At 33.9% G+C, this 144179-nt stretch overlaps 11 protein-coding genes and 1 non-coding gene across 13 annotated transcripts; 4 read left to right on the top strand and 8 right to left on the bottom strand.

Moving 5' to 3' along the window:
- The first annotated feature begins 6312 nt into the window (after window positions 1-6312).
- LOC108320183 (uncharacterized) lies at window positions 6313-7154 on the top strand. Its single transcript, XM_017551533.2, has one exon. The coding sequence runs from the start codon at window positions 6454-6456 to the stop codon at window positions 6943-6945; it is 492 nt and encodes a 163-aa protein (XP_017407022.1). The 5' UTR covers window positions 6313-6453; the 3' UTR covers window positions 6946-7154.
- Window positions 7155-27650: 20496 nt separating this feature from the next.
- Window positions 27651-32006, top strand: LOC108320179 (uncharacterized). The gene is made up of 4 exons (XM_052874587.1): window positions 27651-28629; window positions 28744-30290; window positions 30414-30810; window positions 31192-32006. Exons 1-4 carry the CDS (start codon window positions 27651-27653, stop codon window positions 32004-32006), a joined length of 3738 nt encoding a protein of 1245 aa, XP_052730547.1.
- Window positions 32007-41865: 9859 nt separating this feature from the next.
- LOC108325282 (NDR1/HIN1-like protein 3) lies at window positions 41866-42794 on the bottom strand. Its single transcript, XM_017558325.2, has one exon. It carries the CDS (start codon window positions 42715-42717, stop codon window positions 42004-42006), a length of 714 nt encoding a protein of 237 aa, XP_017413814.1. The 5' UTR covers window positions 42718-42794; the 3' UTR covers window positions 41866-42003.
- Window positions 42795-70158: 27364 nt separating this feature from the next.
- Window positions 70159-71129, bottom strand: LOC108325598 (NDR1/HIN1-like protein 10). The gene has a single exon (XM_017558692.2). It carries the CDS (start codon window positions 71032-71034, stop codon window positions 70351-70353), a length of 684 nt encoding a protein of 227 aa, XP_017414181.1. The 5' UTR covers window positions 71035-71129; the 3' UTR covers window positions 70159-70350.
- Window positions 71130-74233: 3104 nt separating this feature from the next.
- LOC108325729 (NDR1/HIN1-like protein 3) lies at window positions 74234-74905 on the bottom strand. Its single transcript, XM_017558824.2, has one exon. The coding sequence runs from the start codon at window positions 74903-74905 to the stop codon at window positions 74234-74236; it is 672 nt and encodes a 223-aa protein (XP_017414313.1).
- Window positions 74906-82680: 7775 nt separating this feature from the next.
- On the bottom strand, window positions 82681-83817 carry LOC108325231 (NDR1/HIN1-like protein 10). The gene has a single exon (XM_017558266.2). The coding sequence runs from the start codon at window positions 83476-83478 to the stop codon at window positions 82795-82797; it is 684 nt and encodes a 227-aa protein (XP_017413755.1). The 5' UTR covers window positions 83479-83817; the 3' UTR covers window positions 82681-82794.
- A 6476-nt stretch (window positions 83818-90293) lies between these two features.
- Window positions 90294-90378, top strand: TRNAM-CAU (transfer RNA methionine (anticodon CAU)). Its single transcript is given in 2 exon segments — window positions 90294-90331; window positions 90343-90378. It is a non-coding gene; the product is annotated as a tRNA-Met (tRNA).
- A 1501-nt stretch (window positions 90379-91879) lies between these two features.
- LOC108326635 (NDR1/HIN1-like protein 1) lies at window positions 91880-93518 on the bottom strand. The gene has a single exon (XM_017560238.2). The coding sequence runs from the start codon at window positions 93159-93161 to the stop codon at window positions 92532-92534; it is 630 nt and encodes a 209-aa protein (XP_017415727.1). The 5' UTR covers window positions 93162-93518; the 3' UTR covers window positions 91880-92531.
- Window positions 93519-117702: 24184 nt separating this feature from the next.
- On the bottom strand, window positions 117703-118290 carry LOC108324397 (uncharacterized). The gene has a single exon (XM_017557344.1). It carries the CDS (start codon window positions 118288-118290, stop codon window positions 117703-117705), a length of 588 nt encoding a protein of 195 aa, XP_017412833.1.
- A 2762-nt stretch (window positions 118291-121052) lies between these two features.
- On the bottom strand, window positions 121053-121907 carry LOC108324396 (NDR1/HIN1-like protein 13). The gene has a single exon (XM_017557343.1). It carries the CDS (start codon window positions 121905-121907, stop codon window positions 121053-121055), a length of 855 nt encoding a protein of 284 aa, XP_017412832.1.
- Window positions 121908-130156: 8249 nt separating this feature from the next.
- Window positions 130157-131920, top strand: LOC108325327 (signal peptidase complex subunit 3B). The gene is made up of 6 exons (XM_017558385.2): window positions 130157-130380; window positions 130457-130504; window positions 130609-130671; window positions 131165-131218; window positions 131448-131534; window positions 131624-131920. The coding sequence occupies exons 1-6, from the start codon at window positions 130255-130257 to the stop codon at window positions 131747-131749; spliced, it is 504 nt and encodes a 167-aa protein (XP_017413874.1). The 5' UTR covers window positions 130157-130254; the 3' UTR covers window positions 131750-131920.
- Window positions 131921-140530: 8610 nt separating this feature from the next.
- On the bottom strand, window positions 140531-142499 carry LOC108325250 (uncharacterized). 2 transcript variants are annotated; one of them, XM_052874046.1, is made up of 2 exons: window positions 141434-142499; window positions 140531-140715 (listed from the first exon to the last, which is right to left on the bottom strand). In XM_052874046.1, the coding sequence occupies exon 1, from the start codon at window positions 142214-142216 to the stop codon at window positions 141548-141550; it is 669 nt and encodes a 222-aa protein (XP_052730006.1). In that variant the 5' UTR covers window positions 142217-142499; the 3' UTR covers window positions 140531-140715; window positions 141434-141547. The 2 variants fall into 2 exon arrangements, with proteins under 2 accessions (XP_052730006.1, XP_052730004.1); XM_052874044.1 differs by lacking the exon at window positions 140531-140715 and adding an exon at window positions 141064-141214.
- Window positions 142500-144179: the final 1680 nt, after the last annotated feature.

The following is a 144179-nucleotide window of genomic DNA, read 5'->3' as shown; positions in this document are numbered from 1 at the left end:
CATATAAACACAGACAACATTATTCTCAATTTAATTTAAAAACCACTTTAACTCTAATAATAAATATAGGGAGTCAAATAAATCAGAAACAACTATAAAAACTAAAATGTGTCAAAGGTCCAAATATAAAGATCAAATTAATAATTAAATTTATTTATTATAAACATTGTTTAATTTAGCTACCATTATTATCATTTTATCTTTTAACTAATTTTTTTTTTCAAAATATATTAGAGAGAACAAAATTATTATTACTTGCAATAGTATTTTATTTTATTTTATCAAAGAGGATTGCCATCCATGTGATTAGATGATCCTTTCGAGAGACATTTATATTAGAAATATTTTTTTCACAGTAATAAATAAAATTTGGACTCATTAAATTGTTTTTTATGATGTCTGAAAACGAAAAAGTTAACCTTTTCAAAATATATATCTTTTATATAGTTTACATTGTCTATTTATTATAAAAGGAGAGCTAATTATAAACTTTTAATTTTTTAAATATCTATGTCATTTCACGTTAAAATCAAATAAATTGTTATTTTATAGATTGCAACTTCCACTTTTTAGCATTTTTCTACTCCCTTGTATAAACCTTCAAGTGTCACACACACATTTTTTCTTTTATTTATTTTTCATTAGTTTCATATCATAAACTCAAATCCACAAAACTCCAACTACAGTGACATTTAAATCTGACATAAATTTCCGTTCTTAGCACTCATATTAAAATATGACCTAACATAAAAAAATCATAAATATAGAACACAAAAAAGGTCTTGTATATATACTATGAACTATTAAATAGATAGTTATCAACCCTTCCCAACGTCTTACTCTTAAATATATAGCTATCTATAGCTATAATAATTATCTTGTACCTTATTATATTAATTTCTTTCCGTTTTGATATTCTTATACATTCTTTCTTAGGCTGACAATACCATTGATATCAATTTAATATTTGGTGTGAAATCCCAAAATATCATATATACATATAGATTATGTAAAAGTAATTGAGAGATAAAGATAATAGTATTTAAATATGTATACAGTCATCCAAAAGATAGAGGGAATTAAAACGAAAATCAAACTTCAGTACAAGTTTCTAAAGTTCTCCAAAATACAAGGCTATTGAAATTTTAAAGAGACCTAAAAAGTTTTCTAAAAGTGTCGAACTATATAAAATAAAAGCTAAGAGTTTTTCAAAATAACACGCTAATCAACTAAGATCTAGTAGAAGGCTTAAGTACTAGGGGTTGGGTCTTCTTCAACCTCCAAAGCTTGCTCCAATGGTACATCATCACCTACTGCTCACATCCATAGGATTGGATGATCATCGCAAGGGAGAAGACAAACACATGCAACACATACAATGCAAGGGTGAGCTAGGTCTCAAACAAACATACAGATAATTTCAATTCAATCTAGCATTTCCAAGAACGTCCATACACACATAAACATGTAAGTCATCATAAACATAAATATTTATTTCACAAAACTCATTAAAGCAAGCATCCTATCATGTTAAGACTCCTAGGCACGTCCGGACATAGAATGTATGTAGAGTTGGGGCGTTGTGCACTGATGGCCCCTACTGCTTTGCAAAGCCATTACCGAGGGGTTCCACCCGACCATACACAAGGCTAGTCCGTTACTGCGGAATAGACCTTCAGTGATAGCGCCTACCCTAAGACCTCCCACTACTCCCACCACAAGCGTCAATCCTCTCTAAGTGAGAATGAAAGACCGTTGGAGTGTTAGGAATAACCCCCCATATGGAAGCCTCTCACATTCATTCAATACACTAACTGATCCCACCGAGAGATCTTAATTTCATATTCAATCCGACCACTTTAAATCACATGATATTCCTCTTGAATCAATAATGTACCTCATAAACCACTTTGATTCATCAAACATAAACTTTCATAGTCATTCAAGTGCATTCTTACTATATTGTCTCATACCAAACCCATACACCATCATACAACATCAACCATGTCATAAAAACAACTCATACATTACATACTTTCACAAAACCATCACTTATTAACACAAATTTCTTTAGGACTTTTAATTATCAATACTTAAGTAATTCAAACAGCTTGGAGACCCTCACCAATGGCTCATGAAGGGTCAAAACCCCCCAGAACAACCCAAAGAACGTCCAAAACGGACATCCGGAACCCCACAAACTATCAAAAACAAACACAACAGCAGAAAAGGGCGCCCAGGCGTGGCATCTGCAGATTTTTCTGCATAATTGAGCAACTCTAACTCCCTTTTACCAATTCTAATCATTTTGGTGAACTTCTACCACTCATAAATCAACTTTCATGCTAAATTAAACTTACCTAAACAATTCTAATCCTTTCTAACATTATTATAAAGTGTTTATGCATTGATTTAGGTTCTACAACTTCAATTTTATCAACCTAGAGGTCTAAATTCAATTCTACAACTTGGAGTTGGTTTTTAACCATTTAAACATGCCTACTAAGTCACACATGACCTACCTAAGTTACCTAAACTGACTAGGATCACCAAGAATGCCTAACTCTAAATTTGACCACCACACTTCCTTTCTAACTCTAAAACACCAATTTTTCCCAACTTAGAGACCCAAAACCCGATCTTACCTCTTTGCACTAATTTTGAACAATTTAGTGACTCAAACAAGTCACAATACAGTGGATAAAACTGTCCCAACAGTCCAATAACGCTGCAGACCTCATTTGCTCAAAATCACTACCTCACTTCCTCTAAAATGGCCTAAAATTGACCCTAAAGACAACTGATTTCCTTGCTAACAGCACTACCACAAAATTTTCATGCCAAAACAGTTCCAACATACACAATTCCATCATTCTAAGTCATTCCAAACAGTTTATAGCCATCAATCACCAAATTCACATAACACACACTTCCATACATGCATTTCAAGTTTAACTAGAACCAAGTTCATGCTTCCACAACATACCACTACAAATTTTATCATGCATTCACTCCACACAGTAAAATCAAGAGTAGAACTAGCTCCCCTTACCTCTAGTGTAGACAACCAAGCGCAAGTAGGAACCCTAGACCACTTGCTTGCACTCCCAAAATGTTAGAATCACCTATAAATCATCAATTGATGATGGAAAACGAATCTTAGAACCAAATAGAAGCTAGATTATGGAAGAAAACGAAATGGGTTGCATGCAACAAGTTCAATCACATGCTTACAACCCTAGGGCACACGAGAAAGGGGGTTTTCTTACCGGTTGGAGAAAACGGAAAATCAATCGGTAGAAACGTAGCTCTTGGAGTCCTGAAGGTCTAGGTAGCTTCAATTCGGGAAACAAATGGTTAGATTTTGGAGTTGGAATAGAGAGAGTGGCAAGGCAAGAAAGAAAAGAGAGAGTGCTTGAAAGAAAAGGAAGAACATTCTTCTGAAGCACAATTTAAATGTGGGTTCTCTTTTCCTTTTTTTTAGGAGATTAAGTCTTTTTACTTTACTAATTTTGTCCAACTTATCCTATGTTGTCACATGTACACACTTTTTGGTTATATTTTATAAGGACTTACATTTGGTAGCCATAATAACTCATAATTTTCTTACACTCACCAATCGGAGATAAAACTAAATGTTTTATGTATTCTTGAACGTTTAATAACTAAATAAATAAAATAGAGTTATATAAACTTCCTAATAATTCGTAAGAAAAAGGAGAAAAAAATAGGGAATATGGGGTCACTAACTTTCCTACCAAATCGTCCTTCTTTCCTTTGTTATAGTAAATATGACAAATAGAGCATTTTATACTCATTTAATGTCTAATCAATTTGGTGGAGAATAATCCACAATATCTTCCCATCTTCTTTTCCTTGTAAAAATATTTATTCAGACAAATTTAAAATTGTAGAAGTATGCATTTTTTACTGAGATTTGCTATTCTTGATCATTAAAGAGAAAACATAGTTATGAAAATTAGTGAAGCTCTTTTTCCTTTGATAACCAAGTTGTTTTTCTTTCTCATAAATGTCTACGAAACATAGAATATCACAGAGCATGCTCCAAAAGCAGAACTTTGAGATTATGTTATGTGTCATTATCATCAATCACCAACTTCAGGTTTTTTTTGGCTAAACCAGGACCATTCACAGTAACACTATGCTTCTTCTCAACATAACACTCAACTTACTAAAATAAAACCTTGATTTTTTATTAAAGAATGTGTTACAAACACTTGGAAGCATTAATTAAAGAAATATTAGGAATTTCTTTTACAGAATCTTTTTCATGCAAATATTTATTTTTAACAAATTAAAAATTCTCAATGATGATCTGCCTTAATCTTTCATGCAGTTGTTTATTACTCAAATAGAAAACAACATAATAAAGAAGAAAGGAAACATTTAATGTATATACGCCCTTGAATATGAATATAGTTTTGATATATTATTACTTCCACGGGTCTTCCACCTAAGAAACGTAGACTTATTTATAAAGCATTACTAACGGTCACTTTTCTTTTACATCTTTTATGTATTGAGAAATATATTAATGAGAAGTGCTAGTAATGTTACAATTTCATATTTTACTTATTGAAAGTTTTCAAGACGAGTAGAATCATAAAAAGTTCATTATATGCTAATCTATTTTTTTAATGATGTTTAACTAATGAGAGAGCATCATGATAAAAACATAAAACATACCAAATTCCGTTTTTCCTTTATAAATTTAACTAATGAGAAGGTTTAGCTAAGTGTCTTGTTTGTAAAATAGATTTAATTTGATGTGTTAATGTAAATAAATCGTAAAGTGTGATGAATTAAAATGATAGTGACCTAAATTAAAATTGTAATTTTGGTTCGATTTCCATAATTCGTAATTCAAATAAATTTAACTGCAACGCGATATGTGAATTTATGAGTTTATTTATTTTTAGAAATAACATATTTTAGATTTTCTTTTTTTTTATATGCAATTGAGATTCATTTTTATCTAAAATTTAAATATATTTTAGTCTCAAATTTTAAATATAATTTTTTAATTAAATTAAGTAAAAGAAATTACATGTTAAATATGTTTTATATTAATATTTAAATTATTTATACGGTTTAATATGTATCGTTTAGTTGAAAAATGTGTTTAATAAGTTAAAAAAATTAATTCAATTTAATTGAAAAGACTATATCTATTTATTTTTAAAATATAAGAAAAAAATGTATCAAAATTTTAAATATTTATAAATTTCAATTTTATATAAATGTTTAAAGATTAAAAATATATTTATTTATTTTTTAAATTATAAATAATATTATTTTATCCATATATATATATATATATATATATATATATATATATATATATATTAAGAAATGTGTATGTTAAATTACGATATTTAAAATTAATTCTATTTATATAATCTAAAATATAAAAAAAACATATTATGTATTAAATTTAGAAATATTTTTTAATCTGTTTTCAAACCATATCAAAATAACCTGTTACCTCTGTATAATCGAATCCTCACAATTTTTTTACTTTATCCTTCAGTTTTATCAGTTTTATTCATCACTTGTATAAGGATAATAGTTAAGAAAAAGGAATTTTTTTTTAATTAAAAATGATATCAGATCGCATTAGAAGATGTAGAAGAACATCACAAAACCAAATAAAAAAGCAACTTAAAATTTAAGTTTGAATTAAAATTGAGTTTGAAGTTCTAAAAGCAACTTAAATCTCATCTCTACCAAATTAAATTTGCAAATAAATTTTTTAGATGCAAACGTACTTTTATTTATTATGAAGTTGAAATTCTAAACTAGGTTTTAAACCTCTAACCGAAAAGCAAAAGTAACATAATATTTAAACATATTTCAATGCATGAAGAATTAGTTTTTATCTGAAATATTCCAGATTAAAAGAGCATGTACATATTTAAATCGTATTATTAATACAAATATTTGATGAAGGTCACTAATTTTTAACGAGTATCTTTAGTGAAATCTTTTTTTTATATTTTTATTAACAAATTTTAAATGTAAGACTTTACTCGAGAAAACTAAATCCACTGTCACCTTGATATTTACTTCTTTAGATGTTTAAAAAACTTCTATTTCTGTAGTACATTAAATTCAAAGTTCTGTAAAAAAAAATTAAAGGTCACAGTGCAATAATAACACCCACATTTCCTAGGAAAACACATCGTTTTCTGTCCAACTATCCATCTGCCACCTTTAAACCTAACCTGCAAACCCAACACACAGAGACCATCTATCTATCAAACTTCGCTTTTCTCTTTTTTTTTTTTTTTGAGGTTTTCGCCAAAACCTTCATTTCCCATTACACCCTTTCGGCTTTTGCAACGAAACGACAAAGACCCAAGAGCAACAACCGACCGCACAAAAGCAGGAAGCAGCAGAACAGCGTAATCGTGCTTTTCTTTTTCTCTCACGATGATGGGTCTGAGCAAGCTCGGAACCACGATAATGGCGGTGACGGCGTTTACTCTGGTGGCCCTGGCCGCGGAGATCGTGTACGTGCTGTGGCAACGGCGTCAGACGCTCCGTCCGCGCGTGCGCGTGGAACCCCAGGAGGCTTCGCGCCAGTGTTCTACCTCGTCTTCTCCGAGCGATGATGACTTGGACCTGGAGCTGGAACAGCACGTGATGAAGTGGCACTGTCTTAACGGTCCCTCTAGGGTGCTCTTCACCATTAAGGAGGAAGAGAGAGAAGAGGTTGAGTCCGATAACGGTAACGGTAACAGTTCGTCCGTGGAGTGTAACAAAAAGAAGTGGGTAAGTGAACGTGTGGCGGTGGACGAGGTCGCCATCACCGTCGCGGTCGAGGAATTGTTGGACGAAACGACGCCGTTCTCGACGCCGTGTGCTTCACCTCCGTACTACACGCCGCACGCTTCGCCGAGTCGCGAGTGTCGTAAAGATTAAAACGACGGTTGTTATGGTTAAACACCAGCACCTCGTACGTTATGAAGAGGTATTAACATTGTAATTTAGAATGCTTAGATTGTGTAGATTTAGATTAAGATTTAGATTGAATGAATATGAATCCAACATTGGAAACGAAAGGGAAAGTTTGTGTAAAATAGTAAAAGTGCTTACTATTACTAGTGAAGTGTGCTTGAATCCGGGGGTCACTCGTTGAATAGTTTTAATAGCATTCATTGTTTCTATACAAAATTCAAAGGGTCTATTACCAAATGAAGGAAAAAAAAAACCTAGATTTTCAAAGTTACGACCGAATTAATTTCTTTGTAAATTAAATGCTAACTTAGCGGTTTATGTAGTTCATTTTTTTACGTTCTTGTAGCTATAAGTTAGTGTGACGATTAATGCTCTATAAAATTGTATTAAATGAAAAATAATGTATTTAATGTCTTGAAATTTTTTAAAAAAATGTATAATGTTTATTATGTATAAAAGAAGTAGGAGAATATCATGAAAGGGTTCTTTTTTTGGATGTGATTGGGTGTGCTTTTCCGAAATTTGATTTAGGTAGTTTATTTTAGCTAAAAATTTTTGTCTAGTTAATAATCTTGTGTAGATGTTCTTATTTTAAAATATAAAGTTAATAATAAAATTATCGTAGTGTTTTTATCCAACCTTATATAGTTGCTTAATATAATATATTAAAATTAAAATAAAGAAAGAGATATATATTTAAAATCACATATTATCAATACTAGTAAATATTCTTCCTATTTCATATCAATGATTTTAATTCATGGTTTCTTCACACAAATGAATGAAAAAAACATTACTATTTGTATGGTTGTGTTTGAACTTTCTTTTAATTTTGCTGTACAAAAGTTCTTTAGTATCTTAATGTAATATCATTTATTAAAAATAAAATTAGAATAAGTTTTCTAATGTTTTGTTAGAAATTAATAATGTCAATAATTCTTTAATATTAAAATATCCATGAATTTTGAGTTAAAGAGCGTCCTTGCTGTCTCCTTCTCTGTCATCTCTTCACTGCACTTTCTTAAAAGCATCATAGTACGCTTTTCCTTTTCCCTTTTTGGTTTTTGTTTTTGTTTTTACATACAAACTACTCTTAGACCCTTAGACCCCTGTGCACGGGTCGGTCTTTTTTTTTTTGTTTTTTAAAATTTGTATTAGCAATATTAATATAATTATTATTATATTTAAATAAATTATTCATTTATATTAAATTTAAATATTTTAATTATATATAATTTTATATATATATATATATATGTATGATATTTGAATAATGAATTTAATAATAAGCTAAAAGTTAAATAATTAATTATCACTACTATTTTACAATGAATTAATTACAAATAAGTATAATTATTATTGATATATTTTTGTTAAAGTAATATATTATGGAAAATACAACTAAAAATACAAATATTAACAATAATAATTAATTTAAAAAGTCATATTTGAATATGAATTTGTTTAATTTAAATTATATAATTGGATATTTATTGGATAAAATATCTTAGATATTTTAAGCGGTTAAGATATTTATGAGTAACTAACCAGATTTTTAGGAAAGATTATTTTTATTGTCCTATAAATACAATGACAGGGCAAAAAGTCCAGGTACGTTCCCTCTATGTTCCACTTATGCCAGAGGAACTCTAGATAATATTCTACAGTGATAATATAATCACTTTCTTGAGAGTTGAGGCTCCACCTCTCCCTCCGTTGGCGAAAGTAGACGAGCGGTACGAGCTGAAGGAGCGCGAACGACAACAATGGAGGAGAAGAGAGCGCCCCAGACATTTAGAAGCAACCAAGACACACCGGACAACATTTACCCCGAAACAATTATTATTGATATATTTTTGTTAAAGTAATATATTATGGAAAATACAACTAAAAATAAAAATATTAACAATAATAATTAATTTAAAAAGTCATATTTGAATATGAATTTGTTTAATTTAAATGATATAATTGTAAAAACCTAGAAAATAGAACAATATAGTTAGTAGGTGTTTTAAAATAATGAGACACAGTATTATAAAATTAAAATAAATTGATAATATAAATAGAATTTCGTAAACTAGTTTTATTATCTAAAACACTTAACTTCTCTCTAACGCTATTTTTCTTGAGTTTTTTTATCTTATCTTTAAGAGTTTTAACTCCTTTGTCATCTCCTTGATGATCAGGACCACAAAAATGAGGTATATGTTTATAACCGATCAGTTCTTCATTTAGAGCAAGTTAGTGTCTACCTCTTTTTCCTTTTGTTATTTGTTTATGATTATACTTAGGAAACTCCAACACATGTATCATTGATATTCATTTCTTGGTTCTTTGTCAATCTGTGGTCTTAAGGACTCTTTCCTATCACAATTTGGTAATTCGTAAGTGTTTCTAGAGTTCCTTGTGAGGGAAACTAATATTGTTTGTTCTTAGAGCTTCGTATCTTCGGTGTAAGGTAAGAAAAACTAGTGTTTCTATTTTTATTATGTTTGTTGTGTAAATTTGGTACTTGCATGTATGATAATTTGATCACAATCTTACTTTCATGTTGGTATTAGTTCCTTAAAATGAATATATTTGATTATTTAATTCTGATATGATGTGATTTAGATGTTTTGGTGACCATGAAAAGTATTGTATAATGTTTTCTTGATGTCTGGAATTGGTAGCAAGGTTTTAAGGAATGATGAGTTATCAAATTCACAGGTTTTGTGGCTGAAAAAAATGAGATTTTAATAGGAAAGTTTGTAAGATAGGATGTTGATTGGGAAATATGATGTTTCATGTTTGGTTACATGTTAATTATGACTTGTTAGCACTTTGAGTTGGTAACAAATCTGATAGGAAAATTGGTATGGGTCAATGTGATGGTTTTAGAAGGTTTTAAGTTCAAATTAAGGGATTTTGACATGTGAATTTTTTGTATAAGGGTTAGGAGAGAAAATCAAAAGTTTAAGATTGATTATTTGGTCATTTAGAGTTATTTTTAATGTCGAAATGAGTGAAATTTGATACAAGAGTGTTTGGTGGTTGATAAGTGGAGTTTAGCTTGGTTTAGAACTAGTTTTAGGGGTTTTGACTAATGATATTTCAAATTAGAAGGTTTGGGATAAAAAAAGATGATTTGGGGTTTGTCATAGAGTCATTTATGACTTGCTTGTACCTTTGGTTGATTGAAATTGGTGTTAGAATGAGTATAAATGAATTTGGGTAGTTTAGGGAAGTTGATTTGGTTTTAAGTGGTCATTTTGAGTTAGAGTAGTATTTTTTGAGATTTTTCAGTGTTAATAGGGTCCTAGGGATTAATTGAAGTGATGTAGGAAGTGCTCAAAGTCATAGAAGTAGAGTTTCAAGTTATGATATGGCGTTGAACGCCTTTGTCATGGCACTTCAACACCACTTTCCAGTGTCGCTGAGGCTGAGCGTCAGGTTTCCAGTGGCTGTAATGATGAGCACTAATTTTTGGGACTGAGCGCTACTTCTGTAAGTATGAGTTAAAAAGGATTTTTGTGTTGTTTAGTTGTTCTTCTTGGATTGTTTCTTATGTATTGATGTATATAGAATGATTTCATGTGATTTTTTTTTACTTGTAAGGTTGCTTCTGGTTCTTTAATGTATGATCACTGGTTTCATGTATTGGTATACTATGTGAATGTGAAGTGATATCAATTGTTTCAAAGTTGTGAAAATGAGTTTCAAGGTTGGACTTATTGGTATTAGTTTCAAGTATTATTAGTATGAATGCAGGAAGCTCAGTCTTGGGGGTTATCCTGATACTCTAATGGTCATTGATTCTTAAGTAGAAAAGATTGATACATGTGGTGAAAATGACAAGAAGTTTTAGTCTAGGTGCTTCTAGTATAACCTTAGATGCGGTATAGACAAGCCTTATGAGTGTGGTAGGGTGAAACCCGTTGGTAATGACTTTGCAAAGCAGTAGAGGTCACCACAAGCGCATAACCCGCCATAGCTCGGTATTCATTCTAAATTTGGATAGTCTAGTTGATGGACGAACGCCCGAGAAGCTGACGACCGAAACTGTGCGAGCTCCTCGAAGCTTCCTCCAGAGAGTAAAGACGCAGCGGAATGGACAAAAACTCGAAGAAGAACAAGAACAGAAGGTTAAACTCGAATAGAAAACCCTAAAATCATGAACGAACCCTAGAAATAAGGGAAAACTCAAAAATGAACCGATTAATCGGTTCGAACTCAAGATTGAACGGTGGAAAAGGTTTAGATCGAAATAAAGGAGGGTTCAATCGGTGGAAAATGGAAAACGATGTGAAGAGAGGTGTTTAAATGATCAAAATATGAACAAAATGGTGGAAGAGGCTGTGACGAGGGAGAAACGAGAATGACAAAGTGAATCTGCAAGGATAGAAGACTCACCGTGAAGAACCATGGCTGGAGACGAGGGACTCGAGAGAGAAATGCTCTCGTGAAAGAAGAAACACAAAAAAATGAAGACACGCAAGGGCAGCGAGATGTGGTTGAAGCGCTGAAGATGTGGCAGCGAAGGAATGGCTGACGCGTATGGAAACAGTGTCGTGGAAGTGAGAGAAATAAGGTGGAGCACAATGAAATTCAAGGAAAATGAAAATGAAGGTAGTGTGCTGGAAAGTGGCTAGAGGGAGTCTTTGGACTCTCTAGCCTATGACTTTCAAGAGAGAATAATTTCTAATTCAGAAAATTCAATTCTCATTATTCTCAAAAGTCCTAATACAAGAGAGGAGTTGGGTATTTATAGTAACCCATGCTCCTTAAGAGCTAAGCTAGGAAAAGTAAAAATATACAAGGAGGACTACGTCAAGGAGGATTCCATCATGCCCTCCCTCTTAAGAAAAGATTTGTCCTCAAATCTGGCAATCGCCTTATGAAGAAGCTCCACACAATCTTTGGGAGCATGGCCATCTTGGAGTGGCCTTATTCTTTTAGATCTAGTTTTCTTCCTCCTGGATTTAAACACGAATCTGCAATACACATCAAATATATCTTCGGTTAATATCAATCCAAGAAAGAATTTTTCTTTAAAAACAAGAGAATAAGAACTTCTAATACTTTGATTAGTAATCTTTGAAAATTTTAGAAGTCCAAATTCAATTTTATCTTGAGTTAATTGTTTTCTTAAAGATAACAATAACTCAAGATTTGAATTGTCATATTTTGAAAATGTTTTCATGACAATTGGTTTGAAAGAGAAGTCAAAAATTGAAAAGTAATCAATTATTGGAAAAGAAGTTAAGATTTGGAAACCTTCCCTTTTAGGTTCCACAGTCTTTGAAAGAATAGGATTTGTCATCAGTAACAATTTCTCCTTTTCTTTCTTCTCTCTTTCTTGCCTTTCTCTCTTTTCTTCTTTTCTCTCTTCTTCTCTTCTTAATTCCTCTCTTCTTCTCTTCTTAATTCCTCTCTTCTTCTCTCTTCTCTTTTCTCTATTTGTTTTCTCTCTCTCTTCTCTTCTTCTTTCCTTTCTTCCTTTTCTTTTCTCTCAATCTCTCTTTCTCTTTTCTTATCCTTGATCTCCTTAAGTCTTGCCCCAAATTCTAATTCTCTACGAAGAAACCCATGATCATTTAAACTCTCAAGAAATAATTTTCCATCATCAATGCAATCCCTAATTAGTTCTAGGTTTCTTTTAATGCTTGAAGGCAAAAACTTTCTTCTCATGCAAGCTTTTAAATCATGCCAATCACGAATGGAGGACTTTCTACCTTTCCTAACATGATATTGTCTTTCATCCCACCACTCACTTGCATGCTCTTCTAACTTAGAGAGATATATGCTAAGGACATAATATTCACTCTCTTCATAAAACCAAGGATTTATTTTATCAATTTCTTTTTCCCAAGCTAGGTATGTTAATGCTCCTATGTCTTTACCAAAGAATGGAAGATTCCTAGCTTGTTTAAACATTTCATCAACATTATCTAACCTAGAAGACCTATATGAACCATAAGAAGACATCTTTGTTTTTAAAAGTTTTCTTAATCTAAAGGGTTCAAAACTTTCACTTAGACAAGTCCCAGGTAAGAGAGGTGAGCTAAAGAGCTGCTTAAGTACCAAGTCTTGCCTTGCCAGAAATGTCTTAGGCTACTAACTAATTACCCCTTAAACTAAAATCACCTTTAGAAACAAAGTACACAACTCAAACAATCACAAACAATTAAAAGACTAGACTCTCGGACTCTAATGTGATAAGGCTTAGAGTTTAATCCCTTTTAGCCTAAATCACCCCTAAACGTGAAACACAAAATCAAACAAGCAAAAACACTTAAGAAACCAACAGACTCTAATGACCCCTACGACAAACACAAATCAAATCACACATTCATCTATCTACCTATGCTAAATTTAAAGCAAGTAAAGTTGCCAAGAGTTTGAAAGAGCACCAAGGACTCTTCCAAAGCACTTGGACTTTATAAAAGGCCCTTTTACAAAACAAAAGCTAAAGCTAACAGTGGCTAACACCAGCCTATTACAAACAATTTGAACAAATCAAATACAAAGAAAGCAAACTATGCTACGGTCCTGGTCCTGGTAAGCTACAATCCACTTTTGATGCCAAGTCCTTGTGCCAAAAAGATGTACACTCCTGTTGCTGGTTCAGCCAACTTTGGCCCCTTTTCTAGCTTCTGGTTTATCCTATAATCACAAATGCACAAAACTGCTGAGTGATGAATCATTATTTTCTTCACTTCACTTAGCTTATTGTACCGATTTTAATCAGGGAATTGTGCTATAATGTCCAGTATTATCCCGTTTTATTGAATTGAGTTTAATCCGATCGGAAATTCTTATTTTAATTAATTTGAATTATCTGAGACTAATTATTTACATTATTTAGTGCAGGGAAAATTCTGAAAGTATTCTAAGACATTTTAAAGAAATTTCATTTGCACACTGTGTTGATTTAATTTGTGTGTTTGAAATGGAAAATTTGATTTGGAACTCCTATACACTTCACGGCCAAGAGAAGTCCAAGAAAGTGCTGAATTTGTAATGTTATTGCTAAAATAAATTGATAGCACACGGCCCTTTCATTTTGCAATTCCAAAGAGCAATTAATGGAAGAAAGTGGAGTCATGGCCATGCGTAGAATTGGAGGACAGATTTATGGGCACACGTGAATCTTTGTTAATGTTGGAAATGTGAAAGAGGTCCCTGCCATCCACATGTGAAATATACTTATTACTAAAAAAATGATAATGCTCCATGTACTATGTGATCTACACGAGAAAGTGAGATTTATTCAAGTCTTCCACCACAATTATTGCTTCCAATCAATATAATCACACGGCCCACAAGAAAGTAACAACACCAGTGAGGTGCTTGTCACCTTTCTCCTGGCTGGCTGCACGTAATAGATGAGGGCAGCAGCACATGAAGATGTTGTTTTAATCTTGGTCCAACAAAATGAAGAATGGGCAGCAGCAATAACACTACACGGTGCACCAGCAGCGGCTTCAACGTTCAACCAGCAGTAGAAGCCACCTTCCACGTCCAACACGTTCCAGCCAGTAGCAATCCAATCCAAGAGTTTGAGGCGGAAGTGGAAGCAAGAAGATGCAACAGCCGTGAGCATGGAGCTGGAACGGTGTATTCACTGTCATGGGAGTAAGCTTAAATCACGGCTTGCAAGGGAAGGAAGCACACTGCTGGCTGGAAAAGAGAAAGGAAGCTTTCATTTCAAAGTGGTCCAACGTCCATTGCAGCAACACACGCCAGGGAGAAGAATGAAGGGCAGATTCACGGTGGCAGCAGTGTGGCATCCAGCAGTGGAAGGAATGCTTTGTCCAAGAAGCCACCACAGTCCAAGAGTAAGGGGCCTTCACTTTGGTGTAATACATCCAGGAAGCCAACAGCTGCACGCGCACACATCATGCCAGCAGCAATGAAGAGGAAAAGAGACAAGCTTGGATGCATGTGAGCTGACTCACGTCCAAAGGAGAAAGGATTTACGGCGTTGTTCCAGTAAGCAAGTCCAGTTGGAATTAGAGAGGCATCTTTGTTTTTCTTTGTGCACAAAAAGGAAGAGGTCCAATACGTGAATGAAGTTGTAGCAAGAGAAGAGAAGCCCACATTGAGTCATGGCAGCAGAAAACAAAAGAAAAAGACAGCAACTTTGGTGTACACCTAGGGGAGTTTGAGAAGATGAACCGAGAATGGAGGGGCCTACCTAAATATGAAAGAAGTTATTAGTGGGAGAATAATTTAAAAAGTGTGTTAATGGGAGACACTCATGGCTGGAAGGCCACATAGAGACAAACATCTCTAATTACTTGGATGGAAAAGGTGGGTGTCGTGTGTGTATAAAGAGAGGGCCGAGAGTTGCAGCAGGGGGTATTACGACCTGGGAGAGGTCTTCTCTTCCAGGAGCTTCATTTTTCGTTCCACCATTCCATTAGATAGCTCTCGGTTCTCCGCACAACATTTTAGTTTTTTTTCCAGTAGCAAACTGTATTGTGAACATTTAATTTTGTTCAATTTAGCGAAGTTTGGTTAGTCTGGTTCTTGTTCACGTGTTGTTTACCATTTTTGTGATGAATATGCATTTCATTATTTTACTTTTCAGCTTACTTGGTGCATTTCAATTTGGGGAATAATTACTTTTTCAGCATATTTATTCTTGTTGCATTTCAAATTCAAGCACGGTTAGAAGTTTCCATTTTCCGTTTTTATCGTCTTTTACCGCTTGTTTTTACCGTTGTTAAAATTTATTTCACTGTTTTTAAATTCAGTTGTCTTATTTTTTTCCAGTTTTAAATTTTAATTTTACCACATTCAATCCAAAAATCACAAACAATCCCCCCCCTTTCGTGTTAAATCTGAGACTGAACCACCAAAATTGGTCCTTGAGAGACGACCTAGGAGTCACTTCCTAGATATACTGCATTTAATTTCGTGCAATCAAATTTGACGGGCCGCGACAACCTGCATCACTGAGTATTCACTTAGTTAAAACAGATTGCAAAAGAGGATATAGGGCAGTAAGAACTTCCCTTTCTCTTGGCTGCACAAGCTTTCCACTAAGAATCTGCTGCTGCTCAAATAAACTCCTAGACAATTTGAATTCCAATGAAAACAACTCTGCACAGATAATTCACACCAATTCAGCAGATGATGTAATTCAACAATGAGCAATTTAAATCCAAAAGAGTTTAAACAGTCAGAAGCAATTAAACTAGATAACTCCCTTTAGTTCAAAGCTTCCAAATTAAATGCTTAGGTTGTTGTTTTCTCAGTAATTTCCTGCTCAAGCTAAACTCTCAACAAATCAGGTCTGCACACAACAAAATCAAACCAGATTCTATTAGACACATGCAAATGGTCATTATACCAGATTCAAAAGGATATAAGTCTACGCTGAAACCAAACTGATTAACAACCACCCTAGTCTAATCAAAATCAGATTAATCCAATGCAATGCAGAACAATTCCAATTCAGAATCAGATTCAGATTGGCTAATCCTAGTGTACAAAAATTATCATACCAGATCAACTTCCAAATAATGCTAAGCAATACAAGCTATAACAGGAATAGTTCAACCAAAACAGGAGCAATTTAAGGTGAAAGACTCCCTTTAGTTCAACATTCCCACAAGAATTGCTTCTGCTTCTGGTTGCTCATTCTAAACTAATATCAACTCCTATTGGACACCCTGCACTGGTTCATTTCTGCATACAAAATCAAACCCAAATCCAGCAAATACAAATAGGAATGGACATTAACCAGATGCAATGGATGTAATTCAATCAATCTGAACAAAACTGAAATCTGCATGTGATTAATACCAGAAAATTATTTTCTATATGCATTTGGAAAAATGATCTCAACAAAGAAAGAATGATGGTGCTAATAAGGACTCAACAGATTTCAACAATTGTAAGCAAACCATGAAATCAGTAATCACATTCAGACATATAATATCTCAATGATTTCAGCAAACAGTTTATAACTCACTAATGAAATCAGGAATTGGCAATTAAAACAGTGTTGATGCAGAAATGAAGAAGTTCAAAATGTAATCAGAACAGGTAAAGTAGCAGTGATTCAGCAAACAATTTAAGGTTCAAAATGAATGCAAAGGCAGATTAAAATGAGTACAATCACAGCTGCTTTAGTTTGATCACTCAAACTCTTTTTCCTGCACAATTAACAGTCAGCATCACAGTTAGATGAACAATAAAATTCTCTATTTCAAATTTCCAAAGAATTAGGCCAAGTCAGCCTCACTAAACTCACTACACTCAGGCTTCTCTTTTGAAATTTAAAGCACATAAATGAAAAGGTTTGGAAGGAAGATTATCCCTTGGCAGTACAAAGCTGGAAAGTCTTTCAGACCACCACCACCTAAGATGCTACCAAGCACACAAACCTTCTTTCAATTTCCAGAAACCAGAGTGTAACAACTTCTCAAACAGGCAAAGGCTAGACAAGGCAAAGTGATATGCAGAACAGAGTAGGACAGCCACAAAACAATGACAGTACAGCAGATCTATTGCTTAAGACAACTCTAGATCAGATGAATAAATCAATCAAAGCTCAAATTAAGGACAGCAGATCAGATTTTACATGTGATAGACAAAACCAGAGTTATCAACCAAGACAAGCAAGAAACAAAGCTTTTTGATCAAAGTGAGCACAACAAACAGGATCCTATGATTGGCACTAGAACAGATTCATAAAACGAAAAAACAGAAACAAGTTGCAATATCATCAAGATTTTAAGCTCAAAGCAATTGAGTGAAACTGTTTGATAAAATGCTAATAGAGAGCAACAGTTTTCTGGTGCATCAGATTTCAGAAAAGTTAATTGCACTGGTCTTTCAGCTTTTTATAACTATGTAAATGTTTCTTTTGTCAATTTTTTTTTTATATGAAAACAGAACGACCAAGCTTTTGCTGCAATGACAACTCAATTTCACATGCACCAATCACAGATTTCAGAAAAGGCAACCAACTAGCAACTTGTCAATGAAAAATGCCAAAAATTTGGTGGTTTAAAGAGTGCAAATGCTTAGGGCAGCTATAACTCGTGGTTTCTTTGCATCATCAGTTTCAAACAACTAAAACAAACTTGTTTGTAAAGCAAATAGGTGCAGAAACACACTATCTCAAAATTTGACTTAGTCAGCCCCCAAATTACTCAATGTAAGCAACTTAACCACTCAAATTTTGACTCAATGAAATCAAATAGCTTTTGATCAGCTAACTAAACTCAAAAACAAAATTTAAAGTTTGAAAAACACACTATGAAATTGATGTAAGATGTCTAGCAAGGATCTATATGCTAAACCAGATTCAAAACACAAAGAAAATAGACTCAAGCAAAGTAATGCAGATCGGCCAACTGCTACAACAAGGTTTAACTGTGTTCACAAGTACTACTAATCTAGGTTATGCCTTTCATTGATCTTTGCAGTATGCACTTGCTTTTTAACAGCAGCTCAAAATCCAGAAATGAATTTAGCAAAAGAATCTGGACTAAAACATTTTTCAACTTTAAAGAATCAATTGGATTGGCCAATGGATATCTATCAACCAGCTCATTCATTTAAATGTTTCATTGCTTTTGTGGTGTGATAGAGTTTATACCAAGGCTCAAACACAATTTGACGATCAAATGCACAACTGAAATCAGTTTTAGGACATTCAAAAACTACATCAGTTTCAACCAATGCACATGACTTTTAGACAAACTGAACTTGGATTTCAAAAGAAAATTGACTCAAAATAGAATGCACCGATTTAAAATGATGAAACACTGACTCAAACACAGAAAAATGCACAGATGCACCTAATCAGAATATAGAACTCAAAACAAGACAGTAAAAGAAATGATGAACAATGCATAAGCTAAACAGATCAACACGATTTGAATCAAAGACGCGAGACAAAACAAAAAAACAACACTGAATCAAATGAAACAAAACTCAAAACAGAAACAATGAACGAAACAGAAATTGAACGAAACAAAACGCAAAGAATCAAAACCAAACCGAGAAAAACAAGATGAAACACCAAGACATTATCGAAACAACGCAAGAACAGTAGAATCGAAACAGAGATGCGAAACACTTAACTCAGAATAGAGACGAACCGAGATACTTACCTTCGAAGCGTGTTCGACCTTGCTCTGATACCACTTGATGGACGAACGCCCGAGAAGCTGACGACCGAAACTGTGCGAGCTCCTCGAAGCTTCCTCCAGAGAGTAAAGACGCAGCGGAATGGACAAAAACTCGAAGAAGAACAAGAACAGAAGGTTAAACTCGAATAGAAAACCCTAAAATCATGAACGAACCCTAGAAATAAGGGAAAACTCAAAAATGAACCGATTAATCGGTTCGAACTCAAGATTGAACGGTGGAAAAGGTTTAGATCGAAATAAAGGAGGGTTCAATCGGTGGAAAATGGAAAACGATGTGAAGAGAGGTGTTTAAATGATCAAAATATGAACAAAATGGTGGAAGAGGCTGTGACGAGGGAGAAACGAGAATGACAAAGTGAATCTGCAAGGATAGAAGACTCACCGTGAAGAACCATGGCTGGAGACGAGGGACTCGAGAGAGAAATGCTCTCGTGAAAGAAGAAACACAAAAAAATGAAGACGCGCAAGGGCAGCGAGATGTGGTTGAAGCGCTGAAGATGTGGCAGCGAAGGAATGGCTGACGCGTATGGAAACAGTGTCGTGGAAGTGAGAGAAATAAGGTGGAGCACAATGAAATTCAAGGAAAATGAAAATGAAGGTAGTGTGCTGGAAAGTGGCTAGAGGGAGTCTTTGGACTCTCTAGCCTATGACTTTCAAGAGAGAATAATTTCTAATTCAAAAAATTCAATTCTCATTATTCTCAAAAGTCCTAATACAAGAGAGGAGTTGGGTATTTATAGTAATCCATGCTCCTTAAGAGCTAAGCTAGGAAAAGTAAAAATATACAAGGAGGACTACGTCAAGGAGGATTCCATCACTAGTCTAACTCTTGGCATGTTTATGATGTTTTGATTTAATTGTTATATGTGAACTATGTGTGATGCTTGAGATGTTAATGTATTATATGAATTGTTTTTGTATCTAGCTTACTCTTTCTTTTTGTGTTGTCTGTCTATGTGTTGTTTTCACTTTTGCAATGATCACCTTAATCAGTGTGAGCTTAGAAAGGAGACATCTTTTCATGTTGATTCAACGTTTGATTGAAAGATAGAAGCAACATAATAGATAGTTTTTGTTTGTTAAGAGTAGGATCTTCTACTATAGTATCTTCAAATTCCTTATAAGTTATCATATATGTAACATTTTAGTTTAGTAGTTTGATACTATTAAAACGAGATGTTATAATAATTGACAATAATTAATTCATAATGTGTAGTAAAATAATATTGTTATGTGATTAAGATTTATAATTAAATTTGAGTTATATAATATATTAAAATGAAATATGTATACATGGATCTTTACTAAATAAAATATATACATATTTTACAAATAATACCAAAAATAATACTAATACCAATAATAATAATTTTAATTTTAATAATATTGTAACATCATATTTAATAATATAAAATTATTAAACAAAATCGATAAAACTAAAACACGCATACCTAGTATATAATGTGTTACTACAAATATAAAAAAGAAACTATAATAATAAAAATATATAATAGTTCAAATCAGTTTTTAAAAAAAGAAAGAATTTATATACAAAATAATTATTAGAAGACTATAAAACTACTTAGCATCATCTCCATCTTATACCAAAGAAGTATTATTATATGAAGAAGTATTATTATCTAATTATTTATTCACTAACATCGTGAAATAATTACCGCAAAATACACAAGCAAAACACACAAAAAAAATATAAAAGAACTATTAGATATGTGAAAAAGAATTATTCTAAAATATTTAAATTATATTAATTATGAATTAACTATATATAAAATATAATAAATTATATATATTCATTTATGAATAAATAGTTATACTAATTTTAATTTCTAAACACATATCATTTACCTATTACAAATTATAATTATAATAAAAATAATAATAGTAATAATGATAATATAATAGAAAAAATATTATAATAATAATAAAAAGTGACATTTTATAGTTCTAAAAGGTATAAGAATATTTTATAAGTGGCATTGTTGTAAATCAGATAAGGTATTAGGGATAGTTTGAAGATTCCAGTAAACGATAGGAATTAAAAATCACAAAAAAAACCAAAAATAGGGGGGCATGTGTCAGAATTTCAGATGGAGATGGATTGTTAGTAGATGTTTTTTTTTTTTCATTTCGTTTTAAAGAATCACTTTCTTTTTCAGTGGGTCCCTTACTCATCTTTTTGTAAGTAATACTTCAGAAGTTTTGTGCCAAAATATATTTTAGCTATACATAAATATTTTGAAAACATATTTCCAAAATATATTCTTAATAATAAATATTATAAATGTTGAATTTTAACAAATTCCAAAACTAACTCCTTATAGCTTAAATTATTGTACAATTAGTTTTCGAAATTCAATTTTGTGATATATGAAAACACACCTAACATTCTGTCAGTCATTTGTTGGTACTGCAACAATAAAACAAATAAAGTAAAGAGAAAATAAATAAGAAATAAATAGATGAATGACTACTATAAAAAATAAGATAAAATTATCCCACGTTTCACATTAATTAAATATAATATTAATTTATAGTATTAAAATTTATTTTATAATTAAATTAGATTTAAAGTTATTTTTTAATATAATACGAGAAAAATGGATTAAAACACATTTTTATTGAACCTTGATATTTAATCTCTTATTATATGTTTCTTTAAAAATATAATAGAAGTCTCATATTCATTAAAAAAATTCACATCAATTAAAAAACAAAGTTAATTTACTGTATATAAAAAATTACAAATTTTATTTTATAAATAATTTTATGAAATTAAATTAAACTAAAATTTATTTTCTAAGCGATATTACCATGTGTGCCTTACGAGTATTTTCCATTTCAAGTTTAATTTTGTTAGATTCGTCATTAGTGATTTTTATTTTGTGCTTTCCGTATTTTCATTCATATTTTTTTTTCTAATTTATCTTAAATTAAATATTCTTATCCTGTTTTTTATTCTATTCGTTTTGTTTCACACCTATTTTTAAGATCATGGACAAATCTATGTCATTTTCCAGTTTTTTTTTTTAAACTTAATTTACGGAAGAGGTTAAACCACATCAATGCTACTTAAAAATAAATATTACAGCATTTTAAAAAAATTCAAACTTAAAAAAATTATTTTCAAAAGTATACAGTTAGATTGAATTTTTTATAATTCGATAAATATAAATATGGGAATATTATTTTTAAAAATAATTATTTAAAACTTGTATCATTTCTAGAAAAATATGGGAGCATTATTTTTTCTATTAATTTTTCTTTTATAATATTATTATCATTGTTAAAGAAGTTGTGAATAATTGTGAGTCCAGATTTTCTAATTGAGTTTTTTAGTGTGTATATCTATTGATCATTAAAAATACATTGATGTTAATATATTAATAAAATTTATAATATATTTTAAAATATCAAAATTAATGTGTATATATGTATTTTGAATACACAGACAAAATTAACAGAAATTTATCATAAGGTATAACTAGATAACAACATTTTTTTAATTTTGATATAAGAATTACTGGTTATTTATTAAGCTTTCTTAATGTGAGAAACATATTTAGAATTTTTACCAACGTAATACGCAATGCATTTTTTTTTAAATTATGCAAATTATCAAACTAAAACTTTTGATAGACAATAATGTAATATATATATATATATATATATATATATATATATATATATATATATATATATGGAATAAACTTAAATTTGAGGGTTTTATTAATAATTTTGTTTAAATTTTAATTTATTAGTTTTTGGTATATTAATATTTAGTTTGATTTTGATAGGGATAAAATAGGGATAGGTAGTTATGATTTTTTGTTTATTTAGATAAATATTATTTTATTATAAATTAAGTAGATTTTATTTTTAAAATAGTTGATATTTTATTTCAGTTTTTGTCTTTATTTCTGTAATATTGTAAGTATCACTATTATTTATAACCCTTCAATTATCAATGAATACTAGATTCAATTTAAAAAAAATATTTGAGAGTGTGTAATGTGATATTTTCTTATCAATGGTATCAAAGCCTGGTTCTGAGTACCGAGAGAGAAAAAAAGAGACAGGAGAAAGTCAAACACCATGGCAAAAAAAAGGGTGCTTGATTTTTTTTGTGAGAGAGATGACAAAGGTTCTCAATGGTATGAGTATGCCACAATTAACGAGAAAAACTAATTATGATAATTGGTGCCTATAGATGAAGGCAGTATTGAGATCCCAAGATGTTTGGAATATGGTTGTCACCTTTATATGCAACCTCTAATATCTCTCTGGCTTCCTTTGTTAATTTAGCATTCGCTATTTTTTTTGAATCCCAACTCATCTACTGCATTTAGAGGAAATACTGACTCATCTCTTGCACGTGATTTCTTCAACGCGGTTATCTGTGCCACTGTCTGATGTTCGTCTTCATCAAGTTCAACATAGCTGTCTCCCACCACATCTCAAATGTCTTGAAATCTCAATAACGCCTTCATCTGTAGGCATCAATTATCATAATTGATTTTTCTCGTCAATTGGGGCACACTCATACAATTGACAACCTTTGTCATCTTTCTCACAAAAAAAAAAATCAAGCATTTTTTTTACACGGTGTTTGAGTCTCTCTTCTCTCTCTTTTTCTCTCTCAATACTTAGAACCAGGCTCTAATACCATTGATAAGAAAATCTCATCACACTCCGGTATTTTCTGGAATTGAGTTTACTATTCATTGATAATTGAAGGACTATAAATAACCGTGACATTTACAATATTACGGATATAAAAATAAAAACAGAAAATAAAATATCAACTATCTTAAAAATAAAATCTACTTAATCTATCATAAAATAATATTGTATCTAAATAAATAGAAAAACATAATTACCTATCCTTATTTTATCTTTATTAAAATCAAATTAAATATTACTAGACTCAAAACTAATAAGGGATCAACATCACTCTCTACCAAAAACTTTAAGATAATGGATTAACGAGTCTTTCTTTATATAATACTTTACTTCCTTATCTCTATTTAACGTGACACTTAGACTTACACTTGAATTTCCAAATTAATCCAAATTAATAAAGTTTGATTCTCACAAAGAATTTGGAAGAAAGGAAAATTGGCAGTTGCTTCTTTTCGTATTATTGTTATCAACTATTCTTTGTATCTTTGCATTATGTGTATAAATTATTATTGAAGACAGAATATAATGTATCTTAATAATCTTAAATTCTGAAAATATAAAAAGTATGTTATCTGAATTGAAAGAGTCTTAAAAGTGAGATGCTGTATAATTAAGTGTTTTATAGCTACCTTTCCGCATTTTCAATTGGAGATATTTATTCAAGTATTTGAATATAAAGTAACCGTTGCCTGAAACAATTTTTCATTGATTCATTATGAAACTTGTCAATAATAAAAATTGAGTCAAAGAATATTACAGGTAAAAAAGAAAAAGAAGAGTAAAGAAAATATAAAATAATGAGTTGTTTGAAAATTTTCAAATTTTGTTTTGTTTGAATATTGGGTACGTGTTGTTTAAGAATGATATACCATAATAAGATTCATGTTTTACATTTTTCTATGTGGAAACAACTTATATTCGTCAATCTTAATTAATTTACTTTAGTTAATTTTTAATTAGCTATACGTATTTAGTTAACTTTAATTAGTTGATTGAACTTAATTTAATTTCAATAAGTATATATATCTACGCCTTTCCTAAAGTAAGCCATAAATAAACCAAAACTAGAGACGATGTACTATTCTTTAATCAATTTTACAGAAATATATATATATATATATATATATATATATATATATATATATATATATATATATATATATATATATATATATATATATATATATATATATATATATTATCATTTGTGAGAGCATTATCTTTGAAAGTTTGAGAATTTCTTTGTAGTTCTTATCTTGAATTGCTAGATTCAACTGGCAAATGTTCATGACATATATCCTTCTTATTCAAGAATAAAGGTACATCATGTTTTTCTTATTCTCAATTCCTACTATGTTTTGAATTTTCATATTATGTTTTCTATTAGCTCTTGTTGGTCAAATTATATATATTTTGCTTCTTTTTTTCTTCTATGAATTTTTTAAATAATGGTTTCCTTTATTTCACTTGGCAGAAACATATATCTCTTATTTGACGAAAATTTTTGCAGTAAAATCGGTCATTAAAATACAATTTTAATTATTGACGGAAACTTTTGTTAATAAAATTTATTATTATATCAAAATTTTAATTATTGACAGAAATTTTAATAATAATGGACCCGTTGATAAAAATTAATGAAAAAATTTGTTATAAATTATAATTTTAATTACACATATTCTTTTGTCAATAAATTTTATTGATAAAGGAAATCAAATTCTTATTTTAGATTTTAATCATTTTGTCATTATATTTGTTAATAAATTTATTTTTTCATTACATTTGTTAATAAATTCATTGTTAATAATTCAATTTTTAAAAATTCATTGATAAAATAAGTGTTAAATCTTTCATCAAATTTGTTAAAATATGTTTATAAATTAATGAAAAGAACAACAACAAAAGGAAGAGAAGGAGGAGAAAAATTAGGTAATGGTGATAGTAATGATTGCACTAGAAACACAACAACTCAATGATGTAGCGGTGGAGAAGCAATAGTGGAGATCATAGTGACAATAATGGAGGAAGAAAAGAAACAGGAGAATGTAAGAAGTTTTCATTACCAATAAAATTTTATCAATAAAAATAAATCTAACTTATAATTTTTTTACCTATGAAATTTGTTGTGTAATCTTTGTCAATAAAATGACATCAAATTTTATGTTTTGTATTTCATAATAAAATTCATTAATAAAAAGTAAAAGAAAGAAAATGAATATGAGGAAGATGATGAAGGAAAGGAAGAGAAAGAAAAAAATGAACTGAGAGGAAGATGAGCAATGAGCAAGAAGAATAGAAGGAAAAGAGGAAAAAAAAAGAATAAAAATAATAAAAAAGAAGAAGAGAAGGAAAAGAAATAGGAGGAAAAAGAAAAAAAAAAGAAATAGAGAAGAAAGATCATAATATTTATCGAAATTTTTTATTAATAATTACAAATTCGTCAATGACAAATTAATTACAATGAATAATTATAGATGATTTTTTTATCATTGATAATTATTAATAAATCTTTCATCCATAATAAAGTTTATTAACAATTATTATACTAACTATATATGCATGTGTCACATATGTCTTAAACTAAGACTTATGCTCTATTCGTTTGAGCGGATTTCCCTGTAGATGGGATTTAAGAAAATGGAAATGCGGGATTCTTTTTGTTCGCTTGCAAAGAAATGAGGGTGATACCGCGGATGAAAATGCGGGATTGTTTACCAACTCCCATCTCTCATGTTAGGAGAGATTTGAAGAGATTTGGTGTAATTTTATTATATTACCCTTATGGTTTTAATAATAATAATAATAATAATAATAATAACATAATTATTATAATAATAAAAAAATAATAATTATTATAATAATAATAATAAATAGTAATAATAATAATACAATTTTTTCATATAAAAATTAATTTTTATTTTTTTCTCTTCTTATAATAATTTTTAGAATTATATATAATATTAATAATTATAATTTTATATTATTTTTACTATTAAATATATTTTAATAATCTTTAATTTTTACTAATTAAAATCTTCAATTTTTACTAATTATAATATTAATAATTATCATTTTATATTACTTTAATAATTAGGGGTATTTTGGTAATCTTTCATTTCTATTCATTAAACAATTTTTTTTATTTATAACATCAATCAAATCCTACACTAATTCTCATAAACTTTACTTCTAAATCTACTATCAATTACCTCCAAATCCACTCAAACAAACAACAAAAAATTCACCCTCAAATCCTCTCAAATCCATCCACTCACTCTCCCACAAATCCTCTCCTCCAAGTGAACACACCCTTAGATAAATTGTTCTAAAAGGAAAAGTGATAGATGAAGAATAAATATTTCACCGTCTCCTATTCACTTTCTACTAGTTAAACACATGAATTAGGAATTAAAATTCTTAAAAAAAAAAACACTCAGAGAATGAACATAGTTACACTATGTTCCATCTCAGAGCAGTTTTGTTCTTTTAAGGACGTATAGGTTATGAGTACACTATGCTTTGTTGTGTGCTTAATGTGTGTTTGAATGAGTATTTCTCAACTCTTTGAACATTATTAACGTTCGTTTTCTCTGTGTCCAGAGAATACATGGCTCCTAGACTTCCTCCCCCACCTCAACCTAATGAACCGGATACTTCCAGCAGCGCTAGGTTGTTGGAGACGGTGATCGACAGACTCCAACAGCAGAATACCACCCTTATGGAGCAGAACGCCACCCTGATGCAGCAAAATCAGGCAGCTATGCAGGTCTGGAAGCTTCTCGATCCAACTCTGAGGCGACGCAGCGGCAGTTAATGGAGATATTGGCTGCAACTAGGGGCGCGGCTGGAGCGTCCTCTTCTAACGCTGCCCCTCCTACTACTGAGTGGAGTTTGGAGAGTTTTCTCCAACACCATCCGGCCAAGTTCAATGGGAAGGGTCTTCCGAATGAAGCGGATCAGTGGCTCAGGGATATGGAGCGGATTTACAATGCTAAGAGGTGCCCGGACGACAACCGCTTAGCATTTACTGAATACTTGCTGACTGGTGAAGCAAGTCACTGGTGGACGAGCATGAGGGCGATTTTGACGGACGCTCATAGTCCTGTGAATTGGGCAGTTTTCAGGACGAAATTCTACGAAGAGTACTTCCCGGACAGCGTACGTTATGCTAAAGAAGTGGAGTTTTTACAGTTGGTGCAAGGGGGAATGTCGGTATCAGAATATACTAATAGGTTCAAGCATTTGGTCCGTTTTAATACCATGGCTACGAGTGGAGAATGGCAATGCAGGAAGTTTGAAAACGGGTTGAGAAGCGACTTGAAGGTATTGATATCCAGCCTGTGCATTAGATCATTTCCCGCCATGGTTGAGAGAGCAAAGGTACTGGAGAAGAACGTTGCTGAGGCCGAGCAACAGAAGAAGCATCAGTTGAGCAGGGGGCCGGTGTTAGCAAGAAACAATTCTACTGTAAGACGACCCCCGTACGTTCGTCCAGGCCAATCCTCTGGGGGATCGCAAGCTGTGGCTACTGTCGGCCAGTCTGGACAGTCAAGAAGTTTGGCATGTTTCCAGTGTGGAGGACCGCATCTTAGGTGGGCTTGTCCTCAACTGAATGGGGGAAAATACTGCACTAAATGCAGAAGGAGTGGACACTCGGATCAGGAGTGTAATATGGGAGGCCGTGCGGTATCAAGACCGCCGAACGCTAGAAGAGCCCAACAAGGAAGAAGTGGACGTGCGCAAGCTACAGGGAGAGTTTATGCAATTACTGGTGCTGAAGCTGCTCGTTCAGGTACACTCATCACCAGCACTTGCTTATTGTTTGGGAAGCCGTGTGGTGTGTTGTATGATTCGGGGGCAACTCATTCCTTCATCTCGAAGGCGTGCGTTGAGAAACTGGGGCTAGTGGAGAGTGAATTACAGTTCGACTTGGTGGTGTCAACCCCAGCGGCTGGTGGGATCAAGACGTCTACAGTTTGTGTAAGATGTCCTATAGAAGTTGAGGGGCGTAGATATAAGGTCAATCTCATTTGCTTACCCCTTCAAGACTTAGAAGTAATTTTAGGGATGGATTGGTTGGCTACCAATCGGATTCTCATTGATTGTGGGAAGAAGGAGTTAGTCTTCCCAGGTGAAGAAGAGGAGGAGTTATCTGTTGATCGCGGTCAGTTGAAGGAGGACATCATGGAAGGAGCGAGCTGTTTTCTGATCATGACGTATGAAGACAACGAAGTGGAGCGTTCGTCCAATGGTGAGAACAGTGGAGGACGAACGGTAGTGGATGACTTTCCGGACGTCTTTCCGGATGAAGTCCCTGGTCTACCTCCCGTTCGTGAGGTCGAATTCACGATCGACCTGGTGACAACTGATGCACCCATCTCGGTTCAACCTTATAGGATGGCACCAGCCGAGTTGGCCGAGCTAAAAATGCAGATTGAAGAATTGATGGATAAGAAGTTCATCAGGCCGAGCGTTTCACCATGGGGAGCACCTGTGTTGCTGGTCAAGAAGAAGGATGGCAGCTCTCGGCTCTGCATTGATTATAGGCAACTTAATAAGCTGACTATCAAGAACAAGTATCCATTGCCAAGGATTGACGACCTACTGGACCAACTGCAAGGTGCGTGCGTATTTTCAAAGATAGATTTACGTTCAGGCTATCACCAAATCAGAGTGAAGGAGGGAGATATTCAAAAGACTGCTTTTCGGTCTCGTTATGGTCATTATGAGTACGTGGTGATGCCCTTTGGAGTGACAAACGCACCTGCAATCTTCATGGACTACATGAACAGGATTTTTAGACCGTACCTTGACAAATTTGTAGTAGTGTTCATTGATGACATCCTCATTTACTCCAAGAGCTTTGACGAACATGAAGATCACTTGAGGATCGTCTTAAGCGTGTTGAGGGAAAAAGAATTGTATGCCAAGCGTTCGAAGTGTGAATTCTGGATGAAGGAAATCCAATTTTTGGGACACGTAGTTTCTGCTGGAGGTATTTCTGTCGATCCAGCCAAAGTGAAAGCAGTCTTGGATTGGGAAAGCCCACGTTCGGTCACAGAGGTTAGGAGCTTCGTAGGGCTTGCGGGCTACTATAGGCGGTTCATTGAGGGATTCTCTAAGATAGTAGCCCCTCTGACGTATCTCACCAGGAAAGACCAGCCGTTCGCATGGACCGATCGTTGTGAGGAGAGCTTCCAGGAATTGAAGAAGAAACTAACGAGCGCCCCAGTGTTGGTCATTCCAGACACGACCAAACCTTTTGAAGTGTATTGTGACGCGTCGTATCAAGGTTTGGGCTGCGTATTGATGCAGGAGAGGAAGGTAGTGGCGTACGCTTCTAGGCAGTTGAAGATCCATGAGAAGAATTACCCCACCCACGACTTAGAATTGACAGCAGTCGTGTTTGCACTAAAAATCTGGAGGCATCATCTGTATGGAGCAACGTTTCAAGTCTTTAGTGATCACAAGAGTCTTAAGTATCTCTTTGATCAAAAGGAGCTGAATATGAGGCAAAGGAGGTGGCTAGAATTTTTGAAAGATTATGAATTTGAGTTACTTTACCATCCGGGAAAGGCTAACGTAGTTGCGGACGCGCTAAGCAGGAAGTCAGTTCATGTTTCAACTATGATGGTGAAAGAACTCAATCTGGTGGAAAGCTTTAGAGATTTAAGGTTGCAGTTCGAGTTGGAGCCGAACAGTATCAAATGCTGCACCTTTAGAATAACAAGTGATGTGTTCGACCGAATCTGGATGAAGCAACGTGAGGATGATGAGCTGGTGAAGATTTTAAACGCGCTTGGTACGGATCAAGCTAAGCAGTTCAATGCGGGAACGGACGATATGTTGCGTTACTTGGGTAGGACGTGCGTTCCTAATGATGGCGAGCTGAAGCGAATCATATTGGAGGAAGCACATCATAGTCGTCTTAGCATTCATCCTGGTATGACTAAGATGTACCAAGATCTTCGGAGTTCGTTCTGGTGGCCTGGAATGAAGAGTGATGTCGCACGTTTTGTGGCATCATGTTTAACCTGTCAACGTGCCAAAGCGGAGTATCAAAGACCGGGCGGCTTACTACAACCTTTGGAGATTCCCGAATGGAAGTGGGACAGCATTTCAATGGACTTCGTGACTCACTTGCCTCGCACGGTCAAGAATCACGATTCTATTTGGGTAGTAGTGGATCGTCTAACAAAGAGTGCTCACTTCCTAGCGGTCAACTTGAAGATGTCTATGACCAACTTGGCCAAGCTCTACATCAAAGAGATCGTTCGTCTACATGGAGTACCGTCCAGCATCATTTCAGACCGAGACACGAGATTCACATCTCGTTTTTGGCAATCGTTGCAAGGAGAATTGGGAAGCAAGTTGCGAATGAGTTCTGCCTATCACCCTCAGACGGACGACCAATCTGAGCGAACCATCCAGACGCTCGAGGACTTGTTGAGGACGTGCGTCCTAGATCATATGGGAGTATGGGATGAAGTTCTACCGCTCGTTGAATTCACTTATAACAACAGTTTTCAAGCAAGCATAGGAATGGCGCCGTTTGAAGCTCTTTATGGAAGGAAGTGTCAAACACCATTGTGTTGGTTCCAAGAAGGCGAGAATGTATTAACAGGACCAGAATTAATCCAGCAAACAACCGAGAAGGTGAAACTGATTCAAGAACGATTGAAGACGTCTCAAAGCAGGCAGAAATCTTATGCTGATAAGAGAAGAAGACCCTTAGAGTTCGCTACTGGAGATCACGTGTTTCTCAGGTTGAATCCAATCACTGGAGTGGGAAGAGTCCTTCGTCCAAAGAAGCTTTCACCCAAATTCGTAGGGCCTTATCAAATTCTGAAGAAGATTGGATCAGTGGCGTATGAGCTAGCTTTACCACCTCAACTGTCCAATCTCCATCCAGTCTTTCACGTTTCTCAGCTCCGGAAGTATGTAGCTGATCCATCACACGTACTGGAGTTGGAAGACGTCCAACTTCGCCCAGACCGAACGCTGGAGATGCAACCAGTCTGCATTGAAGACAGCCGCACCAGACTCTACAAAGGAAAGGACGTTCGTCTTGTGAAAGTGGTGTGGGACGCGAAGACTGGTGATTCAACATGGGAGGTTGAAGAGGCTGTGAAGGAATTATACCCGCACCTATTTCCTGGTAAGCTTTAGAATTTTCGAGGACGAAAATTTTTGTAGTTAGGGGGAATGTGAGAACCTGAATAATTAAGCACTTAAATCCACACTCTGATCACCATTTATTACACCTTGCCACATCAAAACCCACTCACTTCCACTCTGCATGCACCTGCCATGTGTCACTGAGGGAACGTTCCAAAAAATGTTAGTGGAAAACAAGTGTCATGCAGAGAACGGACGTTCGTCCTGTGTGGGAAGGGAAAACACCCTCTGCATGCACTGACGCCATCTGTCACGTCAGAAGCTTCTAAAAGCTGTAGTGGAAACCAGGTAGCGGTACGTGAATGCATGGCCGTTTGACGTGGGAGAGAAATGATTTCTCTGAAAAACACTTTCCATCAATTCTGCATTTCACCTTCTTCCTCACGGAACTCTTGCTCTTCTTTCCTCCAACATCTCTCTAAACCTTCTTCATCTTCTCTCTAAGATAACTCACCATCAACACCTCTGTTCTCGTTTCAGAAACCGTAGGATCGTTCACGGTGTCGTGAGCTTTCATTTGAACCGAACACATTTGAACCGAGCGCCACTTAGGACGAACGCTCGATACAAGACCGAGAATCCATTTGGACGAACGCTCAATTAATGACTGAACACTATTAAGGCGAACGCTCGACATAAGACCGAGCGCTACTTAAGACGAACGCTCAATTAGCATTTCAAATAGGGACGCTCGTTATAAGACAGAATCCTTTCCAAATGAAAGAATTTCATTCTAAATCAATTTTAGAGAAACCGAACGGTATATGACCGTACAAGGACGAGCGTATTTTATCAAGCAGAGAATATGATATTTTCCAGATTTTTCATTTTACAATAACTTTACAGTTTTCATACGATTCATAACTTAAAATCTCTCTCCACCATAAATCTCATACATTACAAAATTCATATTATCATCCCAAACCATACAGAAACTTAATCATATTCCAAATCATACATTTCATTCTCAGCATACAGTTCAAACAATATTCATCACATACATCCAGTGCAACCATGCTCGTTCATGTATAACTAAACATCAAATATTTCATGCATTTCAGACATCCAGTACACTTCATTGCTTTCATACACATCAAACAAGTATTAAATTAAATTACTAAAGCTTCCCTTACCTGGTCTAGCAGTGAACTCCCTAAGCGAGTGATTTTTAACTCGTCCAAATATGGTTTCCCTACCCGCAACGTGCTTCTCAAGTGTTTCACTAAATCTAGCCACAAGAAAGGTAGAAAGACTTAGCTTAAATTCTAACATGCAGCAGTACCAGGGTCCGCATGCAACTCTGAACGGAGCGTTTTAGGGTTTGAGAACTTACCAGTTCAGATTTCAGTTCTGTTCGGTTCAGAACGATGCTCACGGTGTAGGGAATGTTTCTACGGTATCTGAAATGGAATCGGAGTGGATGACAGTGAGTTATCTTAGAGAGAAGATGAAGGAGTTTTAGAGAGAAGTTGGAGAAGAAGAAATCAGGGTTGCAGGGAAGAAGATGAAACACGCAGAAGGAAGAGGAAGAGTTTTCAGAAAATATTTTTCTCTTCCCACGCAGGACACACGCCCATTCTCCGCATGCCACTTGCCTTCCACTAACGTTTTTAGAAGGTTCCAGCCGTGACACTTGGCAAACGCATGCAGAGTGGAAGTGAGTGGGTTTTGACGTGGCACAGTGCATTAAATGGGGTTCAGAGTGTGGGATTTGGTGCGTTAAATATATAGGGTCTCACAATCCCCCTAACTACAAAAATTTTCGTCCTCGAAAATTCTAGGACTTACCAGGGAACAATTGAGGGTATAGCTCCTTCATAGCCTCTTCAATCTCCCATGTTGAGTCGCCAGTCCTTGCATCCCATACTACCTTTATCAGACTAACTTGCTTTCCCTTGTAGAGTTTGGTGCGGCTATCTTCCACACGAATGGGTTGCATCTTCAGCGTTCGGTCTGGGCGAAGCTGGACGTCTTCCAACTCCAGTATGTGTGAGGGATCGGTTATATACTTCCTGAGTTGGGAAACGTGGAAGACTGGATGTAGGTTGGACAATTGAGGTGGTAAAGCTAGCTCATACGCCACTGATCCAATCTTCTTCAAAATTTGATAAGGCCCTACGAACTTGGGTGAAAGCTTCTTTGGACGAAGAACTCTTCCCACTCCAGTGATTGGATTCAGCCTGAGAAACACGTGATCTCCAGCAGCGAACTCTAAGGGTCTTCTTCTCTTATCAGCATAAGATTTCTGCCTGCTTTGAGACGTCTTCAATCTTTCTTGGATCAACTTCACCTTCTCAGTTGTTTGCTGGATCAATTCAGGTCCAGTTAATACGTTCTCTCCTTCTTGAAACCAACACAGTGGCGTTCGACATTTTCTTCCATAGAGAGCTTCAAACGGTGCCATCCCTATGCTTGCTTGAAAACTGTTGTTATACGTGAATTCAACGAGCGGTAGAACTTCATCCCATACTCCCATATGATCTAGGACGCACGTCCTCAATAAATCCTCGAGCGTCTGGATGGTTCGCTCAGATTGGCCGTCCGTCTGAGGGTGATAGGCAGAACTCATTTGCAACTTGCTTCCCAGTTCTCCTTGCAACGATTTCCAAAAACGAGATGTGAATCTCGTGTCTCGGTCTGAAATAATGCTCGAAGGAACTCCATGCAACCGAACGATCTCTTTAACGTACAATTTGGCCAAGTTTGTCATTGACATCTTTAGGTTGACTGCTAGGAAGTGGGCGCTCTTAGTTAATCTATCCACAATCACCCAAACTGAATCATGGTTTCTGACCGTGCGTGGCAGATGGGTCACGAAATCCATGGAAATGCTATCCCACTTCCATTCTGGAATCTCCAATGGCTGCAGCAACCCACCTGGTCTTTGGTGTTCGGCCTTTGCACGTTGACAAGTTAAACAAGACGCTACAAAACGTGCAATGTCACTCTTCATCCCAGGCCACCAGAATGACAAACGGAGGTCCTGATACATCTTAGTCATGCCCGGATGCATGCTAAGACGGCTGTGATGTCCTTCCTCCAGGATGATTCTCTTCAGTTCGCCGTCGTTTGGAACGCACGTTCTATCCATATAGCGCAGTAAATCGTCCGTTCCAATATTGAATCCCTTAGCCTGATCTGTGCCGAGCGCACTCAATATCTTTGTCAATTCCTCATCTTCACGCTGTTTCACTCTGATCTGATCAAACACATCACTGGAAAGTCTAAGGTTACAACATCTAATCACGTTCGCTCCTAAATCGAACTGTAACCTTAGATCTCTAAAACTTTCCACCAAGCTCAGCTCTTTCACCATCATTGCCGAGACCCTTACTGCCTTCCTACTCAAGGCGTCTGCTACTACATTAGCCTTTCCCGGGTGATACAACAGCTCAAACTCATAATCTTTCAAAAATTCGAGCCACCTCCTTTGCCTCATATTCAATTCCTTTTGATCAAAGAGGTACTTGAGACTCTTGTGATCACTAAATACTTGAAACGTTGCTCCATAGAGATGATGCCTCCAAATCTTAAGTGCAAACACGACTGCTGCCAACTCTAAGTCGTGTGTGGGGTAATTCTTCTCGTGGATCTTCAACTGCCTAGAAGCGTACGCCACTACCTTCCTCTCCTGCATCAATACGCAGCCCAAACCTTGATACGACGCGTCACAATACACTTCAAAAGGTTTGGTCGTGTCTGGAATGACCAACACTGGGGCGCTCGTTAGTTTCTTCTTCAATTCCTGGAAGCTCTCCTCACAACGATCGGTCCATGCGAACGGCTGGTCTTTCCTGGTGAGATACGTCAGAGGGGCTACTATCTTAGAGAATCCCTCAATGAACCGCCTATAGTAGCCCGCAAGCCCCACGAAGCTCCTAACCTCTGTGACCGAACGTGGGCTTTCCCAATCCAGGACTGCTTTCACTTTGGCTGGATCGACAGAAATACCTCCAGCAGAAACTACGTGTCCCAAAAATTGGATTTCCTTCATCCAGAATTCACACTTCGAACGCTTGGCATACAATTCTTTTTCCCTCAACACGCTTAAGACGATCCTCAAGTGGTCTTCATGTTCGTCAAAGCTCTTGGAGTAAATGAGGATGTCATCAATGAACACTACTACAAATTTGTCAAGGTACGGCCTAAAAATCCTGTTCATGTAGTCCATGAAGATTGCAGGTGCGTTTGTCACTCCAAAGGGCATCACCACGTACTCATAATGACCATAACGAGACCGAAAAGCAGTCTTTTGAATATCTCCCTCCTTCACTCTGATTTGGTGATAGCCTGAACGTAAATCTATCTTTGAAAATACGCACGCACCTTGCAGTTGGTCCAGTAGGTCGTCAATCCTTGGCAATGGATACTTGTTCTTGATGGTCAGCTTATTAAGTTGTCTATAATCAATGCAGAGCCGAGAGCTGCCATCCTTCTTCTTGACCAACAACACAGGTGCTCCCCATGGTGAAACACTCGGCCTGATGAACTTCTTATCCATCAATTCTTCAATCTGCGATTTGAGCTCGGCCAACTCGGCTGGTGCCATTCTATAAGGTTGAACCGAGATGGGTGCAGCAGTTGTCACGAGATCGATCGTGAATTCGACCTCACGAATAGGAGGTAGACCAGGGACTTCATCCGGAAAGACGTCCGGAAAGTCATCCACTACCGTTCGTCCTCCACTGCTCTCATCATTGGACGAACGCTCCACTTCGTTGTCTCCATACGTCATGATCAGAAAACAGCTCGCTCCTTCCATGATGTCCTCCTTCAACTGACCGCGATCAACAGATAACTCCTCCTCTTCTTCGCCTGGGAAGACTAACTCCTTCTTCCCACAATCAATGAGAATCCGATTGGTAGCCAACCAATCCATTCCCAAAATTACTTCTAAGTCTTGAAAGGGTAAACAAATGAGGTTAACCTTAAATCTACGCCCCTCAACTTCTATAGGACATCTTACACAAACTGTAGATGTCTTAATCCCACCAGCCGCTGGGGTTGACACCACCAAGTCGAACTGTAATTCGCTCTCCACTAGCCCCAGCTTCTCAACGCACGCCTTCGAGATGAAGGAATGAGTTGCCCCCGAGTCATACAATACACAACAAGGCTTTCCATATAACACGCAAGTGCTGGTGATGAGTGTACCTGAACGAGCAGCTTCAGCACCCGTGATTGCATAAACTCTTCCTGTAGCTTGCGCACGTCCACCTCTTCCTTGTTGGGCTCTTCCAGCGTTCGGCGGCCTCATTGCCGCACGTCCTCCCATATTGCACTCGTTCTCCAAGTGCCCATTCTGCCTGCAACGAGTACAATATTTTCCTCCTGATAACTGTGGACAAGCCCACCGATAGTGCGGCCCTCCACACTGATAACAAGTCAAGCTCCTTGGCTGTCCAGATTGGCCAACAGTGACCAAGGCTTGTGATCCGCTAGGAGATTGAGCTGGACGAACGTACGGGGACCTTCTCACGTTCGTTGCACCTCTGGATAAGACCGGCCCCCTGCTCACTTGCTGTTTCTTCTGTTGCTCGGCCTCAGCAACGTTCTTCTCCAGTACCTTTGCTCTCTCAACCATGGCTGGGAAGGATCTAATACACAGACTTGATATTAATACCTTCAAGTCACTTCTCAACCCGTTTTCAAACTTCCTGCATTGCCATTCTCCACTCGTAGCCATGGTATTAAAACGGACCAGGTGCTTGAATTTGTTGGTGTACTCCGAGACGGACATACCACCTTGTACCAACTGAAGGAACTCCACCTCCTTAGCAAACCGCACACTGTCCGGGAAATACTCTTCATAAAACTTAGCCCTGAAAACCTCCCAGGAAATTGGACTCTGAGCTTCGGTCAACAATATCTTCATACTTGACCACCAATGGCTAGCTTCTCCTGTTAACAAATACTCTGTGAATGCCAAACGGTTGTCATCTGGACATCTTTTGGCATCATAAATCCTTTCCATGTCTCTTAGCCATTGATCCGCTTCGTCCGGAAGGCCCTTCCCATTAAACTTGGTCAGACGATGTTGGAGAAAACTCTCTAAACTCCACTCAGCAGTAGGTGGAGCAGCGTTAGAAGAGGACGCTCCAGCCGCGCCCCTAGTTGCAGCCAATATCTCCATTAACTGCCGCTGCGTCGCCTCAGAGTTGGATCGAGAAGCTTCCAAACTTTGCATAGCTGCCTGATTTTGCTGCATCAGGGTAGCATTCTGTTCCATAAGGGTGGTATTCTGTTGTTGCAGCCTATCGATGACTGTCTCCAGCAGTCTGGCATTATTAGTAGCGTCAGACTCGTTAGGCTGTGGTGGAGGAGGAAGTCTAGGAGCCATTCGTTCTCTGGTTCATCAGAAAACGAGTGTTAGAATTGTTCAAGAGTTAAATGAACAATAATTCCTTAAACACACGATAAGCACACAACAAAAGCATAGTGTACTCATAACCCTAAGTGTCCTTTAAATAGAACAAAACTGCTCTGATACCAATAAATGTAACATCCCAATAAATAGTAATTACCATTAATTAGAACTAATCACATTTACAGAGTTAAACAGTGCAGTCTTAACTAAAATCAGCTATTAAAAGCCGAACGTACAATATACAGGGTTCGGAATATATCTACAAAATACTAAGTTCTGAACGAACGGCTTTTCAAAACTAAATAACCGAACGTCCCAAAATACAATCCAGAAACACTAACAGCTACTACTGAACGAGCGCTCTAGGGCTCGGCTTTAACCTCTGCTTCAACAAGGTTGGCGTCTTCCAAATTTTCTTCTTCTAGCATTTCTTCAAGTGGCGCCTCTCCATCTGCTCACATCCACAACGGATGATCATTGCATTGACAAGACGGACGTACATAAACAGTAGACAACACAAGGAATTGCAAGGGTAAGCTTAGGTAATTTAATTCATACAGCTCACATACAATTTAACATAAGAAATTAATACACAAGACATACATCAATGAATCAGAATAGAATAAATTATCCAACTCTTATAAATGACGACCGTCCGGACTGTATGAATCCATGTAACCGCAGGCGTTCGTGCACTCGGTTGGTGTAGTAACTGGAACACTCATCAGCTGCCAACCGAGGTTAACCCTATCAGCCTCAAAGTACTCAACAGGGCTAGGGCCTCCTGCCATTCCCACACATGACCTACTCCCCTCTAAGTGAGGACGAGCACTCACGGAATATCAGGATGAACAGCCATCAGCGATTTTACCATGGTCATATTATACAACTCATCACATTCAGATCATATAGACGTTCCTCCTTGGAACGTTCGTTAAAAATCCACTTTCAATATTTCACTTAAAATAACGTTCACACACCTTAACCATTTCTATTATTCACATTTTCATTCTGTGTTCCACTTCCATAAATTAACGAACGTTCATCCTTTTCAAAATAAGGACGAACGTTATTTCAGTACAGAGAAATAATCGTTTCTGAACAAAAGAAACGAACCTCAGTCCTCTGATGGACGTTATAAATACTTGACTCAATTAAAGGGAATTGACTCTAGAAGTTCGAAATAATACTTAGAATAATTTAAGTATAAAGATTTTAGATTGAATCCAAAGGATAGATACAATACAACTCCTTTAGATAAATAAACCAAGCGTGATTAAATTTCAAGAGGGAATACCGCCAGTCAATGACTGAACGTCAACTAATAATTTGGACGAACGCTATTTAAAATCAGGACGAACGCTATTTAAGATCAGGACGAACGCTATTTAAGATCAGGACGAACGCTATTACTCGCTAGTTAAAATGTACGGAAAGAATGAGCGTTCGGTATAGGACCGAGCGCTACTTATCATTTACACCTTTTGGACGAGCGTTCGGTCTGAGACCGAGCGCCACTTAGGACGAACGCTCGATACAAGACCGAGAATCCATTTAGACGAACGCTCAGTTAATGACTGAACACTATTAAGGCGAACACTCGACATAAGAACGAGCGCTACTTAAGACGAACGCTCAATTAGCATTTCAAATAGGGACACTCGTTATAAGACAGAATCCTTTCCAAATGAAAGAATTTCATTCTAAATCAATTTTAGAGAAACCGAACGGTATATGACCGTACAAGGACGAGCGTATTTTATCAAGCAGAGAATATGATATTTTCCAGATTTTTCATTTTACAATAACTTTACAGTTTTCATACGATTCATAACTTAAAATCTCTCTCCACCATAAATCTCATACATTACAAAATTCATATTATCATCCCAAACCATACAGAAACTTAATCATATTCCAAATCATACATTTCATTCTCAGCATACAGTTCAAACAATATTCATCACATACATCCAGTGCAACCATGCTCGTTCATGTATAACTAAACATCAAATATTTCATGCATTTCAGACATCCAGTACACTTCATTGCTTTCATACACATCAAACAAGTATTAAATTAAATTACTAAAGCTTCCCTTACCTGGTCTAGCAGTGAACTCCCTAAGCGAGTGATTTTTAACTCGTCCAAATATGGTTTCCCTACCCGCAACGTGCTTCTCAAGTGTTTCACTAAATCTAGCCACAAGAAAGGTAGAAAGACTTAGCTTAAATTCTAACATGCAGCAGTACCAGGGTCCGCATGCAACTCTGAACGGAGCGTTTTAGGGTTTGAGAACTTACCAGTTCAGATTTCAGTTCTGTTCGGTTCAGAACGATGCTCACGGTGTAGGGAATGTTTCTACGGTATCTGAAATGGAATCGGAGTGGATGACGGTGAGTTATCTTAGAGAGAAGATGAAGGAGTTTTAGAGAGAAGTTGGAGAAGAAGAAATCAGGGTTGCAGGGAAGAAGATGAAACACGCAGAAGGAAGAGGAAGAGTTTTCAGAAAATATTTTTCTCTTCCCACGCAGGACACACGCCCATTCTCCGCATGCCACTTGTCTTCCACTAACGTTTTTAGAAGGTTCTAGCCGTGACACTTGGCAAACGCATGCAGAGTGGAAGTGAGTGGGTTTTGACGTGGCACAGTGCATTAAATGGGGTTCAGAGTGTGGGATTTGGTGCGTTAAATATCTAGGGTCTCACAGAAACGTAGTTACGAAGTTTTATTTATATTATTAAAATAACATATCTCATTATTCTTATATTCTATTATAAGTGTCAAATTGTTTCAGTAAAAAACTATGTCCTAAATCAAAAAATAAATATGTAAAGTAAATAATATGAAATAAAGTTAACAACAAGAAAAAGCCCAAAAAAAATACAAATGTCTAAATCTATAGTGCGCTCTTTTCCTTTTATAATTATTTCAGTTGTAATAGATAAAGATAAGCTTTTTTTTCTTTTTCTAAAATATCTCAACTTCCTATTAGGTTTAGACCCACTAAATTTTAGATTTTGAAAATTTTATTTATCGAAAAGTTAATAATAAAATATAAAACTCTTTATCTTTTTCTAAAATATCTCCTAAATGAATTAAATCATAACTTTCTAAAGTCTCCATTTCCTAAACTTCTAGTCTTCGAATCCATTCTATCCATAGTGGAGTGTTCCGAATGATACAAGCACAATTATGTATATCAATTTAAAAAATTAAAATGGTATTCATATGATACTAAATCAATACAGAAATCCTACATTAAAACAGGTTCAAGTAATTCTACGAAATCAGATTTACTTACTATCCTAATTGATAGACGAAAACCACAATAAGATATTCCTGTTAATCGTGTAGAGGGAGGGAGGTAATATATAAAATGCTATTCACATAAGAATATAACAAAGATGTATCATATTTTCAAGACTAAAATATTAAGGCTAAAAAACTTAATGAAATTGAGGCGTTTATGAAGAATATAAAATAAATAAATTCATAACATATAGATCTGCTAGGTATCAATTTGGGAACAAATGTGATCAAGAAAATATACATCACCAAAAGAAAACAGTGAAGCAAGATAAAGAACCAAGAAAACTCATCGGAAAAAAAATAAATTTTCAACGGATCCACCATCGTTTGTAAATCCAATCGCAGTCCGTGGCCTGAAACGCAGCGTCAGGAGAGGTAGTTGTGTTACGCGATTTCAGCGGCACGTGCAACCCACACCGAATCTTGGGTCTGACGGTGTGGCTTTTGAAGAACAAGAACTTGAACCGAACATTCATGAAGAGGTTCAAGTCGATGGAGAAAATCCCGGCGCCGTTCTCCTTTTCGAAATGGGAACCCTGCTCAGCCGTGAGTGGCGTCACGCGCTGGCCATTAAAAAGGGGGTTGATGAAGGTGGTGTTTTTGGTGTGCTGGAAGAAGGGCCCCAGGGACTGGGAGGCGAATCGAACATCGTCGTATAAAGCGAGCGCTTCGATTTGGTCGTAGTAGACGCCGACTCTGCGGTTGGGGTTGCGGATGGAGACGTTGAGGGCGAGGTTGTAGTGGAGCGTGTTGTTGGAGAACGTGAAGCGCGTGAGAGAGGCATCGCTGACGTGGAATTTGAGGACGTTGGGGCGCACAATGAGCCAGAAGAGGAACACGAGCACGGCGGCGATGATGAGCACGGTGGTGAGGATCTTGCAGATGAGGCTGATGATGCAGTTGAAGATGCACCCACAGCAGCAGCTCAGGCACCCGCACCCACCTCCGCCGCTGGACGGACGGCGGTAGGACTTCGGCGGCGGAATGGAAGGACCGTAGTAAGCTCCGTTTAGTTGCGACATTGAGAACCTAAAGACGAAAAGGTTTGAACTTTTGGAACGTTGTGAAAGGAAACTTCTCTTTGAGTATAGTGAAAGTTTTGTGATGTGAGCCTTTATAGTGCGGTGAAAGCGTGTGAGGAGTTCAAGCGCGTGAAGGGTGACTTCGTGGGTGATGCTGTACTTTACCACGAACTTCAGCAGTAACCAAATTAAGGAAAATTGAAAAAAATTAATAATATAATTTTTATAAAATTTGGTAATTTTATTTTCAAGGTCTTGTTTTTGTGTTAAGATTTCATATTTTTTTAATTGATTAATTACTCTTTTAAAATAAATTTGACCTTTTGATATTATTTTGGTAACGTCTATTTTTTCTTCGTTCTTCCGTCAGAATCACGTTAGGTGGAAGAATAACGTGAAAGATGTACGTTTGAGGCAAGTTTAATTGCTTTCTCAAATAGCATGTTTTTGGAATCCATACAGATAAACTGTTCATTATATTTAATTTTATAATTAATGAATTATACAAAATTTTAAATTTATCAAAGTTACACATACACTTTCAAATATTTAAAATCATAAAATATGTATAACTGTGAGATCTCGAAAATTTAAACATAATTAAATATCAAATCTGCACTTATTGCACTGCTGAGTCACCTGTCAGCTTCCTTAAATGCGTCTCGTCACACGTTCAGTGCATTAAAAACGCACTCACCGCTGCATGCACGAGCGCCACTTGTCACGTTGGAAGGTTCTGAAGTCAGAGTGAGTGTGCAGGTGTCGGATCGGGAGACGTTCGTCCGCACGAACGTGGATTGAACAAAATGAGTTTTCGAAAAACCCTTCCTCTCACCTGAACCTCTCATCTTCTTCCTCAGAACCTCAACTCTTCATCTTCTCCAACTTCTCTCTAGAACATCCCAAACTTCTCTCTACTGTAACTCACCAAGCCTTTCTCCGAATTCCATTTCAGAACCGTAGGAACGTTCGTCCAGCTGTGATCTTCCTTTTGGACCGAACAGAATTTGGATCGGAACTGGTAAGTTCTTGTCGTCAACCGTTCGACCTTTTGGTTTCATGCGAACCCTAGTTTGGTTGCATGCATGTGTTATAGGTCTGAGTTGTTTCTGATTTTTGGTGTTTTAGACTAAGTGGAAGTTGTTGAGTGAACCTGAGGGTAGAACGCTGTTAGAGGTCGAACCAAAATCTTGCATTTGGGAGTACACTGCTATCCAGGTAAGGGAAGCTTAATAATTTGATTCATACGTATATGATTGTGTGCGAGCATGATAGAAATAGAATGTATGAGATGTATGCTGTGTTTGAGTATGTTTGAACGATCGCTGTTATGCATGAATGAAAATGGTATGCGCTGGTTGATACGTATGAATTAGATACTTGATGATTTTTGTATAGTATGATTTATTAATGTGAATTCTATATAGTAAGTGAAGTAAATGATGAAACGGAAATTATAAGATTATGAATCGTAGGAGAAATGTTAAGCTTAGATGAAGATGAAAATCTGAAATATAATGTTCCTGTCATGTGATAAAATACGTTCGTCATCGTACGGTCATATACCGTTCGGTTTTTTTCTGAAAATGATTTAGAGTGAAATTCTTTCATTTGGAAAGGATTCTGTCTTAGAACGAGCGTCCCCATTTGAAAATGCTATTTGAGCGTTCGTCCTAATAGCGCTCGGGTTATACCAAGCGTTCGTCTTAAGTAGCGCTCGGTCTTACACTGAGCGTTCGTCCTAATAGCGCTCGGTTTTATATTTAGCGTTCATCCTAAGAAGTGTACGGTCTTATACCAAACGCTCGTCAATATCTTTGATTCCAGAACGTACGTAAATAGCGTTCGTCTAAAATTTTCAGTAAATGAATATTTGCTTGCGGTCATTGACTGGAGGTTGATCCTGTTAAACAATTGTCCTCAGAGTACTAAATAAATCGTCTGGTTATATCCTTATCCTCTTGAATTTAGTCCAAAGTCTTTAAATTTAAATTATTCTGAAACACTTATATTATATCGCTATGAGTCGGTTCATTCAACTGATTCTAGCAAAAGTAACGTTCGTCATGTTCAGCGCGTCAACTTATTGCTTTGAAAAGAAACCCCCGGTCTCACTCCTGACGTTCGTCCTCGTAGAGGATTGAACGCTCGTCTTTTTATGGAAGTGGAACATAGAATGAAAATGTAAATAAATGGAAGTATTAAGGTGTGCGAACACTATAAGAAGTGAAATTATGATTTTGGTATTTGAACGAGCGTTCCATGGAGGAACGACTCTGATGTATATTGATTATTGAATTTGGTAAAGTATGACTGTGGATAAGTTAAGACTCGCTGTCCATCCTGATGTTCCGTGAATACTATCTTCATGTAGAGGAAGTATGTCATGTGTGGGAACGGCAGGAGGTCCTTAGTCCATAAGTTAACATGGGCGACGTAAGAACGGACTGACCTCGAGTGGCAGCTGTTCGGTGTATCCCAGTTACTACACCACTCGGGTGCAAGGACGCTTGTAACTACACAGATTCATACAGTCCGGACGGTCGGTCTAGTGTTGTATACTTACGTTTGGATGATGTTATACATATATATATATTGAAGTTATGTGTTTGTTTAAATAGAAATGTTGAAGTATGAATGTAAATTACTTAAGCTTACCCTTCGTTTTCCTTGTGTTGTCATCTTGTATGTGTACGTTCGTCCTGTCCTTGCAATGATCATCCATGTGGATGTGAGCAGATGGTGGTGCGTCACTTGAAGAGATGCTAGAAGAAGAAAATTTGGTGGACGCAAATCTGGTGGACGTTGAAGTTAAAGCCGAGCCTTAGAGCGCTCACTCGGGTGTTTTAGTTTTGTTACGCTTACTTTCTGGACGTTCGGTTATAGTTTTGTAAAGCCGTTCGTCCCTGAACTCTTGTCTGTTTAAGCGTTCGTTATTTCTGTATCCTTATGCCGTTCGGCTTTTAACGCTCGTTCGGTTTTTGTAAGACTGCACTGTTTTATTAGCTTAATGATTAATTCTGATTATGGTAATTACTATATTTTGGGATGTTACATATAACTAATTCTTGAAAATTTTTATTAATCGACTCAACAGAAAATTTGTTTGAAATTATGACAAAATATTATTTATTTAAATGAGACGTGCTATTTTTTTTAATGAAAGTGATTCAAAAAGTAACCGAAAGGATTTAGTAATTTTTTTTTCTGAAAAAAATTAAGTAAATTTAGTTAACTTTATTCAATTTCAACTGGTTTTTTCATATATTTAAAAAAACTAAATTTAACTATTTAATACATAAAAATAAAATAAAGAAAAAATCTCACTTAATTACTCCCAGAGTAACCGCGTGAAAAAAATGTTAAAGTTTTTTTAATGCACTTTATATATATATATATATATATATATATATATATATATATATATATATATATATATATATATATATATATATATATTCTCACTTTTTATATGCGACTTTAGTGTTATTCAACCCTTGTTTTTTTTATTCTTTTTTCTAAATTATCATCATTAATTCTTTTCGATCTTTTCTTTAAAGTTAAGATTCTGTTCTGTATTGAAGTTTTCTTATACGGTAGGATTCCAAATTTTCAAATCTCAGATTTAACTACACTTATTTAAAGAAATTAATTTCATTCTGAGTACATTCTTTTAACTTGAAATCTTGACCATTAGATTTGCATTCTAAAATTGAGTAGAGACTTAATCAAATTTGAAGTAATTTCTATATAAATATACGAGTATTTTTAGTTGAGTATTTGCTAAATTTTTTCTATTAAATATTTAAAATTTTATATTCTTAATTAAACATTCACTTTTTATTATTTTTATTTTTGTTATCTTATTTTGTCAGGTTAGTTATTTATTTTTATTTACGTATTAGAAAATATAATGTTTTGTTGATTAACATCTTACTATTTAATATGTTTTTATTTAAGTCTATAAAAACAATCTGTCATTTTACTTTCATCGTATTAATTACAAAATCTTATATTTTTAACACAAATTAAACGAATTAAAAGACAGAATATCAAATATAGAATGTAAACAATTTGAATACGAACAACAAAATTTAACACAAACACAATTAAAATGACTTAAAATTCAGTTAAATATTAATTATATACAACATTAAGAAACACTATTTAACCCTTAATTTAGTTTCATTTATATTTGCTATCGTTAGCTTAAAATCTTGCAATATTATGGGTATAGTTTATTTTAGCCGTACACTCACTATCTAAACATCATAAATGTAAGAACTGTGTAAAATAAAAATATACTTTTATTTTACTATATTTTGTGTTACTAAATAATTAATTATGATATGTTTGTGTAATAAAAATATTAAGAAAGTAAATAAAATAAATTAATTAGATTTAATGTTATCTTAATTTTAGAAAATTGTTTGAAAGAATGGTTGAGTAATGTTTCCTAGTTGTTTTATTTTTATTGGTGGGGAGGTGTGAGTCTTATAGTGATAAAAATAAAATAAAGGTGAGAAGGCTTTGTTGGGTAGAGCACGTGAAAGTGTAAGAGGCTTGGAGGGAATTTTGTAAAGTTTTTATGCTTTTGGCTTTTCATATTTATGATAGGAGAGAGAGAATAGATTTGTACTTGTGTTTTCTCTTTTTGCATGATTTGAGTTTCTGAAGGTGACATTGTCGGCAGTAGGTGTTGAAATATTTTTCCATAGCTTGGCTTCTTTTGTTTTGTAGGATTTTGGATAGATTATAGAGTTAAGTAAAAGAAACATATAGTTAAGTTGCATGGTGCGTACAAAACATGAGCAGGACTTAATGAGAACCCTACCATCTTATATAAACCATATTATGTGTGAGAGAGTGGAGGAATATACAGATACTATACTAAATCATAGGTTGGGAGTGTAGTTTTGAATTGTGGGAAGCACTGCTACGCAAGGAAAGAAAGCCATCTTTGGTCTTTGCTTTGAACCTCAAAGGGTTGTGGAAACTCACTAGAACTAGAGGTAAGGGGAGAAACCAGGATTTATATAATTGTATGCATGTTGGGGTAGTTAAAAACTAGACTATATATGTATGTTTGATGGTGTATGTATATTGTATGATGGGTAGAAGGTAAGGAAAGCTAGATTTATTTCTTTGATTGTTGAAATAATCTGTATTTGATGCAAATCTGGGAAGAAGGGGATAAAAATGGGGGTTTCTGGGTTTTCTGGACTCTGGTGCGATTCTGCAGAATTTCTGTAGAACGCGCGTACGTCCAATTTTGGTGAGTCAAAATTGGACGTTCGTCCCAACCGTGTTCAACTAGGTCGGCCAAAACTATTATGAGCGTTCAGTTTTGTATTCTCATGTAACGAGCGTCAGCGTTCGTCCTTGAGTTAGTTAAATATTAGATGTTCGTCAATGATATTATCCAGTGAAGTAGAGATGTTAAACGTTTGTACTTAGTTTAGTATCCGCATTGTACAAATTGTGAGCGTTCGTTATCAATTGGTATTCTAGGTTTCCACTTGAGCGTTCGTCCCTAAATTGGCATCCACAAGGAGTAGTCTTGGACGTTCGGTATTGAGTATTAGTGATTGGTGTCGTTCGTCCTTAATATGGATTCTTAGGATTGATTCTTGAACGTTCGGTTTTTGGGTATTAGTGAGCGTTCGGTTTTAAGTTGCTTATTCTTAAGTTTTGAATCTTGAACGATCGGCCTTGGGGTATTAGTTACTAATGAGCGTTCGGTCGTTAGTTTCTGCTGATCGGTTAAGTTTTGATTTTTGCACCGTTCGGTTAGCTGCTGATTTATGTCGTTCGGTCAGGACTTCTTTTAATACCGTTCGGTTGATACCTGAATTGATAGTGTTCGGTTAAGTGTGAATTTAATACTGTTCGAATAAGTTGTAATCATTCGGCCAGGATTCTAGACGATCGTCCAATACTTTAGGTGTCCGGCAAAGCGACCTAGGGGTTCGACAAGAATCAAAAAGTTCGTCCTAATGGTGTCCGGATTAATAGTGTTTGATTTTGAGTGTTCGGTATTGAGATATTAGTGAGTATAAGCGTTCGTTCTTAACTTAGAATTCTTGGGTAGCAATCTTGAGCGTTCGGCTTTAAGTTGGTATTCTTAGGTTTGGATTGTGAAGGATCGGTCTTGGTTTAATTGTGATTGTGAGCGTTCGTTCTCGATGATGTTAATCCTCAGGAGGTACTCGTCAAAGGTAGTGTTTGAACTAGGTTTAATCTTTGAACGTTCGTCCGAATAGTGCTCGGTTTTAACGTTCGGTCTGATAGTGTTAAATCCAGTAAGATGTTCGGTTAAGCGTTCGTCCGAATAGTACATAATCTGTGGTGCTCGTTTTTAGCGTTCGACCAAATAGTGCTCAATCTATTATGGTGCTCGGTTTGTAGCGTTCGGCCTGATTACGCTTGACCTTGAGCGTTCGTACTTTGGGGCTCTGTTTTATAACGTTTGGTGTCCATAGGCAGCGTTCGGCCTTTGATGATGATTGACCCAGAACGTTCGTCCAGACAGCATCAGAGTTGAAAATAACGTTCGGCGATAATGTAGGAATCCGTGGGAGTATTTTGAAACAATTATTGAGAATTGTTGGTTATTTCCTTGATCCAATATTGGTTTATTTATACATGTTATTGAGAATATGTATGAATTCGTGATTGAGCACGTTTATTCTGTTGGAAGTGGTACATACACTATGTTATTTACTAGTAACTTCGTCTGTCTTTTGAGCATTTTTGCTAGTCTCGCGTGAGACTGAGATTCGAGTGTCACCTTCTTCTGCGCGAGAAGGTGAATGTCTCGTCCAATGACTTTGGCTCGTGTTGAGTATAGTGCATCGTTACGCGTAGTATCGATGTTTTTACTCGTTAGTCCTTGAGGAGTCGGGGAGATAGGTCTGAAGTCGCGATGAAAGACGGCTCGGGTCGCCTGTTATTGAGAGCAGGTTATGACGACGAATTACAAGTAAATGACATTGTTTATGAAAGACTAGTCTGCAATGTCATGTGTGTCGATTTATATTAAATTATGGAAATTATCATAGTTTATATGTAATGGGTTTATGATGTGATATTTCTGGTTATTCACCCTGAAATGTTGTGGTTGTGGTTTCCACCTACGATGATCGTACTTGTACGGGAGTAGATGGTATTGCAGATAAAGCTGGATTGGAATAGCTCTTCGAGAGAAACGGGAAATAAAACTTGTTGGGATTTTTATTATGTTTTCTTATTTATGTTCGTTTGATTTTGTTATTTTAAGAAAAAATTAAGATTTGGTTTGTTGTAATGTATGAACTTATGATGTGTGTATGGTTTGTTTATGTGTGGTATATTTAAAAAAATAAAAATAAATAAATAAACACTTTCATAAGATTCATGCTTCAAGATTATTATTATTATTATTAGTAATATATCCTATAAGGGGTGTTACAATAAAAGTTCACTGACTTTGAATTCATTCCGAGGGAAAAACTTCCAATTAGATTGTAAAATAAAACCTTGTGTTACTACCGAGGATGGACAACTGACCGGGAAGATTTAGACACAACCGATCGGGTGTTCCACCCTCGGGAAGATTTAGAGAACCGATCGGGTGTTCCATACCTGGTATGTCCGATCTGAGCTCGTAAGCACAACGTAGCCGATCGGGCAGTTGTGTAAGATTGCGGGCTGGAGACAACAATTGAATGCTCATAAATGTGTGGTTAATAAGGTAACGGTCCTTGTCGAGTATTTAAAATGTGCATTGAAAGCCATTAAGAGGTAAATTAATGGGGAATATTCTCTGAAAGTGTATAAATAATAGTCAAAGGAGAAGGTAAACTCTCTGTTCTTTTGATAATTATAGACTTGCAAGAGCCCATTCTGACTTGATCGTCGGAGTGTTTGCTGCAGGTCAACTCATTCACACTAATACCGAGCGCAGAGGAGGCGAGAGAAGGAAGACCGATCGGAGGAGGAGTGTTTCCGGACGGAGGTAGCAGGAGTTTTCCCCGGTCCCATTCAGCAGAAACATTTTGGCGCCCACCGTGGGGCCGAGGGTAGTTGAAGACAACCTATTACGACCGTAGGGATGGAGTAGGACCCGACAACGTTTTTACAGGAGATGAGAAGGAGAATGGAGGCAATGCAGGCGGAGATTGAAATGCTGAGAGCCGAGCGTGATGCGGCTGGAGGGGCGCAAGCTAATCGCCAATCCTCCGCGCGCGTTCATTCACCGCCAATTGTAGAGATGCCGAAAACCGAGCCGGACTCAGAGGAGGACACATATCCCAATCCTGATAGATATTATCAGGGGGGAGAGCAAAGTGAGGCCGGCTCGCATCGAACTGCAAACCGTCCGGCCGCGGCCGGTCGGGCTCGAGCATTGCATCCGTTCACAGCAGTGATCATGGAAGAACAGATTCCAGATAGAGCATTCCCGGCCTTGGAGAAGTATGATGGCTCGGGGGATCCGGAGGAGCATTTGAGGTCTTTTGTTGATGCGATGACCATTTACTCCCCCAGGGAAAATGTGTGGTGCAGAGTTTTTTCCTTGTCAATAAAAGGAGAAGCTTTGGCCTGGTTCCACTCGTTAAGACCCCGAACCATCAATAGTTTTGCCACCTTGAGGGATATGTTTGAACGACAGTTTTCGACGGGTAGAGCGCGAAATCTGACGTATCTGGAATTGACTAACATAAAGCAGGAGAAGGGAGAAAGTCTTAGGGATTTCATGGACAGGTTCAATAGAACCGCTCGGCAAGTAAGGGGGGTAGGCAAGAAGTTTACCATCAGTACTTTAGCTACTGCGTTGAGACCCTCCCCGTTTGCTGATAACTTGTTCGCGAAACCCCCATTAAACCTGGACGAGTTGCAAGAGAGGGCTGCTCGGTTCATTCGAATAGAAGAAATGAGGGCAGTTCAGAGACGACAACAGGATCAAGGTACGAGTTCGGGGCAGGAGAAGAAAGAGGGCAAGAAACCGTTCGTTCCAGGCGAACGGCCAAAGGGCCAGAAGTTTAGAGATGGCCCGAGGGGGGGTAGGTACGAACGGTACACCCCATTGAATGTGCCAAGAGCAAGGGTGCTGGAGGAAGCCCTGAGTGCAGATTTATTAAAGGTGAGACCTTCCCGGTCATCACCTAAGGCAGATGGAAGTAAGCATTGCACCTTTCATCTGAACATAGGACATAACACCGAGGACTGCACGGTGTTGAAGGATAAGGTGGAAGAATTGATCCGGGCGGGTCATCTGAAGAGGTTTGTCAAGGAGGAACGAAAGACGAGAAGTCCGCCCAGAAGGACTAGGTGGAAAGAAGTGACAGGAGAGAGGACAGGCGTCCCGACCGCAGGAGGAGTAGAAGCCGCAGTCATGACCGATCACTGCGAGGAACGATAAACACCATCTCTGGTGGATTTGCGGGAGGGTCGTCGGCGTCCGCAAGGAAGAAAAACCTAAGGGAGCTGAAAAGCGTCCACAGGGTAGATGTGAGAAAGCATTCTATACCGCCCATCACGTTTACAGATGAAGATTTCCATGCTCCCGATCCAGACGAGGATGACCCGATGGTGATAACGGCAGTTATTGCCCGGTATAGTGTGGGAAAGGTGTTGGTGGACTAGGGCAGCTCAGTCAACATTCTGTACTGGAAGATATTCCAACAAATGGATATATCTGAAGATTTGATCGCCCCTTACAATGAACAGATCGTAGGATTCTCGGGGGAGAGAGTAGACACCAGGGGTTATGTGGATCTCAGAACGTGCCTAGGAACCGAACGGAGTAAGGAGGTGAAAACCAAGTTCTTGCTGGAGGATGCGAGCACCTCTTACAATGTGTTGTTGGGGCGACCATGTCTGAACGCGTTCGGGGCAATTGTTTCCACACCCCACCTCACGCTTAAGTTTCCATTAGATAATGGAAATATCTGTACCGTTCGGTCCGATCAGAGGATCGCACGAGAATGTTACATGGCGGGGTTGAAGGTAAAGCCATCATCATCAGATCCACCCGCCCGGCAAAGGAGGAGGCGATCGGAAGTAGCTATGGCAGACTTGGATCCGAGGACGAATACAGACGATCGGATAGAGCCGATGGGAGAGACCAAGCCCTTTGGCCTCGGGCAGAGGGAAGAGCAAGTTACCACCATCGGGAGTGAGTTGGATGAGGATCAGGCCAGATTAATTGGCACTTTGTTAAAAAAGAACCAAGACTTATTTGCCTGGACTGCAACTGATATGCCAAGAATCCACCCAAGGGTTATGTCACACAAGCTGGCATTGTTTAAAGAGGCCCGACCGGTGGCCCAAAAGAAGAGAAGATTGGGAGAAGAAAAGTGATCGGCAGTTGTAGTTGAGGTGAAGAAGTTGTTGGAAGCAGATTTCATCCGTGAAATCAAGTACACAACCTGGCTGGCAAACGTTGTGATGGTGAAGAAGATGAGCGGGCAGTGGAGAATGTGTACGGACTTCACGGATCTGAATAAAGCCTACCCGAAGGACTCTTACCCACTACCTAGCATTGATGCGTTAGTGGACGGGGCGTCAGGTTTCCATATGTTAAGTTTCCTGGATGCATATTCAGGATATAATCAGATTCCTATGTTTCCCCAAGATAGCGACAAGACGACATTCATCACCGAGCGGGCTAACTATTGTTATGATGTTATGCCGTTCGGGTTGAAGAATGCAGGAGCCACGTACCAACGGTTGATGGATAGGGTCTTTGCAAACCAAATCGGCAGACGTATGGAAGTGTATGTGGACGACATGGTGGTGAGAAGCCGTTCGGTTGAAGACCATGTGAGAGACTTGGCGGAAGTGTTCCACCAGGTTCGCAAGTATAACATGCGCCTTAATCCGACCAAGTGTACTTTCGGGGTGCCGGCGGGAAAATTCATGGGATTCCTGCTAACAACTAGAGGCATCGAGGTGAACCCCGATAAATGCCGAACGATATTGGAAAGGAGGAGCCCGCAGAAGCTGAAGGAGGTTCAGAGGCTGGTGGGTAGGCTGACTTCACTATCTCGCTTTATTCCTAGGTTGGCCGAACGGATAAAGCCGATAGTCAGAGTTATGAAGAAGAGTACAGGAGCGGATTGGGACGACCAGTGTGAACAAGCTTTTGATGAAGTTAAACGAATACTGGTCAGCCCACCGGTCATGGGGCGACCTGAGGCAGGACATGCGTTGCAACTATTCCTGGCGGTCTCGGAGGATACGGTCAGCTCGGCGTTGGTACAGGAGCAACCCGAGTTCAAACTCGTGTACTTCGTTAGCCAAACGTTGCAACCGGTGAAGACTAGATACAAGCGAGTTGAGAAGATCGCTTTGGCATTAGTGATGGCAGCACGGCGCTTAAGGCCATACTTCCAGAGTCATCAGGTGGTAGTCCGAACGGACCGCCCGATCGCGAAGATCCTACGCAAACCAGATTTGGCCGGGAGGATAGTAGGATGGTCTGTGGAGTTGTCTGAATTTGGACTCCAGTTTGAACCAAGAGGGTCTATCCGCAACATTGGGCCGACTTTGCGGTCGAGTTACTTGGGGAAGAAGAAGGGCATCCTGAATGGATCCTTTACGTGGATGGCTCCTCTGAAAAGTCTGGTGGTGGAGCAGGGAATGTGTTGGAAGGACCGAACGACTTTATTGTCGAACAGGCAATTGTCTTTCGGTTTAAGATAAGTAATAACCAGGCCGAGTATGAAGCAGTACTGGCGGGGCTCGAGCTGGCAAAGGACTTGGGGGCTGTTGCGGTCAAATGCCGAACGGATTCCCAATTGGTGGTAGGACAGCTAACGGAGACCTTTCAGACTAAGGATGATCAGCTGCTTCGATATTTCCACAAGATCAAAGAGTTGGCAAAGCAGTTTCGGACGGTGGAATTCAAACATGTGCCAAGGGAGCAGAACGCGAGGGCGAATATCCTATCCAAACTCGCCAACAGCAAAAGGAGGGATCACTTGTCATCAGTTATAAGGCAGGTCATGATGAACCCGTCGGTGGAGTGTTTGGCCGTTCACGAGGTCTCCGATCGGCCTGACTGGAGGAAAGAGATAAGGGAAGTCATTTAAAGGCAGGAGAATGGCTTGCACGTTCGGGTGGCTGAGGCTAAAAAAGTCGCTCGGTATTTGCTGATAGGAGAAGATCTGTACAAAAGAGGTTTCTCCTCGCCCTTGTTGAAGTGTGTATCGATGGAGGAAGCTGAGTATGTGATGAGGGAGCTGCACGAGGGGGCGTGCGGAATGCATACAGGGCAGCGAGCGTTGCGTGCCAAAGTTATAAGGGCGGACTACTTTTGGCCGACGGTAGAGAGAGATTATAAAGAGTTTGTGCAGAAATGCTTGAAGTGTCAGGAGCATGGCAGGAATCTCAATCTTCCACCAGCCGAGTTGCATAGTCTGATGTCACCATGGCCGTTCACGCAGTGGGGAGTAGATATTGTCGGACCCTTTCCTGTGGGTCGAGTGCAGAAGAAGTTCCTACTGGTGGCAGTTGACTATTTTACTAAGTGGGTGGAGGCAGAACCGCTCGCAACAATCACGGCAGCGAGGGTTCAAAAGTTTATGTGGACGCTCATTTGCAGATTTGGAATTCCCAAAGTTATAGTTACAGACAATGGCCGACAGTTCATTGACAAGGGCTTAGGAGAATTTTACAAGAAGTTGGGAATTAAGCATGTCACAAGCTCGGTAGAGCATCCCCAAACGAACGACCAAGTGGAAGCAGTCAACAAAGTGATCGTCTCTGAGTTGAAGAAAAGGCTGGGAGAAGCCAAGGGCCTTTGGGTAGATGAGCTTCAGGAGGTCTTGTGGGGATATCGTTGCACCCCGCACGGTACAACGGGGGAAACCCCATTCAACTTAACGTACGGAATGGACGCAATGTTACCAGTGGAAGTAGGCGAGCCTACTGTTCGAAGGGAGGTCGAAAATCTCCAAGATAACAATGAGGAACTTCGCGTGGAGCTCGACACTTTGGACGAGCGGAGAGAAGTAGCGAGGATCCGAGCGGAGGCTAAAAAGAGACTGTTGGCAAGGCGCTACAACACCAAGGTCAAACCGCGACAATTTGCTGAAGGAGACCCTGTGTGGAGGAAAACAGCAGAAGCCCGACGGGATCGATCGGCGGGAAAATTAGCTGCAAATTGGGAAGGCCTCTTCAGGGTGGTAGATGATGAATCATTATTTTCTTCACTTCACTTAGTTTATTGTGCTAGAATTAATCGGGGAATTGTGCTTAATTGTCCAGTATTTTCCCATTTTTCTTAATTGTGCTTAATTCGATCGGAAATTCTTATTTTAATTAATTTGAATTATCTGAGATGATATTTTGCATTATAAATTGAAGGGGAAATTCTGAAGATATTTTAGGATATTTAGAAGAAATGTCATTTGCATGTGTTATTTACTCGAACCTGTGTTGCATTAATTTAATTTGTGTGAAACTTAAGATGAAATATTTTTTTTTGAATTTTTAGGAGCAAAGCTTGCAACACACATACACATCACACGGCCATTTGCTTGGAACTTTCTTTGAGAAGGAAATCAATTGGTCACGTAAAAAGAACTCCAAAATGCAAGTGCTGAATTAGCATTGTGAAGGGAAGTTCTAAGTGCAGCCACGGTTTTGGAAGACAATAGCATGCCTATGTGGACAATTCACGATTGGCAAATGAAATGAAGGAGTGACCACTTTGGAAGCTCACGGTCATGGAAAAATAATGCAAAGCAAAATTCTTTTGTTTTCAATTTTGTTTATAAGAGAAACAAGAATCAATGTCACGGCCATATAAAAAGAAGAGTGCACTTTGCATTGATTTGTCATTTTATAAGGGAGACAACCTATGGGCCACCACTCAAGTTTTATTCTCCATTCAAAGTTATTTTTGGCATTTAGTTGATGGCTAGGGAGCATATCACGGCAAAGAGAAATTCTGAATTTTATTTGAAATTAGAATCAAAGAGAAGGGGGACCACCTTGTGCAACTCACGGCACTTTGGCTTAAAGATATTCAGATTTATTTGCTCTTCCATTCCACACAAAGCTCACGGGTTTCTTCAGCATAATATGAAGCTAAATTCAGCATAGGTGTTCACGGCCCACATGGAAAAGGGAAGTGATTTTAAATGAAATGTTGAGTAATGGCAGCAGCTAACATCCAAGGAGATGGAGTAGTGTCACGGCCTTTGGCTTTGGAAGAAAAGGAAGCAGCTTGGTCCAGTAGAAGTCTTCACGTCCTCTACGTCCAGCAAGCTTTGGAGCTTCATTATGAAGAGAGCACACATCAGCCGAGATGAAAGTAGCTGTTGTACGCCTAGCAAGAGGTGCTCACGGTCCAGCAGGTTTGAGAGGAACTGGTGCACGTAAATGGAAGTGGTGTGTGCTGGATGATTGGAGGATGCACACGCTGGAAGGAGAGCAGCCACAATCACGGCAGCTTCTGGAAATAGAAGGAATGGAGAAAGTAAGCTACAGTTGGAAGTAGAGAACACATGCAGCTTGGTTGAAGACGGTCCAGCACCTTGCAAGAAGCAGCTGGTCCAGCAAAGAGAAGAATCCAGAGGTTCATGCCCACTATGAGGAGGAAAAGAGATTGAAAGCAAAGCATGGTTGGCTGGAAAAGAAGAGCAGCTGCAACGGTTGGAAGAAGAAAGAGGTGTGCTTGGCTTTAGAAAGGAAAACAGCAGCTGCAATGTAATTGAAAGATAAGCTGGAATGTGGAAGCAAATGAGCCAAACTCACGGGCAGCAAAGGAAACTACAGCAGCTTGAAGTGGGAGCCATGCTTGAAGACAATTTCCGTGAAGAGATGAAGAAGTGTGTGGCAACAAATTGAAGAAGAAGACAAACAGGGAGGGCCCACCCTATTTCTTTAGCATGGCTAGGTGGTGAAGAAAGTCTTACACCTATAAGAAAAAAACACAAAACCTGGTGGAGAAATTCTTAAAGCTACGGAGACAAAACCAAAAAGCTGGCTAGAATTAAGGAGGTCATGCACAGTTTGAGATTGGCTATTGGCTATAAAAAGGGCAGCAGAACAGAGAAGAAGATTATCAGATTTTAGGAATTAGTAGTAGTTTAGGACAGCCATGGAAGAGGCTCTCGCCTCTTCCTCTTTCTTTTTCCACTCTCTCGGTTTTCCATTTGAATGCAACAGTGATTTATTTTCTGAAGCTTGTAGTGTGTTACTGTAATTTTTATTTTCACTGTCCAGGAATTTAATTTCAAGTGTTGAATCTTTGCTAAATTTGATTTCCAATTAAATGCTTTTAATTTTACAGTCTTTTTATTTTACCGTTTACTGTCTTCTGAACCGTTAAATTCAGTCATTACTTTTTACCATTCAGTTTTTACCATCTTTTACCGCTTGTTTTTACCATTATTAAAATTTATTTCAGTGTTTTAAATTCAGTTTTATTTAATTTCCAAGTTCCAATTTTATTTTATTCGCATTCAAAAACATCACAAAAGCACCCCCCCTTCGTGTAAAAAAATCTGATCCTGAACTAACACAAATTGGTCCTTGAGAGACGACCTAGGAGTCACTTCCTAGTTATACTGCATTAAATTCGTGCACATCAAATTTGTATGACCGCGACAGTCGTATCAAATTTTGGCGCCGTTGCCGGGGACCAATAACGGTTTGGTTTTAGATTCTTGTTGTGTAAATTTTTGTTCTGTTAATATGTGTATTTTGTGTGTTTTGTGTTTTGTATTTTTGTAGGCGACAACGACACCTTCAGCAAATTTTGGCGGCGTTGTCACTTCAGTTCCAGGTTTTTTGTTTTAGATTTTTGCTGTGTTTTTCGATTTTTACTGTGTTAATATATGTTTTGTCTTTTATATTTTTATTGTGTTGTGTTCTATATTTAGTTAATGTATTTAAAAAAAAAAAAAAAAAAAAAAAACGAATTTTTTTTTTGTTCTGTCTTGTTTATGCTTGTAGCATGTTTAATTATGTTGTGTTTTATCTTGTGTTGTGATGTGATGTTCTAGTTTCTGTATGCGTGTCGTATGTGTTTTGTTTGTTAATTAAAAAAAAAGTAAGAAAAAAAAATTTAATTTTAAAAAAAAAATTGTTCTGTTTTATGTGTGCCTGTAGCATGTATAAATGTGTTGTGTTTTATCTATTTCGTAAGTTTTAGTATTTACTTTAATTTTTATTTTCAATGTCTACCTATTTTAATTTTGTGAATAGTGCTTATTCTGCGAGTGCCTGTAATTATGATTCTCTTTCTGCATATTACTCTGATTCTTGTGCTGATTTTAATACTGAGAAAAATATGGATCATCCTCAATTTCCTGAGCTCACTCCTCGTGAGCCGGTCCCACCTACAAAGGATGATTTTTATTGTGTTCTTAGCACTGGACTGATATATCTGCTCCCTAAGTTTCATGGTTTTGCTGGAGAATGCCCACATAGACATTTGGAGGAGTTCCACAACATGTGCTTTTCAATGAAGCCTCCACATGTCCCTCTTGATCACATTTTCTTGAGGGCATTTCCGCACTCATTACATGGAGCAGCTAAGGATTGGCAAGATTCTCTTCCTCTAGGATCCGTTACCAATTGGGGATATCTTGAGCATCAATTTCTGAGCAAATTCTCCCCTGAGCAGTATGGATACATCAACGATCCTGAGTGGAATGATCTTAACAACGAATGGTACGATACCCCACAAGATCATTATCTAGAACCACCATTCGAGAGTACTTTTATGCCTCCACCAGTCCAGCAATATGAGAGTCAGCAATATGATGCTCCTGCCCAAATAACTCCTCAGCCTTCTACTTCTGAACCTACAATGAAGGAGTTACTGGAGCAGATAACCATGAAGAGCATTCAGTTCGAGCAAATCAAGCAGGAAACTCAAGCTGCCATGAAGAATCTGAGCGATCAGGTCGGGCAGATGGCCACTCTTGCATCTGAGGAGAATGCTGAATATTTTGAGGACCAGGCAAGAATAAGCAGTAGTTTTGAACCAGGTAGACCACCTTCATCTTCCCACACTCTATCAATCTTCAAGGAAGTGGAGGTAAGCATACCACAAATTGATTATTCTGTTGATTGTACTGTTGATTGGTATGCTGATAATTGTATTGTTGTTGAGCATGTTTTTAATTCTCCCTCTGAACAGGAATCTGAGTCTGTGTTTGGTAATGCATGTAATTTTGAAATTGATTCATGTTCTGAGGATATATCTGAGGTTCAGCCTATTACATTGGGATTGGGTGTTATACCCCTGCATGAAATTTCTGTAGTGCCACATTGCACTAACCATGTTGCAGGAGGTACGTATAAACTTGATGAGCAGACACCCACAATTGAAGACAAAGGTGCGAGCACCCAGAACTGTTTCAACAACAATAGACACCTGCTGAACCAGCTCATCAACAATTTCTGCTTTGATCCAACTGTGGAAAACATTTCACTACTAGATCAGATTTGGAGGATGAAGCAGTTCGTCCTCAAAACGTCCAGGCTGGAATCTAAGTTGGAAGACATCTCCCTGATGATCCAAAATTGGCAGCTTCCACCATAACCTACGGGAGTTTGCATTTTCTTTCTCTCCCTTTTTCCTACTTTATTGCACTTGTCCAGGATATGTTTACTGTTTTGATTGCTGATGACATGTTTAGAACACATTGAGGACACTGTGTAGTTTAAGTGTGGTCTATTGGGAGAGAGTCTGATTTTTTCTGTTGTTTTGTGTGTGAATTTTTTTGTTTTTGAGTGTTAAAATTTTTCTGTTTTAAGTTGTTTTTAGTGTGTTTTGTGTGCAATAAATTTTACATTTTTCTCTTGATTTCTGGATGATGTCTAAGTTGTAGATTTTTCCTTAACTTACTTAATACTTATGGTTTGAAATCCTTGTTTTTCTCTGCTTGGAAGATGATTATAAATGTTTAAGAGGTTGATTTGATTGTGACAAACACCCTGTGTGAGATTTGAGCCACTTAATGTTCTTTCTTGTGTGTGTGATATGTCTCTTGATTGCTTGCACATATGTCTTGGCTTGACTCTTTTTGATGATTCTTGACTAATACGCATGTTCAGAAGTGATAAAGGCATTTTGTTGTTGAGCCTCTATAGCCAGATAAGCCTACCCTGTTTTGATCCATTGATAACCCTTTTGAGCCTATGTTTTTCCCCATTTCTTTGTTTTGAAGCTCATACACCAGCCCTAAGTGAAAAAACCATTATTACCTTAGCCTTAGGGAATTTTGTAGCTTTGGAATTGTTTTGGGAATAAGTGTGGTCTCCTGGGAATTTCAGATGAATTGGCTAGTGAGTTCTCTTCGTATCTTGTTTCTGTTTGTAAATATGTGGTGCATCTTGTCTCTTGAAATTGTGTGTTGAATAGAGTAAAGAAAAGAGACAGGATGAAAAAAAAAAACAGAAAAAAAAAAAAAACAGAAAAAAAATTGTGAACAAAGGTGAATAATGGAGTTAACTAGAGGATGGAATTAGAGGTTGTAGGTGAGTTTGAATGTGTTTATACTTGTTCCCCATTGCTCATCTATTCCTTATGGTTTGTAGCTTCTTATCCACATATATCCTCTCTTGTCATTGACCCCATTTACAACCATGCAAAGACCTTTTGATTTGAACATGCGTATGTGTTTGAGTGTTGATATTAGAGGATTGCCAAACCTAATTGTGTTTGCTCTCTTGAGTGCATTGAGTGAAATTGATTTACCTTAAACACTTGAGAGAAACACTGATAGTGCATCTGTGAGGTTATGTTATTTTTAAATCACCTCTTAAGCTCATTAATTATTTTTCCATACTTTGAATTGCTTGGATGATTTCTATAAGTATCTGCTTTTCTTGATTTTGTGTTGGATATTGTCTATTTCTTTTCTCTATCCAGAATTCTTGAGAATTATGTAAATTCTGTGAGTCTTTATTTTCTGTCTGCTGAGTTTGTGTCACCTTCCTGAAAGTCCTTTGAACCATTCCCTGATTTGCGTCTTAATTTTGCCCAGGAGTGCAAAAGACTAAGTGTGGTCTATTTTGATGAATCATTATTTTCTTCACTTCACTTAGTTTATTGTGCTAGAATTAATCGGGGAATTGTGCTTAATTGTCCAGTATTTTCCCATTTTTCTTAATTGTGCTTAATTCGATCGGAAATTCTTATTTTAATTAATTTGAATTATCTGAGATGATATTTTGCATTATAAATTGAAGGGGAAATTCTGAAGATATTTTAGGATATTTAGAAGAAATGTCATTTGCATGTGTTATTTACTCGAACCTGTGTTGCATTAATTTAATTTGTGTGAAACTTAAGATGAAATATTTTTTTTTGAATTTTTAGGAGCAAAGCTTGCAACACACATACACATCACACGGCCATTTGCTTGGAACTTTCTTTGAGAAGGAAATCAATTGGTCACGTAAAAAGAACTCCAAAATGCAAGTGCTGAATTAGCATTGTGAAGGGAAGTTCTAAGTGCAGCCACGGTTTTGGAAGACAATAGCATGCCTATGTGGACAATTCACGATTGGCAAATGAAATGAAGGAGTGACCACTTTGGAAGCTCACGGTCATGGAAAAATAATGCAAAGCAAAATTCTTTTGTTTTCAATTTTGTTTATAAGAGAAACAAGAATCAATGTCACGGCCATATAAAAAGAAGAGTGCACTTTGCATTGATTTGTCATTTTATAAGGGAGACAACCTATGGGCCACCACTCAAGTTTTATTCTCCATTCAAAGTTATTTTTGGCATTTAGTTGATGGCTAGGGAGCATATCACGGCAAAGAGAAATTCTGAATTTTATTTGAAATTAGAATCAAAGAGAAGGGGGACCACCTTGTGCAACTCACGGCACTTTGGCTTAAAGATATTCAGATTTATTTGCTCTTCCATTCCACACAAAGCTCACGGGTTTCTTCAGCATAATATGAAGCTAAATTCAGCATAGGTGTTCACAGCCCACATGGAAAAGGGAAGTGATTTTAAATGAAATGTTGAGTAATGGCAGCAGCTAACATCCAAGGAGATGGAGTAGTGTCACGGCCTTTGGCTTTGGAAGAAAAGGAAGCAGCTTGGTCCAGTAGAAGTCTTCACGTCCTCCACGTCCAGCAAGCTTTGGAGCTTCATTATGAAGAGAGCACACATCAGCCGAGATGAAAGTAGCTGTTGTACGCCTAGCAAGAGGTGCTCACGGTCCAGCAGGTTTGAGAGGAACTGGTGCACGTAAATGGAAGTGGTGTGTGCTGGATGATTGGAGGATGCACACGCTGGAAGGAGAGCAGCCACAATCACGGCAGCTTCTGGAAATAGAAGGAATGGAGAAAGTAAGCTACAGTTGGAAGTAGAGAACACATGCAGCTTGGTTGAAGACGGTCCAGCACCTTGCAAGAAGCAGCTGGTCCAGCAAAGAGAAGAATCCAGAGGTTCATGCCCACTATGAGGAGGAAAAGAGATTGAAAGCAAAGCATGGTTGGCTGGAAAAGAAGAGCAGCTGCAACGGTTGGAAGAAGAAAGAGGTGTGCTTGGCTTTGGAAAGGAAAACAGCAGCTGCAATGTAATTGAAAGATAAGCTGGAATGTGGAAGCAAATGAGCCAAACTCACGGGCAGCAAAGGAAACTACAGCAGCTTGAAGTGGGAGCCATGCTTGAAGACAATTTCCGTGAAGAGATGAAGAAGTGTGTGGCAACAAATTGAAGAAGACAAACAGGGAGGGCCCACCCTATTTCTTTAGCATGGCTAGGTGGTGAAGAAAGTCTTACACCTATAAGAAAAAAACACAAAACCTGGTGGAGAAATTCTTAAAGCTACGGAGACAAAACCAAAAAGCTGGCTAGAATTAAGGAGGTCATGCACAGTTTGAGATTGGCTATTGGCTATAAAAAGGGCAGCAGAACAGAGAAGAAGATTATCAGATTTTAGGAATTAGTAGTAGTTTAGGACAGCCATGGAAGAGGCTCTCGCCTCTTCCTCTTTCTTTTTCCACTCTCTCGGTTTTCCATTTGAATGCAACAGTGATTTATTTTCTGAAGCTTGTAGTGTGTTACTGTAATTTTTATTTTCACTGTCCAGGAATTTAATTTCAAGTGTTGAATCTTTGCTAAATTTGATTTCCAATTAAATGCTTTTAATTTTACAGTCTTTTTATTTTACCGTTTACTGTCTTCTGAACCGTTAAATTCAGTCATTACTTTTTACCATTCAGTTTTTACCATCTTTTACCGCTTGTTTTTACCATTATTAAAATTTATTTCAGTGTTTTAAATTCAGTTTTATTTAATTTCCAAGTTCCAATTTTATTTTATTCGCATTCAAAAACATCACAAAAGCACCCCCCCCCTTCGTGTAAAAAAATCTGATCCTGAACTAACACAAATTGGTCCTTGAGAGACGACCTAGGAGTCACTTCCTAGTTATACTGCATTAAATTCGTGCACATCAAATTTGTATGACCGCGACAGTCGTATCAGTAGAGAATTTGCAAAATGGAGTATATCGCCTGGAGCACCTGATGGGAAAGGCTATACCCAATACATGGAACGCGTCTCATTTAAAATTTATTTCAGCTAAGAGCTTTGTACTCATTATTTCGTATCAATAATACATTGTTTATCACAAGAATTTTCGTCATGTGTTCACAGCCGAGCGGGTGAGGCAGATTTCTTTTGTGAACTCTCACCTTGGTCTTAGGGCACACTTCTAGAGAGCTCCTAAGACCTAAACCGAGCGGGTGAGACAGATTTCTTTTGTGAACTCTCACCTTGGTCTTAGGGCACGCTTCTAGAAAGCTCCTAAGACCTAAACCGAGCGGGTGAGGCAGATTTCTTTCGTGAACTCTCACCTTGGTCTTAGGGCACGCTTCTAGAGAGCTCCTAAGACCAAACCGAGCGGAACTCTTATGGGGCAAACTGAGCAGCAAACGAAAAGGCTATGCGCGAAAAAACTAAACAGGAAAATGCACGTAAACAGGAACAAAGGTAGAATGGTAGAATGAACTTAAATTTTTCATTGATTTCCAAAAAGTTGTTACAAGTACAAGTTCAAAAGCAGTAAAGTCCTAAGCTAAACCACTCAAGATTGGCCTGCGGCTTCGTCGGTCTCTCCAACCGTTTCGACGGCAGCATCGATAGTCTGACCGATCGGAGGAGAAGATGGGGGGATGCTGATGGGAACCAGTTTGTCGTCCACCACCATCATACTCACGTCCAGGCGAGGATCGTCAGTAGGCACTTCGAAAAGAAAATGACGCTGGGCGAGAGCCTTGTCAAAACCGAGCACATGCTCGTTCACTACCTCATCACCCAGCAGCTTGACTTCTGCCTCCAACTTGGTTACTCGATCGAGAAGAGAGTCCCGTTCGGCCATCAAAGTTGTGTTGGAAGCAGTGGCCTTCTGAAGGTCCAGTTGAGCATCATCCAGAGACCGTTGCGTAATGCGCTGGGCAGCACGACCCTCGGCCAACAGTGTGCTAGCTTTCTTCTTGTCCTCTTCCGCCATCCGTTCAGTCTCGGCTAGCCGAAGAGTAAGGTCCTGGTTGGCCTTAACAGAAGACTCGAGCTTTGCTTGGAGTGCTTGAAGCTCGGCGGAAGCAGAGGCGTTTTTATAGGCAGCATAGGCCTGACATAAGGCCGCCCGTGCCGTCAGCTCCAAAGACATGTTGGAGGCCTCTTCCTTGGTCATCCCACTGACCAGGGCCTTGTCCTCGGCGAAATGGTCGAAGTGGAGATGCTTGGCTACCCAGGATTTGGGACTCAGAAGACTGGGGAGAGGAGGCCCGTCGGGCAAACTCCTCTTAGCATGCTTGGATTCGGCCGAAGTCTCTCGAGCGGCCTTTCGTTTCCCCTTCTTCTTCGGGGGGGACTTGGAAGGAGGAGCGGGATCGGCCACAGTCTCGACCGGAGGCGGAGGGATGGAAACTTGTGGCACTGGACAAGTGACAGGTTTAGCAACAGTAGAGGGGCCTTGGGATGAACTCCCGCCCGGTTTTCTCACATCGCCTCCCCTTTGAGCAAACAGGCGAGCGAAAGTGCTGTTCTTGGAAGGATCCATCTTCGATAGGTAATCTGCAAAGCGGAAGAAAATTCAGATAAGTTCCAAACGGCTGCTCAAGGAAAGGAGATCAAAAATAGCTTACCGAACACATTAGATGGAAGATTTTTGTTGCCCAAAAAACTGATCAGAACACGGCAAGAGGACTTGGGGGGTAGCTGACAAAGCTGGTTTATTAAGTCCAGGTCCTCGGGAGCCATCTGGGGTTTAGGCCAGGAGAGGACTTTTCGCGGATCTCGGGTCCAGTAGAAAGGGAACTTGGCTTCTCCGGTCAGGGTGCAAAAGCTCTGGTAGCCGGTTTCCGTCGGCACGACTTTAAAGAAGTGATTCTTAAAGTCTTTATAGGAACTGTTGTAGAGGGTCAACAGGTGCTTGTTCCCGACCGTCCGGAAGGAAACCCAAGGTTTGGATGGGTGAGGTTGAACGTGAAAGAAGTAAAGGAAGGCGGCAGGAGTCGGATTGAGGGCTAAACCAGAGCAGATTGAGGGCCAAACCAGAGTAGATGACGGAGAACGCATGCATGAAGGCCCAACCGTTCGGATGAAGCTGAGTGGGAGCCAAGTTGAGTGTTCTCAGTACACTCATCTGGAAGTCCGAGAAGGGCAGAAGGACCTTCAGATCCTTGAACATGGTGGCATAAACATAGAAGAAGTCAGTAGGGTAGTTGCCCCGACCGTGGCAGACACGCTCGGTCCTCTGACAGATGGCTAGTTTGAAGTGTCTGACGTCGGCGATAGTCTTGACCAGACAGATGTGCTTGATTAAGTTACGGAAGGCCTGGCGATCGTAAAAAGAAGAGGGAAGTTGCCTGACTTCATGGGGAACCCAGTCGTAGCCGGGAACAGGTGGCCAAGCTCAGGGCTTCCCATCCCAAGCGCCAGTGGAGTCCACGTAGATGGCAACTTCGTCCGGAGCGTCACTGTCAACCAGGAGATCGGAAGAGTTCCCGGAGGGGGAGGCCCTAGCACCGGGACCGGAAACTACAGCCAAGGAGGAAGAGGATGGACTGGCATTGTCATTGTCAGCGTACCCCCTACCCTCATCGCCGGAAAAATCAGAAGACATGATTACCTGAGTGGAGAACCGAAGGAGCAGAGGAAGATTCAGAGGAAGGAGAGGCTTCAGAGGAAGGAGAGGCTGGCGACGGCGAGAAGATGAAAGTGAGAAGTTAGGGTAAAAGAACGGGTATTTATACCGAGGGTAAAACTGACTAAACGGGTATATCCGAAGCGCCAACCGTCAGGAGATCTGACGGCCCAAGTGACTTGACGTTTCGACCACGAAAAGATCTGACGGATCAGGCGATCTGACGTTTCAGTTTTTCACATTTCCCGCCTAAAAGTTACCGGCGGGACTTTACAACTCTCACCAAAGCAAGTGTTAGCGTGTCAGACTTGTCGCAGCAAAGAAAGGTACCGGCCGAACGGAGATCACTTCAAAACCCTACGCAAAAGTATTTTTTCTAGGGCTTGGGGGACTTGTGTTACTACCGAGGATGGACAACCGACCGGGAAGATTTAGACACAACCGAGATGTTTAAAATGTGCATTGAAAGCCATTAAGAGGTAAATTAATGGGGAATATTCTCTGAAAGTGTATAAATAATAGTCAAAGGAGAAGGTAAACTCTCTGTTCTTTTGATAATTATAGACTTGCGAGAGCTCATTCTGACTTGATCGTCGGAGTGTTTGCTGCAGGTCAACCCATTCACACTGATACCGAGCGCAGAGGAGGCGAGAGAAGGAAGACCGATCGGAGGAGGAGGAGTGTTTCCAGACGAAGGTAGCAGGAGTTTTCTCCGGTCCCATTCAGCAGAAACACCTTGTAATTAGGATTTGATCAATGTTGAAATAAAATAATACTCAAATGAATTAAGCTTAATATTTTCTATTTGGATTCCATTAGTACTAATTGCATTTTTTAACCGACAACAATTTTTTTCGACAAATAAATGAAATATTATTAATTAGATTAAAAATAGAGTCTCAATTTAATACACAAATTATTGTGCTGACTGGGTTTTCCTCTGAAGGGAAAATTTCATCAAATAAAATAGTCAAATAAATATTATATAGAAAAAAAAACTCAAAGTTTTATCATTTCATTTGACCTTATTATCATCATTTTTATTTATACTGTTTGTATAGTTTCCTTTTTCATCCTCTTACATTCCTGTTAATGCTACCATTAGATATCAATATTATTATTTATTATTATTAGTAGTAGTATATCATTAATATCTATTCATATATTTTACTTCTTTGAGAATAATTATGTTTGTTTTTCATTAGTTTCTTGTTGGGTTTTCTTGTTGTTTAATAATTAAATGAAAGTTGATAATTAAAAAAAAAAATATTTCTATCTATAAAGAAGTGAAATAAATGAATAAATATCGATGATAGCAATGAATAGATTAAATAAGGAAACCAAGGATAATAAATATACAATGAAAAGATTAAATAAATAAAAAAACTCAAAGAAAGTCTTATATTAGTCCTTTTAAGCATGAAAAGGATATTTTTTCTTGGTCATTAAAACATCATTAGAATCGTATACTAATCCTAACTTAGTAGTAAAGTGAATTTATTTTACAAATAAATGAGAATTGATTATAAGAAACACACCTTTAGTTGTATTGAATAGGAAATTAATTTAGATCAAGAGTGATGTAAAATCAAGAATTAAAGTACTAAAAGGAAAGTACCTTTTTCGCCCACAATAGCCTTTCTAAGCTAAAAAAATGTTGTTTTTGAAAGATATTTGTTGTCACTGCCTAAAAATGTTTTTAAAAAATTTTGTGTATGGTTTTCATTGGAGAAGTCCTTTGTAGATGACAAGGAATATTTTACAGGCAGGCAAATTATCAATTTTTTAATTTGTAAAAAAAGATTAGGCTAGTTTTTTGTTGTTTTTTATTTAATTTTTAAACTTATAAAAAAATTAAAACATAAACAAATTTTGTTTTAAAATTTAAAACGTTGTTAATCTTGTTATATTTGTTCAATATATGTTCGGTAAAAGTGTATGGGACTTTTTGCATGAAATGGTGTCGTAGCGATATAGATTAAGAGGGAAATAAAAAAATAAAAATTTATTTATTTATTACACTTTCACGCTGTACCTATTACTGGATAATGATTGAATCAGATTAAAAATGTTAATTAAAATTTAAATCTCGATAAATATTTATGAAGATTCAACTCGGGTTATACGGTTCGGTCAATTATAAAGGTTGTAAGGCCCAAAAGGCCATTCAATTCAGGCTTCTACGTTTTGGCCCAAACACAGGGTGAAAGAACGGAGAGGACTTCTACCTGTAGCTCTATGGTTTCTTCTTACACTTCTAAGGTTTTTCTTCACTTCCAAGTTGACAGTTTTGTCCTTCTTACCAAAACGTATTTATTACAAAACGTATCTATTGTGTCTTTCATATTTCCTAAACCACGTACCTCCAACTCTTTATGCGTTTTCTTCTTTTATAATCTATCATTACATATAATAAATTTTGAAATTTGATTTAGAAAACTATTTGGATTTTTAAATTAAGTTTAAAAACTCATCAAATTTTGAAATTCGATTTAGAAAATCATCGGATTTTAAAATCTGATTTACGAACTTACCAAATTTTAAAATTCAATAAAAAAATATTTAAACTATGTTTGACTTCGACTTCTAAATAATATTAAATGTACCAAAACAAACCCTCAGACAAGATGAGTTTGTAAGTATCAATCACTACATTCTTGGAGTATTATCTATTTTGAAGACTAGAACTTTATCATGATTTTGTTCTTGAAAGAGTCTCAAAGAATGGTATGAATATTTAAATTGTACTTATACTCAACTCTTAAACAAAATGAAACTATGCCTGTAGTAAAATAATTCTAAATTTAAAAGAAAAATAAATTTAATTCAGTTTTCAATTTTACATACATTTTATTTTTCCTTTGAATTTTTTAATTAAAATAAAAAATAATCATATTCAAAGTTAACAAAATAAACAAAAATCATAAAAAAATAATATAGGACAAAATCGGAAATTCGAATTAATAGTTATAGAGGAATACAATTATACATCTCCCTAGATTTTTCATACAATCGAGAACAAGTTTTTCTTGAGTTATATCTTCATACAAAAGAAAAACTCGTATTTTTTGTCATGTATTTATACATAACAAAATGTGTTTCCAGCAAGATTACTTTTGCTAAAATAAAACATCAGGGGTGCAGAAATGGATAAAAGGAACGTGAAAATAACAATCACCCACTAGGAGATGGGCCATCTGTTTAGCTCATAACATTGAAGCACATACCAAACAAGCCCATCCCATCTACCACTACTTTTATTTTTGTAATTTTCATAAATAATTGACTAACATTATTAAACTACGAATAAAATGAATATGTTGGAAAATATATTGCTAACGTCTCAAGTTCTTCCAAAATCATACATTGTAAAACTGTATATCTTCAAAAGAAATCTATTCGAAAAACGTGAAGTAATGAACACAATTTTTCATTCACGAGTGAGGAAATTAGAAAATAGTGCATTATGAACAACGCAGAAGACCCCACCACGGAGCCACAAGCAAGGATTCAGAAATCGACTTGGCACTTGGTCGAGTCAAACGCAGTCGCAGCCACCGTTTTCCCATTGGAATCAGTGAAAGGAACGTTGAGCTCGCACGTGGCTCTGGCATTGAAGTGCCCAGAAATATAATCCCCAAGCCTGAACCTGATACGAAACTTGATTTTTATATCAATAGGGAACACCCCATCATTGGTATCTTCATGGAAGTCAGAAACCTGGTTTCGATCGAACACCATCACATGTTGTCCCGAGAAAACGGCGCTGAAAAGGTTGGTGCCCTTCTTGTCCTGAAGGTAGGAATTCCAGGGCATGTTGACGTCGGTGGTGGAAAACCTAACGCCGTCGTAGAGCGCGTTGGCCCGAACGATGTCGTAGTAGATCTTGAGCTTCTTGTTCGGGTTGCGTGCTGTGATGTTGAGTACGAGGTTGTAGTTGAGGGTGGATGTGTTGGCGGCGTAGTCGAATTGCGTGAGCTTGGCTTCGGTGACGTGGAATCTGAAGGAGCGGGGTGTGATGATGATGTATAAGACCAAAATCACAAGCATAACGAGAATGATAACGAGGACCAGAAAAATCCAGAAGGTTTTGCAGAGACAATAGACGCATCTTGTTCCGAGGTGCTCCTTTGTAGGAGCCGATACGACGTCGTTGGTTGCGGGGATGTTCGGTTGAGGTTGTGTTTCGGCCATGTCGTGGAGTGAAAGAAGAAGGGTGACGTGAAGTTAAGTGCCTTTTTTTGGGGGCGTGTAGAGAGGTATATGTATTGGATAAGAAGTTGAATAGTATGTAAGACAAACGCGCTTTTGAGTCTAATATGTGCGTCTATTGTTTCAGTCATCATGTTTTGAATTATTCTTTTTGTTTTCTAACTTTCTTCTTCATAATTATGCATCTTTTACTACTAATTTTTTACACTTCTATAACTTTTATCATTTAACTTTTTGTATGCTTTGTTTACATGAAGATGAATTTGAGAAAAAATAATAGATAAAATTTGATGAGATTAAAAAAGGAGATTGTAGAGTATTTTGTTGATCAAATTCAAGATATTTGAAAATAAAGTTTGAGTGGTTGTGAATGATTTGAAAATATTATAAATAAAAAGATGATTCAATAGATGAAAATAATATAAAGTAAAATATAATAATAATTATTAATAGTGTAAACATAAATGTTATTAGTGTAAACATAAATGTTATTAGATCACAAAAATATATTTATCTCTCGGTATTCACTAGTGCAGAAAGGGCTTTAAAAGTCTGTTATTTTGGCCTTTTGACGTCCGACATACACCCGACGTCTTTGTGGGTAACGTTAACCAGACGTCTGTTGTGCCAGGTCGGACGTCTATATAGACGTCCGTTCCGACACAACAGACGTCTATATAGACGTCTGTTTATGTTGGAACGAACGTCTATATGGTTGAACGGATTATTTAGGGTTACGGGGTTTGGATGTATGTTTGTGCACTGCCAGACGTCTAAGGGTCACTCAATGAAAATTATAATAACATGTCAAAAACATGCATACACAAAACCCTATGAAAAAAGCATTAACGAAGAAACTAACCTGAAGAGCAGATTCAAAATGAAAATGGAGGGAAATGGAGGAGGGCACGACCTAAAACGTAGGCCAAAAAACGCCGCCCAAGAACACGCAACAAACTGCACCAAAACGCATCGAAAACGATTTTTAATCGGTCCAAATGAAAGATATTTCATCACTGAACAATTTAATCGGAATAAAAGTAAGATTAAATGGTCCAAAACAGATAAAAACGAACCTGGAAATGCAAGGCGTAGAGGGAACTCTCACGAAAGCGCGTAACTCCTCGCGGGTTCGCGTTTTGGTGTACATGTCTTTCTTTTAAATGTCTTTTAAACGTCTGTTCTGGAGGGGGCCGGACGTCTACAATATTATAGACGTCAGGTCCCCTCCAGAACGGACGTTCAAGAGGCTAACAGGGTAGTTGAACCCGTCAGCCTTTTGAACGTCCGTTCTGGAGGGGGCCGGACGTCTACAATATTATAAACGTCCGGCCCTCTCTAGAATGGACGTTCAAGAGGCTGACAGGGTTGGACGTTCAAGAGGCTGACAGGGTAGTTGAACCCGTCAGCCTTTTGAACGTCCGTTCTGGATGGGGCCGAACGTCTATAATATTGTAGACGTCCGTCCCCCTCTAGAACGGATGTTCAATAGGCTGAAGCAATCAACTCTTCAACTCCCTCGTTAGCCTTTTGAACGTCCGTTTGAGGGGCCCGACGTCTATAATATTATAGACGTCCGGCCCCCTCCGGAACGGACGTCTCCACACTCAATTATTTATATTTATGCCACCGGTCAATTATTTATGTTGGAGTTTTGATGGACCGACGTCTATTGGGTGACGTTAAAAGCCAATTCTGCACTAATGATTTGTAGATAAAATTTGAAAATGAATAGTTTATAGCTATGGTATTTATATTACGCACGGATAGTTGGTAACAAATATTTTAATATATGTTTAGTTACGGGTTGAGATAGTGTTGGTCAACAAATTAATGTGATTTGTGAAGTGAAACAATTATTAGAAAATAATCTAGTTAGAGCTCTAGCTATGAGTGTTAGAGATGGTCTAAAGAGAGGAATGAAAGTTATTCATAGAGGAACTCCTCTAAGTGTTCCAGTAGGCGAAGTAACTCTAGGATGAATTTTCAACGTGCTTGGAAAGCTGATTGATAATTTAGGTCCTGCAGATAGTTGTACAACATCTCTCACTTATAGATCTGCGCCTAGCTATATATAATTAGATACAAAATTATCTATTGTTGAAACATAAATAAAAGGTAGATCTTTTCGCTCCTTATAGTCTTGGAGAAAAAATAGGACTTTTCGATGGAGCTGGAGTGGATAAAAGAGTACTTATTATGGAATTGATCAATAATATTGCCATAACTCAAAGCTGTATCTATATTTGGAGGAGTAGGTCGGATGCGAGTATGTGTATCTTCGAGTTCACTATTCGCAAAAAGATTAAAATTAAAATTTAATTTATATTTTATTAATTTAAATTTAATTAAAATTTAATTTAATTTATATTTTATTGGGTTAAATTTAATTAAAATTAAGTTTTAATTTATAATTAATTTATTTAATTTTATATTTTATATTTTTTGTAATATTATTTATATTTTATTTTAAAAATTTATAAAATGTCTTTTTTTTTTAAATATTCACATGTTTTCACTTATACATGTGAGTTTTAAAATATTCACATAATTTTTTTAACACAATTTTTTTAACGAGTATTTAATGAGTAACGGAACATACATAGAATGAATTTTTTTGATATAGATCAGGTGATGGGTGGCACTATCTGTGCCTGACTCAACTCTCATTTTAAGAGGTGATTTTTAGTATGTATACATTTTTAAAATATCTATAATATTGTATTAGTAAGAAATAATATTACAATGTTATAAAGTTAATATAAAAAGTAAATTTATATTTATTAAGTTATATTTACCCATAACTTATGTATTGTTATAGCTAATTATTTAAATTTTAAAAATAGTAATTAAAAGGGTAAAATTAAAAAAAAAAAGAGGGTAAAATTGTAATTAAAATTTATCCAATCCGTTAATGTTGTCCCTCCTAATAAAGAGTTATAATAATGTTGTATTACATGTTACTTTGTTGGTACACATTACTAACTCTTGACAAATTATTTTTATGATTGACTTTAACAACTTGATTTTATATACTATGTTGTCAAACTCACTTAAATTCAATAATTTTTCATCATTCTCTTACGATGACATCTACATATAAAATAAAGGAATATCACAACCTGGAATTCAGAAAACAAGATCAAAACGTGCGTGTGGATATGAACAACGTTGGCTGGATTCAGAAATCAATTCGACACTTGGTGACCTTAAACGGAACCACCTTTTCCCCCTTAGAAGTCAAAGGAACTTTGAGTTCACACATGCCTCTAGGATAGTAATACCCAAACTGAAAAGCTTCTAGCCTGAACCTAATGGTGAAACGAATCATAACATCTATAGGAAACACCCCATTCTTGTTATCTTCATCAAACTCAGAAACCTCGTCCCTATCCAACACCATCACACGTTGTCCCGAGAAAACCGCGCTGAAAAGGTTAGTGCCCTTCTTGTCCTGAAGGTAGGAATTCCAAGGCATGTTGATGTCGGTGGTGGAAAACCTAACGCCGCCGTAGAACGCGTTGGCCTGAACGACGTCGTAGTAGATCTTGAGCTTCTTGTTAGGGTTGCTTGCTGTGATGTTGAGTACGAGGTTGTAGCGAAGGGTGGAGTTGGCAGCGTAATCGAATTGTGTGAGGGTAGTGTCAGTGACGTGGAATCTGAAGGAGCGGGGTGTGATGATGATGTATAAAACCAAAATCACGAGCATGACGAGGACGATAACGAGGACCAGAAAGATCCACAAGGTTTTGCAGAGACAGTAGCAGCATCTTGTGCGGAAATGCTCCTTTGAAGGAACGGAAGCGGCGACGTTTGCTGCGGCGGTGTTCGGCGGCGGCTGTGTATCAGCCATGTCTCAGGCGCGTGGGCGAGGGAGTTTTGATAAGCAAAAATGGTGAAGTGAGAGAGCGTTTTGGTGGCGTAGAAGAGATGGTTTTGTATAAGGCGATTTTGAAGGATTGTTCAAGACAAACGCGCTTCTGACTACAACTAATTGAATAGTAATCATGCAATGTTTGACGTTTCCACGTAGCTTTTAACTCATTAATGCTTTTTTTCCTACTTGCGTTGAAACACTCCAATTTAGTTACTTAAGTTGGAAGTAAAATTTCTTCTAAACTTCAGCTCTAAAAACTACAACAAATTACATTTTTCAACTTTTATTAAATTTAACCTGACTTTTCTAAAAAAAATAAAAATCCAAACACAATCAAATTATACGATTATAAAGCTATGAATTTTTCTGCAGTTTGGTCAACGTTTAGGATGTATACTATTTCTGGGTACAAAATATTCTGCGCGTTCCTTTATCTGCGGTTTTAGAAAGAAATACTTTATCCAGTTTCATACCTTTTAAAAATACATATTTCAATTTTCGTAATATCGTATTTATATATTTAAGTGCTTTAGTGTCTAAAATTTTGGACAAACCATATGTTTAATATATTTATCAAATAAAAAATTATCAATCAAAATTTAATAATTAAGTATTTCTAATACTTCCGTAACAATATAAAAGTTTAAATTTAGTTAATTTAACATTTATCATAATTATTATTTAAATAAATCTAATACCTCAATAGTGGATGACTGTGTCCTGATAGAGTTTTATTCCGACACATTTGGATGTTCCTTCTCCGCTTTTATTAAAAAACATAAGATTATTTAAGATATCTCATATAATAAAAAAAACAATTATTTGCTGATAAAAGCTAATTATAGAACAACTATCAATATCAAGATCCTAACTCAAATAATTTTGTTTGAGAAGAGACAAATTATAGTAATAATTGATATCGATAAATAATACTTAGTGAAATAATATTATAAAACAAAGAATCGTATTAAAAAAGATATAACATTTTAGTGCTTTAACTATACGTATTGCGTATGAAATTATGAAAAATATGGATTAGAGAGATTGGGTAAGTGTGATCGGTGCCGATTGTTGGAGACTGATCGGATGTGAAAAAAATGACGATTAAAACATAATTATAAGATTACTATGTTAAGAAAAAGGGTTAAATATGTTTTTAGTCCCTTAACTATCAAACGATTTTAATTTTCGTCCTGTGTTAATTTTTTTCTTAGGTGGCTAACGGTGTGTCACATCATTTTTACTTTTTCTGAAACGTGTCAGTCCTTCCCTACATCTTCACGCCGAGCTTCTCTCCCTCTGTCTCCAAGTGGCAAATTGTCTCCCTCTACACCGACCAGACCGACACCAACATCTCCCTCCGTCTTTGGGTAGCAAACTGTCTCTCTCTACACCGATAATACCTGCACCAACATCTTCCACTCTGTCTTCATCGTCGGCGAGGACACCACTGCACTTACCGAGATCGGTGATCTTTGTGAGGCAGACCGTTATCACCTGACGAAAATGCTGGCCTTAAAATCAAGCTCTGAACAGAATCACCTTTGCTTCTGTTGTGTTGTTCACGATTCTGATCTAAGTGGTTCTATGTTTTTTGTTGCAGGTTTTTCCCCTTATTTGTTGATTCGATGGGAAGGTAAATAGGATGTCGAAGTAAATACCAATTGTTACTATAGGCTCATAGCCAACCGAACGGTAAAAATGCAGAAGAGTCGTCCGACCGATGATACCCCTCAGGTTAATGAACCTATCGGTAAAATCAGTCCGACCGATGATACCTCTCAGGTCAATGAACCGATCGGTAAAATCAGTCCGACCGATGATACCTCTCAGGTCAGTGAACCGATCGGTTAAATCAGCCGTTAAGGTAATTAATAGTAATAACTGTCGGGGAGTTAATGAAAATAATTGTTATTTATTGACAATTAATATTGTCATTCATTGGTGGTTAATGAATTAGACCTAACGGTAAGCTCATTATAATTTATAAATATTTGTCTGGCAAAGGGTACAGGTAACTTGAACTTGAACTGAAACTTAGAGCTTTGATAATTAAATCTTGATTACAAGATTAATACGCGAGGTCACTGACTTGAGCGTCAGAGTGTCTTTTGCAGGCACCCTCCCCCGCGGCTTGGACAAGGAGAAAAGAGAAGACAACACAACTGAACATCCGTGCAAACAACTCTAAATGTTTTGGATTAGGGTTCTAAATCCTGCCGAAACACTAATTTTTTTTGGTTGACGGGTATTTTTGTAAGGTGATTTGTTTTTGAATTTGGTAAAACGTTGGTGATTATAAGTGATTTAAGGGTTTTTATGCATTTTTGATCTATGGCTTCGGAGGTAGTTCCATCTTCCAGGGATTTGTTGAAATGTTGCAGTTGTGGATTTGGTTGCTCTATGTTGGCTCAATCTTTACCCTTTGTTCACTTAAATGGATTTGGGGGAGAGTGATTGAGTGGATTTGAAGATAAATTTTTTTGTTATTTATTTGAGTGAATTTGAAGATAAGTGAAAATGAATTTGAAAGCTAAGGTTTGTGAGAATTAGTGTAGGATTTGATTGATGTGACAAATTAAAAAAATTTACTTCCAAATTCACTCTTACTTATCTTCAAATTTATTCAAATAAACAACAAAAAAATTTATCTTCAAATTCTCTCTATCACTTTTCTCCAAATTTATTCAACTGAATAAAGTTTTAGGGTTTGAATTCTATCCGTTAAACGGAAGCATGATGAGTTCAAAATGGATGGTCAACTGGCCATGCCAGCGTTTGCAAAGGTCAAAATTGAGAATGAATGTGTGGCCTTGCGAGAGATGGTCAGTATGCAGCAGAAAACCATTCAGGTAAAATATTACTAAAGTATGATAATATATTTACTGGAAACGTACTTATTCCTGGTAGATTGACGATGAGTTTCACTTTCACATCTAATTATGATATGAAGGCACATATTACCAAAATATATATATATATATATATATATATATATATATATATATATATATATATATATATATATATATATATATATTAACTTGAAATGTTTTTCCAATAGACATGTTCATTTAAAAGGAGAGATTTATCTCATTTTATCCCAGTCTATTTTAATCTTTTAAATAGTAATAATGAGATAAATCTCTCCTTTTAAATGAACATGTCTATTGGAAAAACATTTCAAGTTAATATATATATATATATATATATATATATATATATATATATATTATCTGACTAATTTAGAAAAATCATTTTTCAAATGGGCCTAACAGTGAAAGCAACAGAGGAACTGAAGCAAAGAATGGGGAAGGTTTCGGGCATTAAAACACTTTATAAGAGGTTTTGGTTTTCCGTTTTGAAACAGTAGGCAGTTTCAGCCATTAAAAATTCTGCTTAATTTTTTTGACTTGTATATTCAGTGTATATTGGTTTGGGAACAAACTCTACCATGATGATTCAATAAACAGAGGATATCTGACGGTGAGAGAGTGGTCGATGGAGAGAAGAAGGTCCTTTGCTTGTTTGAGCGATGAGGTTTTAACGGCAAGGTCGCCACGGTTGTTGGCCGTAGCGAGAAGAGAGAGGGCTTGGTCCCTACCAGCGGTTATGGCTATCTGTATGTTTTAGAGTTTTGAAACAACAGGATGAAGAAACGGAAAGAATATAAATGTGGTACACAACTAAAATAAAAGATGTCCAGAGGATAGCAACTTCAGCCCAATTTAATTAGGATAGCAACAAATTCATGTGCATATATTTTCAAACTTGTGTCATTGTCCATAAAATGCTGCTTGAGAATGAACAAACTAATTCATGTATAACTATATTTCTAAGTTTGTATCCAAACTAATAAAAAACAATTTTTACTATCCAAAACAATTGACAATAAGCTAATAGTGTATCAAAAACTGATTCAATAAAATAACAATTTAAATTTTTATTCTGAAATTCTTCAATATCATTATGGTATATTATTTGTTTGTCGTATTTTTCATTTTAAATTGAGAATTTCTGCACTAGATTTGAAGAAATAATACGTTTTTTTTTCTTTTTCAAATAATTATTATAAGGGATATTACGTTTTTTTTACAGGAGTTTTGGTGTTTGAAATGCAAAATTCATTAAAAAAAACTTAGTGGATTTAACTACAAAAGAAAAGAAAAAGGAAGGGTCCAAAAGAAAAAAAAAAATTGTATAGTTCAACATAAATTATTTCGTTGCACTAACTGTTTATGGTTTGTTTGATCAGTTGATTGACATTCAATCTTTTCTTAGATTCATGTTGTTTAAATTAATTATTTTTGGTAGTCCTATTTATTCTAACTTTATGCTTTTGTATATTTTAAAATTTTTAAAGCTTTGTCTAAATTCTCTTTATTTATGACTTCTTGAGTTAAAATTTGGATTTGGTAACATTTTTCATATTCATTGTTAATTTTGGTTTAAGGTACTGAAGTTTGTTAAGAGAGTGTATTGAGAAAAAAACCTACAAATGTAATAAATGAGTGGATTAGAGTGAAACACTTTTCTAAAGTGAAACTATTTAAAAAAGTGAAACACTTTAAAAAAGTGGCGAGGTCTTAAAATTTTTTTTATTTTGTTTTCTATTGTTTATTGCAGGATTGACAATTTACAATAATGCAATATGTTTTCGAAGAGACATCCTTTTAAAAATGGTTTAACTTTTGATTTAACTTATCGTACTCCTTATTGAGATCATTTCATTATTTGAAAGTATCATGAGTGTGTCACGAAAAGATACACTTAGTGTTTGTGTGACCTTGTTGTAGGATGTCAATGAAATCGTGTCACATAATACATATCTAAATGGAAAAATATGTGAGCTAAAAAGAAGGCATAAACATAAAAGAAAATCATTGTGAACGAATAGGACAATTATTCTAAGGTGCACTAAATGTGAATGCTATGGTCATGAAACTCATAAGTGTCCAAATTGGAATGCAACTTCCATAACCAATCAAGACTTAAGAACCACATTCTACACTTGAAAGAGGAGGAAAAAAAACTTTGTAAAAGTTAGATATGTTGAAAAGAAGACAAGAGGGGAAACCAATGATAGTACAAGAAAATGAAGCACTAATAGAAAAGGAAACAAAGGAATAAGAGAAAGAGAAGACAAAGAAAAGCAAGATAAAGAAAAGAAAGAGAAGAGAGAAAAATAAGAGAAAGAAAAGGAAGTAAAAGAAAGAGAGTAGAACAAAAAGAGAGAAAAGGAAAAATAAAGAAAAGAACATCCTAATTTGTCATTCAAAAGAAGTACTAATTCATCTCATTTTGTTTTGTTGATTACACGATCTTATCCAAGAAAGATTACGATTGTTTTTAACTTTGAATTCCTTAATTAAACATGAAAATTAAATGCATGACTCGGAGTTAGATAGAAATGATAGATGTCATAATCTAGGAGATTGATAAGCCAATGAACATTTGTTAGAGAGCGGTTAGTCTTTGATAAGAACCGATAATGGAGACGTCAATATCAAGAAGATTGATAAGTTAAGAAAGATTTGTCACAAAAATGTGAATCTTTGATAAGAACTTGATGGCCTAATCCCTGAACAAAGACAACCCTCTCATTAATAAAATCAATTTTAATATATGACTAAAAAGTATTTACACAAGTTTTTTGTACCTCTATATATACAGATCCATAAGTTTAAGAAAAAGAAAGCCCAAGCCCAAAAGCATAAAAACATAAAAGCATAAAAACCTAAACTAATTTCTAAAAGAAAGTCGAAAGCTCAAAAATATAGAAACATAAACTAATTTTCATGAGAACAATTCTTCAAGTATGTTCTAAACCATGATTTTCATCCTTTCATGTCCATTGAAGGCCATAGGCTCCTCCTCTAGTTCTTCTTGTATGGAGTCATGAGATAGTTCTATATTATATCCTCTTTCTTGAAACGAAGTTGTCCTTAACTTTGTACCTTGATTTCTTTATTCTTAACAACATAAGGAAATTGTTCACTAAATTCTATCATTTGAAGATTCCTTCCTTTTATGTTTGGTAAGGTTAGAAGTTACTCACTCCTTCCTAAATTTCTCCTTATCTTTTCATAAGGTGAATGATTTCTTGACTAACTCTGTGCAAATGATTTTTGGAGTAACTCCCTCTTTCTTAAATTTCTTCTTAATTTTGTTCTTCTTGAAAAAAAAATCCAACCACGAAGTTTGAAAGATTCTATGCACAAATCAAAAACATAATTTAAAATCATCAAAAATAGAAATTTTACTAAAATGAGATTTGGATCCTAGAAGAAGCCATATCTTATTATCAAAGATTTTGGAGGCCTGCCTCTAGGGTCAAATACCCACATGCACAAATCATCAAGCAGTTTTAAATTAAAGATGTAATGCTAAAAAAGATGAATAGAATATTTCTCAAATAAACACTCAAAACATAAGTACAACTTTGATTGTACTTACACTTTTTAGAGATGGACAAGCAAGCTAATTCATGTGCATGTATTTACAAACTTGCATTCTTACACATAGGTTGGTTTAGAATGGACAAACAAACTAACTTATATACAACTATTTCGAAGTTTATGTCGAAACTAAAAAATTTGTTTTGACTATACAAAGTAATTAACAAACAATCTAATAGAGTATCAAACACATTAATTAAATTCAAAGCTTGTATTTTCCTTTTCTATCATTCTTTCGTCCTTTCATTGTTATTGTCAGTGTTTTTTAATGAATAAATCTTTCTTTGATAATATCATTTATTTTTCTCTCCATTCTTGATGTCACTACTTCTTGATGAACAATTCTTACCCAGGTAACAAAATAAAACAAGATGAATTAGTAGATTCATTCAATGAAAAATCAAGATGCTCTTTTCTTTCTTTTCCTTTTCTCTCTTTTTGTTATCCTCTCTTTCTTTTACTTCCTTTTCTCTCTTTTCTTTTCTCTTATTTTTATCTCTTCCTCTTCTCTTTCTTTCTTTCTTTCTCTTTCTTCTCTTCTTTCTCTCTTATTTCTTTTGTTTCCTTTTCAACAAGTGCTTCCTTTTCTTATACTCTTTTTAGCTTCCACTCTTGTCTTCTTTTCAATAATTAGAATATAATTATAGGATTACCATGTTAAGGAAAATTAGAAGGTCATTGGACCACAATTTGATCAATATTAAGGTAAAAGTTCATTGAAGGATCTATAAATATAGTATGTGGCTAAGGATTTTAATAATTTAGAATATGTTCCATTTGTTATATCTTGCCTTAATTAAACATTAACTGAAGAGCGTTCTCCTATTATTACTATCCCATTAACTGAAGTATTTTTGACAAGTAACTAACTGGACAAAACCGATTGCACAAGTAAAATAACTTGACAAAACCGATTACACCAACATCCATGTTTGCATTCCACCAAAGAGCGTTCTCCTATGGAGAAATGGTCTGCCTGTCCAATTGTGACATTGATGCACTATCCCTTGTATTGGAATTCGATGGTCAGTTATCTTCTAAAGCTAAAGACCCTCTTTCATTGAAATACGAACTTAAAATTGACAAAGACATGTCATTTGCATACTCATTAACTTTTCTACCGGAAAACTCCTCAAACGATGAGACAACAATTACTCTTACCATTATTACCTTATTATAAATCTTATCATGCAGAGTTTTTTTAATAATAAAAAAATTCTTACATAATATTAGCATATGCATATATATATATATATATATATATATATATAATTCAAATCAACCAGCGTTGAGTAACACAATACATACATAAATTAACGGGGAGCAAAAGGGTAAATCATGGAATCTGACAGAGTAAGCGGCAAAATTAATGTCGTTTGTGAACATGTCACGTGCAATATGGGACAGTCAGAAATTGACATGGCAGTAGGTGGATACAAACACAGTCCCTAGAGTTTCTCCTTTGGAACTCAAAGGGACCTCAAGCTCACATTTCGCCTTCGCCTTCGTGCTAGAACTTGCCGAGTCATTAAGCATGAACTTAACCTTAAAGTGGAGTCTCACAGAGAAATGAAAAACCCTCTTTTTCTCATCTTCTTCCAAGCTCTTCACCTGATCCTGATCCAACACCGTCTCGTATTGCCCCCTGTAAACGCCGTTCAGTCGGTTCGTGCTCTGCCTGCGTTGCCGGAACGAGTCACGCAACGTCAACAACTCCGTCGACGCGAACGTGACGCCGTTGTACGACACGTGGCTCTCCACGCTCTCGTAGTAGAAGTCCAGCTTCTTGTTGGGATTCCCTGCCGTGAAGTTGAGGACGAGGTTGTAACGGAGCGTGTTGTCGCTGGAGGTGTAGTTGAGCTGCGTGAGCGTGGCGTCGGAGACGTGCAGCTTAAAGGCGCGTGGCTGGAGCACGGCGTAGAAGATGATGAATACGATGACGAGGAAGATTATGAGTGCGAGGAGAATCTTCCAGCAGAAGCTGAAGAGACAGCAACAGCAATTTCTGTGGCGGCGGGGACGTGGCGCCTCCGCCGGAGGAATCGTGGGGCCGTAATACGCACCGTTTAGTTGGGGTTGCTTATCTGCCATGCTGGAATGATAGGGGATGAAGAATATGAAGTGCTCTTTTTGTGATAGAAGAAAGGTGCATGTGTGTATAAATATAGACACAGGATGAAGGGCGTGTTTGGTTATTTTTTCTTTTCTTTTCGTTATTTTGTTTGTTTAAATTGTTGTACGGTGGGTGTAACTGAGAAGAGGGTGCAATTAATTGCCCGAAAATCACAATGCGTTTGAAAACTCTGCTAAGACGCGTTTGGGTAGGGACATTTAATCACTATCATCTGAATAAGATTTTTGTCCTTGCTACATGTTGATGAGGATCCAAGTGGATAATGAAGTTTCATGGTCAAGTTGTTGGGACTTTTACTATTAAGTGAATCTATCCAATATTTTAACACACAATGAATTAATTATCTTTTATTATTTTTATTGGTACGGATATTTGAAAGGAATCAATCTTAAACTTATAACATAAGTTGTCAAAAAGTTGTTAAAAAATAGTTTTTTAAGAGATTTACTATTTTTTTAAATGCATTATATATATATATATATATATATATATATATATATATATTACAATACATTCTGTTATTTCTTTTTTTCAAAATTGCATGGTGGAATATTTTATGGAGTGTTCAATAAGTGATTCCGTTAGGATTTTTTCTTATAATATTTTTAGGTTGTCTATGTTGTAGAAGTTGACAATAAAAGAATAAAGATCATGAACAAAGGATTTCCCGAGGCGTGTAGATCACTCTTTAAAGACTTATCCGCGGTGTATTGCGCAAGCCTCTTGGGATACAATAGGAACTTCTCAAAATTTCTCAGGATATCAGAACTAGCAAGGATCTCTATAAAGAGAATAAAATAAACCCAGAATATTTTTAGGAAAAGAAGAAAAGAGAAAGAATGAAACCAAAATGAATGTTGGCAACAACAAAATTGATGGAAGCACAAGACTCGGAGTTGCAACGTTCCAATTCTTGCAGAATGTGCACAACCAAATCAACACTAGATAGTTTGCAATATGTGTGTAACGACACAATTTTTATAACAATCCCCCACATATTGCAAAATATATATACAAACGATAGATAAAATAAATTATTCTGGGTTTCACAAGATGTAATGCATCCGAACTGGTATAACAAGTTATATGAACCAGTTTTAGATCAAGAAACTTAATACACAATGTAGTTAGTATAGCAAGCTATATGAACCAAAGACACTTGAGTGTGTTAGAGGTTTATCAATCACAGTACACCCCTACAATCCTTGTTGTTATCGCTGTGATGCGCTTACTAGGCCATGCGCATGCTCGATATTCATGAGTGCTTTAGAGATCATGCCAAGATCTCATGCAAGCGGCCCCACTTGACACTCATATAGGTGATTTCATCAAGTGTATGCTGCAAATTATACATCACCCATAAGGGATATGAAGATCATTAAAAAATTTGATTAATTACAAAGTTTAACCTCTCAAGAATGCAGTCTCTAGCACTTTCACACACACCATAATAATGGACATATATATTTGATTTAAAATCAAATTAGTGCTATCAGAACTAACAAGTGACTTGTTTTTACCCATATGAACCTTATTTATGGGATCTCCAATCACAAAGATTGGGTTACCATCACTTGTTTGTTAGCTAGTGGCTTAAGTCCCATTCCCCTTAATGTTTCTAAGATCATATTTCTTCCCAGGGGTTTTGTCTTGTCAGAGGATATGCTAGATTCCATTTTGACTTCACATAGTCAATGGAAATAGTTCCACTCTTTAGCAGTTGCTTCATCAAATTGTGTCTCAATTGGATATGTCTATTATTTCCATTGTAATTCTTGTTTTTAGCTATAGCTATTGCTGATTGGCAATCACAGTGTATTGACACCGATGGGGTTGGTTTCATTCCTAGTGGAATGTTTGCTAAGAAGTTTTTCAACCACTCAGCCTCACTATACAAGCCATCTCAAGAGCGACAAACTCATATTCCATTATTGATCTTCCAATAATTGTTTGTCTGGCTGATCTCCATGTAATCGCACCACCCCCAAGTGTGAATACATAACCACTAGTGGATTTTGTCTCATCTGAATCAAAGATCTAGTTAGCATCATTGTACCCTTCTAGTACAGCGAAAAATCCACTATATTCAATGGCATAATCCATTGAACCTCTTAAGTATCTCATAAGCCTGGAAAGTGCATCCCAATGTTCTTGATTTGGACATTGAGTGTATCTACTCAGTCTACCTACTGCATAAGCAATATCAGGTCTAGAAAAGTTCATCAAGTGTAGTAAGCTCCTAATTATCTATTTGGACATACTAAGGCTGAGATAACGATTCTCCTATATTTTTCATTAATTTAGAGTTAGCATCATAAGGGGTACTCACGGGTTTGAAATCATAATACCCAAACTTCTTAAGAAGTTTCTCAATGTATTTTTCTTGGGATAGTAATATATTATCTCCCTTCCTTATGATTCTAACACCTAAAATTATATTGGTTTCACCCATGTCTTTCATTTCAAAGTTCGATCCTAGAAAAAGTTTAGTTCTAACAGCAATCTCATTGCATGTACCAAAAATTAACATGTCATCCACATACAAACATATAATGACACAATCACCATTTTCAAATTTAGAGTACATACATTTATTAGCATCACTAGGTGAAAAATCAAATTTATTTCTTCAAGTAATTAAGTAAAATTACCTACACCCCCACAATTTTAAAATATTTAAGATTGGAAAATGAGAAAATACCTGGTTGTGTTTTTCTCTTTGTAGGTAAAGTATACGAAAACTTACTTAAGTATCTCATCTTCTTGTTTCTTTTCCTTTCTCTGGAGAGAAAATATTTTCCATCTTTCCTCAAACATTACAAAGGCATGACACATGAACATTAGGGTTCATCATCCTAACTCCAATGAACATTAAGTTGTCGCCTCGTCTCCCTCTTCTTCATCCTCATCCGTGGTCCCTACAAATGCGATAATAAGCCACTATTGCTGCGAGCACCTTGCTAGCCTCCGGAAGTTCTATCTAGAGAAGACCTCGACTTTTGACACATCCGAAAATGGTTTCGCAAATACCGTATGAGTTTTGGAAACAAAGATTTGATCCTCCGGGATTGAGTTGTTGATGTCAGCCATAAGTCCTTAAGATTGTTGTAGAAGCTGACAATAAAAGAATAAAGATCACGAACAAAGGATTTCCCGAGGCGTGTAGATCACTGTCCTTAAGGACTTATCCGCAGTGTATTGCGCAAACTTCTCAGAGGAACTTCTCAAAATTTATGAGGATATCAGAACTAGCAAGGATCTCTATAAAGAGAATAAAATAAACCCAGAATATTTTTAAGAAAAGAAGAAAAGAGAAAAATGAAACCAAGAGAAGAGAGAATGAGAAAATAATGATTTTTGATGATGTGTTTTAGAGTGAAGGAAGAAGTACTCTATTTATCCAAAATATCTGCCAAAATATCTCCTAGGGAATATAATATTTTTAATAAAATAAAACATTGCAACCTAAAATAAACGTTGACAGCAACAAAATTGATGGAAGCACAAGACTCGGAGTTGCAACGTTCCAATTCTTGCGGAACGTGCACAACCAAATCAACACTAGATATTTTGCAATATTTTGTGTAACGACACAATTTTTATAATAGTCTAAGATGAATTACATCCTATAATGCTAAAATTTATTTAAATATTAAATAATTATTAAAAACATCAACATTAGTGATTTTTAGTTGATATTAATTGATATTATTTATTTTGTTAAAGTTTACCAATATTTTTTAATTAATATTGATGAATTTGTTTTTTTATTTAACATGGACCAAAATTGTTTTCTGCTGATATATAAATCACAATTATTTAAGCTAACATTGTTGGTTGAAATATTTGTTTTCTAACCTTTTGATTTATGTGAAGAGGGAAACTTAGTGAACCGTATTAAAACAATTCTAACAAACTATTAACAAAGAATAACATATATGTGTTGATGATAAAAAATAATCACAATAGATAGAAAAATATAACCTCTAAAGACCTCAATCGAACAATAGTCTACATCTACTAAATAGTCTTCCATTGATAAAAAAAACATTTTGACTAATAATGTAACAAGAAAAATTAAAATATAAATAAAAAAGTGCTCTTATCACCATAAATAGTTATGATGAGCATAAAAAAAAATTAAGTTTCCCTAAGTATTTATTAAATACTAAAAAGAATTCTGACCGTGATTCAATGAAAAAAATTAAGTTTCCCTAAGTATTTATTAAATATAAATTTTTAATTTTGTAATTATTATGCATTACATAATAATATATTATAATACGTAAAAATATTGAATAATAATATAATAACATAATAATACTAATATAATAATAATAAAAATTAAAATACAATATAAAACAATAATAACAAATATTTGAAAATAATTTATATTATTGTAATAAAATTTACGATAATTCATTATTATCATTATTATTCTAATTTAAATACATCACATAAATTTATCATAAATTAATTATATAAGTATAATTAATTTGAATAACATGCAATAAATTCCGATTAGAGAAAATCCGTTCGTCCCACCGGTCCAAAATAGGTAATATATTATATTTTGGATGAGCCATTTTCTTAAATTCTGAAAATGAATTTATTCGAAAGAAACTTACTAAAGATTTTATTCCAAAGAAATATCATTTTCATGTACACACCTATCATTTGAAAAAAGCGTGTAGCAGTGACGCCCAAGGCCCAGAGTACTTGCAAGATAATAAAGAGTGATCCCTTCGTTATCTCATCTTCTTCCTACATTTTCTCAATTTTTTTTAAATTCTAAATTTATCTTTTTTACTTTTTACTTTTACCAATTTTACATTTTATATTTTAAAACACTAATCCTAATCTTCTATCACTTTCAGTTCTCCTTTCACTTTTCGCAACAAGCCCTGATTTTTTACTGTCACTTTCTCTTTCTCTTTTAATTTTTACTCTCGTTAACATAAAATTTGACAAAAAAAAGCAGAAGATAAGCTGAACTAACTATTTTTTATTTTATTCACTTTTTATTTTGTAGTCAACAAACATTTTTCTCTTTCATTGCACCATTGTAAGCAGGGATGTAATAAATTTTCAAGTTTGGTTATTTAAAGATAAGGAAGTGGGAAAGAAATTTTTAGCAGATTATATTATGGAATCATGATACTTCAAAACTCATCATAAATTATAAATGTTTTAAATTTATACCATGCAGAATTTGCTTGTTCTGTAAGAGAAAAAGTGACAATGGGAGGTGGGGGTTTGTTGCTCAGAGTGAAAGAGAAAGTGAAAGTGAGAGAGAATTGAGATTAGGGTTTTAAAAAATAAAAAGTAAAATTAGTAAATGTAAAAAGTAAAAAGGATAAATTTAGAATTTAAAAAAAGATTGAAAAAGTGTATGAAAAAGATGGATTGATGAAGGAAACATCACTCAACAATTAATTGCGCACCTTTGAAAGTACCCAGCCCATTTACACCACATCACAACAATGTTAACTTTTACATCTTCAAAAGAGTCAAACTAATTCATCTCTCTCACAATTAATACACTTTTAACTGTCTAATTTCTTCTTAATAACTTTTTTAATAAAGCGTTATTTTTTCTTAATTTTTTCTTAAATCAATTATTTTATATTTATTAAAATAATGAGAGTATGCTCATATTTTTTTTCAAAAAATAATACATTTTTTGTTATTTTTATTATATGTAAGAGAACCTTTAACTGTAGTTATCTTGAGATGGAGGATGTATAAATTATTACTTTATCTGTTTCATAACAACTGCAATTTAAGATTTATATGTATATAAATAAATAATACATATACCCTTTCTTAAAATATTTTTACTTAAATAGTCTAATTCCTAATTTGAATACCATATTTCAAAACAGCATCTTATTCATAATGCATTGATATCGTTAGTGATGGTGATTAGACAAATCAAAAGAAAGTTCCTTTAATCTTTAACATTCTTGTCTTATTGAACTGGCTGGTCTGTCGGTGAATATTAACCTCTTCATTAATAATTTGCTTGTAATAACTATGTTTTTCAAGACAAGTTTAAACTTTGAAGGAGTTAAATTTGGTTAAAGAACCCTAAGATATAGATTAGGTTAAGTTACACTTTAGCGTTAGGAATAGGTAATCTCAAGCACTAATTAAACAACCCTATACTTGAACAATTACATATATTCATATTTAAATATCATGTTAAACCTAAACTAGAAAATTTTCAAAGTTTACTCTTCCGTTAGGTTTTTTTATTTGCACAAAACTTTGCCAAGTGATGTATGGTATGACTCGAACCATTTAATTTACTTACCAAACTTCTTAAACGGTCCCAAACTTTTAAATTAATGCAAGTCTAGACTTATTATTAGATCTAAATCAAGCAACTCATAATATGACTTAAGTTGGTATTATGCTATACCATTAATGAAAATTTTTTAAGCAAAGTGTAATTTCTAAAAACAACTTTTTCCTCCAGCCCACGCTAAAAAAGAGCATTAATTATATTTTTTGTGTATGATTTGTAAAAGTAATATTAGACTTTTTATAAAGAATTAACCTAATTTCGCCTCTCTCTGCTTGTTTGCTCATTACGTGATAATGCCTTTTAGTTAGGAAGAAAGCCTAATTTAGAAAAAATTCCTAAAAGAATGCAATTTTTTGAAAAAATATAAAAAATGGCTAGATTTTAGAAAATTACCATTTGGTACGTCGTTCTTCCAGTTCTATATTAATTATATATAATAAGATTTGTTAATTAACAAACAAGGGGGTGGTGGCGCAGTTGGCTAGCGCGTAGGTCTCATAGCTTCTGAGTGATCCTGAGGTCGAGAGTTCGAGCCTCTCTCACCCCATTCTTTTTATTTTCATAAAACCTGTCTTATTTTTCACATAAAAAAACAATGATGTCGTAAATTTCCTATTTTTCTATTTTTTTTCTTTACTAATTTCCTATATTACATGTCCAATTTTTTTAATTTATCCACATTAGTATTTGTACATAAATTTTTTAGATATTTTTTATTTAAGACTATATAAAATATGATTTTTAAAAATAATCATTTTCTTAAAAAACGACATATAAAGTTTTTTGTTCAACTAAAAGAAATATAAAGTATTATTTAATATAGCTGATACTGATGTTGAATGAAACTCAAATTATTTGTTTTGTTGTATGTCATTTTATTCGTTATCGTGATTCCATTTTAACAGGTATCACAAGTGCTATAACAACATTTAAATAAAAAATAACTCTTCTTTTTATTAATAATAATAATAATGAAAAAAATGTTATATCAATTACGTCTCTATTTTGATTAGGTAAAATATGTTCGGTTCAAAATCAAACTAAAAATAAAGTATAAAGAAAAAAAAAAGTAATTTTTAATTTTTAATTCATAAATAGAATTAAAAACTATTTAATATTAAACAATCTAACTATTCTAACAAAACCTTAAAATTTTAGTGCACTTTAAATTTTCTTCGGCAATATATATTTTATCATAAAAATATTTCAAATTCTTTATAAAATAATCATTTTCTTAAAATTCACAACTCATTTTTAGTGAATTCGGACGTCCATTACCTTTGGCAAAAGACAATAATATAATCATTTGGTAGTGAATAAAGAATCGCACATTATATTTATCATGTAAAACAAATTATTGAAAAATATAAAAAAAATTGTTATGTTGAATAATTTTTATCATAATTTAATAAGTAAGATTTTTTGTACAACCCAATTTTTTATCATCTTACTTTAATATTTATAAAATCACAAAAAACTGAATCCGTCAAGTAAAAAGGTCCTTGAGTCGTGTCATCTTAACTTTGATTTAATGGAAGAAAAACTTTCTTTGTTGATATTATTAGTAGCCAAAGAAGGTGATGGTGTTTGAAAAGGACCACCACCATCACCATGCCGTGTGTGCATCAATTTACACATCCACAATAATATTCCTCCAAAAGTTAGGCACCCACAACCACCTCAATAATTCTTCACCTTTACTCTTAAATCTCTTTTCATTACACTAAAATTTTCACTAACTTTTGCACTTTCATTTTCCCTTACCATGCCACCACCTTTCTTCCAAACCTTTTTCTATCCTAAATAACACTATACACCAAAAGGAACCTGAAACTTGGTGCATCTACCCAAATGAATATTCAATCACTAACCGCAAGAAAAAAAGAAGATAAAAGTGACACTCAAATAATACTAAAGTGGTCCATTTCCTGCACATAAAGAAAGCGAGATGGAATATGGCCTGTGAATATGCACACACATACACAAAAAACAATAAAATATTACAGAGAAGATAATGACTCAGAATCCATCCAAGCTTCATCATTCTCTTTCTTATCCAAATTGAAACAAGAAATTTTATTGCCATCGTACCTCAACTTACATTTAACCTCCTTTTTGCATCTTGTAGTTTTGCTATATCCGACTCTTTGGTCTGTTTCACATAGCAAAACGTAGAAAACAAGCATCTAGTGGCCAATTCATACACGACTTTACGTACAGTAAAAACAGAGGAAGAATACATACATACGTATAAAAATACACTAAGGGAGAACATTACCAACTTCTAATACATTCTTTCAACACACTCTTCATTATTCTTTCATTGATCGAAATATATACCGTAACATCTTCAACATGTTAAGAGACAGTAAAATTGTGATATTTTCAAAAAATTTTAAAATCAGTGACGAAATTTTGTGCTTATGTTTTCTTGAAAGCTCGTCACTAAATTATTGATGTAAAATAATGTACATCACTAAATTTAGTTTTTTTTTTTGGAGGTAATAAAAGGGTAAAACTTGTTTACAGTATTGTTGATGTTGTTTTTCAATGTAAATGCATTGTAAAAGGTGAAACTCCGACCACAATCGAAGAACAACATCAATGGTATTCATAATACTGTATGTAAGTTTTTTCCGATGAAAAGGTGTGTTTGAAAGAGTGTGTTAGAGAATGAGTTGGTAAATTTTTGCGGCGAGTTTAAACGCTGACGGAGCACCGTTGGATGATCTGGAATTTGATGGCGTTTTCGCCGACGACGATGCCGTTGGTGCGGGCGCCGAAGGAGATGAAGGCGGGGCAGCGGACGTAGAGGTGGTAGCGGCCGGAGATGAAGGTGCCGACCTTCCAGCGGACCCTGCCGTTAGCTCTGACGGTGATGAGGACGGTACCCGCAGCCTGGTTCTGGCTGAGGCCTTGGAAGTTGAAGGGTGCGACGGGGACGTTGGTGCCGTAGACAAACGGAGACCAAACGTTGACCTCTTTGTGGCCCTGATAGGTGGGAGGGATGGAGGTGCGGAAGGTCACCTGCTGGCTCTGGTAAGTGACGTAGGTTTCGAGGCGGTCGTAGTAGACTCCGATGTGGTCGTTAGGGTTGCGGGAGATGAGCGTGACTTGGAAACTGGATGTCAAGAAGTTGGCGACGGTGGCGTTGAAGGCGTAAACGGTGACGTCTTGAAGAGTGAAGGTAGGTTTGGTGGGTCTGAGGATTGCCCATATGAGAAGAATAGCGAGCAAGACAAGGAAGAGGAAGACCACTATGCACCAGAAGACTCGCTGGAAGTTCTTCCTCTTCTTTCCCTTGTGGTGGTCGCACTCCTTCACCGACATGGTCTTTCGTTGTTGGTGGTCTGAAGGAGAGTGTGTCTGAATTTGTAGTGTGGGTGTGAAAAGAAAAGAGAGGAATAAGATATTAATTTGTAGATGGTGTGTGAGGTTGCGTTTGGTGAAGTGTAGTGTTCTAAGATAGTGATAAGATCGTGCTATGTTGTAGAGTTGGGATATGGTATTTGAATGGTGGAGGCTGCTTTTGGTTGTTGAGGCCAATCCACCATAATTATTAATGCTTTATTGGTAGTTTCCTGATTTCATTAGAACACTGTGTGAAAATGGAACCTCTCACTGTGTCTGTCCCACAACTTACGCAAAACAAAACCATAATGTTCAACCGGTTTAACCTTCTACTTTTGTTATTTTCTCTATCTTGTTACGCATGCTTCTTCCTTACTTCTGCTACGATAGTAATGTCTCTCTCTCTCTCTAGAGGATCTAATTTTTCTGCTCTTTCATGCCTTTGCATTACATTACATCTAGTGCCCACTTTTACACATGTCTCTCTACTGACACCGATTCCTTGTTCCAAACTTACGAAAGTAACTTTTGTACAAAAAACATATTCAATATCTTGTACTCTTTTTGTCGCCTGCTGGTGTGAGAATTCAGCTTTCAAAAGTTTATGTAAACAAAAATTTCTGCCCACAAAATTGATTCTTTCACACTTAAATCGTTTCTCACAATTTTTAGGCTATAATATTTATTATTAGAGATGAGTTTCCAGTTTGATATTCATTTATAAGAATGATATTTTCTCTCACGCCTTCAGTATAGAACGGTAGATGAAAAATACGTTGGTAAATAGGTGAAAGTGTCAACAATTTTAATCGTAATTTAAATGTTCCCACTACGGACTCACGGGGTCTTTTTGTTTGAAAAATGTAGAAAACGAAGTGTATAAAATGAAAAGTCACTAAAGGAAGAATTTGAGCGTAAGAAAGTATTTTCGCAAATAAATTGACAACAAAATGTCATTATCTAAGTCAGAAAACAGTGCAAACATAAAAGAAATTTATGTTTTTCAAAATGATCTCTCTTTCATCTCTATATAAATGAACTACTTGATTTTAATCAAACTATAATTATTAGAAATGACAACTTTTCTTGATTTTCTTTTTACTTTCTCTTCAAAGAAATAAATACACTTTTCATTTTATTTCATCTATATCTTTCTTCTTCTTTTTCTTCCTTACAACATAATATTAAGAAATTGTTTGTTCCTTCATTACAATCGACATATGGTGAGAAATTTTCTAGGTGACACCTTGTTATTTTGTCTTGAAAAAAGTATTATGGTATATTGAAGAAAGAAAGAATGTCTAATAGTTATATAGGCACTTTTATAAGTCTATTATGATTTTTATAATAACTAATAATTTTATCTTTAATAGATATTTAGATAAAGTAAAGAATAAGCTCATTTATAAATTATTATTGACATTAACTTTTAAACGATGAACGCTTTCAGATGTAAATAAACAAATTTATTCATAGTCTTTTTCCTACAACATGAATAAAGATAACAATAAACATTGTTGAATAAACTAAAATAGTACTTTTGAATATTCTAAAATTTATCTTTTTCTTTTCCACGATATTTATCATGAGATAGAGTGAGTATATAAAAGTATTATTAGATAATTTTCCTTTGGAGCAATTAATTAGAAAGGTATTGATGTTAACATTTACTAATCATACGTGGATGTGTACGTTCTACGGTTGTCAATACTAACGTTCCACTCTTACTTGTCAATTTTCTTGTCTTTGGGCAATTTTTGATGCTTGCCAACTCAATATAGGGGTGCTTTACTTTTGAGTGTTGATTAATCTTCACTCTATTTCAGTGGGTATGATAGAAATAAAATGAAAAGGAAAAAGGTGGAGAAAGAAAGTATAATTTTGATATATGATGTGAAAGACAAAGAAAAGAAAATCAAGTGTAGTGGAACCAAAAACAATTAGATATCTCTATAATTGTTTTTCTTCAATAACATTACTACAAAAAAATAATAATTTAAAATTTATTATTCAAAGTATAATAGTTTTTAATTTGAAAGTGGACCTAATTTTATGACAAAAGATTAAATTATTAGTTCCTTTATATTAGTTGATGGCCCTTTCAACATGGTAATGCTTCTTTCACGTCATCAAGTAACGGAAAAAAAATTATAATAATACAACTGTATGGGATAACATTATTAATCATAAGAAAATGATAATTACCTTCCGATTCCAATGATGTATTTCAGGAATGATCATCTCTGCTTTCAAAGCAGTGGAAATGTAGAAACCAATTATATAATTATGAGAAACATTAAATCGTTTAATTGAATTTGTATTAAAAAATATTTATTCAATGTTTAAAATACTTTTATTTTTCTATAATTATTTTATTAATTTAAAAGAAACTAAAAAAGAACGTACGTGATAACAGTGAATAATAACAATTATTACATTATATAGTCATGTGTGGAACATTGATAAGGCCATGAAGTTGAACCGCGAAACATGAAGAACCTAGTTAAGATCGAGTTCTTCTGGGTCGTTCAAATGGACCTACCATGTTTGAATTTTCTTATCAGTGCAAATAAATTTTATTTTGTTTTCGAAAATGAACAAAATAAGCACCGACAGAACAGGCAAATCCAACGTTAGCAGCTAGAAAATGGAGAAAAATATGTGGCTGCTGTACCTTGAAATTAAGAACCGCAAAAACAGTATCCATCAATTCACTTTCTCCATCTAGATCAAAAAGTCAATTTTATTAACCATGATTACTGTTGAAAATTACACACACCTAACTTATTTGACCAAATAAACAACTTTTAAATAAGTATGAGTTGTTAAACTATGCTCAATTCTTATATATAAAAAAATGTTATTTTGAAATTCTTTTAGAAAGTAGAATAAATATTAAAAATTGCATATAGTCTCTAAGAATTGAAGAAAAAAGATTTTTGAATGATTTTTTATAAAAAAAATTAGAGAGACATGAGAATATCCTCCATTACTGTAGGCAGAATTGGAGAGAAGTTGTTAAAAAAGATGATAAAAATGTGGGCATAAGAGGGAAGTTGAAAGGACAAAAATGTGTGAAGAGATGGGCCAAGCAAACACGTGTTCATGCACTGACATTCAGGATGATTTATTATTCTCTTCCGTGATCCCGAGCTTCTCCATTATTTAAGCTTTGACAGTTTCAACTTAAGATTCAGACCCTACAAATGCTTCTTCGAAACTCTCACATTCCCAACTTCTCTTTTTATCACTCTTTCTACATCGCCTATTCATTCAACTTATTTATATATTAAAATCAAAACAAAAACACTCCATCTATATTTTTTGTTAACTAATTTATATCCTTAAAATTACAAATAATAAAATAGCTAGTAATATTTTAATGATATCCCCTAACATAATAACCCTTGTACAATAGTGTTAAAATTAATTGCAATAAGTTGAAAATGTTTTTCTCTTATTTAGAATATGACAAAAAAAATTCTGGGTATAAAGTCAAGGTCAACGCTTCACTTTGTTATAAGTTGTTGAAGGTCCGAATATTTGTCCAACTTTCGTCTTACCTTCAAATCCACTCAAAAGAATTTAGTGTAGGATTTGATTGCTGCGACAGATTAAAAAAATTTACTTTCAAATTCATTCTCACTTATCTTCAAATCCACTCAAATAAACAACAAAAAATTTACATTCAAATCCTCTCAAATTCATTCAGTCACTCTCCCCCAAATCCATTCAAGTGAACACGTTATAAGTGAGTTAGTGAGTCAACCCGTTTAATCCATCAACTCATGGTGAGTTCGGTCAGGTTCAATTTTTTTTAACTCATTAGTAAGTGAGTAGGGTTATGTTGACTCGTTAAGTGACCAACCCTTGATGGGTCGGGTGAGGTTGGGTTGAGTTAGGTGACCCATTTTGACAACACTACTAAAACTTGTATTTATAGACTTCAGAATGAGCTTTATAGATTAGTGACGATCTAACTATGATTTAATTAGCAATAATCATACTTTGTCGTAAGTTAATCAATATTAGCTGTGATTCGTTTTGGAGAACGACAGTGTGGTTTGTGGGTCACAACCGTTCGATCTCAAGATTGTAATTATGATTATTCTTGTAACTTACCTAGCTGGACCCTTTTTATCTATGTTGATCAAAAAGTCATACGGTACATCTATAAAAAGTTGTAATGTTTGTGCAAATAATCTCTTATTATTTTGTTTTATTTGAATTAATTTTTTAATCTAGTATACCAGGTGATATTAGAAGACACTTTCTTCAATTACCTTTTTATATAGATGTAAATGATATATAAATAAAAGTTTTTTTTCTTAATTTTAGTATATTTTATATATTTCACACTTCAAAATTTATATATATTTATTTGATACATTAAAATATTTTTGGAAAATGTTACTATTAATATAAGAATAAAGATTATTAATATAAGAATAAAGATGAATATATAAATGTTTATTTTATTATTAGGTAACCTAAAATTTGATTTTTATTATTCTATTTGTTTTTTTTCTTTTTAGAAGATCTATTTTTTTTTACATAATTTTGATTGATTTTTGAACTATCAGCATAATTTGATATCTATCAAGTGCACTCATATTTTAATGTATTTTTCATTTCATCAAAATCTTGATTACATATTTTATGTAGTTTAATTTAAATGATGAATTGAATTTTAATAAATGTTAATCTATCTTTTATCAAACTAAATATTTCTTAGGACCACACTTAGTTAATTATTTATGTTTTTTTTAATGTTTTTATTTGTGTATACTTTTCATCATAATATTTGATTACAAATTTTGAGTCTTTCACTATGTAAGCTTTCTTAAGTTATAAGACAATCTAATATATTTTTTTATTTGGTTTTTATTTTGTTTCATTTGAAGAAACATTAAAATAACTATCAATACTAGAAAAATTAATATTACATACAATTAAAATTCGTTGATAATGTTAAAAATTTGTTGGTTAATCAATATTATTGACGACTTATCGATGCAAAAAATTCTTTAGTAAACTTTTCATCAGTAAATATTGTCGACGAAATTCTTATTTTGTCGGCAACGAAAAGTTCCATTGGTAAAATATGTCAGTAATTATTGATAAAAAGTTTTATTGGTAAATTTCATTAATAATTACATACAAAAAATTTCGTCGATAAATATCACGATCTAGTTCATTTTTTTTCTCCTCCCTTAATCTTGTTCTTCCTTTATTTTTCCAATTTCATCTTCACTTTTTGGTCAATCCAACACTATCGGTCTTAATCAACACAAATGTCCAATAGAACCAAATCATGTTCTCCATTCTTCATCATTATTATCACTTGTTTTCTAATTACAACAGACTCAATACCTACACATGCAATAAACAAATAGAAAAGGAAAATTTTGCAATGACTGTGATGAATTGGATCGCGACTGTGGTGAAGAGGTTCGACAATTACTGTCTCAATATAATAATGACAGAGAAGAAGGAAAAAAGGTGGAACCCTCACGTGAGAAAGGAGAAGCACAACACTACTAACACCGATGATGTCTTTGGATCTAGCGAGTCAATGCGGTTGCCAAACACACCTGTGGTAGGCGTTGCAGTTATCTATGGTGACCACAAACATTGAGAAAGTAGAAACATGCTTGCTTTGAAGAAGGAGATCAAAGGAGGGGGCTATGTTTCTACACTTGCTATGATGGTCTACAACGATATTTCAACATCCTAATTTCTACGACCTATGCACCTACTAGACTTTTTGGATAAAAAATTTGTCTCTCTTCTTACTGACAAATAAATTCATCTGTATAAATATTTTAAATTATCAACGAATTTTATCAGTAAATTTTAAAATTTATAATTATCGACAAAATTTATTAATAAAAAAATTTGTCAATAATATATATTTCAATTACTAACAAATTCTATCAATGAAAAATATTATCAATAAGTGAAGTATATATTACGACAGATTTATCAACCAAAAACTCGTCAGTTAAATTCGTCTTTAATTTAGATTTATTAACAAATTTATTTTATCGATTAAATTCCTTTTGTAATTTTAAAATTTGTTGTAATGTATTAATTTCGACATTTTTTCTTTATTTTATTAACATTTAAATTAATGAACACACTTAATAAAATAACTAATTATACCAATTATGTGTATGAAATAATATTATTTGAGGAAAACTTCCTTATTTTACAATTGATAATTGATTATTTGTAATATGTACTAACACAAGAACTACATTCCTCAAATTAAAATTAGAAATGTTAAACTCCCTTCCAAAGAGGAAGCATACAAGTCAACATATCAATCATAAATTTTACCTTACTGTTTTCTCATTCCAAATTAAAATGAAAATAAAAATGACCTAGTTGATTCAAAGTAAATAGAAACGATAAGTTGGGGCGAGTGATACTTAACTTATTTTCTCTTAAGTAAAATTTAAATATTATGAATAAAGTTATAATAAAAACATAAATTTCACTAAAAACTCATAAAAATTTTCAACAAATAAATAATCAGTAAATGCTGGACAAAATAACATGATTAGAGGAATATATATCATGAAACAAATTTGGTCGGCAGAAAAGATATTGCTCGTAGTGTGTCATGGTTTGTCTTTGTTTTCCTCTAAAGGAATCTGTTTACCTTTTTCTTTTATCAGACTTATCTCTGCCAAGATGCATAGACATGCAAATATGATATGAACGCAAAAATATTGATAAAATCATCAAATTGTAAGATGACTAATGTTTTGTTTTTGGTAAGAAAATTGTAAGATAACTAATTTTTTTCACAAAAATATATTAAAAAAACACAAGAAAATATAAAAAATAAAAGATTTTGGAGACAGAGTAAAAGAAAAAAAAATGAATAAAACAAAATTATTGACTTGAACTTGACTTACACGTTTTGCCTACCATAAAAGAAGTAGTGGATATGCATTGATTATTAGTTCACGTTCACATGATAGGATTTTAAAAGAGACAAAATGTGAAAAAGTAGAAGAAAACAGCGTTAGGCGGCCATAGGGTTGCAATATTGAGGATGAAGGAATGGCTGATCAAAATTCTCTAACCAAACAAAGCTCCAAATTCAAAAAGGCATCGAGTAAACGACAACGAAAGAAAATGGCTCTTCAGTTCTTTTCATTTTGTATAAATACAACATTATTTTTAAATTTCTTTAATAAGTATAAATATTTTTCTTAGTATTAAGTTAATGTCAATCTAGTGAATGTAAACTAAAATAAATGTTAAAAATAAATAAAGTTAGTTTGCGTTGATGTTAATTTTATTTTTTTTAGTATTGACACTTATACAAATTAATATCAAGATTAATTTTATTTATTTTATTATTTATTTAAGTTGATGAAAATAATATAATATATTTTTAACTTTATGTTAGCAGACGAACTTAATTTTATTTATATATTATGAATTTGTGTAAGTTTGTGACTATAAATAAAAATTATAAATTATTTTTATTCGTAGAGTTAGATTTAAAAATGATAAATATTTTCGTGTATAATTTGTTTCTCTCATTCTTGTGTATAAATCTTTTCATATATATCTCATTCGTTCACATTTATCTACTTTATCTATCGTGATGATAATTTGATTTCACATTGTTTTCTCTATAAAACTCTTTCAATCCCAAACCTGTTTTTTTTTTTGTCTATGTTGTACTTTTGTTGAAGATAGAAACATTGTAAAAAAATCAATTTGTTTTGAAATTATTGTCATTAACATCCGTCATATTGACATAAATTAAATTAATATTTGAAATAGATTTTATTTAGCATCGACTTGGTTAAAAAATAAACAATTTTAATTGAAACTCAATTTAAAAATTAATAATAATTAACTTCAAAATTGGACACTAATTAATTTGTTTCCATGGTTATAGAATTTGTTGGATGTGTGATGCAATTTCAATTATATTGACTGATTAATGTCACCTTTTACTTATTAATATCGAATCCTGATCGATACTAAATGCACATTATTCTTATTTTGTTAAAAGAACTAATGTTGATAAAAAGTTTTGAAAATTTATTCAAATTGTTTGTGTTAGGAACATTAAAATTAGCAGCGAGTGAAAGTCAGGTGTAGATGTAAGGATTTAGAAAATTTAGAAAGTGGAAGATAGGTGTGTGTAACTGATTGACCGATCGGTTTTTTACGGTAGTATATAAGTAAACTTTTCAAACGTTGAGCCACTTTTTGCATGCACCTCTTCTCTCCAAATTTCTGAGTTTTATTTCCTCCTTCTTCTCTCTAAATTTCTCCTCATTCTCTCTACAAATTCTCACTTTCTCCTTCTTCTGATCATCATCTAGGCTGTGTCTGAGTTCTTCCTTGGTGACAAGAGTTTCATTTCCATCAATCTAGTTGTTGTGTGAAGTGGGTAAGTAAACTCATTCATTCTGTGAGGTTCTATATTTTTCTGATACATGGAAGCACTATTTAGCTTGCATGTGTTCATCATCTATCTCTCTGAATCTGTTTTTTTGTCTTTGATCCTCTAGTTGGTCCCTTTTCACCGATCAGAAATTTAGTTGGTTGTTTTAGAAGTGGTTGTTGGTTAGTCAAAACGGTGAAAGCTTAGGAAGTGTCAAGTTTATTCGTGGTAGGGGAAGCTAGTAATTTAATTATGTTTTTCTGTGTTTGGAATTTCTGTTTGAATGCTTACATGTATGAATAATGATATATTTGATTGAATTGTATTCAAATTCTGTGATTGGCTGAGACCTGTGAATTGGTTTGGAGTTTCCTATTGTAGAACGTTCGGTCATTTCTGGTTTGGGAAAGAGAGTATGTGAAAATGTGAGTTGGGGTCAGTGTGAAATAGGTTCAGTGGAATAGGTTTAAAATAACTTAGAAATCAAGTTTGGAGGTTTAGAAATTAAGAAAAATATCTTGTTTTGGTCTAAGAAGTGTTATTCAGAATTTTGTTTTGTTGACGTTCGGCTGTGTTCTGTACTCAATCATTAACTGGGTTCGGTCTATTAGAGGTGTTATCTATTTATGATCGTTCGGTCTAACCACAGTGTTCTGATATTTAAAATAGTGTTCAGTCTAGATAGAGTATCCAATACGCTCTAAGTACTCGGTGCAGTAAAAGCATCCGGCCTAAGTTTTTAAGAGTTTGGTTTGAGCTATGAGTGTTCAGTTTAAGCTCTTCGGGTTGGGCTAAGTTCCTAGTAGTTGGTTTTCTATAGTGGTCAGTCAATAATAGCATTTGGTCATTTTCTTCTGTTTTGTCTCTTATGAACCGTTCGGTCATCTCGGTTGGGTAGTGTGAAGGTGTTCGGTCTCCAACGTTCACATGTTCTCTTTATTCTATGATTGAAAATATAACTGATGAATGATAGATTATGTTAAATATGAGAATTTTGACTTTTAAATACTGTGGAAGAGAATTCTAAGGCGGAATGTCTCGTGTATGATTATTGAATTGTAAAGTATGAATAAGGATATGCTAAGATGGCGTTCATCCTGGAATTCTATTAGTATCATTCTCACATAGAGAGATATATTTCATTTGTGAGAATAGCAGGAGGTCCTACCACCTCAGGGTGCCGAGGTAGGTATTATGGGATTAACCTTGGGTAGTAGCTTGATTGGTGTCAACTGTTACACTACCAAAAGTGTAAGGACGACTGTAGCTACATATTCATACAATCCGGATGGTCGTCATAGTGTTCGGTTTATATATATATATATATATATATATATATATATATATATATATATATATATATATATATATATATATATATATATATATATATATATATGTGTGTGTGTGTGTGTGTGTGTGTGAATTGCGGTATTCGGTGTGTATGTGATTATTTGTATTCAGTGTTTGCATGATGTATCGTTCGGTTTCGTACAGACTAAAATTGCATGAAATGTATAGATGTGTTTATAATTAAATTACATTAGCTTACCCTACTTTCTTTTTTTGTCTTATTTTGTTCGTCCGGTTACCTTTTCTTTTGCAATGATCATCCTGTGGATGTGAACAGAAGGTGATGAGTGTTCGGTGGAGCAAGCGTTGGAAGGCGAGGATCATGTTGCTTAGGTTAGGATCGCTCAATCATCAGTTGTATATAGTTTTAGAATGGACCGTTCGGTCAATGAGCTTAGCTTATCTTTTGTAAACCGATTGGTTTATACATGGTGTTGTATCACCATTCGATTTATGTCTACATTTTTGTATCAGACTTATGTTACTCTTTAAAGTTTTTAGTTTTATGGTTATTTTGGATAACTGTACTGTTAAAATACTTTACTAACTCTCTATGAACTGATCTATCATATTATTATATGTGATTAACCTATGATATAATATTATGCTATATTTTGGGATGTTACGGTTTTGATTACTAAAAATGATTTTTAATAAATAGTTTGACAGAAACACATTTTTAGTTTAGGTAAAAGGTGGTAATATTCCTTATGTGAAATGTGATATTAAATGAAGCATATAATAAGAATCATGGACTCATTGTAAACTACAAAAAAATTGAATTTTACCAGAGGTTATTTTAGTCAATACCGTTGGTTTTAACCTCCGAAAAATGTAGTTCCTGCGGTTAAGAAAACCGCTAAAAAATCCTGCGTCGATAGTGATTGCTTGCAGGTTTTTTTTTATCGCCAAAATTTTTGGAGGTTTATGGAGAAACCGCCCCAAATCTATTTAAATTCTAAAAAAAATATAAAAAACGTTTTTTTTTCTCTTTGGAAAACTAGCACGCATCCATTTTTCTCAAATCAAACCCTCAATATACGAATAAACATGCAATTAATAGTTCCAAAAAATTGAATCTAGTGAAAAATACAAGAAGAAGAAAAAAGAGAGAGAAAGGTTAGTAAATGATTAGGGTTGTAATGAAAGGTGAAAATAGAAATAGAGAGAAAGAGAGGAATTCACAGCCGGCCAAAGTCACCAACCGCCACCCATTATCGTCCGGCAAGAGTTGTTAGTCGCAACGCAAGTCCTCTTTTCCTCCCTCGCCGCTTCTGCCATCGGTAAACACCGGTCTTCTCTTCACTTGTGCGCGCGACCTGAAGGCAGGGGTTACCATCCCCGTTTTGGTGAACCAAACCACAAGGACTAATGTACTCGCGGCTCTGGCCCTTCCAAAGTTGTCGCTACTTAGGGGGTAGCCGGCGCCGCCATCTTCTTCATGTTTTCAACTGGACCCAAGAAGGATCTCCAATCGCATAACCATGACAAGAAGAAGCTGGAAGATAGAGGAAAAGAAAGGAATGGGGCGGTTAGGATTTTTGTTCTGCTTTGTTCAAAGGTTTGAGGTAACTTAAAAAGACAAAGTTTTAAAATATGAATATGATTGCACGAGATGAGAAATTTGGAAAAAGTTAATAGAAATTTCCGACGATTTGAATAAAATAACTACCGAAAATTTATTTTAAATAAATAAATATTAAATGTTAGTTGCGGTTTTCTTTATAACCATTAGAAAATTTTAAAAGTAAAATAAAAATAATACATAATTGTAGTTTTCATCTAAAACTGCCAGGAGTTATTTGGGGTTTTCAAAACCCTTGAAGGAAAACCCTTCTATAATATATTATTTATGCAGTGGTATAAGGAGTTGAATGATGCATGAATAATGTAATTATTGTTCATGTTATGAATAAGAATTGATAAGTTAATTAATAGTCATAAACGTAGTTTTTGCATTGTTGATGAGCTTGAAGAAATTGAAAGTTCATATGAAGGTTGATAAAAATTTGTGTTGTACTTATTTGATTGACCATTTGGTTTGATAACACTCAAGCGATGTGTTGTTTCTTAAGTGAGTCTAGGTAGTGTATGTTAAATGTAGTAAGTATTATATTTTTCATTATGTTGGTTGTCCAAACAACATGGCGTATGATTCAAGTATTGTAGCTTATGCGAGAGAAATGTCATGATAATTATCTCTCTTCTAGAACTATATTACTAAAGCATTATATGCAAGATACTCAAGTAATATGACTTATGGTTCAAGCGTTGTGTTGAACATATAGTGATTGTAACATGTGTCATGAGTGTTTAAGCATTGACTAAACACTCAAATATTGACTGAACACTCAAACGCTCTAAGACAATATACTTGTTTGTGGAACTTGTTAGATTAAACTAAGCTAGTAAGTGTTACTCAAGTGTTAGTAAAGATAGTTAGTACCGAACACTCAAGCAATGAAAATGATGCAAAAATAAGGAGAAGGTAGAGAGAATTTTGGGTTTCATTTTACTCAAAGAGAATATCACTAACAAAATAAATAAAAAGATTATATTGATAATGTGGCTCAAGTATGAGAAACTCACTTAAATGATGATATGTTGAAACATGATAATGTTGTGTTATAATTAATACCTAATACACATTATATATTTGTTAATGTATATAATATTTATGGTTAATTATACCTACTTTAAAAGGTATATGATTAATAATGAGATACATATATGCATGAAATATCTTTTTTTTTAGGTAATCTTTTGTGAGGGATGGATCCTAGATAAATTACTTATATATATGTAAGTGTATAACTGTATATGTATATAAGGTTTTGTCCTAGATGACATTAAATGAGTGATTTGCATGAGTGGTGTAGGACACCTAGAAGGTATCAACCCTTGGGTAATGATGATAAATATAACACTCCATTAATAAAAATATCTTGATTTCATTATTGTTTAGTTACATATACATGACTTCAAGTGAAGAGAAATTGAAAAAATAAAAAACCTACATCCAGCTTGGTAACATATGCTTTTAGATACCGTCTTACATTAATGATAATATAATATTAAACATAAGTTTGTTACATGCCACTTTAACATTGCAAAGATATACTATGGTATGGTTTAATAGATGTTGTTTATCATGCTTTTAGATTATTTTAGAAGCTGTGTTTCATTTAACAATAATGTGCATGTGACTAAATATGTCTTTCATTTAATAATAATACGCCTGTCACTAAATATGAATTTATTTCATTTATAGACGGTGTTGTTCACAATTTTAGATGAATTTATTATTAATGCTTTATACCAGATAAGTTAACTTTAGATGAACTTGTAGTAAATTTATTATAAGTGTGTATTTTTTTGTATGTTCTATTTATTTTATTATTTTCCAATTAATAGCCCTAACACGTGAATTAAAAGTGCCTTAAAGAAATAATTTGTTTAATCAAAACATAAAAAAATTGTAATAAATCTATACAAAATTAAAGACGTGAACTAAATTTCTAAAATTTGAAGAATAAATCTCACAAATAAAATTTTAAAAAAAGTTATTTGAATTTTTATAATAGTCTGTTGGAAATATTCATGATATTAACACTACGAATGTAATTAATCTAGTTTTTTTTATCATGATACGGTCCATACATCACCAGATATTTTATACTTTTAAATTAAAAAAAAGTATTTTAAGTTCTCAAATAAAAAAAAAGAGAATAAGTAAAATTAATTTTAAGAAAATTATATTATTTTTTAAAATTAATATTTTAAAAAAATCACATTTTTATATTGATTAATTTAAAATGAAAGTTTTAAATGTAAATGACTAAAATAAAAGTAATTGTAATTTATAAAAAGTAATTAAGTCAAAACATAGTAAGGGAATATTTTGGCCTAATAAATTAAAGTGCTTACACATTTAAGCTATAAATTGAATGACATATTTTTTTCAATCTGTGTTTGGACATTTATGTGAGTTTTTCTAAATTTTGCTTTTTTTTTTTTTTTAGTTTGGCCGCATTTGAATGAAAAGCATTAAGGAAGGATAATCATATTGATGTGATACAATAATGACTTCTACAATATAAAGTTTTCTATTATTAAGACGCTGACCGAACATAAAAAATATATTGATATTTTAATTTTATTTTAAAATATCAAAATCATTCAATCTATTTTGAATATGAAATAGATATTAAAAAAACTTGATAGAGAATCAAAATTACAATATACTCAGCACATGAATTGATCATTGTGGTTTAGATTTTTTATTTTAGTCTTTACATTTTGTTTTACATATTTAACTAAATTTAGTCATCTTATTGATTCTACTTAGTCTAAAATCCTCATTCTATTTTTATATTATTTTTGTTACAAATTGACGTAGATTTTCTTCTACTGAAAATAGGGGCCATGATTACACCTAAAATAAATAAAAATATTAATTTATTCTGACATAACCTTTCATGCATTGTTTAAAATTTATCAACAGTTATATTTTCTTATGTCTAAAAGTTTTATATTATTTCATAGTGAATAGAAGTACTTCGCAAACACTTAAATAAATAATGAAGAGGGGTTTGTAAGTGAAACAAATTAACTAAAAAAAATCAAATTTGCTTAATTTTAGAGATAAAAAAAACTCAAGTAACTGGAAAATTATTGAAAATCAAATTCAAAATTTCCAAATTATAAAAAATATATCTAATTTTTAATTATTATTTTTTATTAACATAAATATTTATAATTCATATAAATTAAAGAACACATAATAACTTGAGTTATTTGTTAATCTAAAGCACATATCTGTCTTTGAACATATAGGCCGGTGTTGAATTAGGTAAGGATAATGGGCTTGGGCTCATTATTGTGGGCCTTAATTTCATTGATTTTTGGGTTGTTGCTTTGGTAATTCATAATTTTTTAACATATCCCATTTGTTAAAATATGAGCTTTTAAAATTTAAAAATCAATTATAATATGAATGGGAGACATTAGATAAATTGTAGAATAAAAACAGTATTATTATTTGTTTGATGGAGAAGGGGAAAAAATGACGAAGAAACTTAATTTTATTTCTTTGGTTGAAAGAAAATATGAAAGAAAGATGATTTTTAAACAGTGAAACTCACTATTATTTTTCATATATTTTTAGTTATTTATTTATATTAAAGTAATCAAATTAAATAAATTTTCAATTTTTTAAGTTATTCTACTTAACTAAATATTTAAATATTTTTACTTTATATCTATTTCTTTTTCTCGATTTTTTTTTTCTTGGAGCGCTTTTGTTTTCTGTTCACATCTTGTTAATATATAATTCTAAGCTTCCTTTGAATTTAGCGATGATTTGACACACACAAACCAAGAAAGGATATAAGGGAAAAGATTGTTAATAAATACAAGTAAATAATTAAATGAATAATTCTTTCTATAGTGTTTGAGTGCTTTGATAGTGTTAGTTAATAGATTTTTTACTCAAATTTGTATGTAAATAAGTTATTAAAGTTTCATCTGTTTGTATATAATTTTTATATTAAATATAAACAATTATATTTGCATAAATATTAAACACTTGTAAACAATTGTGCTGAATTTTATAAATTTCCATTTATTCATCATTCATAAATTAGTTTAAATATTTACTAAAACAGATTTAGATAACTTTCTTATAATTAAACTAGTTAACACCAGTTTATATTATTGCGGTGACTTATCCAACGTGTTTTAAATATTAATATATAATAATAAAATTTCTTACTCATTAAGCATCACATATATTATGCAAGATTAGAATTCATAATATGTGAGTTTTATAGTAAATTATTTTTAAGAAAATATTTAAGCATCACATAAATTATTTTTTATGTATCTAAGAATTATTTTTAAGTTGTGAGAATGAAAAGTATGAAAATCTAAGTTATGTTTTTTTTTTCATTTAAGATTTATAGTAAATTATGTTTTTTTTTCATTTAAGATGTATAGTGAATAATGCATTTGTATTTAAATGTCTCCTCTATTCTTGAAGTTGAATACGAGTCTATACAAGAAAGTTTTTGTTGTCTTTTATCGACCTTAGTATTTTCTAATAGGAAGGCTCTTGTATATGGAATAATTATTACTAGTTAAATTACTTCAAACGACTTATGATAAATTATTATAGTTGAAGTAGATTGTGAGATTATGGTAGCACAAAGAGGCATTATAATTAAGTAAATAAAATGAGTTTATGATTGAGAATAAATACAATGAGTTTATGATTGAGAATGTGATATTATATGTGACCTTTAAGCATGTGCTTAGATTCATTCGGATGTTGTTATTCCTCAATCTTTTTAATGATTTTTTCAATAACTTTCTTAAAATAAATGTTTATTATCTGATCTTTCTAGAAGATGGTAATAAATGATTATATTAAACATAAGGTCTAACTAACTGACAAAATTAAACAAAATGTAAATGTTAAAATAAATCTCATTTTAACAAAATACTAAAATCACTATTCATACTAAGTTATCAAGATAAAACAAAAAAGAGTAGTAAAAAAAAGATAAATACACAAAGGTTTATATTAGTTGGTCTTAACTATGTTAAATTCTTCACTTATCAAATTTCACTAAACTTCATAAACAAGTATTCTTTGGAGTTAGTTTGGACTAACACAATTATTTCAAATAGTAGCTTTTCAAAAGTCTATTATAAGTATTATTTGACTAGTTTCTCTAAGTTTTAAAACACATGATCATTCTTTTGTCAAACATGACAATCCTAGAATGTTTAAAGAAAAGTTTTGAACACCGTTCAATCTAGACTAGATAGATGGATAAAATGTTTAAGGTTTTTAAGTAAAAGTTATATTCTTTTAAGATGTGATAATTGTTAATTTATATAATTTTTGAAGGTTAAGAGAATAAAGCTTGAAAATGTTGTAGTTTTTTTCCCTCTTTTTAACTATAATCTCGCATTTTCTATCTTTTTTATGAGAGGTTAAAAAGTAGTTCTTATTACAAATTTTTTTTAAATCCTTTTTTTTCTCGTATATATTTTCTTTTTTTACATATTCTTTCTTCAATTGTGTGTCCAACAAAATATTATTGTGATAATTAATGTTTTATGTAGAATATTTAAACTTGTATAAATGTTATCCGTATTTAAAACTTCTTTTGAAATAACACACATTTATTTATCTTCCTTGAAAAGCAAGCTCTCTATTTTGGAAGTGTTGTTGTCTTTCTATAACAAAGGTCTAACTTTAGACTTAAAGTAGATTAGTAGGTGCAACTATAGATCCTTTTATGTAGGTCATATTTATTTAGTATTTGTAAGAAAACTTTTAAACATTAAATCATGAGTGCAAAATATTGGGTGAATCTTTTTTATAAATCTTATTTGCAAAAAGAATGAACAAAGCAATGCATTAACTTTTCCATTGAAATATTATAAATACAATATTGTAAAAATTTTGTAATATTATTATACATCATATTGTAATATTATCACACAAACAGTGTTTCTTAAACAATTAGATGCATAATGTATAATATATTGAATATTATTATTAATGGATTAAGACACTCTAAGTAGATCACAATTTTTTTCTAGTCTTCCGTTATTTCTCACATTCTTCTCATCAGTTAGGCTTCTTAATATTTTGTACTAGGAGGCTTATCGTTTGCTTAGGGTAATCTTGGACAAATAATTAACAACATACTTGGGAACTTACTTTTTGTCATTATCATCACCTTACCTGTATTTATAGCGCTTGTTGTTGGGTTTTACATTATTCATTGGTTAATCATTTTTCAAAAATGTCTTAATCATTTTAAAGTTAATTATTCATCATTATTTATTTTTTTATTCGACTTTTATCATGTTTTTATGTCATTGTACAAACTAGTTCTAGTGTGATTGAGAGTCGAGTCTGTGTTTGTCTAGGGATGTCTCAGCCTCATACCAATCATGAGCTAAAATCTTTACTTTGTTTAAGGATGAAGTTCCTACTCAACGAATGATATCTTAAGGAAAAACTTAAATGATAAAGGCTACCTCAACGGTAAATAATGTAAAAAACACTTTGTTATTTTGAACAAACATTAAAGTTCATTAAATGGTCAATGTTCAAAAGCAATAAAAGTGATAAGAGATCAAATATATATGTTGCATGCACAATCTACTATATTCTATGCATACAACCTATTACATGCATCCACATGCTTTATTTGAAATATATTAAAAGTGGACGTTAGAGACAAAAAAGACATTTATAGAATGTTCTCTTCATAAGAAGACATGTACAACCTACTTTGAGCAAAGTGTTGTAAACGCATGTATGCTCTGACAAGTTGACTTTAACCAACGGCTACTTCACATATAAGACAAAGAAGACACAAAATTCAAGGCCAAAAGCTCAGTCTAATTGATACCTTTTGAAAAATTCTTTAAATAGATGATCATTCAAAGGAAGAATTAAGAGGATAGCTTACAACGAAAATATCAATCCTACGAAAGCGTTTAAAAGAAAAGCACAGAGAAGCTCAAGCAAAATGAGAATATATGAGAAGAGAAAGAGAATAGTCAAGCAATACTCTCGAGCCTCATTGTAATATTTGCTTACTATTGTAATAAGAAAGAAAAGTGAAAAGAGAGAAATACTCAGCGAGTCTATTGAACAAATATCCTCTACGTGAGAGTAAAAGTCTAAACGACTTTAAGCAATCATTTCATTGCAATTCTGAAGAGAATTTAAACACTTGTTGTGAAACTCTAACGAGTTAAGGAAATTTAGGCAACTTATCAGAGATATCAGGAATGTCTAGTACCAGGAGTGTCTAGTACCAGAAGTGGTGCGAACACTCAACTAGTATAGGGTAACGGGAAGTTATTCGCTAACTAGGTTACTAGGAGTGGTGAAGAATACTGAACAACTATGAGTGAGTGAAACTTAATTAGGCAGCGTATCAAGGGATACTAGGAGTGCTTGGGGATACTAGGAATGGTGAGAATAATCAGTTGTAATCTTGTTGAAGATTATAGTGGAACCATCTGTACATAGAGGAAATTGGACATAGAGTAACCAGTATATAAACATCTGCACATTTATTGTTTACCTTTGTCTCAACGCTTTTCTTATTAAACCTGTAGTTGTATTTTAGTTTTAAATACAAGAGTTTTCCATACTAAATGATTAGTTGTAAAACAGAAAGCTCTTACAAACACTATAGTGAATATCCTATATAGCACTTGAAAAGAATTCATTGATTAAATAATTTGCAAGGTCGAGCGTTCAACAACCATTTGAAAAATCTTGTACTCGACGAAAGTGCTACATAAGGATGGTTGTGAAAAAGTTTTTCCATTAGCACTATTCACCCCCTTCCCTTTTCTAGTGGTTTTTAGGTACTTCAAGTGGGTCTAACGATATACCCTGATCATGTTTCTGTAGATCATTTGGGACTTGTTTAGAATCTTAGTGCACCAAAATATGAATTGTAACTTGTAAAAATATGATATATTGAGTTTTGAAGTGTGGTTAATCAGGTGCATCTCATTTCTAAAGAAATAAGGAAAATGATATTCAATTTTGGATATAAACATGTTTTTGAATCAATTCTAGTGTCAATGGTACTATTTTGGTCATTTGAATATGTATTGGGGATAACAAATTAGAAAAATCGTATTGCTATCAAAAACTGATAGGAATAATCGATTATAAGACTCGATAATCGATTATTTCAGTCAAAATTGCATCTTTGCTAAAAAACTCTCTGGAATAATCAATAATCAAACCTGATAATTGATTATTGCAGTATGTATTATGAGATAATCGATTTTAGTAGGTATTGTTGTTCTCTTTAAAACTTTCTGGAATAACCGATTATCATACTTGGTAATCGATTATCTCATAAGGAAATGAATATTTATGGTCAGTAAACATGTTTATGTATATGTTTATGGTGAATGAATTTGATGGTATGCATGATGCTTCATGAAATATAATTTGAATATTAATATCTATGGTAGTTGTTCACACATGATATGGTAGTGATTATAATGATATGTATGGTAGTTGTTTTATTTTCTAATGATTTTTATTTATATAATTTAAAAAATGATTAAATTTAAGAAAAGTAATTAAATAAAAAAATTAATTTAAAAAGAGGTCACTTGGATAAAATTAGAAAAAATACCAAAAAGATGAATCATTAATTATATAGATTATAAATTTAAATATAAGTAATTTTCATAATTTTATTATAAATATTTTTATTTTATTTTATAGGTAATTTTATAATTAAAAAAATGGATTAAGTTTAAACAGACGGCTAAATTGAAAAAAAATAGTTAAAAGTTAAACTAATGGTAAAATTGATAAATAATTATCTTAATTTTACAAAAACTTTTATTTAAACCATGAATTTGAAAATGTAGACATAAGAAAATAATTTTATATATGGATATAGATTATTGATCATAAATATTTTCTATTATAATATTTTTATTTTCTAAAAGTCAATAACAACAATTTAATGTCACATTATATTAAAAAAATCATAAATTATTTCTTATTTTATTTCTTCTCATAAAAATTTAAATCCAATATTTTTAATTAATTTTTTAAAATTATTTTCCACAATTTTAATTGTAATTCTTAATTTTTTTAATTCTTTTTTCATTTTAGAAAATTAAAATAATTAGAAAACCATGAACATGTTCATTTGAAAAAAAATAGTCTTCTAGGAAATTTTGTCTAAAAAGATATGTTGGGAGGAAAAATCAGCATTTAATTCACATTAATTATTTTTCTTTAAATAAAATATTTAAAATAAATACATAGGTCAATTCTATTTGAATACTTCATGAAAAAATAATTATTCAAAAGATATCAATAAATAAAATTGACATAAATTTGTTTGTAAATTTACAAGGGACAATTATTTTAAAAAATATTGAAAACAATAGGTGGATATATATTAGTTTTGATCACACTTTTACATGTTAATACTTAATTAATTGTAGAAAAGAATAAGGACAGAAAAGAAGTATTTTTTTCATTAAAGACCAAAATAATAAAATATAGTATAATAATTTACAAATTTATTAAAGTTGAGCGTAATAAAAAAATATTTTCACTTTTTTGGAAAAAATATTATTCTTTTTTCTAACAATTAAATTTTTAATGGAATGAATAATATGTTTTAAATATTTTTCTTAAACCTTAGAATTCGTGCTGAAATTTTGTAATTATCATGGATTATACATTATATTTTTAATATTAAATTTATAAAAGGAAAACAAAAAATAAAATAAAAAATTTCACCGTTTTTTATTTTAATTTAGGAAATGGCTAAAGTCAAACAAAAACAATTAGTGTAAATAGCTAAGTCTCACTTGTGCATACATTTGCTACATTTATGAACTTTAATTTTTAAATTAAAATTAAACTGTATTTGTCTACTTTCTTATCTTGCAAAAATACATTTTATTGTGAAAATGATATCATAATAAACTTATAAAATACAAGGACATTAAATGCAGAGTGATTATATCAATTAATAGAACATTTAATAGATAGCAGTTACTAAGCACTCAACATTAATGCAGAGTGATAATTATTTAACCTATGTGATTTATGACTGACAATCACAAACACGGTTCCTATACATCATCACAGTCATCATTAAAAACATTGTGTTAAAACCATTAATGTTAGTTTCGTTTTCTATCATAAAACAGTGTCATGCTTTTACTCCTTGTCGCTAAAGTTCATGCAAAAACTGCAGAAAATCAGGGAAAGAAACTCTTGATTCAGCACTCTCCATTGTCGTTTTTGTTTCTTCTGGTAGAAGAGAAACCACTGTTTTGAACATTGATGAGGTGAGGATTGGTAGTATAAACAGAGCCCTTGATCAAGCTTGTTATCTACGCACTCTTTTCTTCTTAAAAAGCATAGCTTTCTCACTCCCAATTCTCTGCAACAACCTTTCTCCCTGCCTTGAAATACCTTCAACAAGAAGCATTTCCGTGCAAAACTTCTCATTCTCATCTGCTTTTCTACCGTCACGAACTCACCATGCCGATGAACAACCGTAACCTCTACGTCAACCTCCTCCACATCGGCGCTGCCATGGTCATCCTCTGCCTCTTGGGGATGACCATCATACTCCTGTGTATCGTCTTCACACCCCACCTTCCCTCCTTCGAAGTAACGTCCCTCACTGTGACCCCTTTGCCGATAAACGCCACGGCGCAGCAAAATCAAACGGTCTTCTTCCATTTCGAGGGCCTTATGCAAAACCCTAACTCTGTGCTGGCAGTATGGTACAAGAAGCCGCATCTCGAGCTGTGGTTCAACCAGTTCTCCGTCGCTTCTGTCGCGCTGGAACCGCCGCATCTCTCGAATGGAATCCAGATCAACATCCCGTTCCAAGTTGAGTTCACGGTGGGCAGCCAGAAGGTGCTCGGGGAAGTCGAGGTGCAACGGCGTGCTCATGGTTCGGTCAATTTTGGAATCACTTTGCATGCGTGGATTAAGTACATATTTGGTGGCATAGGTTCCAAGCCTCACTTTTTGTCTTTAAAGTGCTACCCTTTGCAGGTTGCGTTCTCTCCTCAGTACAGCGTCGGGAACGAAAGCGACATCGGAATGTTGGTCGCTCCTAACCAGTGCCATGTAGATTAATTAATATGTGATTTATGTCATACAATCTGCACTGGGTTGTGCTTTGTACATCGTTGTTCTTCAACCTTTTTATAACAATAATGAAGAGAAACAGAAATTTTATGTTTATTTGTGTGCTATTCAATTAATTGTTGATTCTGATACATAGATTTGGGTGCAATTGGAGAATGGGGTATATAAGGAACTGAATTTTGTTGTTGCTGTGTTTCTGCTTTGCCCTGGTCAATTCCTATCATTTCAAAACCCTAAAACTTAAAATTGGGAATTTTGATTGATTATTGTTTACTAAGAAGGATAAAATCTATGTATGTTTGTGTTGTTGTCATACTGGTAGGTATGAATCAGACTTGATGATAGAAAGATTGATTATGTATATTTCCCTCTGTATTTTTGGAATTGATAGCTATGAACTGTTGTATGATATGTTTCTCCACGCATGGAGACACCTTTTAGTCTATAAGACTTTTTTATGCAAATTGCAAAAGGAAAGACTTTTATGACCTACTCGTGAAGTATAGAAAGTAACGAAAATAGGAAAAAAAACATCCGAGATATATAATTGTTGAGTAATCGGAATTTTTTACTAAAGTACTTCAAAATCTATGTATCCATTAATGAAGAATTTATTTCAGTGAAGAGCAGACCGAACATTCTGTGTGCTGTGTAATATATGCTCCCCAAAATCCATCTGGTGGGACACTCGTTCATTTGTGGTGCTTTCTGCCACAGTTTGGCCTATTTGGCTTGATTTTCATACCAGTTGCATCTTGCATAATAACAAAATGTTTTATAAATCTTGTTTTTCCCGTTATTGAATAAGAAACATAGCCATGAGTCTAGCATCAGCATCATTGCTAGTTTATACCGGAGATAGAAAATCATCAATCTATGTATACAAAATGAGGATTAAGAGGTAATTTCTGTAGAGATGTTGAAATGAATCTTGAACTGTTCGATGCAAAACTCATGTTCATGCTTCTTGGTCAATTTTACATGGAAAAATAAGATTTACTAGACATTTGTTAAGATGTGATTACAATTATAAGCACAGTTTGATATCAGAGGCTATCAAATCTCGATGATCTGATTTTTTCCATGTGTCTGTCTCATCATATAAGCCTGTGCCCTTTTCAAACCACCCAAGCAAATATAGTGTAGTGATTAATTTTCAGCACTATTCATATCAACATAAGATTATGTGTCTTGCGAACTTCATGAGCTGTGAACTTCATGAGCTATGAACTTCATATCAACTTAAGAGTAAGCAAATAACATGACTTGAACTATGGTTCACCAATGAACTTCACTGTTATGAAGAGGTTTTTGAAGTAAAATTATAATTTAAAAGAAGAGGGAATCGTGTTGGATATTACGAATTATTATGATGAACCTGTAGGCTGTTGGCTAGTTTGATCAATTGCACTTGTCAAGTAAACGTCTATAAATCGCAAATTTAAGTCTTCATTTTGAATTGCTACAAATTGTTATTTGTAACTAAATGAAAATTCTGAAATGTCAATAGCAACACTAAAATATATATTTGAAAAGCAATGATATTATTCTAGAGACAAACTCTAGAGACTGAAAACAGTATATATATTGGTTCAACCAAATACTAGTCTATGTTTAATTTTCCTTTTACAAACTATAAAAAGTTTCACCAATTAAATAATAATTATAGTTGTCTTTATGACTCACAAAAAGAAATAAATACAAGAAGTTTCATGAAAGTTGAGCAATTTTACAAGTTAGATAAAGAAAATAGATGTGAAAGCAAAGTACAGATCCTGGAAAATGGGATAGGTCAACAGATGCAGGTGTCTAAGACTTTTTGGGTAACCTTAAGATGGTCTCTTTGGGTTAGAGAAAAAGGTTATGAAATACGAATCTCTTCAGTTTCATCTCCAAATCTTGTGTTTAAAACAGATTGAAGTACCCCGAGTGATTTTACATTACAAATTTTTCCTTTCTGATAAAAGAAAAATATTTATTACACATGTTTATTTTTCCTTTCAGAATAACAATGTAAAAAGCAGACCCAGGTGGGTATTGCATTATACTGCATAACAATCAGAAGGAGCAACCAAGCTTCCAGTGCCGTGGTTGCGGGGAGGGAACGCAACCTGCAACGGGTAACACTCAAGCCTCAAAGTTCGAACTCTGGTGCCCAATGCGCCACAAGTCAACCTAAACCGAGCGAGAACCGTGACTCCGAAGGATACCGAACCACCACCGCGCTGCTCAATGATTCCTCTCACGATGCCGTTGGGGAACGGCCTGTGGGCGACTGAGAACCGGGCTCGGACTGGGGTGTCTGTCTGGGCTGCGGTGGAGAACGGGAGCGGTTGGACCGGGATGGCAGAGATGGTGAGGTTGTCGAAAAGGAGCGCGAGGCGGAGGGTCTCGTAGCAGACGGAGAGCGCGAAGTTAGGGTTACTGAGAACGGCGTTAACGTGGAACTTTGCCGTTAACTCGGCGGCAGTGTTGGTGGCGAGGGAGGTGACGATGAGGGATGTTAGTTGGAAGCGCGGGGCGTGGGGTGTGAGGGCCAGCCAGAGAAGCACGGCGAGGAGAGAGATGATGATGAAGTAGATTGCGGCGGAGAGGAGGTGGAGGTTGGAGGAGGTTTTGGTTGTGGCCATGGCTGAGGGTGTAGGGTTAGGAATTGTGAGGTGGTGTTTGGTGTTGGCATGGATATTTGAAAGAAGAAGGAGAAGGAGCGTTACGTTATGCGAACCAGAGTGGACAATGGAGAGTGTTAAGTCTCTGTCTTTAGCGGGAAATGAGGGTGTAGAATTTATAAGTGGAGTAATGGTACACACATGACATTCATTTCGTATATCTGTCATATATATAAAAGAAGTAAAGGATAACATCAATGAGTCTAAAAATATATTATTAATAATAAAATATTAAACATAAAATATTTCATTAAAATATAAATTACAATATTTATTAAGGATGTAATAAAATAATTTGTAAAGTAAGAGTAGTCGCCTATTTATATAAAAAAAATACCTCAATATTCTTTTAAAATAACAACTCTCTTTATTAACATAATAATATATATTAAAATTTTAAATTAAAAATTAAGATAAATACAATTAATATAGTGTTATTTTGGGTTATAATATGAAGTTTCTTTAAACAGGGTTAACATATTACTATTTTACATATAAGGTCCATCAAAAAGAATATTTTTATTCTTAATTTTTTCAATAAATATTTGAAATGAAAAGTTCATGTAACTAATATTTTATATGTATACTTTTCAATTTTCTTATCCCTTTCTAATATTTAATAAAAAAGATTAATTTTTTATTTTTCTAATAAAAATATAATATATTTATCTTTTTAATTGATTCATTCCAAATTGCTTTATATTTTAAATTAAAAAAATTATTTTATTTATAGTATATAAATGTTTAATTTATATTAATATATAAAGAAATTTCCTATACACCATTTATATTCATATTTTATTTTTAATAATATAATTGTTATTAACCATATTTTTAAGAAGTAATCATTATTTTAAAATTTGTTGAATAAAACTGTCACAACTTTTTTTTTCTTTTTTATCATTAGATTTATAAAGATATATTTAATTTTATATATCAATTTAATCCATTTATAAATATTAATAACTTATATTATAATATAAATATTTTAAAAATGTCATGCGGACACATACGTGTTTTCATGTGTTTATGCTAGTAACAAATAATGTATTTGTGTATATGTAATGGTTTAGATGTATTTACAAATTTATTTTCTTTTATATCTATAAAAAACATAATTAACCATATTTTTGTTCTATAACTTATCTTTTTCTGTAAATATAAACTTTTATCATCTTTACTCTCGTAAACATAAACTTAATTTTATCTCTAAATAAATCATAAATATTAGTTATTGTAAAAAAATTGTAAATATATATATATATATATATATATTATAAAAATTAATGAAGTATAATTACTATATATTAAAAGAAGACACATCCTTTAACTCTTTAATTGATAAGTTAATATTTTTACTTGAATAAATTAAGAAATTATTACTTTTATATAATAAATTATTTTATTATAATTGATGTAATGTTTATCATTGAGTATCCCTTTACTATATATTAGTATGGATTAGGTCAGGGACAATACAATGTAGATTCCGAACACGTCCTAAGTATATGCACTTAAACATATTTCGTTTGTACAGTATCTGACTAATATTAGGTGACTTGGTCGATTATATGTCGGTTTAACAGAACCAACACTTTGGTCGACTACCCTGTAGTTATATGATCAAATACTTTTTATTGAAAAATCACTTAATTTATATTGTTACAACAAATCAATTGTATTGTATTCAACAACAATAAGAGTTCGAGCAAGTTAAAGTATATTGACACATCAAGTTAATTGTTAAAGAAAAGATATAGAGTAGACATATTTTCTTAGAAAACTTAAAGACAAACTTTGTGATAACATATAATCTTACTAAGGGACTTTCACCCAAGGTCTTTTATGAACGAGTTGCTCACATGGATGTTTTGTTGTTTAATGAATATTTAACTTAGTGAGAGTTAGTCACTTTTATTTATTTAATGTTCTATGCTTGTATACATACATTTTCTTTTGCACATATTTTGTTTCATAAATATATATTTATATGAGATATTGAGGATTATTATTTTAATTAAAGAGTTTAATTGCTTATTAATTATTAATTTGATTTGGTGTATAATCTAACATTATTTTCTATTTTTATAATATTCTACAAACACGTTAACAAAACCCTATAAGTAGAAAAATCATATAAAAACATAAAAAATTTCAATCTAATTAAACGAGAGATTCTGAATTCAATTCCCTTCATTAATAAATATTTTGAGAGTCTTAAGAACGATGAAAAAGATGACACCTTTGAAACTTTTATGAATTATTTTTCATATTAGAAACCAAACTAGTTAATTAACTGCAATCAAACTAGAATATTAAAAAGAAAGATAGAAAATTGCAAACGAAGTAAAAAAGCAAAAATAATTAAATTTCTAATATCTTTCCACATGGCCCGAACTTTATCGAAACCATCGATCCCCTGATACAAGACAACATTACTAAATGATATTCTATACACAAGTAACTATTCTCTTTCTCCAAATTAATATAAAACACACGAGATTATATTTTTTGTTTTCAACACACTAATGGAATTCTCTACAGTTGCAGTTTCGTGATCATTGACCATCATAAAAAATTGTGAGAAATGTGATCGCAAATTTCCATGGTAGTTGAAGGTGAATTAAAAAAATTACATTGTTAGCAGGAAGAAACTCAATACCGAATTATATTTATTAATCTCACTCTAATTAATCCACCGGTAGTGTTGCAAAAAAGGGTATTTATAGATTATGACCCACTTCAAATATATAGCATGCATGGGACGGGTTTTCCGTTGTTGTCCAATTCTCCAGAAGTGGTATACTATTATCTTGAAACTTCACCTTCAACCCATCACAAATTGCAAGAAGCTCTTCACTCTTCGTGGTAAACGTATGAGACTTAAGAACGATCAAGGAAGACATCCTCAAACTGAAGGTAACGGAGTCTGTACCTCGTTCTTTGACCAAATCATCCATTAGTTTCGGTTCCAATCTGTTCCCTTGGTTGAACAAACCCCTTACGATCACCTCTGTTTGAGACTTCGTATTCAACGAAAGTCCGGGCGCAGCATCAGCCGCAACCACTCCATCCTTGTACGACATGAAAACCTTAAAGTCGGAGAAATAACCGACAAGTTTGTCGTTAGGGTTTTCAATGGAAATTTTGGTGTCAAATTGACCACCTAGGGTTGGTTGGGTTGTAAGGTTTGTAACAGACAAGGAAACAACCTTGTACTCAGGTAGTTGTGGATGTAGCGCCAAAGCTAGAAAGAGGCTCATGAGAAAGGAGATGGTGAGGAGGAGCAAGCAACACATGAAGAAGCTTCTACAGCAGCGAGCACAAGATGAAGAAGATCTTCTTTCGTAGGGGGGAGGGGGACCATAGTAAGGGGCGGGTGCAGGGTAATGGTAACCGGGAGGGTAAGCATTAGGATATGGGTGGGGGTATGCATGAGGATTCGGGTAATACATTGGCGGTGGTGGATGGGTTGGGTATGTGGTGGTTGGTGGAGGTGGTGGGTGGTCCATGGATTTTCCCGAGGGAAAGTTAGTGGAAAGCGGTGATGATTCTCTTTCTTGGCTGGAAGAACCCATATATGTAATCAATTACAGATGATGATGATGATGATGATCAAAAACTTTGACTTTGTTGTTGAAGTTGTATAGTCAGGAATCTGGTTTGATTTGTCCTCTCTCCCAATGAGTGTGATGGTGAGTTAGGGAGAGAGAGAAAGAGGGAGAGGGAAAGAGAGGGTATGTAATGAAGGGAGATATATGAAGTCTCTGTCACCCCAAGGAAGAAACAAGGAGAAAGGTGATGAATCCTAGGATAGACAAAATTAGATTGATAGGAATGTGTGATGATCGTAGGTTTGGTTGTTTCTGTGTTGCAATCTGTCTTAATGTAAAAACCAATAGATAAATGGATTATGTAAAGGAAGCCAAATGTAGTAAATTGTTCATGGTCAAGTAATTTTATGTTGCAAGGCTTTTTAACATGTTATTTCCTACATCAAATCAAGATAAACTCATAAAAGTTCTATGGATGTAAATACATTGTATTTACAGACACGATTTCATTGAAAAAAAAATTAATGTACGTATGACACGATTTTGAAATAAAGTTATGTTGGCCTTTAAAAACTTTTGGATGAGAGAAAAAGTTGTGTGGCCAAAACAGGATTTTAAATTATTATTTATTATGTTGGCCTTTAATTATTATTTATTTTTAAATTTAAATTAAAGTTGTGCAAGAATGCAGACTTCAATGTAATCTAATTACAATAAAATTGTTTCAACCTTATACTATTTCAGTTCAAATCAAATTACACTAAAATCGTGTCATCTCTATACAATTTAAGTTTAAATTAGATTACACTAAAATCATATCAAATTTAAAAAAGAAAAGTAGTTAAAGCGATATTTAGTACACTACTTCTATTTTTTTTTCAGCTACAAATATAAAATTGTGTCACACAAGCACAATTTACCCTCAGAAAATTTTTAAATCTTATCCATTCGATAATTTACAAGTAAAATTACACCAATTTAATGAAAGAAAAACGCTTATTAATTGTACAACACATTTTTTTCTTAAATATGATAATATAATTAATTTTGGTATTTATTCACACTTCACCGTATACTTCATATGCAACTACACAAATACTACTAAAAAAAAAACTAATGTTCGTGGCTTTAAAAATCTTTAATCTATTATGTAATGAACATTACTCAGTGAAATATATCTTTTTCCCTTCGCCATATGAATTAATATATGTTTTCATATTTAATATTAAAATAATTATAATTAATTATAATGATTAAAAATTAACGATTATAAAATATGAGAGATTTAATATTAACTAATATTTTTGTAGGGATTGAAATAGAAGGAGCTATATTTACATAGACTAAAAATATTGAAAATAGATGGAACTATATTTTCATAAAATAAAAATATGCAAAATAGATGGAACTATATTTCAATAGAGTAAAAATATGTTTGAGTATGATGAGAATAAAAAATAATTTATGACCATATATAACTGGAATTAGGAATATTGGTATGATAATTGTAGGGGGGAAACTATACAACTATATAACATAGTTATCCTATTATTCAATCATAAATGGTTATGATAATTTATTATAGTTAACTTAATTCATATCATAATTTAGAATTATATAACAATGTAAAATTATTTTATAATGTAAATCCATATAATCACTAAAGTCTGATCATTATTAGGCAGAGAGATATAAGAAATTGTTATCGGGCTTAGGAAGAGAGAGTCTATTGGGCTCCAAAGGAAGGCGTCATGAGTTTGTAATGGGCTTCAGTAAGACAGTTATGTAAATAAAAAACATAAAAAAGAATTACGAATTTGAAAACAATACTGGTAATGATTACCTTTTATTACTGTGCTTTAATAAAAAAAATAACATGTTTTAAATGTTTTATTTTATTTATATTCATGAGTTATGAATTTATGTTTTACTACGACATGAAATTATGATTGCTATTTTATAGTGTGAATTATGAAATATGGTTATGAATAGTAATTTTGAATTGTGAGTATTGAATTTATGCATTCTATTTAATGTTACTTTTTTCTTAAAAAAAATACGTGTAGCAGATATTCATAACTTTATTTATGCATATTATTTATCAACCAAAAAAACAATTTTTAATTATCTCAACAAATATATCGATAACCGACCAGAGTTTATTTTGGCTAAGGCTAATTTTATATTCCTTTATGTTTTGGAGTTTGGCCCATTAATTTTTACAATTTTTAGTCTAGAATTATTTTATGTTTTTTTTTTTTAAATTGCTCCTTTTAATTTCTTTAACCGAGTTATAAAAGTCTCAATTTAGTATTTTATATAGTTTTTAAAAAGTTCATGTTAATATTTAATACTTTAAATAAAAATTATTGGCAGACATGTCAGTAAACTCCATTAAAATATTAGATATCTTAATTAAAAAATATTTAAAAATATAAAAGATAACATTAAAACAATAAAAAAAAAGGCATATCATATAAAGTAATAAAGTAATACAATAACGTTTAGGTTTAGCCATTTATTTTTATTAGAAATTTGTTGTCTTCTCCCCTACACATACCCAAAAATAAGAGCCCAAACCCTTGCATGAAACCTGCAATAATGCTAGGTCAAAATTCAAAACTTTAGTATCTTAATACCCTAAATCGTTCAATTGATCTACGTTGTTGAAGCACTCTTTCACCTCATCAACATCGATATTGTCCAATGTTGTCGCTGCCTCACCTCGTTCCAACGGTGCAAAATCAACTTCCAAATTGGAACAATAAGGTTCCATGGTCAAGGGCACATTCATCATGTTAAGTTCCACTTCAGCTTCCACATCTATCTTCAATCCAAAGCTTATAACACCCACTTTCATCTGTTCATCAATCTCTTGAATCACATCATCATCCACCACCGGTTGATCTTTCTCCCACCCAGTAGTGTTGAAACTCAAATGCAACATCTTCTTCTCATTCATACTGATGGAGAAAATCCCATGCGTGTCCAATAAATTCTCCGGTTGAATCGGGGAACTCAGTGCTATAGGTATGTCTTCCTTGTACACAATCATGGCCTTCAAGTTCAAAAAGTTTATGAACGTTGAGTTCACCTCGTTGGAGATGGCTAAGTCCACGTTCCACGTCGCTGATAATTCTCCTTGAGAGATTTTGAACGTGGAAACACGCAGAGAATGAATGAAAAACTTTGGTGGGCTGATATGTGACATTTTGCTGATGTTGTGTTCGTTTATGACAACAATTACGAACAGAACAACAACTGCAACCAAACCCACAAATGTTCTAACAATTCTCCAAGGAGTTCCACAGAACTCCTCACAGTTACATGATACCTCGTTCTCATCTTCGTCGTGGGAAACGGGAATTAAGGAGTAAGTGTTAGTTCTATCGACCCTGGATTCACCACCAAGAATTGAAGGTGTCATGTTTGAAGATAGATTAGTGTTTGAGGAAAACTTGGTCTCGTACAGATATTCTGATGAATTGTGCAGTTTACACACACAATTATGTCTGTATTTATAGTATAGATGTCGGAAACGTTGATAGAAAAAAACAACTAGACTGTGCCCTAAGGAAAGGACACAAAGTAGCGTTTTATGGTTGTACATTTGAAAATTTGCCTTGTTCAACACGAGTTGCGTTGTAAGTTGACTTGTTTAGTAAAATATTGTATCTGCTATCTTTTTTTAGACCTAAAAACATTGGGAAATTTAATTAGGTCTATATATGTAAATCCATCATTTAGTTAAAATCAACTTTTCTAAATATAAACTAGACGTTTATGGTATTTCACGGGTGTGCGAAATCCCCTAAGATTATACATACACATAAAAAAGACTAATATTTTTTTACAATTTTTTAAATTAGCAAATAACGTATGTTTAAATTAAATAAAATAAAATAATACCATTATTACTTATCAGTAATACATAAATTAAAATCCCTTATTAAGAATTCACAACACCTAATTAATAGATGAACCCCAAACATAAAGGAAAACATAACATGCACTCCAATTTTGAAATCTCCTCTTAAATTTTAGCTATACATATAAGATTAAAAGTATGGTTAAATAGTGAAGATGAGATTTGTGAGATATTTCAAAGACGGGAGAAAGTCTTGTATATATTCATATCTAGCAATTTGAGCACTAGTGAAAAAAAAATAAAAATCAATGATGATTTATTATGATTGTAATAAAAGGTTAACTTTATTATGATAGATGTAAAGATGGTAACATACTAATTGTTATGCTTTTTACTATTTCATTTTATATATTATTTAAAATCATTTCACTTATTCATTGGAGTTGTAATAGTTTTTCTGTATATTTGTTACAAATTTTAAATGAAGATTCCTAACTTTTGAAGGATACTATTTTTTTACTCACCTTGTCAAAATCAAACACATTCGTCCAACATGGGAATTATTTAACCCCTGCAAATACAATTCAGACCACAATTTCGTATGCCCATGATTATTTTCTTTTTAAAATCCAATTGTTATAATATGTCCCTTAAATACTTTTTACACCAACAATCAATATAAAAACTTTTACTCTACTAACCAATAAAAATTCTTTGTTAAATGACATTTGAGTTCAGTTTGTATAAAAAAAAAGTAAATTAATATCAGTCAATGACAGATAGTGTTTTGAAAAAAAGAAATATGTATATTAGAGACTATATTAATAAAATTCATCATTTTTCTAGGAATTTAAAATTTTAATTATTTTTTATTTAGATAAACCCATTTAAATTTCTTAAAATTTTCAATTTTGAATAGGATAATTTAATTTCATTATTTTAAAAGATTATATGATTAAGAAAATAAATGGGTTAAATATGTTTTATATATTCCTTAACTTTTTAGTAAAAATTGAAATTAGTTTATTTTTACCATTTTGGTCCAATTTAGTTTCTTAATTGTGTGTGTTTAATTATTTAAACTAAATTTTGTTAATTTTATTTGATATTTCAAACATTTTTTATGGTAGCACTTGCATTATTTACATAGTTTGACACATTTTTACTTTAATGATAATTCAAAATCATTTTTGAAACGTCAAATAAATTTAACATAATTTGGTTTAAAAAATTAAACTCATGCATTTCTAAAATTAGAAGGATTAAATTGGACTAAAGTTTTAATTTCATTTTTTTAAATCATATTTAATCAAAAATAAATTGTAGTACATACATTTTAAAATAATATTTAATAATATAAAAAATAAAGATTTAACATTTAGAACTGGTAAGTTTCGTTCTCTAGTTTTAGTGATTTCTGGTTTTGCTGCATGCAAGGAACAATCATGTTTGCATGTGTTCCGCATTCTCTTTCTTCCTTTTCTGATTTCATTTTGGTTCTACGATTAGTCTTCTTTTACTAATCGGTGATTCATAGGTGCTCTTGGGATTTTCTTGAGGTTCAAACAAATTTTCTAGAAGGATAGAAATTATTCGGTTCTGGCTAAGAAGTAATGGAAGCTAGTTAATTTAATTGTGATTTTCTATGTATGAAATTACCATTTGGATGGTTGCATGTGTGTCACTTGAATGTTTGATTGAATTGTGTTGAATTTGTAAATGTTGGAACCTGTGAACTGATTGGAGTTTCTCGGCATAAGTGTTCGGCCTGTTCTTATCTTGAGGAAGTGGGTAGGTGAAAATGAGAGTTTGGAGTTGGAAGTGAATTTGGTCAGTAAGGAGAGTCTCAGAAAGTGTAATTGGATCTGTTAGAACCTTTAAGTCCCTCTAAAATGTGTAAAAAGTAGGAAAATGGATTTTGGGTCATTGAGTTGTTGATTATGCAGAATTTGGAGTGAAACCTGGTATGGGACTCTTTAGAATGATGTTAGGAAGATTTGAGTACCCTTGGATAGGTGTAATTTGGTATATGATTTATGTATGGAAGATTAGAAGTTGGGAAAAATGTTTAGTTTTGGTAAAGTCTAGCATGTTCATCATTCTGTAGAAGTTCTGCAGAATTATGCAGAAAGTTGAGCATGCGTTGTTAACCGCTCGACCATGCGTTGATTGGCCGCTCGGCCATGTTCAGGTACTCGATCATTAACTGGGTTCGGTCCCTTTAGAGTCTTACCCGTTCATGATCGTTCGGTCTTAGGTGGGTAGGTGGTCTCTTAGTAGTGCTCGGTCTTGTACTAGCACTCGGTCTCTTAGTAGTGCTCGATCTTGTTATAGGGTTCTGTCTAACCTTAGTCCTCGGTCTTACATTAGTATTCAGTCTTGCACCATTGTTCGGTCTCGTAATAGTATTCGGTTTAGTCATAGCATTCGGTATCGTAATATTATTCGGTCTTAACTGTGTTTGGCCTCTGATGGACCTTATCTGTTAATGACCGTTCTGTGATATTTTAGTAATCGGTCTTATATTAGTATTCGGTATCAACTCTAAGTGTTCGGCCTAAGCTATAGGTGTTCGACCTAAGCCATAAGTGTTCGGTCTAACTTAGTACTTGACCTAGTGGTAGTATTCGGTCATGTTGTGGTACTCGAAATTCTCTATTTGTCGGTCATTAATAGTGCTCGGCCCTCTCTTCAGCTGTACCTAGTATTGATCGTTCGATCTCGGTCTTGTTCATATGTGTTTGGTGATTTTTGTTCGGCCTATATTTATATTTATTCCGGTGTGCTATTTTAATTAATTGTTCCAATTGCTTTGATGACTTATGTATGCATTATCATAATGGTGTCAAAGTGAAACTATGGTATGATAATTGTAATATAGAGGTGAAAGAGAACTCCAAGGAGGAAGGTCTTAGTGATTTGTTATCAAGGTGGTGGTAAAGTATGAATATGGACAGCGAAATCCACAGTGTTCATCCTGACATTCTAATGATTATCAAGTCTCAAGTAGAGATGGGTAATTGATGTCGTGAGAATAGCAGGAGGCCCTAGTCTAAGGGGGGAGACCTTAGGTGAGGAATAACGGGCTAACCTCGTGTGGCAGTTGATGGGTTTTCAGTTACTACACCCACGAGTGCAAGAACGACCTCAAGCTACATATTCATACAATCTGGATGGTCAAGTTAAGTAGTCAGTCTTTGCCTGAATTAATGTGTTTGGTTCTTGCCTGTTTGAGTAGTCGGTCATTGCATGATTGTAAATGTTTGGTTGTTACATGCTTATGTATTTGTTTTATTTGTAGGATTAGTATGATTAATTAAATTACACTAGCTTACCCTTCTTTTCTGTCTTGTCATGTTTGTTCGTTTGGTTTTTTCTTTGCAATGATCATCCTGTGGATGTGAGTAGAGGGAGAGGAGTTTTCGTCTCGAGCAAGTAATGGAGGGAGAGGATCCATATGTTTAGCATAAGACCGTTCGATCTTGTACATCGTTCCATATTAGCATAGGAATTTTGTAAAGTTTTTAATCTTCTGGTTATTTTAGAGTAACTAAAGTTAACTTTAATTACAGTAACTGTTCTACCTTATTATTATGTGAGGTCTCATTAATATAGTTTCATACTATATATTTTTGGAATGTTACAGTTAAAAATCTCAACTAATTTTAATTGAAATTCGGTAAAGAATTTGAATTTCGTTATAGGGGTACCTAGAATTTTTTTAATTTTTATTTTTCACATTTTTTTGTTTTTAATTTTTTTAAATATTTTTTACTTATTTTAGTTAAATAAAATATATTTTAAAATATTGAAATATTTATATACATTAAATTCTATTAAAATATTAAATTAAACTAAGTATTTATCAAATTTTAAATAAAAAAACAAAATTTTAAAAGAATGTTAAACGGATTTGAAAATCCGTTAACACTTTTTATTTTTTTAATTTTTACTTTTCGTACTTTTTGTTATTAATTTTTTAAAATGTGTTTTTTACTTATTAATATGATTTAAAATATTAAATATTAATATATATTAAATTATATTAAGATATTAAATTAAATTAATTTTGTATTCAATATAAATTTAAAATTAAAAATTAAAAAAATATGTTAAACGAATTTCAAAATACACTTTTATGACTTTTTAACTTTTATTTTTGTATTTTTTGTTTTTAATTTTTTTTACATATTTTTATTTGTTTCAATTTAAATAATATATTTTGAAATATTAAAATATATTAAATTATGTTAAAATATATATTAAAATATATTAAATATTTATTAAATTTTAAATTAAAAAAATGTTAAATGAATTTAGAAATCCATTGAAGCCATTGGGCCCAACAGTTGGTTTGGTTTTAAGCCCATTGAAGGCATTGAGCCCAATGTGCACTCGTCCTCCCCACGAATCCCTTGACTCCCGTTTCTTTCCTACACAGTGACAGTCTCACAGAGACAGCATCAACTCTTGTCTCTGTGAGAGTAGGGCTGCAAAGTGAAAATGCATTCAGTGGGGTATCGAGCGAACGCGTTGCTGACCTTTGCCGTCACCATTCTTGCTCTTATGTGCGGCATGGCCTCTCTCTCCGACAACTTCAATTCTCCCTTTCCCTCTGCCCAAGTCCAGGTCTTTTCTCTCTTTCCATTTCCATTTCTGCTTTATGGATCCATTCCCATTCCCTTTACTCACTCTCTCTATGTAGGTCTTGAACATCAACTGGTTTCAAAAACAGCCCAACGCCAATGACGAGGTCACTTTTTCATCTTTCTTTTCAATCAATCTCTACCGTTTTTACAATCTAGGTCATCTTTATTCGTCATTTAATCTCATCTGGAAGCCTTTGTATTTTTTCAGATCAGCATGACATTGAACATATCAGCAGATTTGCAGTCCCTTTTTACATGGAACACAAAACAGGTTCTTCCCTTTAATTTTTATTTTTCATTCTAAGTGTTTTGTCTTTACTCCATTTGCCTCTCTAAAGTAGAAGGGTGTTCTTGATTGGAGGAGCAAGAATGAAAATTGATAATGTTTTCATGTATTGTCATATTATCAACTTTGTCTTTGTTTTGGTTGAATTTATTCTGGAAAGGTTACCCGTCTCAGTGAGAGCTTTTAGAGAAAGTGAAACATTATTTCTTCAACTTGATCCTTTCGAAATGAGTGTTTGTTTTCTTTTCTATGCCTCCCAGTATAATGCGTGTCTTAATGTTTAAATTGTCTTGCCTATTATTATATCATGTTTAATTTCATGATTTATATCTATTCTTGCCCGTTCTTTCTTCTGTGGAAACCTTTGTTCTGCTTTATTTTTCTTACTTTCTGACAAGTTATTATTCTAAATATTTTGGAAGCTATAATTTCAGGTCTGTCCATGAACTTGGTTTTGTTTCATTTTGTATGGTTGCAGGTTTTTGTTTTTCTTGCTGCCGAGTATGAAACTCCTAAGCATTCCTTGAATCAGGTATGAGCTGATTTGTTTGTTTATATCTGCATTTGAAATATAACTATTTCTAGTATAAGTTTTCCAGTTCCTTTTTATAGCGGAAAAAAAAGAAAGAGGCCATAATAATGGTGCTAGATTTTGTTTATACTATTCATGTCACTCAGATAGCTTGCGTGCTGTTTATCTCCCTTCTTGGGTATATGTTGTGTCATGAATGTTGCTTAGGTTCTTGAATTCCATTTTACAGATATCTCTATGGGATGGTATCATACCCTCTAAAGAGCATGCCAAGTTTTGGATTCATACATCAAATAAGTACCGCTTCATTGACCAGGTACACAAATCTAAGCATGTTTTATGACTAATATATGATTTGCTTCAGATTTCTTTAAGCCTTAATTTTTTAATTTTTTTAATGTTCAGGGAAGCAATTTGCGCGGCAAAGAATATAACCTGACTGTTCATTGGCATGTTATGCCTAAGACTGGCAAAATGTTTGCAGATAAAATAGTCATGCCGGGTTTCAGATTGCCAGAGGAATATAGATGATGTCTTGTAATGTTAATTCTCTAGCTGTAACTCTAACCTTTTCTATGTCGGTTAGTTCAAAGAAACTAGAATCATGGAGATTGTGTCTTGGAAAGTTAAATCAATAGCGTTTGAATGAATACCTAAACATTAGAAGTTTGATTTTAGTCTTCAATTGTCTCTTGAGAAAAAGGATATATATGTAGTGTTTGCTTGGAACTTTTGAAAGTGACTAAGGATCAATTAGAAGCGAAACACTCTGCCTTGAGGAAGAAAATAATAGCTTTATTGAGGTAGTTTTTTCATAGCAGTTGAAAATTTATATTAAGCTTCACAACTTTTGAAAACGAAAGCATACAGACATAAACATCATTTCACTTGGTAATCATTGTTATAAAATTACTTGCATCCAAAATTAATATTAACGTTACTTGATAATCTGAATTCCCGAAATTTTGTTAAATGATTTTGATTTGGCCGGTTGATCCATGAAATCATGTAGCAGTCATGGACAATAAATTTAAGGATTAAATAATTTTTTAGTTTTCTAATTTGTCTCGAAATTCAATGGGATTCTAAGTTTTTGTTTGTTCAATTTAGTTCTCCAGTTTTTCAAAATCATTCAATTTGGTCCTAGTTAGTGATGATATGATAATCATTAACTGGAGGGTGAGTAGGATTGAATATGTGGTAGGGTTTTGTCAATGTGAATGTGAAGGGTTCTTCAACGTAGATGTGAAGAGTTCTTAAGGTGTTCAGGTTTCTTGTGAAAATATTATCGTCATTGGGGTTTCAGTGCGAATGTGTGGAGAGATTTAGGTCTGTGATAGTCGTGACAGCAAGTGTGATAGTGTTCGAGTTCTTCAGATGTTAAGGTGTTGACGTTGTATTGAAGGTGTTGTTGTGGGTGATAAAGATGATGGTGTTGGCAGTGTTGAAGGTGTTGACAATTATGAAGGTTTAGTTAATGTGAATGTTGAGTGTGATTTAGATGATGTAGTTGACCATCATTTATGGAAGGGTAGTGTGCAGATGGAAGTCCATAATGAATAAGCATATAATGTTAGTGGAACTGGTGGGAGTAACTCTCAGAATAGGAAAAAAGGGATGTGGGAAGCTGGTGTTGAAAAAGGATTAGAGATGATAAAGAGTTGGACAGTGATTAGTCTTGTGATGAATGGGAATGTTGAAAACAAAGAATGATAGTATATGACTGAAAAACGATGCTTATTCATTGAAATATTCGGTTACATATATAGCAGTACAAACTAACTACTCCAACTTAGATCAAGGAGAAAAATTAGCAACTAATATACCCAACATTACCCAACGATAACAAATCCCACATAAATAGGATGTGATTTATTTAAAACAGAAAAATTACTAAATAAATTCTAACATTTCCCTCCCTGAGGTTAAGTAGACATCAGTTTACAGTAAATGAAGCTTCAACAATCAACTTTTCATCATCACAACCAGCTTTCTCTCTTGAGCAAACTCCTGCTTTGAAGCTTCTCAAAGACATTTGTCTTGAGAGGTTTTGTCATTATATCTGCTATCTGCTCCTTACTCTTGCAATAGATAACATCAATAACATCATCCTTGCACAGATCACGTAAGAAGTGAAATGTAACTTTGCTCCTCCCATGTAAAACATAATTCTTTGACAACTTAATTGCAGAGACATTGTTACAGAAAACTAATGTAGGTCCTTCTTGATCATATCCAAGTTCTCTAAGTACCCTTCTCAACCATATGGCTTGGCAAGCACATGATGTAGTTGCAATAAACTCTACTTCTCTGGAGGATAAAGTAACAATTGGTTGTTTCTTTGATAACCATGAGACAGCACCAGAACCCATCATGTAGAGATATGTGTATGTGCTTTTTCGGTCATCTTCATCCCCGGCATAGTCACTATCACTGAAGCCAAACAAACCCTTATGTGCTCCCCTTTTATATATCACCTAAAATCAATAGCTCCTTTCAAGTACCTGAGAATTCTTTTAGCTATTAGGAGGTGTAGCTCTGTCGGATTCTTCATATATCGACTGATAAGACTGACAACATACATTATATTTGGCCTAGTCGAAGTTAGATACATTAAACTTCCTACAATTTGCTTATAAACCGTTGCATCTACCTTCTTCCCATTTAAATCTCTATTCAGCTTTAAATCTGCAGAAAAAGGAGTGCAGACTGCATTGCACTCCCCCATTTGAAACCTGCTCAAAATCTTCAAAACATATTTCTTTTGTGACACAAAAATTCTAACAACTGATTATACTCCCTCAATGCCAAGAAAATAGTGCATTAAACCCAAGTCTGTCATCTCAAATTTAGTCATCATAGAAGCTTTAAATGCATCAATCATGACTTTATCATTACTTGTGAAGTTCAAGTCATCAACATATAAGCATACTATAAGCATTTTCTCACCATCTCCAAGCTTTATGAAAAGTGTATGCTCATATGGACATTTATGAAAGTCTGCTCCAATGAAATAAGACTCTATACGACTATACCAAGCTCGGGGTGCTTGTTTTAGTCCATATAGTGCCTTCTTCAATTTATATACCTTCTCCTCATTTCCTTGCTTCACATATCCCAAAGGCTGCTCAACGTAGACATCTTCTTGCAGCTCACCATGTAAAAATGTTGACTTGACATCAAATTGATAAATATACCATAAAAATTTTGAATTGTAACTGAAATAACTAGTCTGATTGTGTCAAGTCTCGCAATCGGAGCAAATACCTCTTTATAATCAATCCCATATTCTTGCTTGTAGCCTTTAACTACCAAGCGCGCCTTGTATTTATCTACCCTTCCATCTACATTGAGCTTTGTTTTATACACCCATTTAACTGCAATAGATTTCTGGCCTTGGGGAAAATCTGTTAATTCCCAAGTGTTATTTTTCTCTATTGCTTTAATTTCCTCATCCATAGCCTTCTGCCATTTTAACTCTTTGATGACATCATGAAAAGCAATAGGATCATGGTCTGAAAATAAGGCAAAATGAGTAAGTGGGTCATCAATTTGATTAACTCCACTAATCTTGTAATCTTGCATCCATGCTGCCTTCTTCTTATACATTGAAGTCTAGTTTCATTTGACACATCATCTTCCACTTCTACTTGTGAATTTGGTGAGGAAGTAGACAGTGAACTAGTGACAGTAGAGCTTGAAGACTGACTCTGTCTTTCTTCTTCATTTTCATCATCATTGATTGGGATGTGCTCTTCGATGCTATTAACAGTCCACTTCCATGCCTTGCTCTCATCAAATATTACACCTCGACTAATGATTATTCTTTTCGTGACTGGATTGTATAACTTGTAAGGTTTTGAATGCTCACTAACACTAAGAAATATACACTTCTCTGCTTTATCATCAAGATTCTTCCTCTTTTCATCAGGAACATGGGAAAAAGCTATACAACCAAAAGCTTTGAAATAATTCACAGTTGGTTTATTTCCTTTCCAAGCTTCTTCGGGTGTGATGTTTTTCACTGCCAAGGTTGGACTTCTATTCAATATGTGGATGCTCTAATTAACAACTTCTAGCCAAAAACATTTTGGAATAGCTTTTTCTAAACAGCATACTCCTAACCATATTCAACATTGTATGATTCTTTCTTTCACATACCTCATTCTGCTGTGGTGTATAAGTTGTAGTCAAATGTCTTCAGATGTCATTCTGCTCACAAAAGTTGGAAAAATCTTGTGAGTTGAACTCTCTTCTACGATCTGTTCGCAACACCTTAATTGTTCCACTTGTTTCATTTTCAACCAAGGCTTTGAAGCTTTTAAAGGCTGCAAGAGCCTCTGATTTTTCCTGGAAGAAGTATATCCATGTCTTCCTACTATAATCATTAATAAAGCTAATAAAGTACCTTTTGAAGTTAGACTTATAGGTCCACAAATGTCTGAGTGAATCAATTCTAGTGGTTGTTGAGCTCTCCATGCTTTTCCTTTTGGGAAGGAATCACGTTGTTTGCCAATAACACAATCTTCACAAACTTGTGAGGGAGGAGTGATTTGAGGAAGCCGTGTCACCATTCCTTTTTGTTGTAAAGTCTTCAGTCCATTAAAGTTGAGATATCTGAATCTTCTATCATCGCATAATTTAATTTCTCCCCCCGTCCTCTAGAGAAATTAGGACATTCTGACCTGTAATGGCCATATTGATGGCAATTGAAGCATTCAATGTGGGATTTATCAAACCTTGATCCTTGACCATACCCTCTGTAACGTCCCGGCAACTCACAGGGACCGTTGACTGCCCCCACAGATCACCACCAGGCTTTCCAGTGTGCTTTGTCCTCACTCGCACACTTTCTGGGAAAACTTCCCAGAAGGTCACCCATCCCAGAATTGCTCCAGGCTAAGCACGCTTAACCATGGAGTTCTTATGAGTTAGGCTACCGAAAAGTAAATGCATTTTGGTGATATGAGTAGTCAAATCAATTCCTTTAAGCTATCCTTCAACTGTATAGTCTCATACCTATACAGTCTCCAAATCCCTCTCATTCCGGTGTATGTTCGATTTATCCATGTACCCCTTCCACCCGAAGCTGCCAGGAGCCGCTCCTTGTCTGTGCCCCCTGCACCATGCTTCTTGCACCGGCGTCAAACCTTGATCCTTGACCATACCCTCCGCCTCTGGAATAAGAATTAAATATGCCTCTGCCTCTTCCTTGACCACGCCCTGCACTTTTAGAAGCAACTGGAGTATTATTGGTGGAGACCTTTAAAGCTTTCTCCTCAATTACATCCCCTTGATTAATTCACTGCTCATGAATCAACAACGAGCTTTGCAGCTCATCAATGTCACGTGCTTCCTCGATTGAACAAACTACGTAATCAAATTTCGTAGTCATCGATCGAAGAATTTTTTCAATAACAACAACATCTTCTAGTTTGTCACCATGGATTCACATATTGTTTGCAATTGTCATAGTCCTTGACAAATAATCAGTGACAGACTCTCCCATATTCATATGTAGAGTTTCAAAATCTCTTCAAAGGGCTTGAAGTTGTGCACGCTTCACTTTTGTTGTCCCTTGATACTTAAGTTTCATTGAGTCCCAGATTTGCTTGCTAGTTTCCTTTTGAAGAATGGTCTCCAAGATCGTACGATCAATAGCCTGGAACAAATAGTTTTTCACCTTCAGATCCTTTAATTTTTGGTTCTCCTGTTGCTTCTCCTAAGCTTCTATCAACACTGTCCCTGCTGGATAGGTGGTTATACCATCTTCAATTAATGGCCAATACTCCTTTGATCGCAAAAAGTTCTCCATCAACATTGCCCAATGATCATAGTGACATTCAAAGCGAGGAATTGCTAGTTGCACAAAGTTACTATTTTCAGATGTCATTGTTACTTGTTACTACAAGAAAGTTGCTGCTTCAATCTCTATCAGACTAGTGTAGGCTCTGATACCAGAACGTTGAAAACAGAGAATGATAGTATATGACTGAAAAATGATGTTTATTCATTTAAATATTCAGTTATATATATATAGCAGTACAAACTAATTGCAACTTAAATCAAGGAAAAAAATTAACATCTAATATATCCAACGTTATTCAACGTGGCATATGATAACAAATCCCACGTAAATATGATATGATTTATTTAAAAAAGAAAAATTACTAAATAAGTTCTAACAGGGAATTTGGAGAGTGTTGAAAAGAGTGATACAGTGGTGGATCACAGAAAGAATTATAAACAATGCCTAAAAGCATAGTTGAATACCAATGAAAAGTGAAAACTTACTTTGATACGCCATTAGAACATATGAAGTATGGAGTGCATTATGAAAGATTGAAGATCCAAAAGAATGATAAACAAAATGTTAAGATCACATGCTTGAGTGCAAAAGGAAAATGTTACTGGTTTGCTTAATATGGGTATATTATATAGATTTGGAAATTCGTTGACACTTTTTAATTTTTTAATTTTTATTTTCTGTTTTCAATTTTTTGAATATTTTTTACTTATTTTATTTCAATAAAATATATTTAAAATATAAACATATATTAAAATGTTAAATTAAATTATTTATTTATTTAAAATCAAAATTTTTAAAAATATGTTAAATCGATTTCAAAATCTCTGAACATTATTATGATTTTTTAATCATTTAATTTTTACTTTTTGTATTTTTTGTTTCTAACTTTTTTACATTTATTATTTGTTTTAATTTAATATAATATATTTTAAAATATTATATATATTAAATTATTAAATTATACTAAATATTTATTAAAGTTTAAATTAGGAACAAATTTTTTAAAATATTTTTTACTTTTTTTTACAAAATATGATTTAAAATATTAAAACATATTAAATTATATTAAAATATTAAATTAAATTAATTATTTATCCAATTTAAATTTAAAAAAAGTATGGTAAACAATTCAAAATCCATAACATTTTTATCATTTTTTAATTTTTTAATTTTAATATTTTTATTTTTTGTTTCTATCTTTCTTAAATATTTTCTATTTGTTTTAATTTAATATAATATATTTTAAAATATTTAAATATATTAAACCGAATTAAAATATTAAATTAAATAAATTTTTATTTAACTTTAAATAGAAAAACAAAATTTAGAAAAACCGGGAAACTGGATTTTGAAATCCGTTAATAATTTTCTAATTTTTTATTTTTATTTTTGTTTTTTTTAATAATTGTTTCAATAAAATTTATTAATTTTAGTTTAATGAAATATAATTTAAAATATAAAAATTTATTAAATTATATTAAAAAATTTAATTAAATTAAATATTTATTCAATATAAATTTAATATCAAAATTTAGAAAAATATGTTAAACATATTATTCCGTTAATATTTTTATGATTTTTTAATTTTTAATTTTTTGTTTTTATTTTTTAAATATTTTTTATTTGTTCGAATTTAATATAATATATTTTAAAATATTGAAATATATTAAAATATTAAAGTATTCTAAATATTTTTTAATTTTAAAATATAACAATTAAAAAAACTATAGTAAAGTGATTTATTAATTCGTTAACATATTTATGAATTTCTTATTCTTTATCTAATCTTTTATTTTTTTATTTTAATTTCTTAAAAACATTTTTTACTTATCTTAATTGAATGAAATATATTCTATAGTGTTCAAATTTAATATAAATTAAATTATATTAAAATACTATTTTAAACTAAATATTAGAAATGTCTTAAACAAATTAAAAAAATCCTTTAGCAAACGGATTTCAAATCCGGTTAACATATTGTTGTAAATTTTATTTTTTTATTTGAAAATTGTAAATATTTAATTTAATTTAATATTTTTTTATTCAATATTTATTAACATTTTAATGTTTTAAAATATATTTTACTAAATAAAAATAATTTAAAAATGTTTAAAAAATTAAAAGCGAAATATATAAAACAAAATAAAAAAGTGATAAATATGTTAATAGATTCAAAATTTCCACTGACATTTTTAATAAATTTTAAAATCTGTTAAGACTGATTTCAAAATCGGGTGAGAATTTGAATAGATTTCAACAAAAATAAAAATAAAAATCTATTAAGAATCTTGATGGATTTCGAAAAAAAAAAGAAAAAAAATAGATGCAGTGTCAGTTTATGAGGAGAGACTAAAGGTTAAAAATATATTATAAAGATTGTGAAATTTTTGAAAATACTAGAAATGCAGGGAGAAGTCATTAAAGGTAAAAATAGAGAGAAACACTCTACATACATTTTAATTAAAGATAACAAAATGGATCAATCTCACCATTCAGCTTCATCATGTGTCTGGTTCGTGAAAATCAGGGCAGGCCGTGTCCCAAAACAACAACCAAAATACAAACATTTGGTGTCACTCCTCAGTCTTTCGCACTATTGTGGTGTTTACACTCTCGTGATGTTCCCACGAGCCAAAAACATACAAACATAATTTTACTAGCTTAGTTAATTAACATGGATTATTACGAGCTGATAAGTTCAAAAATACGTCTTCACCTGTCTTTTCCTACATTATTATTGCACTAGTTATATAATATATAATACATTTCCCTGTAAAATAGTTATAAAAATATAAATAAACTATTGAAATTTATCATCTAATAACCGATCATTGCAAGAGAACAAAATTTATCACACCCAATGTTTTTTCAACTGGTTAATGAAAAAAATTATCCATAATTTTAACCGTTCCCTTTCCATACGAATAATATTGGAACAAAAACTTTCAGAAACCTTACATAGATCAACAAAATAAGATCTACCTCTCCTAACAGCATACAGCATACCAAGAACATTTCAACACAAAAGCCCTTCTTTTGATATACACAAATAAAAATCAATTTCTCATTGCACATAAACTCAATTATCTTAGTTCTTACTTTTAAGTATAGGTATTTTCTTTCTTCAAATTCACTTTTCATTCAAGTTTAATAGCTACAGTTCCCAAATTACGTTTTCAAGTTCAAAGTCTATATAATGCACATTTAACTTCGGAGTTAGATAAAAAGTAATTGGACATTTAATGAATAGATTCCTGTGTGCATCAGTTACATATTTTTTAAGTTTTATGACTAAAAAAGTACCCCGACCCAAATTTCCTACACCTACAAGTCTCTTCCAACAGAATTTAACATTGAAAGTGATTAACCCTCTTTTACCAAACCCAACCCAAATTGTTAAATAGCTCTAATCTAAAAGTGTAAAATAATCTCTCATAATAATTGCTTAATAGTTAAATATAGCAACATTCAAAATGTACCAAAAAATCAGTATCCCCAAGCCTTGCAAAAGGTTCAAAACCCATCATATTTCATATTTCAATGAAAATAAAAGTTATATCATCATTAAGGTGATGAGATAATCCGGTAATTATAGAATTGAATAAAAACAACAATTAGAGTGGATAAGGAATAATAAATAGAAACCAGAGTTTTCAAAATGTATGGCTCACACGCTCTCTCTTTCTACCTGCAAGTTGAATCATTCATCAATGGTAATTAAAATCCCACTATTACTTCCTTCTGTTTGTCTGTTACTAACAGCAATTTTGCTAACAACGAATCGAGTTATTTCTTATTTAATCAACGTCTAAAGGTAAAACTCGGAAAGTTAAAACCATAAATCTCCTCCATAACGTGCGGAGCGAGTGGCGACCCTTTCCAAACGTCACATAAGAAAAAAAAATAATATTATTGCTTAAAAATTAACAATTAACATGTTTCAATAGATTAACTTCACATCTCTAAAGTGTGAAAACAAATATGGAAAAGCCAAACATGCCTTTTAAACTGAAAAAGATAAGTTCGAAAGACGAAGTTTCTAGCATAACATAAAAATTATCTATTTTCACTCTTTTATGGGGTACAAGTTTCATGCACTATGCAATGCCAAAAGAAGAGGAAGCATTTATTTGATGAGCAAACATTTCAACCTCTCTGAAGTGATAAGGCCCTACACACTACCAAGCCTGCAAATGCACCACATTGCATCATTTTCCATATTGTGTCACAAGCAACACAAATATGAAATTCCTAAAACAACCCTCTCTCCAGAAAACACTTCACATCCATCATAATAATTAAAAGCCCAATCCCTATAGGGCAATATAGTCTATATTCTATGCCTATAGTCACCTAAAAACTAATTAATTAAATCTGAAACATAACTTTTAAGTTTCAAGGTATACCTCGTTTGCCTTATCGTATACCCCTCCACACGTGATCATTATCCCTTCCTTTTTTTATGCACAATTCTTCACTTAAGGTCGGAGGCAAACAAAAAACCGAACCGCCAACAGAAATTAGGCGCCGTCTTCACCGGCAATTTTCGCCGGCCGGGAAATTGGTCCCGCCAACGACCGGAACCCTACCGTCACCGAATCGAGCACGCACAGGTGAAAAGCAGCGTCGATTCCGTCCGTATTCGCCTTCAAACAGTCTTCGCAAATGGCGGCGGAGGCGGGAACGGTTCTCAGTGATTCTCTCCCGACGGCGACGCCGTTGATTGCGGTGCTCATATTCATCCGAAAGGAGTCTCTCTCCATCTGAAAATTCATCAATCTTTGCTCGTAGTCAGCGCGACCGAGAATCGGCGGCGCGAACGTCGTATTGAAAGGCGGATCTCCGGCGGAGGCACGGCGGAGCAGCATGACTTTCTCCGGCGGCTTCTTCTTTGCGTTCGCAGACGCCTTCTTCGCGCGCTTGGAGCGCTTGACGAAAAAGTAGTGCCCCGTAGCCTCTCGGCGCACGGCGGCGAGGTTGACCTTGGCGGTAATAGGAATTTTCCGGTCGGTTTCGACGGCGGCGAGGTATACGGAGAACTGGTGAGGGGAGATCCCGATCATCTGGCTTAGGAGCGAGAGCAGACTCTTAAAGTTGAGCGAGGGGTCCACCACGACAGTGCCAACGTTGATCTCGCGGTTACCGTCGGAGTAGACGACGGCAAGGGACGCGGCTCCTGCGTCTATCATTTTTCCGGCGAATCGTTGATGTTGTTGAAAACGCGCGTCTGTGTTTGGAACTTCGCGTGGTAAACAGAACCCAAGGGTTTACACCACTTTATGTACAAATTAGAGAAAGGTGGTGCGGTGTGTGCTGCGCAATGTGGGGTTTTAGGTGTTGTTTTGAAAATATAGAGAGGCGGTTAGGGTTATTTTCGCAATTTCATTCTACTACTAGAATATTTTATCACTCTAAATTCTAATTTCATCGCATCTTAATCGAAATTTAACTAAAATTTCATTCAAATTAAATAAAAATATAATATAAAATTATAAATAATATATTATCTCATGTCTATATATTTGTGATAAGAATTAAATTTTTAATTTAAATGTGTATAATTTTATATTAGAGGAGTTTCTATAATAACTTAAACTAAATATATGGGTGTGAAAATTGTTTAAAGTGGTATAATGCAAATTAATTTGTGTGGATTTGTATTAATTAAAGAGAATATTGAATATCTAGCAATAATGGTAATTAGGAGTGGAAAATCCAGAGAATTCTTGGGGTTGACGCGAGGATCCTATGTATGCCTAATGTTGTGACTTGGGGACCAAGTAAGGTTGAAACGGTTCGTTTCATCTGTAAACAGATAGATAGACTTTTTGAGTGTTTTGGATTATTTTTTTTACGTGGAAAGAAGAAGGACGTGGTCGTGTGCTGTTCAAATCCGTCATTGATGCGAGAGCGTGTGTGATTGAGGGATAACTTTTAAAGAAATCTAAAAAGTTTTTGAAAAGTGATTTTCAAAAATTAATTAATAAAATCAGTTTATTATTATTTTATATTGGAATGTGGTTTTATTGATTAAATTAAATATATCTTGCAAAAATAAAAGGACATAACAGAATTATGTTTTCCCTTTTATATCAAACGATAATTCAACTCGCAAATCAATTATATATTCAGTTAAAATAATATAATATTTAAAGAACATATAAATATTAGAGATAACTAATTATATCATTAATTTTTATGGAGAGTGTAACAACCCAATTCTTAACACTGAAAACATTTATTAAAACACACAATTATGGCAAGAAATATAAGGATAAGTAAATATAATATATGTTATAAATTTTAAAGAATTGAAAATATCAAATACAAACAATATAAACCAAATAATATTAAACACTACCTAATATAATAAATTTAATCTTGGTAACTATATTAATACATGTAACTTCTATATTATTATATAAAAAAATTCATTTTAGTATATTCATCTTTTCATTTTTACTTTTTAAATAATATTTTATAAATTAAAATAATTAATTTATTAATTTTATCCTTTAAATAACTATTTTCTAACTTTTATATATAACTTATTAGTTTAATTTAATTATTTTTTACATTAAAAACTATTAACTGTAAATATGATTTTTATTTATTTTTACATAAAATATAAAAAAAAATGCATAGTCCATTTGCTTTTACTAATTATAACTTCAAAGTCAAAATTGACCATATGTTTTAATTTTTTTTATATTTTTATCCAATAATGTATTTTGAAAAATTAAATTATGTAACCCAGTTTTAATAGTATACAATTTTTCCAAAGAGAATGTATATAAAAGTCTATTAGTGATTTACAAAATTTAGTAAGAAGAAAATCTAATCATTTTACTCTCGTTCTTACACGGGATCAAATGAAAAAAAAGGATAATCTAATATATCAAAAACAATTATATATCACGTTTATAAAATTAGACACATAACATAAATAAAATAATCAATCATAAGTCATAAATTTCTTTCTTTAGACTTGACCATATGGATACATGTATTGATGTAGAACATCTTGGAGGACATACCCTATGTGTGGTGAAACAACCCGTCCACATCAAACAACCATACACCAATGTTAATCCGCAAACATTTATGGTTAATACATGACCATCAGACTAAGGACTTTATGATACTCTTCAT

Source organism: Vigna angularis, chromosome 3 (assembly GCF_016808095.1).
Source record: "Vigna angularis cultivar LongXiaoDou No.4 chromosome 3, ASM1680809v1, whole genome shotgun sequence".
Taxonomy (NCBI): Eukaryota; Viridiplantae; Streptophyta; class Magnoliopsida; order Fabales; family Fabaceae; genus Vigna; species Vigna angularis.
The sequence above is the reverse complement of the archived record's forward strand: the minus strand, read 5'-3'. Positions and strand labels throughout refer to the sequence as shown.

Coding starts and splice junctions, on each gene's coding strand:
- LOC108320183 (XM_017551533.2), top strand. CDS start 6,454: ATGATGGGTCTGAGCAAGCTCGGAACCACGATAATGGCGGTGACGGCG.
- LOC108320179 (XM_052874587.1), top strand. CDS start 27,651: ATGGAGATATTGGCTGCAACTAGGGGCGCGGCTGGAGCGTCCTCTTCT. Junction 30,291..30,413: donor TGTATGGAGCAACGTTTCAA/GTCTTTAGTGAT, acceptor CATCCGGGAAAG/GCTAACGTAGTTGCGGACGC. Junction 30,811..31,191: donor GATGTACCAAGATCTTCGGA/GTTCGTTCTGGT, acceptor AATCGTTGCAAG/GAGAATTGGGAAGCAAGTTG.
- LOC108325282 (XM_017558325.2), bottom strand. CDS start 42,717: ATGTCGCAACTAAACGGAGCTTACTACGGTCCTTCCATTCCGCCGCCG.
- LOC108325598 (XM_017558692.2), bottom strand. CDS start 71,034: ATGGCCGAAACACAACCTCAACCGAACATCCCCGCAACCAACGACGTC.
- LOC108325729 (XM_017558824.2), bottom strand. CDS start 74,905: ATGGCTGATACACAGCCGCCGCCGAACACCGCCGCAGCAAACGTCGCC.
- LOC108325231 (XM_017558266.2), bottom strand. CDS start 83,478: ATGGCAGATAAGCAACCCCAACTAAACGGTGCGTATTACGGCCCCACG.
- LOC108326635 (XM_017560238.2), bottom strand. CDS start 93,161: ATGTCGGTGAAGGAGTGCGACCACCACAAGGGAAAGAAGAGGAAGAAC.
- LOC108324397 (XM_017557344.1), bottom strand. CDS start 118,290: ATGGCCACAACCAAAACCTCCTCCAACCTCCACCTCCTCTCCGCCGCA.
- LOC108324396 (XM_017557343.1), bottom strand. CDS start 121,907: ATGGGTTCTTCCAGCCAAGAAAGAGAATCATCACCGCTTTCCACTAAC.
- LOC108325327 (XM_017558385.2), top strand. CDS start 130,255: ATGCATTCAGTGGGGTATCGAGCGAACGCGTTGCTGACCTTTGCCGTC. Junction 130,381..130,456: donor TTCCCTCTGCCCAAGTCCAG/GTCTTTTCTCTC, acceptor CTCTCTATGTAG/GTCTTGAACATCAACTGGTT. Junction 131,535..131,623: donor AGTACCGCTTCATTGACCAG/GTACACAAATCT, acceptor TTTAATGTTCAG/GGAAGCAATTTGCGCGGCAA.
- LOC108325250 (XM_052874046.1), bottom strand. CDS start 142,216: ATGATAGACGCAGGAGCCGCGTCCCTTGCCGTCGTCTACTCCGACGGT.